This window comes from Squalius cephalus (genome assembly GCF_949319135.1).
Source record: "Squalius cephalus genome assembly, chromosome: 2".
Lineage (NCBI taxonomy): Eukaryota > Metazoa > Chordata > Actinopteri > Cypriniformes > Leuciscidae > Squalius > Squalius cephalus.
This window is the reverse complement of record NC_137123.1, coordinates 27882797-28026975: the sequence shown is the minus strand read 5'-3', so window position 1 is coordinate 28026975 and position 144179 is coordinate 27882797. Positions and strand designations below refer to the sequence as shown.

General features: G+C 37.9%; 4 protein-coding genes across 14 annotated transcripts; 2 read left to right on the top strand and 2 right to left on the bottom strand.

The window, feature by feature from the left end:
* Positions 1 to 25488: 25488 nt before the first annotated feature.
* Positions 25489 to 84428, bottom strand: gpm6ab (glycoprotein M6Ab). 4 transcript variants are annotated; one of them, XM_079897625.1, is made up of 7 exons: positions 84355 to 84428; positions 33683 to 33875; positions 32373 to 32529; positions 31891 to 32044; positions 30812 to 30888; positions 30049 to 30114; positions 25489 to 27650 (listed from the first exon to the last, which is right to left on the bottom strand). In XM_079897625.1, exons 1-7 carry the CDS (start codon positions 84356 to 84358, stop codon positions 27498 to 27500), a joined length of 804 nt encoding a protein of 267 aa, XP_079753751.1. In that variant the 5' UTR covers positions 84359 to 84428; the 3' UTR covers positions 25489 to 27497. The 4 variants fall into 4 exon arrangements, with proteins under 4 accessions (XP_079753751.1, XP_079753750.1, XP_079753748.1 ...); XM_079897624.1 differs by having other exon boundaries at positions 25489 to 28194; positions 84355 to 84426; XM_079897622.1 differs by lacking the exon at positions 84355 to 84428 and adding an exon at positions 62219 to 62685.
* Positions 84429 to 85809: 1381 nt separating this feature from the next.
* wdr17 (WD repeat domain 17) lies at positions 85810 to 120581 on the top strand. Of its 5 annotated transcripts, none has more exons than XM_079850848.1 (30): positions 85810 to 85880; positions 97194 to 97322; positions 98975 to 99158; positions 99392 to 99622; positions 102088 to 102339; positions 102547 to 102669; positions 102768 to 102955; positions 105636 to 105804; positions 105916 to 106007; positions 106135 to 106217; positions 106345 to 106431; positions 106553 to 106717; positions 108811 to 109013; positions 109337 to 109486; positions 109571 to 109701; positions 109782 to 109907; positions 110034 to 110189; positions 111871 to 111935; positions 112011 to 112143; positions 112619 to 112710; positions 112797 to 112896; positions 113753 to 113892; positions 114140 to 114160; positions 115017 to 115128; positions 115367 to 115508; positions 116608 to 116710; positions 116811 to 116912; positions 116999 to 117094; positions 118540 to 118723; positions 118843 to 120581. In XM_079850848.1, exons 2-30 carry the CDS (start codon positions 97200 to 97202, stop codon positions 118960 to 118962), a joined length of 3873 nt encoding a protein of 1290 aa, XP_079706974.1. In that variant the 5' UTR covers positions 85810 to 85880; positions 97194 to 97199; the 3' UTR covers positions 118963 to 120581. The 5 variants fall into 5 exon arrangements, with proteins under 5 accessions (XP_079706974.1, XP_079706975.1, XP_079706972.1 ...); XM_079850846.1 differs by lacking the exon at positions 85810 to 85880 and adding an exon at positions 96168 to 96188 and having other exon boundaries at positions 105919 to 106007; XM_079850845.1 differs by lacking the exon at positions 85810 to 85880 and adding an exon at positions 96168 to 96188.
* Positions 120582 to 120686: 105 nt separating this feature from the next.
* Positions 120687 to 133380, bottom strand: asb5b (ankyrin repeat and SOCS box containing 5b). Of its 4 annotated transcripts, XM_079850888.1 has the most exons (8): positions 131780 to 131976; positions 130204 to 130442; positions 127205 to 127284; positions 126981 to 127088; positions 123783 to 123933; positions 123538 to 123672; positions 123211 to 123402; positions 120687 to 121359 (listed from the first exon to the last, which is right to left on the bottom strand). In XM_079850888.1, the coding sequence occupies exons 2-8, from the start codon at positions 130325 to 130327 to the stop codon at positions 121232 to 121234; spliced, it is 918 nt and encodes a 305-aa protein (XP_079707014.1). In that variant the 5' UTR covers positions 130328 to 130442; positions 131780 to 131976; the 3' UTR covers positions 120687 to 121231. The 4 variants fall into 4 exon arrangements, with proteins under 4 accessions (XP_079707014.1, XP_079707013.1, XP_079707012.1 ...); XM_079850887.1 differs by lacking the exons at positions 130204 to 130442; positions 131780 to 131976 and adding an exon at positions 133188 to 133380; XM_079850886.1 differs by lacking the exon at positions 130204 to 130442 and having other exon boundaries at positions 131780 to 132023.
* A 1524-nt stretch (positions 133381 to 134904) lies between these two features.
* Positions 134905 to 137673, top strand: spcs3 (signal peptidase complex subunit 3). The gene is made up of 5 exons (XM_079850920.1): positions 134905 to 135185; positions 135565 to 135640; positions 135930 to 136004; positions 136152 to 136267; positions 137456 to 137673. Exons 1-5 carry the CDS (start codon positions 135043 to 135045, stop codon positions 137586 to 137588), a joined length of 543 nt encoding a protein of 180 aa, XP_079707046.1. The 5' UTR covers positions 134905 to 135042; the 3' UTR covers positions 137589 to 137673.
* Positions 137674 to 144179: the final 6506 nt, after the last annotated feature.

Genomic DNA, 144179 nt, shown 5'->3' with positions numbered 1-144179 from the left:
GTGTGTGTGTGTGTGTGTGTGTGTGTGTGTGTGTGCTCGCGTCTCATATGAGTATGTGCGCGGAGAGTTTGTGTGTGTGTGTGCTCGGGTCACATTGAGTATGTGTATGTGCGCGAGTGTGTGTGTGCTCGCGTTTCATATAAGTGCATATAAGTTTGTGTGTGCGCGCGTCTCGTGTGTGTAGAGTTTGCTTGTATGTGCGTGAGCGACTTTAGGTGTGTCGTTGTGCATTTCATATGTATTTGTTTTATCAAAAATTTATAAATTATAGTTTTTTTTTATTTAAAATAAAAGGAAAAGGAATTTACAAAGGAAATGTTTACTGTTCATGTTTTTTTTATTCTATGGAAAAACCCCATTTAAAAAAACAGACCGCCATTACATTTTTCCTCTCGCGCACCCCCTGGTGGTAGCTCGCGTACCCCTGGGGGTGCGCGTACCACACTTTGGGAATCCCTGCTCTAGTTCATCTGTTTGTTTGGGTTCAGGCAGCAGCTGAGACAGATCAGATAAGCAATTTGAGAAATTATCTATGGTGGATGGAAGGATTGTTCTGCCTGGTCGATAACGCGGCGCAGCATGACATATTACAGCAGTACGTAATATGCAAGTTACCATGTAATGGTCAGTGACATCATCACTTTGTGGAATGATATCTATATCGGTTGGATCGGTTCCATATGATATAATTAAATCGAGTGTATGATTAAGACGATGAGTTGGGAGATCTGAGAGAAAATCTGCAAACTCTTTTAGGAAATCAGCGTAAGGCCCTGGCGGTCTATATACGGTAGTCAAGGCTAGAGATAATAGGGATTTTTTTCTTACATCTGAGAGCGTAACATTTAGTACAAGTACTTCAAACGAATTAAACTTGTCACCTGTTTTCTGAGTAACATTAAGAATATCTCTGTAGATTGTTGCAACACCGCCGTCACGACCAATCAGACGGGGTTCATGCTTATAACAGTATCCTGGTGGAGTAGACTCATTTAGACCGAAATAATCATTTGGTTTAAGCCAGGTTTCTGTAAGGCAAAGTACATCGATGCTATTATCTGTGACTATTTCATTTACAATAACGTCTCGGGTTACGACTGTAACCTATGTTCCCTGAGAACAGGGAACGAGACACTACGTCAGAATGACGCTATGGGGAACGCCTCAGGCGTGACAGGTGTCTGAAATCAAATATCATCTCACAGCAATCATGCTGACCGGCGACAGCCCGTGAATCATTAGCGTGAATGATTAACGTGCAACCTGCAAGTATAAAAAGGGGCGCTTTGCAACATGACAACATCCTATCGTCTGAAGGGACTGTTGCAGGCAGGCCCCGAGGCATGGCAGGAAGACGTAGTGTCTCGTTCCCTGTTCTCAGGGAACATAGGTTACAGTCGTAACCCGAGACGTTCCCTTTCGAAAGGGAACTCTACACTACGTCAGAATGACGCTATGGGGAACGATATACCAACGCCACCATGCTAAGGGGAGTGCATGCCAAAAGGCAGTGACAACTGTCAGAACCGGCAATTCAAATGAACGCTAGTACCACTCACCCCCAGGTCACACTGAGCTGTCAGTGACAGCACTCCCTACGGTCATAGCCCAAGCTAAATTACACCACAGAAAACCTACATAAACATAGTTTAGTGAAAGGTCTACCTGGGCCTGCTCAAGGGCCTAGGACCACAACTTCAACTTCTTAGAAGGGGTCCCTTCTAGGGAATGTGGCTAGGGAACCTGAGGGAACCCCAGCCAGTCACTATTCAGGGGAACGTGCCACCTGAAATGCCACCAGGCAGGCCTGACCTGGTGTCACCATATAAGACACTACAGTCTGGCCACTTCCTGTCTGTCCGAAGACAGAGCCTCTGGACACTTGCCTTTAGGAAGGCATCCAACCCGAGGGACTGCGAAGCAGGCAGTAAACCACTCGGACCGGATCTCAGAGACGGGATATCCTGGAGAGTATGACTCAGCATAGTGCTTTACAACCCTTGCCAGCGAGGGGAGTTTCTCTACTCGATCCACGGATCAACCCAGTGTTTGTGTTTCAAAACACTAAGGAGGCCTGTGAGGGCCTAAGGACTGACCTAACTGGGAGGCCCCATGAGAGGCCTACGACTGACTGACCAGACTCAGGAGACCACATACTCATACTGACCCTCAGTGAGGAGAGCATAGATCTACCTGGTAGGCAACCAGGCTGTAGCAGGATAAAGAGGTTCCAGAAGGGAACCCGTAGCAGAGAATAAAAACTTGAGTCGAGCCAGGGCGCAAGCTCACCTTCGGTAGCTGCCTGATAAGGTCTGCTAAACTGAAAGTAAGCGGCCACTAGCTTACAAAACCCAGCACCACTGTGAAACTACTCTCAGGGAGACCTGGAGAGGCCTTACTACCTGACAACCACAGTATGTGGGAGCTCACTTTCAGAGAGGCCTGGGAAGGCCTACTACCTGACAACCACAGTACGTGGAAGCTCACTTTCAGAGAGGCCTGGTGAAGCCTACTATCTGATAACCACAAAACGTGAGAGCTCACTTTCAGGGAGGCCTGAAGAGGCCTACTACCTTAAAGACCATGCTAAGTGGAAACGCACAGTAAGTGGGAGCTAACCCTCCAGGGAGGCCTGGTAAGGCCTACTACATGACAACCACAGTATGTGGGAGCTCGACTTCAGGGAGGCCTAGTGAGGCCTACTACCTGATAACCACAGTGCATGGGAGTTCACTTACAAAGAGGCCTAGAGAGGCCTGCTACATGACAACCACAAAACATGGGAGCTCAATTTAAGGGAGGCCTAGTGAGGCCTACTACCTGATAACCACAGTGCATGGGAGTTCACTTACAGAGAGGCCTGGAGAGGCCTACTACCTGACAACCACAGTATGTGGGAGCTCTCCTTCAGAGAGGCCTGGTGAAGCCTACTATCTGATAACCACAGAACGTGGAAGCTCACTTTCAGAGAGGCCTGGAGAGGCCTACTACCTGACAACCACAGTATGTGGGAGCTCACCTTCAGAGAGGCCTGATGGAGCCTACTATCTGATAACCACAGAACGTGGAAGCTCACTTTCAGAGAGGCCTGGAGAGGCCTACTACCTGACAACCACAGTATGTGGGAGCTCACCTTCAGAGAGGCCTGATGGAGCCTACTATCTGATAACCACAGAACGTGGAAGCTCACTTTCAGAGAGGCCTGGAGAGGCCTACTACCTGACAACCACAGTATGTGGGAGCTCTCCTTCAGAGAGGCCTGGTGAAGCCTACTATCTGATAACCACAGAACGTGGGAGCTCAAGAAAAACCACATTAAGTGGAAACTCAAAGTATGATGGAACTCAACTCCAGGGAAGCCTGGTGAGGCCTACTACCAGAGAACCATGACATGAAGGAGCTTACTTTCAGGGAGGCCTGGAGAGGCCTACTACCTGAAAACCACAGCTGACAGTGGGCCAGACTGGCAGTCCAGTTGACTGTCTATGGGGCTTTGCCTTCAGGGAGGCCTTATGAGGCCTACTACCTGATAGTTCAACCTCAGGGCCACTTAGTACCACAGTATGAGGGATTCAGCCCTCAGGGAGGCCTAGTAAAGCCTACTACCTGATCCCCACAAAAAATGTGGGAGCCCATCTTCAGGGAGGCCTGAAGAGGCCTACTTCCTGAAACGGTCTAATCAGCTGGATGTGTACTGCTGCTGGGGACTCGCCTAACAGGGAGGCCCGGTCGAGCCTACTAGCTGATAGCGAGTCTTTCTGCTACTTTAATGAACACTGCTGGAACCATACTAATAAAAAACTTTCCTAAAGTTTTGACCTAGTGTATGCTCCACAATGTTGTGACCCACCTCCGAGGAGGCCTGTTAAGACCTACTACTCGGTAGTGAGTCTTCTGCCCGAACTACCAGGGCCAACCAACGAAGGTGAGCTGGCCTAGGAGCCCTATCTTAGGGGCTACCCGGTCAAGGAGGCCTGCTGGGGCCTACTACCTAACTGTGCAGCCTTCAAGGCAGAAAAACTGTTACTACAGCGCTTACAGCATCCTGGCACCTAATCACATTGCCAAAGGCAGTGTACTCAGCAAAAAGCAATACCCTCATAGCAGGGGAGTACAACATACGCCACTCTGCCTAGTGGAGGCCCCATTTCAAGGGCCTACCTACTAAATGCATGGGCGTCAGCTCATGGCAATGCCCTGGCTTCAAGGGAGCGGAGTTCAAATACCGGAATGAAATGTTGTTAGAACTCCCTGCTCAACCGGAGCCTTCGTGGTGTGAGGTAGATAATACAGAGCTGATAATGGATTACTCAAAACTACCCCGCGTTTAGTGGGGGAGTAACACCATATGCCCCTGAAATGTTAGACAGGGAGCGGGCCTGCAAGTGGCTCCAAAGGGTAACAGGGATTTGTCCTGTGCCCAGCCTGGGGAAGCGGGGCTTGCTTGCAAGCCAACCAACCTTCACCCCTCGTTCGAGTGGTTCAGCTCAACGGGCTGAGTGGAGCCATCTCTAGAGGCCTAATCCAAGTAGCTCTGTTCGGTAGGGTCTGGCAAACTATCACATCGCAGAGCGAAAGACAGCCTAACCCTGCCTGAAGGATCATACCTCAACTACCACCCTGCATTACTCTACCACCCCTGAATACAGTGAAAGGGGCGGGCCTTGGCCAACAACTCCCATTTAAGGGAGGAGGCTGAAATCTAGGGGAGGAAGCCTAACACATAATGAATGTGGCAGCTATACTTAGCAGAACGCCTCCAACATCCCAAACCTAGCCTAGGCCAGCTACAGAGGCGGCCCGGGTTAGGGCCGACCTACAAGCATAGATCTACCTGAGAGCTCGGGGGAGCCACAGCCTACTTGATTGAGAGGCTGTAAAACACTCACCTACTGACACCTTACAGAGCTCAGGGGAGCGAAGTACTCAGGATACCAATGTCACAAACCAATAGGTAAGACATAAGATCTATCTGAAGCGCCAGCGTCAGTCTAAATCTAAAGCAAAAAAGTTCTTTTTTTTTTTTTTTAGGAAGACCAACTACTCTACCCCAGGGTGGCTAACAGCCCTGCGGCTAAAAAGAAATGAGCGGTGGCCCACCACGCATAAAAAATGTTATGACAGGAAGGCCATCACATACTCAAAACGGAAGCCAATTATCCTTGAGCTTCTCGTTAGATCGTTCCAGCCACCGACTGGGGAGGCTTCAGGGCCCTGAAGTCTCCATACTTTACCTTTTTATTCTAAGAATGACCCCTAGGTCTATACAGGGAACAAGGCTTCTGTAGAGAGATACAAATAAGTGTTAGTTATACACACAAATTCTCCAAAAACCAAAAAAGTTCACCTGCGGCGTGCGGAGTGAAGACTTCACCAGAAAGGTCTCAACGAACCTGGGGTCCACCACTTTTACATGCCTAAAAGAGGCACTCACTTCAACCAGTTGCTACGGCGGGCCATCAGAACATAGTTCTCATCATAGGCCCAACCCCAGGACTGGTGTAACGCAAACGCCTGGGGAGTAAAGAAGAGGGAGAGGGCCGGTAGAAAAAGCCCTCCAGGGAGGTCATACCCTTACTTCCGCTGAGCACTGCTCCGCTTGCGCTGAATGACCTCCCTTAAGTCCCTCTTCTTGCGGGAGGCTCGCCTTCTCTGCGTCCTACTCCTCCCTGGAGGGGGCGCACAAGAGGCAACACTAGACCTCTGGCCCTGTCTATGGTCCTCGGACCAAGACGGACCAGGTCCTCCCGCCTGCCTGGGCCGGGGCCCGGATCTCAGCGGTATATAAGTTTTAAATGCGGCTGAGCGCGCCTTCGCCTCCCTAAACTTTCCAACCACCGCCTCAACGGAGGTGCCGAAAAGTTTAGTGGGCGAAACTGGTGAATCAAGGAGAAGGGCCTTTTCCTTCTCCCCGATATCAGCCAAGTTGAGCCACAGATGCCTCTCCGTGGCCACCATCGCCGCCATCGACCGGCCGATCGCGGCAGCAGTCTGTTTAGCGGCCCGGAGAGACAAATCTGTGGTCCGGCGCAACTCAGCGACCGCCTCAGGGGACAGCGTCCCCTGGTCGAGATCCCGCAGCAGATCAGCTTGGTAGGCTTGGAGCACTGCCATGGTGTGAAGGGCAGCACCAGCCTGACCTGCTGCCATGTACGCTCTGCCATTCAAGCGAGCCGTGACTTTAAGAGGCTTGGATGGCAGAGTCGGAGCTTTTAGTGTCGACGCCCGCCCAGATACGAGATAGTTCGCAAACGTCTCGTCAATGGGCGGCATCGACACATAACCATACTCCCCGATCCCCTCAACATCAGCGAAATTACCCCGCTGATGTCGATGAATACGGGCCGAGTATGGTTTCTCCCATGCCCTCTCGATCTCAGACTGAAGATCCGGAAGGAATGGGAGGCGTTGAGCTGGTGGTCTATGTTCAGGGAGAAATCGATCGTCTAACCGGCCGCGAGCGATCTCTCCCTGAGCGCGCCGCCATGGCAACTGAAGCTTGTCAGTGGCACGCTCCATAACTTCCACCAACTCAGCGTACATGGGGCAGGATGGCTGACGAGGTTGAGGATCTGATTCATCCTCCTCAGCCATCTCTTGCCCAGCCTGAAGAGCACTCGCTGCAGTATCAGTAGGAGAATCTTCTCCGTCATCCACCTGCAGCTCACTCTCGTCAGCCGATGACTCGTCCGAGAGGTGAACAACCCTCTCGAGACTGTCAGCGAGCTCCATCTGGGAGCCCCATGAAGCGCGTCGCCGCTCTGCCTCGGCACGAGCGGGACCCGATCCGCGAGGACCAGATGCTGAACTCTCTCCCCTCGAGAAGAGAGCCAGACGAGAGCGGAGCGTTCTCATAGGAAAATACTCACAGTTTGCACAGGATGCTCCCTCGAGAGCATCCCGTGCGTGCTCTTCACCCAGACAGTACACGCACATCTCGTGAGTGTCACCCGGCGACAAATATCTTGGGCACGGGTCAACACATTTGACAAATTTCTTAGGACTTGCCTTGGACGTGCGTTTCATTTCCTTGCTGGAGTAGACGTTTTTAATTACAGACAAAAACAGTCCCTGAAGACGAAAAGGATGTTGTCATGTTGCAAAGCGCCCCTTTTTATACTTGCAGGTTGCACGTTAATCATTCACGCTAATGATTCACGGGCTGTCGCCGGTCAGCATGATTGCTGTGAGATGATATTTGATTTCAGACACCTGTCACGTTCCCCATAGCGTCATTCTGACGTAGTGTAGAGTTCCCTTTCGAAAGGGAACTGCCTTAGGTGTGAGTGATCTAATGTTTAGAAGACCTAGCTTTAGAAATTGTTTTTGTTCACTAATAGCAAGATTTTCTGTTTTAATAACAATTCGATTTTTCCTAGATCCTGCAGTAGATTTATTATTTGATCTCACTAAACGAGGAATAGACACAGTTTCTATGCAATGTTCTACACTATTGGTGCAGCAGAGACTGTGATTTGGACTTTTGGTTACTAGTCAAACGGTGTTTAACATCTTGAACATCGCGTGCAGCACGATAGCTCCGACGTGCTCGTCACCGTTCAAGATCTCAGGTACCCGCGCAGCGTTATCGGAAACACGAGCACCAGGAAAGCAGTGACTGTGCACCTTACTTTTACCTAACGTAGCATGGACGTGCCGGACGATGGAATCGCCAATGATCACAGCATCGCGTTCCGTTTCGCGAAGAGGGGAGAAGCAGTTCTGGGTGGAGATCTCGAAAACCGGGAGGGGCGGAGAGATTCTTGCTCTGGTCCTGGCTCGCGTCTTCCACTGCAGAACCACCCAGGCTTTGTGGTGGTGTGTCGGAGCCGGAGTGAATGAAACCATGGCTGATCGTGACCTGGGCGCTCGGGACCAATGCTAAGAAACGCACGGAGTAGACGAGGTCGGGGTCAGCGGGTTACTAACGTTAATCACTGATTTGTGTGCATCGGCGCGTGATGTTTCAAGAGCTAAACACCGGTCTCTCAGCTCGGCTTGTCTCTCTAAAAGGTCACGGATCTGCTTCTCTACAGCTTCCAGCTCAGACTGCACCGCGTGTAGCTCGAATGTGTCCTCACCTGCACCAAAAGGTAGACAACATACATCTGATATATTCGCCATTTTAACAGATGGACAGTAAGTTAGCTACGACACTACCAGTGATGCTATCAATATTAATACTAATTTATGACTGGAGTCTTGGATATAATCCGTCTTTTTAGTGGTACGGGTGTAACGTAGACTCACGATAAGCGAGAAAATGTTCGTTTGTAAGTGAGTGTAAATAAGACGCGCTCAGCCGTGACCCACAGGTGTAAACTGGTGTTGGGTCACAAATCGGCTTGAGACGCGTCTTCTCAACAGTCCGCTTTGTAACTATGAGGTTTGAGCAGCAGTGCTTCTCAGTGAGGAAAAGTAGAAAATGTTCGTTGTAAGTGAGTTTAAAGAGAAAAATCACGGATTATGAATCAAATTGATGGAGCTCCAAACACAAACAACGCGTTCAGACGCGATTTAAAAACAAAATGTAACAATGTAAAAAGTCTTTAGCCTACTGTCACTTTTGCTCAGTTTAATAGGCTATTTTGCTATTAATTTCTTTACTGCTCATAAATTGTGATGCATCTTTATTGTAAGACTGTGAAGTGACAAATCAATGTGCCTTAAAAGTTGTATATTTTTATTTTTGAAAAGCAAGTTTAAAGTAATTTGCAATTATTTTGCATTTCTTTTTACATTATTACATATATTTGCAATTTTGCAGATATTTGGTATTTTGTAAAATCACAATATTGTGCATTACATGTTTATTTATTCATTTATTTATTAATATAGTTACTATTTTTTTCATATATTTATGACTATTTCTTTATTAGCCATTTTTGCCAATATGAATAACCGTTTGGACATTTGAAACCATTTTTGGCAGTTTTGTTAAAACAATTAAAACAGTTTTCTGCTGGTCTTATAATTTGTGCAATGTGTGATTTTAAAATATACAAAACCCCTGCTAAACAATAAGGTAACGAGCAATGATAATTTTGCACTTGACTTTTTTATCATATACTGATGAAAGGCTATGAGACTGATAAAGTGCTTCAGGGATAATCGTTTTCAGCTATTAGAAGACATTGCAGTATACATACATTCAAAATTTATGAGAAGCACTTTGATTTCTCATCTTTTATTAATATTTATAATATGAATAAATGTTTGAAGAATTGAAGAATTGAAAATGCTTTTAGAATCCTTAAGAGATTTAATTTTTCTCAAGGCGAGGAGGCTCATTTTTACATTCTGTGAAGTGTATTCAGCCTGCAGCTTTGAGATTATAGGATTTATCAAGCCAATCATATAATCTGAATGTCATCTTTTTAAGTGACAAGCAAAAATAAATGTGATGAAGTAATTCTTAATTGGAACTGTTGGGCTCTAATGCATAATCAGTATGATTGCATCCCCCATCTCAACTAGTTCTTTCCCTCCTCTCGTTGTTTTCTTCAATGACTAACTGTCTGTCTCACTCCCTCCCTCTATTTATCTGTGGCCGTGGTCATTAGCAGTAAAGTGGCCACTTTCTCCTCAATTAACCATGCTGCAACTCAAGCAGAACATTGTATCAATGCATACAGGCCTGCCTAGCAACAGGAAGGGTATTAAAATTAACAGTCTCCTTTCCATAAACCAGTGTTAATCCATGCACTGTCAAAAAGAAGGGCCGTGCTTTGAAATGTAGTAAAATAAAAGTGGAGACAGGGAAAAGATGTGTGAAGCTTGGTGGTGGTTCAACATTAAGCCTCAATAAGACAGGAAACTGGCCTCAATTACAGTGAAGTCTTGGGCTCGGAAGTGGGCTGCAGTGTGCCATGAGAGGTCTCTCCCCTCAGAAAGGCAATTATTGTTCAAAATGAAAAAAACGGATTCATATTCTGTTATGTTTTATGCATGCTAAACCTGAGGCAGAAATGGAAAATACAAAGCCACAATTTTTATACTGCTTGCCTCACAGCAATTGTGTTTATCATAGATACATATTTATAAATGCGCACACAATGTTTTATGAGAGATTTTAAATGTGGACATCAGATTATGAATAATGTATTTGAGAATGAATCAACAGACATTTTGTTTCCTGATTTATAAGTAGGGCCATCATCAAGAACATAGCGCAAGGACCTTTGATGAGTGGGTCCTTTAAGGTCCTGCATCTACCCACTGGGCCCAGATAAAGGGGGGTGGCAGCCATAAAAATCTCATCCCAGGACCCCCATTTAGCAACAACCTTGTTTATAAGTATAGTACATGAGGGTTCTGTAACACATTCGTGAATGGAAATGGCTTCATTAAAGTTTAAGCTTGAGAGTCATGGCCTCCAGGTGCCCATTGCTCAAGCTTCACCCCAGGGTTGTGGTGCAAGGTGGACATTCTTATCCTTTGCTTTCCCTGATGGGACAAATGGCTCAGCTCCATCTGTGCCAGCCACATGGCAGGCAGCAAACTACTGATATCTCAGCTATTCAGAGAACACCATAGGCACATGGCCACACTGCTGGACTTCAACAAGAGAACTATCTTCCTACCGAGCATATCCTACAAAGCCATGGGTATCGATATAATATGTTGACTGCTGCTGCATGGACATCAGCACTCCTATACTTGACATGTTGTCTAATTAAGAACCAAGGCCTCTCATACATGATTAATTTTATATCAGGTCCTTGAACTCCCATGTACATTTCATAAGGGAGCTTGGAAAACATGCTGGTTTGCTTTATAGACTCTAAACAAGCCTATGCAGAGGACTTCAGCATTTCATAAGTCATTCCATTAGAAAATCACTTGGATTGGTGAACTGGATCCCAGGTTAGTTCTACAAAACCAACAGAGACTCAATTGCAATTGGAAGTGTTAATTAGGAATTCCAACACATATTATTCTCTGTCCTGCTGTTGCTCACAGGTGATCTATTGGAACACTGCACACATCTTCTCTTCTGGCTCAGTACATGTGTCTTCTGGCTTTGAATGAATACACAAATGAAAACACTAATGAAGAAAAATGCCCGGAAGAGCTGCAAGATTTATGTTGTACGTACACCTAACACCATTCTACTAGACAAATTACAATGGTCTGATTACTTTCCAATGCTTAATTATGTCTGATTATTCATTGAAATGTGAAGAAATTCTAAGTGATTAGTCAGTAACACTGGGGCATTTTAAAACCAATGATCTATACAGATTAACCATTTTTGCCTGCTCAGTCAACACAGTCTCACCCCCAAACGTCACATACTGACGCGTCTTGACCAAACGGCAATATACGACGAAAAGGGTACCCCTAAAACGTCCGTATGTGACTATTCGGGTTATGGGTAGGTTTAGGTATGCGTTAGGGTACCGCTAAGAGGCGCTGCTGGTGCGCTTATGTCTTCGTCTCATATGGACGTTTTAGGGGTACCCTTTTCGTCGTATATTGCCGTTTGGTCAAGACGCGTCAGTATGTGACGTTTTGGGGTGAGACCGGGCTGGCTCAGTCAAATTGCCAATTTTTACATCCCTTATTAGCATACGAGTGAATAATGTCTCTATAATATGTCAGTGTACATAGTCATGGAACAGAAGAATGTGAACACAGGTAACGTCTCAACAGTTTATTGAATAACACCCAGGTAGATAGCTGGCGAATCTCTGGATAGCAGATCGTTAATGGTGAGACTGGCAAGATAGTGATGAGTCTTGTCTGTTGTAGGTTGAGGTGAGAGGTGACCAGAGGACTGAAGGCTGGCAGACGAGACCGAATGTGGGTTTCCGAAGGTGGTGAGACCAGACAACTGTGATGTGGAGTTTGACTGCTTAAATGGAGTGGAGCTGATGAGGGTGAATGATGACAAGTATGGATGATTGTGAATTGTGTTCAGGGCTGCGTTCAGCCTACGTTCAAGGCTACTTGTTTAATACTGCAAAATACACTCAATGTTACAGTCACTGCCTTGCCGTCCAGAATAAAAGAGAACATCCCAATCTAGTTAAGGGATTTGTGGAAACTGTAGTTCCTAATTATTGTGATCCAACATTTGCCTCGCATTTCAGGATGAAAAGACAAACTTTTCAGGTGAAGGATAATCCACTTCTTACCTCCAAGACTGTGTTATGATCTATATGACCTTATTATTTTTATTGTGAGTATTAGGCTTATTATTATTGCTGATCACTGTTGATATGCTATATTTTTACTATAAAACTCTCACGACAAACATGTCTTCTAATATCTCTGTTGATTATATACCGAGCTGCAGCGGACATATTTGAATGACTTTACTTGGACCCATTGTGCAAGCTGTCTCTTTAATACCGCATGGTTTATATACATGTTGAATGAATGAATGAATGAATGAATGAATGAATGAATGAATGAATGAATGAATGAATGAATTTATTTTGAGCAATATAATGACACATAACCAAGGCAATCAAGAAGCATTTTCAAGTCAAGTCACCTTTATTTATGTAGCGCATATACAAAGCAGCTTTACAGAGATAACAGGAAAATAATGCAACAAGGTTTGTTTCCAGAAGAAAACAGCATCAGAGTCCAGCTTAAGTAAGTTCAGTGATGTTTCATTTATGTTGTAAAAAAGTTACTAATTCAGTTAATTTATAAATATAGCCACTCTGGAGAAAACCGTGATGTCATCATCCAGCTCAGTTCAGTTCTCATAGAATAGTGTCAATGCAGGCAGATCAATAATATTGTTGAATATTAAATTAAATGTCCCCAACTAAGCAAGCCAAAAGCCATAAGCCAAAAGCCATGGCGATAAAGGCGAAAAAAGGCGACAGTGGCAAGGAACCAAAACTATATCAGTGACAGAATGGAGAAAAAAAATCATATCATATCGTATCAGACATATCATAATTATAGATATAGATATAGATATATAGATATATAGACATGAATAGATATTAGAATTAATAGCTGTAAAAAATAAATCTGTATTGTTTATCCTTTTGATCTTTCAGTCAAGAAAATGTGCAAAAATCTAACCTTTCATTGAAGTAAAATAATTGAAAGTGGGGTCACATAATGAAATGAATATTTTTCTCCAAAACACGTTGGCCACAATTATTTGGACCCCTATAATTTTTTACTAGTAAAATATCTCTGAAGTATATTCCCATTAATATTTAACCTTTTTTTTTAGCACACCAGGGTGACTAGGAACATGATATTGTCTAGCTTTGACTTCTTGTTTCAGAGGAGTTTAAATAAGCCAAATTCCCTTAATCATCCATCACAATGAGTAAAACCAAAGAATATAGTTCTGATATGCATCAAAAGATTGTTAAGCATTACAAAATAGAAAGTGGCTGTAAGAAAATATCTAAAGAATTGAAAATCCCCATTTTGACCATCAGGGCAATAATTAAGAAGTTCCAATCAACTAAAGATGTTACGAATCTGCCAGGAAGAGGACGTGTGTCTATATTGTCTGAATGAGGAGGAAAGATTGAGTGGCCAAAGACTCTCCAAGGATCACAGATGGATAATTGCAGAGATTATTTGAGTCTTGGGGTCAGAGAGCCTATAAAACAAAAACCAAACAACCCCTACATCACCACATGTTGTTTAGGAGGGTTTCAAGAAAAATCCTCCTCGCTCCTCCAAAAACAAACTCCAGCATATTCAGTTGTCAGACACAACTGGATCTTCAAACATTTATTTCATAATGTGATTTCCCCTGCACTTTCAATTATTTTACTTCAATGAAAGGTTAGATTTTTGCAAATATTTTGAATGAAAGATCAAAAGGATAAATAAAATGGTTTTTACAGCCATTTTTGATCATATTTACCAGGGGTCCCATTCATTCTAACCACAACTGTATATATATATATCAACAGTATATTCTTACATGCTTTTAATATTCAGTATATTCATACATGCTTTTAAAATAGACTAAAATGATCATGCACATGATTTTTTATTATTGTAGGGAATAGTTCCCCCAAAACTAAAAATTCTGTCAGTATTTAGCCAAACCACCCTCATGTTTTTCCAAACCTATATGATTTTCTTTCTTTTGTGATATAAAAAGAAGTAATATACTGTCACTGTGCTCCTTTACAATATAACACAAGTGGAAAAGGGAGTTTTCAGAGGAAAAGGCATTTAGTCCATGAGCCAGGGCCCCAAATTTGGTCCATCGGTATCAACGGGGGGGCAAATGCTATCATTGTTTTTTGGCAAGGTATACACCCCTAGTATTAGAAAAATCACGATAGCAGTGCAGCGGTGGTAGCGAAATCACTTTTTTGAGCTCATGAAGTTACTAACCCCCTAAAATAAATTCCGTTTTTGAAATCTGGTGTATATCTGGTTTAGGCTCATGCTAGGGATATTATCAATATTCTATAATATGGTGCTTGGTATCGTTGGAAAGGGGACCTTTTAGGCTTTCATTTAAGCCCAGTACTGAATCTGTCTGACAAACACAGAGGTCACAAGACTTCTTTAAACCAGAAATAACACACATTTTTTCACAATTTCCGCCTAAACTGTATGCTTTCTTTTATCCCTGTGGCATGAAAGAACACCATGGACACAAAACTCAACAACTTCAATACTCAAGGCACTCTGATGACTCAGAAAATGTATAATATACCCATACTATTTATTTGTGAGAGCCTTAAATTAGACTTGTGCAGCCAGCACAAGTCTTCAAAATAGAATAGAGCCAATAGAATGGACAAATAGAATACCCTATTAGTCCAGGGCCAAATGGCCTATTTATTCATGTACAGTTGTAATAAAAAGTAATTGTTTCAATAGTGTAGTCAATGGTGTTGTAAACATAACACTTGTAAGTGGTTTAACTAAATGTTTCTATCATGTATTTTGATATTCAGATATGATGTCAGAAAGTAGCTCATGCACGGAATGTTGATGGATTTTGACAGTTTGACGAGGTTTTGTCAGTATTGTGAAAAGATTGTTGGTTCAGTTGACTGGTTATAACAACACTACCAACTATGATCTTCAAACAACTTCCATTGAGTTCCAGGGGTATTAAATGTAAGTACAAAATACTTTTTCTCTTGTGCTTGTGAATTGGTGGGGAATAGCAGTAGCTAATGTAAGCTTGGTGTTTTTCACACTTAGTATACTTCTTTTAAACTTAAAATAAGAAAGTATACTTTAAGTCTACATTTGATGTACTTCTCAGAAATATACTTAAAATTACACTTCAGCGTAGGCCTACTTGATTTATACTGAGAGAAAAGTCCAGGGCCCGTATTCATAAAGATTCTAAGAATCCTCTCAGAAAACTCTTAAAGGACAAGTTCGGTATTTTACACTTAAAGCCCTGTTTACAGATCGTTTCTGATGAAATAGAATGGTTAAGATTGAAATTTCGGTTTCTATGGTAGCACCCCCCCACCTCCACAATGGCTGCATAGGTGCACTATGCATCTTTTGCTGCAATTTTTGTGTGAGCATATGAGTGAACACCCCTGACCACTCGGTGAGTTTCACGTCTTTGTAAACGAAAGTTTAATGCGTTTTAGGAAGGATTGTTCCAGTGAACCTATGCAGCCATTGTGGAAGTGGGGGGGGTGCTACCCCAGACACCGAAAATTTTACATTTTAAAATTTTAAACCGAAATCTTAACTGTTCTATTTCATCAGAAACGATCTGAAAACAGGGCTTTAAGTGTAAAATACCGAACTTGTCCTTTAATTTAGCTTAAAAACTTTTACATAGGAGTCTTAGCTTAAGAGCGATTCGGGGCCGATCTGAGAGCAACTCTGAGCAAGGAAAAGACAAAAACTTTCATCTTAGTGAGGAGGCGGGGCTGACCCCGTTGCTATGTATGACACAATCTTTTGAAGACTGTGATTGGCTGGTTGTCCAAGAAGGAAAAAAAGAGTGAAAAGTATAGGGTCTATTCTAAGCCTTCACTTTGAAATTACATGTGACTGTGTACATTACACACTGCTGCATTGTTGCATTTTCCCAGTTGCCAAATATCGTAATGTAGTGATTACTTTCATTTCTGGCGCTATGGCATTTCTGCACTGTGTCGGAGATGTTAGCGCGTCTCTAAGATCAGTCACAAACATGATCCCTGCACGATCTAATCTATAGCGTCTTATTAACTCACTGTCACCCATTGTCTGCAACACATTTTTTCTCCCTCTTCGTCTTTCTGCCATGTTCTCCTCTGCTAAAGAAACTCTTCAGCCTCTGAAAAGTCCTCGTCCATACTCCTTACAATTTTGACCTTAAGACCTCTTTTAAGGGTTAAGATGCTTTCTGAACTACTTTTTTCTTTACTGAGATTTCCTCTTTAATTTTAAGAGTAAACGCCCACATTTCTAAGAATTTTTTTTAGAATTTTGTCACTTGGAGCTACTCTTTGCATTAAGATTCTTTATGAATACGGGCCCAGGTATATTTGGCCTGTACTTGAACTCAATCTTTTGATCCAGATATACTTAAAAGAATAATTAAGAATTCAAAGTATACTTGTCTTGTAGTTGTGTTAACTCTTTTGATTGAGTAGTCAATTAAATATACTTTTTTCATATACAGTCTTATGAAACTTACATTGTTTGAAAATATTGATTAGAATATTGATATAAACAGATATGTTTCTAATTCTGCATATCTGAATTTTTGTGTAGGCTAGTCCACTGGTAGTGTATAGCAATTTACTCTAATTCTACTTTTTTGTTTAAAATGTTGCCTTTCTTTATGAAACTTACTGACATTCAAGTGTTGATTAAAAAAGGATGCATGAAGCTAATAAAATGTTTTTTTTAAATTAAAGAACAGTTAAAGGTATTTTTCAAGTGCAAAAATAATATATAAATAGTAAACTATAAGTATAATGTTATGTTCACTTAAAGAAAACTTACAAGTATACTTGTAGTATAAACTACGAAACTAGTAGTTTACTGAGAGCACACATCAGTTTGTACTTTCATAAACTAAAAAATGTACTACTTGTATTAAAATAGTAAACTACTAGTATACTTATAAGTTCACTTGTAGTACAGATGCATTACAAATGAGAAAACTAGTTGTGTACTTAGTTTACTACTCTTACAAATACTAAAAATACTAAAAGTGGGCCAATTTAGTCCCAAGCAGTATTGAAATAGTACACAAGTTTACTACAAGTACACATTGATATTAGTATTTACAACATAAAGTATACTTAAAAAATACTTGAAAATTACTTAAGTATACTTCATAAAATGAACATAAAGACATGCACTTTTATGATGGATAGATGCACTTTTATGATGGATAGATGCACTTTTATGATGGATAGATGCACATTTATGATGGATAGATGCACTTTTATGATGGACAGATGCACTTTTATGATGGACAGATGCACTTTTATGATGGACAGATGCACTTTTATAATGGATAGATGCACTTTTATGATGGATAAATGCTCTTTTATAATGGATAGATGGACTTTTATAATGGACAGATGCACTTTTATAATGGATAGATGCACTTTTTTGATGGATAGATGCTCTTTTATAATGGATAGATGCACTTTTATGATGGATAGATGCACATTTATGATGGATAGATGCACTTTTATGATGGACAGATGCACTTTTATGATGGACAGATGCACTTTTATGATGGACAGATGCACTTTTATAATGGATAGATGCACTTTTATGATGGATAAATGCTCTTTTATAATGGATAGATGGACTTTTATAATGGACAGATGCACTTTTATAATGGATAGATGCACTTTTTTGATGGATAGATGCTCTTTTATAATGGATAGATGCACTTTTATGATGGACAGATGCACTTTTATGATGGACAGATGCACTTTTATGATGGACAGATGCACTTTTATAATGGATAGATGCACTTTTATGATGGATAAATGCTCTTTTATAATGGATAGATGGACTTTTATAATGGACAGATGCACTTTTATAATGGATAGATGCACTTTTTTGATGGATAGATGCTCTTTTATAATGGATAGATGCACTTTTATGATGGACAGATGCACTTTTATGATGGACAGATGCACTTTTATGATGGACAGATGCCCTTTTATGATGGATAGATGCACTTTTATGATGGACAGATGCACTTTTATAATGGATAGATGTACTTTTTTGATGGATAAATGCTCTTTTATAATGGATAGATGGACTTTTATAATGGACAGATGCACTTTTATAATGGATAGATGCACTTTTTTGATGGATAGATGCTCTTTTATAATGGATAGATGCACTTTTATGATGGACAGATGCACTTTTATGATGGACAGATGCACTTTTATGATGGACAGATGCCCTTTTATGATGGATAGATGTACTTTTTTGATGGATAAATGCTCTTTTATAATGGATAGATGGACTTTTATAAAGGACAGATGCACTTTTATAATGGATAGATGCACTTTTATGATGGATAGATGCACTTTTTTGATGGATAGATGCTCTTTTATAATGGATAGATGCACTTTTATGATGGACAGATGCACTTTTATGATGGACAGATGCCCTTTTATGATGGATAGATGTACTTTTTTGATGGATAAATGCTCTTTTATAATGGATAGATGGACTTTTATAATGGACAGATGCCCTTTTTTGATGGATAGATGCACTTTTATGATGGACAGATGCACTTTTATGATGGACAGATGCTCTTTTATGATGGATAGATGCACTTTTATAATGGATAGATGGACTTTTATAATGGATAGATGCACTTTTATGATGGATAGATGCCCTTTTTTGATGGATAGATGCTCTTTTATGATGGACAGATGCTCTTTTATAATGGATAGATGCACTTTTATAATGGATAGATGGACTTTTATAATGGATAGATGCACTTTTATGATGGATAGATGCCCTTTTTTGATGGATAGATGCACTTTTATGATGGACAGATGCACTTTTATAATGGATAGATGCTCTTTTATAATGGATAGATGCACTTTTATGATGGAGAGATGGACTTTTATAATGGACAGATGCACTTTTATGATGGACAGATGCTCTTTTATAATGGATAGATGCACTTTTATAATGGACAGATGCACTTTTATAATGGATAGATGCACTTTTATAATGGATACATGCACTTTTATAATGAATAGATGGACTTTTATAATGGACAGATGCACTTTTATAATGGATAGATGCTCTTTTATGATGGATAGATGCTCTTTTATAATGGATAGATGCACTTTTATAATGGATAGACAATAATAGATTTTTACAGCGATTGATTCCTGCCGGTTCCATAATGAGACTGGCGCGGCCAGAGACATTTTGGGCACTGCGGCATATTAAATATATTATAAATAGTTTTTCCGCGTTAGAAATACAATGTGTGGCGAGAGGGCGTGACAAAAGACCGAAATGAGTGACTGTCACGTGACACTTGAGAGCCCTGACTGCACTGTAGCAGTTACTGTTACACTGTTTAACCTGCAAGCTAGCTAGCCTGCTAGATAGCTAGCCTGCTAAAAACACCAAGCTTACATTAGCTACTGCTACTATTCCCCACCAATTCACAAGCACAAGAGAAAAAGTATTTTGTACTTACATTTAATACCCCTGGAACTCAATGGAAGTTGTTTGAAGATCATAGTTGGTAGTGTTGTTATAACCAGTCAACTGAACCAACAATCTTTTCACAATACTGACAAAACCTCGTCAAACTGTCAAAATCCATCAACATTCCGTGCATGAGCTACTTTCTGAAATCATATCTGAATATCAAAATACATGATAGAAACATTTAGTTAAACCACTTACAAGTGTTATGTTTACAACACCATTGACTACACTATTGAAACAATTACTTTTTATTACAACTGTACATGAATAAATAGGCCATTTGGCCCTGGACTAATAGGGTATTCTATTTGTCCATTCTATTGGCTCTATTCTATTTTGAAGACTTGTGCTGGCTGCACAAGTCTAATTTAAGGCTCTCACAAATAAATAGTATGGGTATATTATACATTTTCTGAGTCATCAGAGTGCCTTGAGTATTGAAGTTGTTGAGTTTTGTGTCCATGGTGTTCTTTCATGCCACAGGGATAAAAGAAAGCATACAGTTTAGGCGGAAATTGTGAAAAAATGTGTGTTATTTCTGGTTTAAAGAAGTCTTGTGACCTCTGTGTTTGTCAGACAGATTCAGTACTGGGCTTAAATGAAAGCCTAAAAGGTCCCCTTTCCAACGATACCAAGCACCATATTATAGAATATTGATAATATCCCTAGCATGAGCCTAAACCAGATATACACCAGATTTCAAAAACGGAATTTATTTTAGGGGGTTAGTAACTTCATGAGCTCAAAAAAGTGATTTCGCTACCACCGCTGCACTGCTATCGTGATTTTTCTAATACTAGGGGTGTATACCTTGCCAAAAAACAATGATAGCATTTGCCCCCCCATTGATACCGATGGACCCCCCTGGCTCATGGACTAATTGGGAAAGTGAGAGACAGTGCTGAGATGAATTCAAGGACTGTTTATAATGTGTTCTAATAAAAGTATAAAATGTCTGTGTTTGCATTATTCATCACACAGCAGTGAAAAATAAAAAGGGAAGAGATGAGAGGATGAGTATCTGACACTGTTAACATCACAGAGCAGTTCTGGTTCTGACATATACATAAGGCATGTCCAAGAGAATCTCTCCATTGATCTGACAAATACCCATGGATTAAGTGCCAGCAGCAAAGTGTTTGCTTGTACACTTAAGAGATGTTAGAAACAATGGTTGTAAGTCCCTCCACTAGACAACAGAGGGTGCTCTCAGTTGAATTCAAATGGCTCATTGCCATCCCACAGAGGTATACTGCATTTGTTTGTAAGTTTTAGCCCTAAATAAAGTAAAATAAATGAGAAAGTTAGAATAGATTACAGCAGATTTACAGTAGATGAAGACTCAAAAGACTAATAAAAGCTGCTTTATAATACATACTGGGCAGCCTCATGGGGGCCACCATAGGGCACCAATTATGCCCCTTTTCACAAGATGTAAAATAAGACTCTGATTTCCCCAGAGTGTGTATGTGAAGTTTTAGCTCAAAATACCCAACAGATCTTTTTTTACAGCATGTTTAAATTGTCACTTTTTGGGGCTGAGAAAAACGCGCCGTTTTGTATCCCTTTAAATGAGCTGTTGCTCCCGAGGGTGTAAGAGCTGAATAAACACAGTAATAAGAAGGGCGCATTAAAGTCGTATCCATGAACTCTCTCTCTCCATTTATTATCATTAACATACACAGCGAATGAAACAGAAACACTCGTTACAACTAACAGTAAACAAATATATACACAGCTTGTCAGGGGGTGCTTAATAAACTGGTAAACTTTATATCCATAAAGCGGCTCAGATGAACTGTAATGTGATTAGTAACATGATTAGTAATGTTAGGCCTATCGCTCCGGAGACTGTAAGCTGGATCACAAACAGTTGGTACAGATCCATCCTCGAGTAACAACGTAAATGAAGACTGCTATGATCATTCTTACATCTTATAAGAAAACACCTCAATCGCTTAGGAGACATTATTGTCGCTACAGCTGCTCCGGCATCGAAACAATGGCATTCTGTGTACAGCTCACTCAGGGCGGGTCTACGCTAAAATAGCAGTGTCCATCAACAGTCGTGGAAGGGGCTTGTGCAAAAGTACATCACATTGCCCCGAATCTGAGAACGGATTTATGGGGATCTAAGAAAACGCACTGAGTGGATTTTTATCATTATAGGGTGGTTGTGTACACACACTGCCAACACACAATTATGTTCAAACACCATGTAAAAAGTGAATTTTTCATAATAGGTGCCCTTTAAGATCACATGATCAGACTAATAAATCTCATAATCCCCCTATCTGACACTTTCTGGTGACTGAATAAATTAATCATGGCTTGGCTTACCAAGAATAGAACATGTCTACATTGGCTCTGGTAAACAAAAATGATTGCTTTCGTTTTATGCGGCATCCACACCACTAGGTGTCGGAATAAGTACAAGTCTACTGCCATATTAACCACACACACACACACACACACACACACAAAAACGCACATTCGAACATTTTTCTTTATCAGAAATTCTTATTAAAATGTAGTACTCAGCGATTTCATATGCAATTATTACGTTTATTGAGATTCATTTAAGGAAAGGATGACCTGTACTGCAGTGAAAGTGATTTTTCTGCTCTTGCTCTTCTATGTCATAATATTCTGTTATAACTGCCATAAAATGACTGCTATAGAAGTGAAGACTATTGTTACAAAGTGGGAAACCATGTACCAAAGCAGAAAGTGACACGTTCACTCATGTTTATGGCCCTTACACAACACAACATAGGAATATGCTGTTGTTTTTCTTCATGTCAGATATTACATGCAGGATTCAAGTGAAATGGCACTGCTCAAGAACATGTGTGACCTCTGTTAGAAAACCATTGCTTTTAGTTTCAGTGCATGGGAAGTCAGGTGGTTTGACAAGCAAATGCACATTGTTGACATCTTTAATTTCCTAAAGTGCTCAGAGTGGCAGTATAACCTGTAAGTGCTGCTGCTGCTACTACTGTTAATCCAGCATAGTTGTTACTGAGTCAATTTGGCCCGATATGGCAAATCACAGTTCAAGAGTCACAATTTTCTGTTCATGGAGTCATATGGTGACAGTGAAAGCATTTTATCATGACAAATCATGTCTGTGGCGGGTGTCATGAAGTTTCAGGCTAAAAGGTTGACGTTAAGTTGCAGAAAATCTTATAAAGTTTAAACTGGGTCAAAACGACCCACAACAACACGGTTAACCACTCTGATAAAATAGGTGAGGCCTATTGACTTTATTAAGCTGACGGAACAGTATTTTCAAGTTACTGTACGCCATCATGAATTATGAGCCTCTTTAGACATTTATGATGGCTAACATTGCTCTGTGGGCTCAGTGGTCCTGATATGCATGCATGTTTGTATATGCTAATAAATCTGCCATGTGTCCAAGCTAATCACACATAAATGTAGATACTGTAAAGTGAGAGCACATTTGTGAATCTGCTGCAGTAGGCAATGTTCCATACCTTTTTCCTTCTTAGATTGGTGCAAAATTAGATTTCACACCTGTTAAATTGGGCACTGTGGAGTTTGGGAACTGTAAGACCCTGCAGTTCAGACACAAAAGCCTTCATTACTTTTGCCTTCTATTCCAGTTGAAAGTCAATTGGTATGCATTACAGATTGTATTAGCAATGGGAGGGGGCAGGGGGCAATTTCTGAGACATTCAATTTATGTTTTCGGGCGTATGTGTAATGCTGTATGGCCAAGTATAAATTGTGTGCAGATGCCATTAACAGAATAAACATTTAAAATATTAAAAAGTGGCAAAGCTTAAGTATAGCATATTCCTTGGTGAGAACATCACTGACACATTATTGTAAATGTAGCCTATATTTGATCTGAGACTTGAAAAGCAAGTATGCAAAACCTTGGTCAGTCAATGCAAAAACCATAACCTTGCTTGTTTGAGGCAATGTGGATGACAATTTTCTATTTCATTCATACCACTTTGGCTAATTTGTATTTTAAACAACACAATGTATGTCACATCGTAATATATTTAACATTATTTTTCAAGACTAAAGGAACAGATTTTTTTATTTGATTTTTGTATGTTGCTTTTCTGTGTACGTCAGTCATGAACAGATAAATAAAATGTAATCTACTGCAGACCATAGGTCACAAGAATTGGTTTTGTTTTAGAACTTTACTGCCAGCTACTGGCAAGCAATTGCACCGCAGTCTTTTTACAAAGAGACGTGAACAACAGATTTTAAAGTAATAATGCCATATCTCTTTCCCCTGTTATTAATTTGAAATATCAATAGTAAGAAGAACGCTCAGACGAATGTCCCATATAATAGCTGAAACGGAATATCTGTTGCACAGATATTAAATTTGCAGTAAAATCTACAGTATATTGAACCTCTGCATTCATGTGCACACATATAGATTTGGATGGCATGAACTTTCAGTTCCACCTTAACATGCAAGAACTATCCTTGCACCCATGAGTTAATATTCATAATTGTAGTTAATGAATGATAATTTATAAAAATAGGTGTAATCCGGACATATATACATAAAGTGTAAGAATACCCAAGACGTCACTTTCAACCATGCTTCAATATCTGACGCTCAAAGCACCCTTTAGCGTCCATATGAGACGCATAACCCTACCACAGACCTAAACCTACCCAACCGAAGCGTCTCATATTGACGCTAAGGGTGCTTTGTGCGTCGGATATTGACGCTTTCGAAAGCGTCAGTTACATGACGCCTAAACCTACCCATAACCGAAGCGTCACATATGGACGCTAAAGGGTGCTTTGAGCGTCAGATATTGAAGCATGGTTGAAAGTGACAAAAAGTGACGTCTTGGGTATGAGAATGTGTTGCAATAGCATAATAAAACCAAATATGTTTTGAATATTTGGCATAAGGAATTTGCCATTTTCTTTAGATAAGTCCCTGCCAGAGAAGGTGCTCCCCCAGCTGATTCTTGGTTCCTGTCATCCTATTTTTCCATGCCATATTAGCCTTTTTCCTGTTGACTGGAGATATTGAGGCCCTATTTACTGCTTTGAAGCAATCACTGAATATTACATTTAAAGAATTGCATATACTTTACAAATTAACCTTAAATTAATTACTAGCATCTTTTTTTTTTTAATTACTAGCATCTTAGTCATAGGTCCGGTTCTGCTTTCATCATTACGTTGTGCGTCAAGTTCAAGGATTACTCTTTTGGCGTCAATTGATGCGTACGGCCGTCTGCCGGAAGCAAGTTATTTTAGTCGATTAAGTTTTAAATATGGATATTTTTCTTACACGGAAGCATCGCTTCACTTCAGAGGCCTTTATTAGCCCGCGGAGATGTGTGGAGCACTTTAATCATGAATGGATGTGCTTTGATGGACTTCCAAAGACATACACCCATTCACTCCCATTATAAAGCTTTGAAGAGCCAGGACATTTTTTAATATAACTCCGATTGTATTCGTCTGAAAGAAGAATTTCTTATACACCTATAGGATGGCTTCATGGTGAGTAAATAATGGGCTAATTTTCATTTTTTGGGTGAACTATCCCTTTAAGCCATGTCTGTGAAACTGGGGGATAATGTACTAAATTGACTAACAATTTAGGTTGGGTTAAAATTCACTTGCCTGTTGTCAAGCTTGTTCTCAGACTTTGTTCCCTGTAAGGATGCTATAGGTCAGCATTTCCTTGTGTTGTTTTTAAAGAAATGCATTTAAAACTGTGGGTTGTATTGAACTATAGATGCAAGATTAACAGGCTTTAAAAGGTCACTCACATGACCTCCAAATAAAGCAAATCTCAAACACACACGATAAACATGAACAATTAAAACAAGTACACAAGTGTCTTTATTTACGCAAGCAAGTTTGTTTCTACAGTTCGAAAAGAAAAAAGCCACTGTCAAGCTGTTGGCACATTTATGTACAAAACCAGTTAATTTTACTGCCTGCTACAAAGCATTCTCAGTGAAAGTACAAAAAACTAGTACAGTATGTGGATAAAGCTGAAAGCAATGTCAGGGTAATACTGGATACGCAACATCATAACAAGTATAGGTTTAAGACATGGTTTGGAAAATCATCACGAACTTGAAAGGACAAAACTCAAACACTACAACCTAATAAGATATTTAGCTTAATATTGTTAGCGTAGCAACTGTAATACTGCACATTTAGAAAAAATATAGTTGACCCCAGCAAGACAGTCAGTCATAAGTGTAAAAATCAAAATAAAGGATTTTTTTTTTTCCTTTTTGAGTTAGTTAAAACTATTACCATTAGATGCATAACCATGCCACAAATAACAACTAGATTTACGTTTTTTTTGTTTTTTTTACCTACTACAAGTTTCTTTTGTGGTTTAAATAAAAAGCTGCATGACTAGTAAGAGTACAGGGACTCTGCGCTGATTCCAAATGCACTTACACCAAAAAACTCACAATGGTCCATAAGTGCACAAAAACTAGCTTTTTTTTGTTTTGTTTTTTTGAAACACTGACAAAAGTACTTTACTGCAAAAGTAGGGCAACTGAAGTCTGCAAGACCGAGCCAAAACACTGAATTTGGCGTTATACATGCCTGTACACCCATATCTTTCTTATTTATTCAAAACATATTTGAATGTTACCTTGTTTATTCAGCCTTCCACAGTGTTTGGCAGAGTCGTTGCAATCAACTTTTCCATTTAGATTTATACTTCTCTGATATGAACGACAATCTCAAGAATATCACCTACTGTAACACTGACTGGCGAGATGTGTTTTAGAAATTGACATGAAATGTGTTCACACTTAAAGAGATATATACAGTTCAGAGGAATGACCAAAAAACTGTTTTCATTTGATTACTTGCATTTAAAAGTTAAAGCTAAAACTAAGCAATAAAACACCTGAAAATGTTATTAGCATGTGAGAGTATGGCTTGCAATGAATGAAAGAAAACAAATATCCATAGAGTCTCCCAAGGCAAATCCTACATGACCGCTCTAGCTGATTTGAGACGTTCTTTCACGGTCCTTCTTTCCCAATCAGCAACCATCTTTGTCAAAGCTTAACAAGCGTTTACTAAGCACCAGTGTCACACCTTCCATTAATACTGCACACAGCTAGCATATACAGTTAGGCCAAGCTACAATATAGCAGTAAAAGTCACTTTAAGGTACTTTTTGAAATCCCTGGCACTCCAAAACTGAATTTGTTGGAAAAAGAATCTGTACATTTTTTATGCTGTTGCTGCTGTAAGTGTGGCAGCTTGAGCGATTTAACCTGTAAATCATAAGTTACAAGTTTGGTCACATTTTGGTTTTTAAAAAGTCGGTGAATCTAAATCATGACTAGCCATTTATAAGGTGAGCTTGAAGACCGTAAATCAACGGTGTGTAATACAAAAATGTGAAAAGTGTGCTTGTAATCCCTTTGGCTAAACCCAAAACCCCTAACAAGACCCAATGAGACATAAAAGTATGTGGTACAAAAGAGAAGTCACTCAGCTTGGTGTGTTTATCAGGATGTGCTCTCAAACACGTCAACAGAAAAGGGAGGTAGAGGAGAAATGAAAGGACAAAGAAACTAAATCTATATCCTGGGTAGTCAGAGACGTTGCCATTGAGACGATAAGCACGCCCTTAGACCAACATTCTGGGTCACACCCGTACATAGCAAGTGTTACAGTTATTTGCCTCCCCAAGCCCATCACACTCCTCTCCCCTAGAAACCATGGAAATTAGACTTAGTTAAGTTTAGTTTATATATGTGTCTTCAGGGAAGGGAACGTCATGCTTGTGTATGTGTGTGTGTGTGTGTGTGTATACATATTTATATGTGTGCGCATGACCGCGAGCTTTATGTGTATGCATTCAAACGCTCTTTAGAGCGAGTAGAGTGGATATCATGAAGCTCCTGCTCCTCCTTGGACTTGATATCCTCGTATTTCTGCATCCGGCAGGCGTCCTTCACGTAAGCCCAGTTAGCCGACAGCACCATCAGGTAATGCACCTACAGCAACACAGTGGTTAGAGGGGAGGGTTAGTGTTAGTGCTGATGACCATTCCGTACACCCCCCAAAAAAAGGTCAAAGAATTACTCTGGAGAAGACAGGGATGGCGTTTAGTGCCCCAGTTTAGACTGGAGATCAACCAGATCAGTTATTTCCCATGTCAGGCAAAGCGGCAACCAGTTCCAGCTGAATATAAGCCAAGTTAGTTTGTTTCCTTACACATGTTATCACTTGTAACTGTTGGGTTAACTTGGGGCTACGCAGCTGGTTATGGTGGGGAGGTGGGAGGAGGACAGGAACTGAAACGATATTGCAAAATGGAAGGGCCTGGGTGTCATTTTAATCAAGCCAATTATGGGACGTCATTATGAAAGTCGCTGCTGTAGGCGATGGTGGTGGGGCCTTTGGTGGACAGAGAGTGTGTCGGTAGGTGGGAAGGGACACCCCAGACCAGAGCTGGCTTCAGAAACGCGTGCAGTACCTCCCCGTGTTCTTAGACGTCAGAATGACATTGTTACGGATGAGGACAGACACTGCCACCACCTATGACAGTAGCCAGATCATTAAAAAAGAGAAATGAAGAAAGTTACTCCTTTTCACCCTCATGTCATTCCAAACCTGTATGATATTCTTTCTTCTGAGGAAAATAAGAGATGTTTAATTTACACTGAAAGTGCAGTGAAAGTGAATGGTGAGCAAGGGCTGTCAAGTTATATCTTCTGAAGCTATATGTCATTAGCCCCTTTCACACAGAGATTCCGGAAAATGCACTGATAATGTGTCCCGGGATTGTTTGATTTTGGTTCATTCACTCAGCCAGAGATTTTCTTGAATCAGTGCATGCGTTCACACACATCCCATTAAGACACATGACACACCCCTTACGGCATTGGTCCTGCCTTTGGTTCACACAGGGCGCTTTCCGGGACTGATCCCAATAATGTTACTAGGCTTGTGTTCACACAGAAGGCACTCTAGCAATTCTATGGCAATTTTCTGGGATCAACGCTCTGTGTGAAAGGGTTGAGTGATAATCTTGAGTCCTGCGGCACTCAAATCTTGAGCCTTTCACAAGAATTCACATTTTTGTATATTCAAATATGCACATCAATGATGGCAAATATCATTGGTTCTTGTGTGTCTTGTAACCAATTTTGAATATGTGCATTTGTAAAGTGAGTTAAATGAGTTAAACCTCATGAGATTTGAGCGATATGTCAGAGGAAAAAGACATATGATGCCTTTTAGGGTGCATTTTTGTCAATTTGTGAGCCTTTAGTCACCATTTACCTTCATTGTATGGAAGAAAAGAGCTGCCAAACATCTCAGATGTGAAAAAAAAAAAATGGGAACAGAGTGAATAAATGATGCCAGAATTTCAAACTGAGCTATCCCTTTAAATGTGGATGGTTTCGAAAATTGTGGTATAATTAATGCATTTTCAGAACAAAAATGGCTCCTGCAGTTGCGTTGCAATGCCACAAATGCAATGCCACTCCAAATATAATTTAGCTGAAGTTCCTCCATACACCAATGGGTGGCATCATTGCTGCACAAATCAGCAAACTGCGAGTATGCAGCAATATTCTCTGAAAGGTATGATGTAATTATATAATCAAAAGAGCACAAATTATGATCCAATTCTGTAGACTCTTTGTTTCTAAGTACTTAATGTCCAAGCTGTTTTCTCATTTGCAAACCATGTGGAATGCAATTAACTTATATAAATGAGGCCAGACTGTTGCCTTTCCAGAAAACAAATGCATTGTGCTTTTCAGATAAGCTTAGGCAGAAGACAAAAGCACAGTACTTGGCAAAAAACTAAGGTAGACACAGTGTATTGACAGTCTGCCTCAAATAAATTTGATGCTATTCTATTTACCTTCTACATAAGCCCTTATATTATTAACTAATGAAAATGGCTTTCTAAGGTTCAAACCAATGGGCAGAAAATGGTGTCTCACAATCACTTATCGCTGTTCCAAACAAGCTTCTCTCCTTCCTTCCCTCTCCTCTTCTGTTTCCATGGCAACAACACCTCCTGCATTTTCAATGATGAGCGTTTCTCTCCCTCTCTTTCTGTCTCCTTCTCTCTTTGCTCACTCACTATTTTACAAGAGGCCTTGAATGTCTATTGCATTTTAGACAGACCCACACATTCTTTCATGATTCTAAACAAGTGCCTGGTTTCTATAACATACTTGCTTAGATTTCATATTACCCATCTCGCAGGTGTCACTGGAGTCAACGAATTAGTGAAACTCATGAATCGATCTATATTGAATTTTATTGCCCCTAAAAGGAAATGTAGATTCAATGGGAATTTATACAATGCAGAAACGGAGTAACAAAGAAAGATAAAAAGCTAGCGAGAAAGAAAGCAGTGGAAAAGCTCACCATGGCAATAACGGCTGCTCCAGCCCCCGCAAGTGCGCAGACGAACAAGTGGAACGTCAGATCCAGCTGAAGAAAGAGACAAAAAAAGACTCTGAAGAGGAGAAAACGTGGATGGTTTTCTGAACAATTACCATGAACACTGTAAAAAAAAGTTGTAAATAAAACAAAGTTTATTGGAATGCATTTTACAGGAAAATACTATTTCAGTCTTTCTGTCAAAATGTAATGTTTAATTCAATGTGTTACTTGCCGTTTCTTTAACTGTAACTAACTGTAAAAAAAATGTCTACACCAGCAAAGTGCAGATAAATCTAGATCTCTAAACCAATTTAAAATGATAACCTCAATCTATCGTGACATCTTTACTATGCACATTCATTTTATTTTCAACTTCATTTTTCCAGAGCAGCACATGTCAACACTGACCTTTAAACAGATCTGATAAATGCCTGTAATCTCTAATAATATTGTGAAAACATGACATCCACTCCCATATAACTTGTGGCACAGTCCATAAAAGGAGCTGCGCAATCTTGCTAATAAATTTTAATATTATTTAACAATTATATATTTATATGGAGGAAACCCCGCTGCACTGTGTGTCTTCAGACTTAAAAGCACGGAAAGGTTTACAATTTATTCATATTCTCTCTCTCTCTCACTCCTCACCCTTCTTTTATGCCATAGGTCACTGACTGTAATGGCGGATTGAATTTATATGAAGATGAAGGCCATCAGTCAGGATAAAGAACTGCCAACTGACCTCATTAGATTCACACATCTTGATGAAGTTCTCAGAAGCAGTGCACAGTTTTTTCTCCTCACCAATGGACACAATTCCTGCAATTCAAATTAAGTGAGTTGTGTTAACATCAGACTATTAGGGAGTTGATATGTGCTCATTAAAAATGCAAAACAAAAAACACACATACATGACGATTAGATTTGGCTAAATTGTGCTAAGTCATGGTTAGGTCATTTTTAACTTTTCCATAATGGGTTTTATTATGTCATGAACGTGTAGGTGAATGTGATTTCACCAAGTACAACATGTTACTGGATCAACATCTTTATTAATCCTGGAACAACATTCCAATCAACCAATCAGATCTGAGGGACAAGTTTAGGCTTATGTCAAGTTTAGACTTACAAACCAGGGTCAGGTACCAGGGATAAGTTATGGATAGGGTTAGGTTTAAGGTAAAGATAGGGTCAGGACTAAATTTTCGGACTGGAATGTCATTGCAGGAACATGTCTTGGCAAAATCATGATGACCGATGGGATACACCACAGCTGTAGTGGTGATTTAACTAGAAAATAACTGTCGTTGATGTTGCAATCCTGTTAATGAATGGCTGTATTACAATTAAATGTCATAATGGTGCTCCCAGCAGTATTGGTACACAATGGATTTCTGTAATGTGTAAAAAGAGTGTTTAATGGTATCATAATACTGTTTATATATGCATTCTGTTGTTTAGCTGTTGTGAGTTATTTTCCAATATTCTCTGCCCTTGGAAGTCTGGATAATGCATGTAGCCTGACACATTCAGCTTCTGCACTAAAACATAAATAAACTGCAACACAAAAACATAAACCTGATTGATAAAGGTTGTTTGAAGTCATCTCAGACAGTTACAGCCCAACAGCCAGCTAGACTTGGCATTCACTGCTAACTTATTCACATAGTGATCCAGAAGCACTTGAATGTGACTGGAAAATATCAGCAATCCATAGATCCATATTTTATTTCGCTGGCTAAGTATTTAGTTGACACCACCATATTACAGGAAATTACAGGAAACATGTCTCATCTAATAGTGTTGAAATGAGCTACGCACCAAACTGACGCAGGTCGAAGCAAAGATTAGTATTGTACACCACAGTGTTGTTCTGACAGGTGTTCCAGATGTTGAAATACATGAAGACTGGCAGAGAGGTGAAGGCTGTAACTCCCAGCCAAGCCAACATGAAGATATAAGTAAGCATGATGAACTGAAGAAGAAAGAAAGAGATATATATGCTCCTTGATTACACCATTTTCACACCATATTTGTAACTCATAATGCATTAAATAGCGGTGACCTTATGAGCCATCTGAAAGTTTTCTGTTATTCGAATCAGATTTATATCAGATTTCTTTTTTCTAATTCAGTAACAACCCTTCTTTTCTATTATACAATAATATGCTTTGATGCCTCATTTAACCTGAAGCACTTTCTTTTAGTGTGAAAGTTTTTTTTATAATTTAGAAAATCACAGTTTCAAGATACATTTTTTGCTCATCATACATTACAGTAGTTGTTTGGGTGGTTGATCTTACCCAAGCACTGACACAGCGCCCGCAGGTGGTGATCTTAAAGTCCCCATAAAGGTCCCGGATGGCCCCAGTGGTGAAAAATCCCTCCACCATCAGTAGAATACCATAGACGAAAAAGGCTGCTGCCACTCCATAGATCACATACTTAAAGATGTCAATCCTGAGGAATCAAAACGATAAATAATTAGTGACTTTTAATGAAAAGAGTGTCAGTGCTTATCTAGCATACAACGGTAATTCAATGACAATAGGGCACAATGGTGGCAGAGTACGTCTGTATACATTAAACTCAATTAAAAACAAACATATAACTGTCTGATTTACTTATTCCAAAGCCTTACTCAGAAAAAAATTAAATAAAATGGCTGAAGAAATGCTGCTCCACACCATTATTCCTTCCTCCACCCACTCCTTTCCCTTGTTCTCTCCTTCCATCCTGCTCTCCTTCCCACCAGTGGAGTTCCGGTGAGCAGGTGTGCTCGGTTGATCTGGTGTGATTTCAGAACGCCTAATTCTCTGACTGGGACAGATGCCAAAACCTAACATGGTAGCTCAGAAAAATCAGGCTTGGCAAAAGTTTGTGCGTGTGTCACTGTTCTTTAGAAATATGAGTGTGGGAAAACAAGCTATTTTCTTTACTCGCTCTAGATTTAATTATTCTGTATTGTCGCTGTTGTTCAAACTTGAATAAGGTGTATGCAACAAGTCTGTTTTTTTAATGGTAGAGTTAACCAATAAACCACAAAAAGACAATGAATGGAGTCAGCACAACCTGATTTCACCAAGTACAACATGTTCCTGGATCAACATCTTTGCTGATCCTGGAACAACATTCCAATCAACCAATCAGATCTGAGGGACAAGTTTAGAGTTTATGTCAAGTTTAGGCTTACAACCATGGTTATGTGCTTCTACATCAGTGTTATTCACATATAATTTGCCTCTGATTTTGGGGATAATTTATGGGTAGGGTTAGGTTAAGGGGTAGGGATAAGGTTAGGACAAAATTTTCAGACCAGAATGTTGTTCCAGGATCAACAAAATATGTTGTATATATGTTGTAGAATATGTACACATCGAACTCGGCAAAATCAGGACATGCATGAAGTAAAATGTCATATGAAGCAAAATGTTAATTCATGAGCTTGGGTTATTTGCAATAGACAAGCAATTATTGAGGAGCACTGGTGAAAGAAACTGAATTGAATTTATGTGCATTTGAAAAGTAGGGTGCAACTAAAAAATGTCACCGAAATTGGGCTCAACAGGCAGCAATGTTTTTTTTATTATGACTTTGGTACTGTGGCACTCACATGGTGAAGACGTCCAGGGCATCAACAGGCGACCGGACAACATCAAAGTAGGTCTGCAGGATGGTGACGGTCCCAGAGAGAGCCTCATGACCACAGCCACAGAAGAGCGCCACCCCGGCATACAGCAGGATGGTCGCGATCAGAGAGGCGTAGGGTATCCCACTCAGACATTTGAGGCAGCATTCAGAACACCCTGGGAACAAGAGGGAATGTCAGTCCATAACTGCTATAAGAGCAGTACAACCAATAGCGATGCTTTACCACCCATATAGGGCAATGCTGTTGATAAATATGTAGAAGTGCAAGAGAAATTAGAATCAAGTACAGGGAATGTGTCAAAAATGTATTCAACAAGGTATCTTGTTGAGTGAAAGTATTTAAATGTATTCATATGATCAATAAGTTATGACAACATATGTTTTTACATTGCTTTAACTCATCAAAATGTTAACTCATTTTTTAAGTCAGTTTAATGTAATTTAAGTTGAAATGACTAATATTTAAGGCAGCAACTTTTTTACAGTGTAAAAAATCTTTTTTTTTTTTCGATTTGTTTGAATAAATCAAGAGACTGATGTTTTTAAAGAAATTAATACATTAAAACAAGGATGCTTTAAATTGATCAAAAGTGACAGCAAATACTTTTACGAAAAAGAAAATAATTTCAAATAAATGCTGTACTTTTGAACTTTATATTCATCAAAAAAAAAAAGTATCAGTGTTTCTACAAAAATATTACATTATTATATTTTAATTCAGCTTTTCCATCACAGATAAACAATACATTTTAAATATCAACATAATAGAAAACAATTATTTTAAATTGTAATAACATTTCACAATATTATTGTTTTTACTGTATTTTTAAATGCAAAGCATAAGAGACTCATTTCAAAAAACATTTAAAAAAAATCTTAACGCCCCTAATCATAACTGAAATAGCTTGAATGTCAGTTAAAAAGCATAAGTCCTTCACGGTTATACACGGCAAATACTACATCAATTCAAAGCAGGACGGTTTATGAACAACAAATGAAAATGATAAATTAGAGCCTCATTGGTCCATTACCCATCTCAGAGGGGTAACAGTTTCACCAGATGAAAGTGCAAAGCAAATTCTATTTTCACAGTCAAAGAGAACATCCATTCCCACACATGTCACAGGGCAAGAAGTCTACTGTCACTCTCTAACCAACCATAACTGCTACAACTGAAAGATTCATGGACACAATTCAACAGCACGCAACCACTATTGATTGAAATATTGCAAGTCGAGAATGGCACCAGTGGCGGCTATTCCACAGCGCGACACAGCAATGAATTAAGGGGTCATCTTAAACAAAACCCACCAGTACAGGAAAGCATAGTAGATCAGGTCTTCAGAGGATGTTCACTATCATGTACAGTATACCTTAGAAGAAAAATAAGAGTCCTTATTGTTGAACTCAATAAGTCAAGCAGGCTAAATATTTCACAGCACAACCTCTTAAGCCCTGAAGCCGAATGCTCACGGTTTTTGAGCTTACATCCCATCTTCTCACTGAGCGCCTTGTAGCCAAGCAGCTATTGGTGCAATAGCATTGTGTCTGCATTCTCCTCAGTCCTTGTAGCTGTGCTCCAGAACCTGCCGTTTACAGGAGTGTGGAGAATGTGTTTTTTGCAGCAGTGACCCAGCTGTTACAGGGGAAACAGACTTGCACGTCCATTACACCTTGAGAAGAGCCTGCAGCTCTGAACACAGTATAAATGCTCTGGAGAGCAGGCAAGCGTTACTGCATCAAAACATTCATGTGATCCTGTATACTGACCTGAGTTATGCACAGATTTAAAACTGTAATAATATTTCATAACATTACTGTTTTCACTGTATAGCCTTGGCAAGCATAAGAGACTTCTTTCAAAATCAATCAAAATTATTACCAACCCCAAACCTTTGAAGGTAGTGTACATGTAATTAAATACATTTTTTGAGCAGGAAAACATTTGATGTGTCCCTATATTGCAAGTTTGAATTATTTGAACACCTTTGTGGTCTAAACTAGCTAAATGAAATACCATATATTAGCGGTTATATACTTTTCTGTATATATAATCGTCTTGGGTAGAACAACACTGAATAAAATGATTAGTTGAATTTACTCATTTTTTTATGGTAAGTAGCTGCACACAATTGATTTAAGCTACATTTAAAAAAATGCATTAAGTTGAACTAAAATTTAATAAGTTCAACTAAACACATTTGTTTAAATGTAACTAAAATCAATTGTGTGCAGCCACTTACCATAAAAAAATGTAGTAAATTCAACAATCATTTTTTTCAGTGTATGCGAACTATAAAAGTACAAACTATATTTATAATATACCTACAGTAATCTACACAAGATCATCAGCATCCCTCATGTAGTGCACCATATTTTTTTTCAGTGTAGAGTCAGCAGAAAAGTCTACATACCATTAAGACTTAATGTCTTTGCATTTTCGCTAATGCTTGGATCCCTAATTCCAGGTGTCTGTAAATTTGAATGCCCCTCATTTTAGGGAGATTGACTGTGATATCTGGGAGTGAAGTAGAGTGACACATTACTTATTTATCATGCCAATAAACAGCACCAAACTGACATCCCTGTGGTGTCCTTAAGATGCAGTCAGTCTTGAGAGAGCTGAAACAGATTAATGAGGGAGCCAAAGTCTGTTCTTTGATCTCAGTGGGATGAGACATGAGATCAATACACAGACTGTCAATGGAAAACTCAAGCCTAAACCTGCCTCATCAAGTGCACCCCTATCATGCCATATGTGCCGGTAAGAAATCTATAATGTTTGCTTAGGTAAGAATACTGCTTTTTAGAAATGATAATTCAAAAAAGTCTAAATCCATCTCTCTGTCCTTGAATCTGCCTCTTTATTAAAAACCCTCATGGTGGATGTTTGACTCTTTCATTGTTCTTTCACATTCAAAAACAGTGGAGAGTGTTTTCATCGTAAAATACGCTCTCAGGAGGGAAGTCTGTACAGCTATTCTCTGCAATTAAAAGTGCACTCAGTTATAAGAATGAAACAATGTGATTGTGCCTCACCGTGAACCAAGGTTTGCTGCTCAGTGTGCGTTACCAAATAATAGATTGTAAAATGGTTTGCAACCATAGTAAACTGGTGGGAAACATAGGCCTGTGGTTATTTTAAGCTTAATTTATGTCTCTCTTTTGCTTTAATATAAATGACTTTTCTGACTAGTGAAATCATAAAAGTAATAAAACTATGATCCTGATAAATTGGTTAAAAAAAGACAATATGGGTTGATTTTAACTAAATTGTATTTGAGCGAGTCACTCTTTGTAACACTGCTGAAAGAAAAAGAAAAAAACTCATTACAACTACATCACAAATAATAAATGAAGCTCTAAAACAGATGTGGTATAATTGGCAGGCACTTTCACAGAAACACTAATGGAAGAAGACAAGCGCTCTATATTGACTTAAGGCTGAGAGAGGTGGTGAGCATCTCTCACACAGATGAATTGCTTCCTGCTTGGTAGTATGTCAGCAAATAAAACTACCTGTCTCCTTGTCCACTGGTCCAGAAGATCAGAATCAGAGACCATTACAATGGTAATCTCCTTTCTTTCCTCATCCAGACTTTCTTATGTTTAGACCAGGGATGGGCAACTTCGGTCCTGGAGGGCCACTGTCCTAGCTTCAACCCTAATCAAACACACCTGAACAAGCTAATCAAGGTCCTCAGGATTAATAGAAAATTACAGACAGGTGATTTTTTCAGGGTTGGAGCTAAACTCTGTAGGACAGTGGCCCTCCAGGACCGAAGTTGCCCATCCCTGGTTTAGACCAACTGCACGTGGATTTCAACCAGCTGACAGAGTTCAATTTTTTTTTGTGTATCATCATCATATTACATCGCTTAGATATTTTTAATAAAATAAAAAAAATATCTAAAATATATTTTTGCATACATGAGATTTCAGTTGGTTTCAAATATTTTCTCAAACTGATTTCATATTTAAAATGGAGTATATTTAGACTAAAAATGAAATGTAATATCCATTTAATTTGATATACAAACAAATTAAATTCCTTTTAAACGGAATGAAACAGAGGAGCAGCCCAAACCTCAAAAGCACATTATAAAGCTGATGAGGAAAAATGATGTAACCCAAAAATAGACACCACACTTCCATTTCAGATGACAAGTAGTTTCATCCTTGTGTAGCACTGCTGGAGTAATGTAGGTTTACAACTGGAACACTCGTCACATTTCCTCTTTGTCCAATGTCTTTAATTCACTGCAGAGCAATGAATGCGCCACATCTATCAGGATAACAACAGGGTGGATGTGAAAGATTATTTAGAGTCGCTTCTTTCTACATCTTACATGGTCACACTGGACTTAGAAAAGCATCCTGTACCTTCAGCCAACCTTCCAAATGGAGAGAAGGCATTTTGGAATGCTTGCTCCTTATATTCTCAATGTGGGAGTAGGAATTGAACGCACCAAAGCTTCTGAGGCGAAAAAGTATATCTGCCCCATTGTTATTCATTGGAAAACAATACTATGCCCTACAAAAATGTCTAGACTAAACCCTTTCATTATCCTATTACATTACTTTTTTACATGGAAATGGAATATAATGGAAGAGCAACTCAAACATCAAAAGCACATAAGAACGGCCATCAAAGATGACGAGGAAAAATTATGGAACCATAATACACTACATTTTCATTCCAGATGATTTGTTGGTTCATACTGAAGGGATCATAAGGGACAATAATTGTGTCATCTTTTAGAACTACACTAGCATATAGAAAACTAATAGACACTGAATTAAAAAGCCACAAAATTCCACTATTTCATGCGGAAACTAAGTTTTTTTTGTTTTGTTTTTTGGTCATTAAATACCTCAAAATCACCTGAATCATGCTGTTTAAATTAGTATTCCTTAGTATTGCAAAAGGTTTTTAAATGTGAATCCTTAAAATGAGCATTTTATGTATTTTGAAGAGTTTACATACTATTTATAAAATAATTATCTTGGAACACCACAATATAATATAACAAATTGTCTTGAGCCGCTCCAACTCCTGCCACTGATGCACAGCACAGCTCATAATCCACCTCTCCCCTTCTTTAACCCACAAAATATTAGGTTTAAATAAACAGTTGTTTCTAATGATGTAGTAGTGTATTACAACACCCTCTCCCTCACTCAAATATTGAACAAAACAGCTCCGCAGATGCAGGACTCTGAAAGGCTCCGTTCGCCGCAGCCGGCTGCCAGCCTGACCAGAATGTGAAGCAGCTCCCCAGCATGCAGCTAATGGCATGTTGAACGACCGCAGACCAACCAGAGAGAGAGAGAGAGAGAGAGAGAGAGAGATAGAGGGAGGAGCTGATGCATCACATCTGTATAAATGGGAACTCCAGGATCATCATGCAGATCTATTTTGTTCATATGAGCCACTCAACAAAGAACATGGATTTTATCTCCCATAATCATGATTTATTTTTTACTTCAAGCTGTGTGTATGTGTTTGACAGACTGCATTGTGTTCAATATTAATTTTTCAGACAATTTGCTCTTTTGGAGAGGCATTACCAGTCTTAATGAATAGACTAGAATAACTATAGAATAACTATTTAATTAGACACACAGAACTGAAACACCAGCTTGGTAAGAGATTACAACTCCACATACAACAATAATGTAATACTCTTCATGCTGGGTACATATGGAAAAACTTCAATGCCATTTTTTTTTTTTTTTTAAGTATTTTTTAAAAAAGCAGTGAAGATTTTTTTGTTAAAATATTTTTTTGTTAAAAATGCCAAAAGATGCCAAATCAAAGTATCTAAGGATTCTCAATAGCAAACTGTGTGTGCTACTTTAAGATAGCAACCATACATCCATATTGCATTTTATTTTCTTTCTTTCTTTTTTTTTTAATTCAAATGAATTTTATAATCATTCATTAGCCATTTATGTAGTTAGAAACAGACATTTTCCATTGCTTTTGCTTTGGTATAATAACACTTCTTGGATTTGTTAGATTATTCCACAAACCAGCTGGGCACATTATAACTTTGTCTCCCGCTTTCTGCTCTTGGCATTTCTCAGTCTCTTAGGCTGATAGAATACTTACAGTTTTTGGATACCAGACAAGGCTTGCTGTTGACAGGTTTTAGGTACAACATATATATCAAAAACTGATGTATTCTGTTATGTATTCTGGATAGGTTTTCTTCATTCAGAATTCAATTTAATTCAGAAAATCAAAACATGCTTATCATAAAAGAGGTCTGTTCAAGTCATTGTATGTATGAACTATATAAATAAATGGGTAAAAAAAAACTAAAAAAAACAAAAAACAAAACATAGACCGTCACTTTATTGACCCATCAGCAATTAAAATGCATTTGCTCTTGCTGCAATCCTTGCTTGGTGTGAGGGGTGTTCCTATAACCCTCAAATTTCACTCCACTGCTGTGTGTGCATGTCCGATAGATAGTGAGCTCTTTGCCAACCACAAATATCTGAAATATGAAACCCCACTCAAAAGACATCAGGGACCAGGCAGTGTTTATCCCCTGTTAAGTCTCTCCATTGCTCCATTACTATTAAATCAAGCACACAGGGCGACCCAGGGGGAGGCATTTATGATGTCATGGACAAGGGGCATGACTCCTTTGACTTGAACAAGTATCTACTAAACACTATTAATTCTATCTAAATGGATAACAATGCAATCAGGTACCATATAATGTTTAATGTGTTTGATAAATATGCACATGGGTGAAATACTAATCACCACTGTTGGTGTTCAAAAAGCTTAAGATTTGGACTGTATCAGCTGACAGTTAAATCCATAGAGGCCTCTAGGAATGCTTAAAAGACTCTGGGATATTCCTTTAGCAGTTATACCCAAGCTGCGCTGCTCTCTACATAAAGGAACCTGGTGCCACTTGCTTTCATTTATACATCTAGTCACTCTTATTTTAGCATTATTAACACGGGTCATGGGTTCGATTCCCAGGGAAAGCAAGAACTGATAAGAATGTAAAAGTGTACCTTGAAATGCAATGTAAGTCGCTTTGGATAAAAGCGTCTGCCAAATGCGTAAATGTAAATGACGGAAAAATTGACTGAAAAATAACAGGGCATGTTACATTGAACATCTTTCCAATTACCTAGAGCTCTCGTGGGTCATGAATCAGAATACAGACTCTTCATGTTTAGGTAATGTTTGTAAATTGGATTCATATGAATTAATTTCCCATTTACAAAAAAAAAAAAAGGCTGCACATGTGTGATATGATTTGTGCTTATAGCCCACAGGCTTATTTTTAATTGACACTTCTTAAATGATTTATGGAGAAACTTTGTCAATGAATAATAAGATATAAAATGCAAATGTAACTAATGCTGTGTAGCCAGGCACATATTGAACTAGAGAATAAATAAACAGAAGATAATTGTCTATATTTTGTTCTATAGTTACAATTCGATGTAAATGTAATGCTAAACCTATGAGAGTTTAATTCTAGAGATATATAGTGGTTATCTTTAGTAAACATACGGTATTGTACATGGGTGTTTAGGCACAAATTCATAGTTACCATTGTTTTAAATTTTGTACCAATTGTACCAATATTTTCAATAGTCAATACATTCATATTTTCAGAATTACAAATTGCACAGCTTGGTTGGGAATGACAAGAAAAATAATCTGTTCACAAGATATTCACCTTCTTTTTTTTTCCATCACATCATACATTTTATTTCAAGTATGAAATCACAACTCAAGGCAATTTTTGAAAATAATAAAATAATAAAAAAATATTTTTGTTCGTTGCACTCTGTTTATATTAATTTACATTACATTGCATTAAATTAACATTTAAATTATAACTGCCTTGCATTCTAATTGTAATAATTCATATTTCAGACTGTCTATTTACACTAAGTGCAAATCGCCCTCCTTGTTGACTATTTACACTATTTACACTAACTCTGCCCACCACTGTCTGATTGAGCCAGAGAAAAACTACAAAAGGAATCCCACTAATAACAAGAGCTGTGGCATGGATATGTATGGCAGTAAGGCAGTAATAAGTATGGCATTTAATGATTTTAATGAATATAATAATTTAACTCAATTGTCATTATTGCATACTGATTTATAATGTACTACAATACACTGAGGTGCTAATAGTATCTGACACTATTTGCACAAAGTATAAATAGCATCTATCACTTTTGGCAAATAGCATTTAACGTATAATATATATATATATATATATATATATATATATATATATATATATATATATATATATATATACACACTCACCTAAAGGATTATTAGGAACACCATACTAATACTGTGTTTGACCCCCTTTCGCCTTCAGAACTGCCTTAATTCTACGTGGCATTGATTCAACAAGGTGCTGAAAGCATTCTTTAGAAATGTTGGCCCATATTGATAGGATAGCATCTTGCAGTTGATGGAGATTTGTGGGATGCACATCCAGGGCACGAAGCTCCCGTTCCACCACATCCCAAAGATGCTCTATTGGGTTGAGATCTGGTGACTGTGGGGGCCATTTTAGTACAGTGAACTCATTGTCATGTTCAAGAAACCAAACATGGGTACATGGTGGTCATAAAGGGATGGACATGGTCAGAAACAATGCTCAGGTAGTCCGTGGCATTTAAACGATGCCCAATTGGCACTAAGGGGCCTAAAGTGTGCCAAGAAAACATCCCCCACACCATTACACCACCACCACCAGCCTGCACAGTGGTAACAAGGCATGATGGATCCATGTTCTCATTCTGTTTACGCCAAATTCTGACTCTACCATCTGAATGTCTCAACAGAAATCGAGACTCATCAGACCAGGCAACATTTTTCCAGTCTTCAACTGTCCAATTTTGGTGAGCTCGTGCAAATTGTAGCCTCTTTTTCCTATTTGTAGTGGAGATGAGTGGTACCCGGGGGGGTCTTCTGCTGTTGTAGCCCATCCGCCTTAAAGTTGTGCATGTTGTGGCTTCACAAATGCTTTGCTGCATACCTCGGTTGTAACGAGTGGTTATTTCAGTCAAAGTTGCTCTTCTATCAGCTTGAATCAGTCGGCCCATTCTCCTCTGACCTCTAGCATCAACAAGGCATTTTCGCCCACAGGACTGCCACATACTGGATGTTTTTCCCTTTTCACACCATTCTATGTAAACCCTAGAAATGGTTGTGCGTGAAAATCCCAGTAACTGAGCAGATTGTGAAATACCCAGACCGGCCCATCTGGCACCAACAACCATGCCACGCTCAAAATTGCTTAAATCACCTTTCTTTCCCATTCTGACATTCAGTTTGGAGTTCAGGAGATTGTCTTGACCAGGACCACACCCCTAAATGCATTGAAGCAACTGTCATGTGATTGGTTGATTAGATAATTGCATTAATGAGAAATTGAACAGGTGTTCCTAATAATCCTTTAGGTGAGTGTATATATATATATATATATATATATATATATTATAACGTGACCTTCATATAAAAAAGAAATCTGTTATTGATACAATGTGAAAGCTTCACTAAAGAGGATGAAGGCACTACAGTGACGCCCGTGGGCAGACCAAGAGCATGCTCCATAATTCTCCTGGGATTGACAGGCATTGCATCTAAAAGTGGCAGGCCTTCATTAAAACCTGCGAATTAGCAAGCAGTCTTTGTGTTGATTGCTTTGTGCACTTCTTATTCTCACACCAAGGTCGTTAATTGGACGGCTCCAGAAGGGAAGGTTGAATAGAACCACCCTCTGAGATTAAATGAATTAGTGAAATATATTTAACAAGCTGCTGTTGTATCAGTGACTGAACTGCATTGTATAAGAGCAGCTCTTGCAAAATTTATGAACGGTCTGTGCCTCAATGGACTTACTATAATTGCATTTATTACAGACATTATGACAGATACTGAATTTTATGACCTGTAAATGAGTTTCAAAGGAGTACTTGACAAACAGTAGACAACATTTTACAGAGACTGAGTGCTCAAATATATAAAGCCATAAACCAGGACCAAACCTCAAACTAAGACAAGACTCTACCAATTTCCAAATTGAGTGCTAAGTAAATTGGTGGCTACATGCTTTGGGGGTCAATGAGCTTCATAATGTATGAACGTTTGCTTTATTACCCCCTCTTTCCTCTCTGCCCTTCTTTCCTCTCATTCACTCCAGATAATCAGTCGTTGAGGCAACGCAATACTGCCAGCTGTCAGACGTCACAGGCATCAGTGCGACTCAGGCAGCATCGGGTCATAAGGGGCTGCACTAAACTCGGCCTCAAGAGACACAGTTCTGCATATAGCGTCCTCAGGTTCCTGAAGATGAGACGAACCTGAGGACGCTATATGCGAAACGTGTTGTTCGCTTTGAATAAAATAAAAGAGTAAAGTCAACAGTGTGCAGTAGAGTGTTCTTATTTTTGTCATAAAAATAATAAACTTAAAACCCATGCAGAGTTGATCACTGCAATTAGGGGTGGGCGATATACCGGTAGACACGATTAACCAGTATAAATTTTTCAACCGGTAGAGATTTTGGAATTTCGTCTCTATTCACAGTTACGCTCACAGTTACGCAGGTGCTTTGCTAAGTGGTCACGAAAGCTTATATTATTGCGGTTTAAAAAATGTTATTTTAAGCTGTTGAAGTGCAGTAAGCAGCGAAAGACTAATGTTTTAACTATATGCGCCTGCTGTCAGAGATACTTTTTCTCAGCGCTGTCTGAGAGATGCGCGCACATGAAAGCGCGTGAGAACTGAACTGAGTGCTTTTTGCCAACTAATTGGGCTTGAACGGTTAAATACACATACTTATGTGTCAAAATGACCATGTATTTGCAAGTAAACACAGTCATGTATGCCTTAAGTGAACGTAAACAGTTGAGAAAGAAAACATACGAGTATATTGGATCCATGAAGTTGGTCTTAAAGTGACAGCATCCAAATTTACCTGCTGCCGTTATTAATGCTAATCAAACAACAAAAAAGAGAGAAAATCTCTCACTGCTCTTGACTGAATCACATTTGTAAGTTTAAGAAGAAGAATTGTTTATTTAATTTACACAGTGAAGACTATGCAGTGTTTTTTTTTTTTTTTATTAATAAATTTGATTACTTTATACAATTTATGTAGTATTTCTTATATTCTTAAGTTTACAGGTTTATTTAATTTGTGTCATTGTTCTATTTTTTGCTATTATAAAAACCTTATTTAAAGCAAAAATAACTATATCGTGATATATATCGTTATCATTAAATAAAATTACTCATATCATGATATAAGATTCTGGCCACATCACCCACCTCTAACTGCAATTAATTAATAATTAACATAATTCCTCTTTTTTTGCACAGGATACATAGGTACAGGATGAAGTATTTTATATGGAAATAAATGCAGTCTTCATGGTGTTCATAAGAGACTTCTTTCCAAAACATCTCCAACAATCCAAAGATAAACGCTCCAACAATAAACATTTGTTAAATATATAATACACTTGTCTCTTGATTATAAAGCTACTGTATTACTGTCTGCAATGGATGAAATTTTGGATGAAAATGTGAATTGTTATAATTTCCTGATTGCTTTTATTTGCCAATTTTTGGACAGATGAATATTCTATTAGCAGACTCATCTGTTCTGCCCATTAATTGTGTGCTATAAACCAAACAATCTGCTCCTAATTGCTTGCAAATTCCCAAAGACTAAACTTAGAATATCGCCAAAAGGTGAGCCCCATTGTTTAGAACTGTCAGCAGTCCCTCGGATGCACTTTAATCACTGGCCTGTTCCTGTCATACAGTGACCATATGTTGATTGTTTAGTGTTCAGCATTTCGTTTTCCCACCAATGGGCTCAGATAAGCATACGTTACAGTGGCAAGACAAATGGGTTAGTGAGCCTGTGCACATGCAGAAGGCTTCATCCATTATTCAGAAGCAGTGCAGCGCGAAGCAGAGAGGGGCCTGCCATCACTATCAATAATTTAACTCTCCCACTACAAGCCCCCTCCATTTCTCTCTGTATTTCCCTTTTTTCTCTTTGTCTGTTTCTTACTTGTCTTCTGTAAATGAAGAGTGTCTATTGATGCACACTGTGCAAGAGCTGTCTATTAGGACTCCTGACATCCCAAAGAGAAAAGGGCACATCAGACAGAAGGGTGACAGACAGACAGTGATGAAGAGAGAATCAAGAAGATATTGTAGACATTGGAGCATCACTGGACTGTGTGTCCATTTTAGCTGGCATAGGACACTGATGCATTCTAAGGACACTGATTTACTCTTTCAGTGTACAAAGTGGATTTCCACTGAATAAAAATAAACATTTCTTTTTTCGTGATGCATTTGTATTGGGAGGGGAAACCAACTAATAACAGTGATGCTATAGACCTTTTAAACTACATTTTCTAATAGCTTGACAATATCTCAAAATAATCTATTCGCAAACCACTTTTTCTCAACAAATACGTTGAGAAGTCAGATAAAACACATATATTTAATGCTCCTTTGTTGTAGTGAAATATAAGTTAAATGTTTTTTTGACTAGGTGTTTCTTGTTTTATTAGTTTTATTTAGAGTAAATTAATCTTTTAAAGTTTAATATTTTTACCTTAATCGAAAACCTTACTGTTTTTGTGCCAGCTAATGTGTTTGCAGAAATTAATTATATATACTAAATATAAATCAAAATGTGATTAATATCATTTAAAATATACATGCACTACCATTAAAAAGTTTTTGAATAAATTAATAATTTTATTCAGCAATGATGTATTAAATTTATTTATAATGTTGCAAAAGACTTCTATTTTAAATAAATGTTATTTTTAACTTTCTATTTATCAAATAACCCTTTAAAAATATATCATGGTTTCCACAAAAAATATTAAGCAGCTGTTTTCAAAATTGATAATAACAAGAAATGTTACTTGAGCACAACATTATTTCTAAAGAATCATGTGACACTGAAGACTGGGATAAAAACTGCTAAAGATTCAACTTTGCCATCATAGAAATAAATTACATTTTTAAAAATATATATTAATAGAAAATTCATTTTAAATAGTTATAATATTAGTAATGTAGGTAAACACAGACCAAACAACCAACAGGGTAACACTTTATTTCAATAGTCAAGTTAAGACATTCTACTAAGTAACTTTGCAACTACATGTCAACTAACTTTCATTAGAGTATTAGTAGACTGTCTTTAGACTGTCACTTTATGGTACCCCAACAGACCATATACTGACTATAAGTAGTTGACATGTAGTCAACATATTGACATGTAGTTGCAAAGTTACTTACAGTCAGTATAATGTCTGTTGGGGGACCATCACAATAAAGAGTTAGCAGATATTAAGCAGACGTCTACTAACCCTCTAACAACTGCTAGTTAACATGTAGTTGCAAGTTAGTTGGCATGTAGTTGAACAGTTACTTATAGTTAGTAGAATGTCTAAAGTGGACTATCGAAATGAAGTGTTACCCAAAACAGGCCTGGACTTAAGTGACTGACCAATTTCCAAAAAGGGCTTGATGAGAAATGTCCCACTTCCACTGTACAACAAGAAAGGGACTCCCTATCGACTCAACCCCCTGATCCATATCCCTCTCATTCATTTGCTCCATCTGCCTGACTCTTGTCAAACAGTAGTGAGAGGATTATGCCCTCCAGCCCACTGCCCAATGAGGTCAAAGGGTCAAAATTGTCTAATGGTTAGCTCTAGGAGGGACAGAAAAGAGCAGGAGTAAGCGTAAAGTGCTGAGCAGGTGGCTAATTAAAATACAAAGCAGCTTCTCCCATTAACACCATTAGGACTCCAATCCAACTAATGTGAAAGCTTGAGGCACTTATGGAGGGAGTTAAATAACAAAGCATAGAAAACGTCTCAGTCTCCATAGAAATATAAATAAAATGAAACTACTACATTCTAGAATCAAACAGAAATGGAATAGATGGGTAGATTAGTGTGTGATTACAAGATATTATCTTATTTACTGACTTGAGTTTTATTTTTACCTACCCCATTTAATTACAATTTTAAACTAAATGGCCAGAAGTGCTTATTAAATATTCAATTTAAAAACCATGGGCTTTAATAGGCAGTTAGTCCATCCATTCCTACTATAACAGCTTTCACTGCTCTGAGAAGGCTTTCCACTTGATGTTGGAACATGACTGCAGGGATTTGCTCTCATTACAACACAAGACAATCAGTGAAGTCAATGGGTGATGGCCTGGCTTGCTGTCAGTAAGTCATTTCTTTATGGGACTTGCTTTGTTCACAGGTATGAGGAAAAAAGTAGTAAGTGCAACCGAAATAGCTCAACATGTTAATTAAAAGTGGACATCCATATAAGTTGGGCCATGTAGTGCATGTTAGCATTTAGCATCCCGCAGATTTCTGACCTGACTCGTGTGCGGGTTTAATCGACCCGTGACGTTACCATGCCAACCCAAGCAAATTCTGCTTCAGTGCAATGACCCACTTACTGTACGTCAACAAAATCACTGGGACAATGGAGAATCTGACACATCACACACAAAGAGAAAGAGAGAGAGAGAGAGAGAGAAAGCTCAAGGGTTACTAGTAAAGAATAAAAGGATGGAAACTCAGGAAATGAAGCTCCGGCTCTGGGTATTAGGGTTAGACTAACCGTCATGTATTCCATGATGATCAACTTCTACAAAAGCAGTGTCAGATCAGCACGCAAAAAAAAGAAAATAACAAATGCCTGGACTTGTTAAACTCTTTTACTCTTTACTGGAGAATGGGATGAAGAGAAAAAGAAAGTGATATAAGTGTAAATTGGTGGAAAGAAAAAAAAACTGAAAAAAAAACCCTGAAAAACAAAGAAAAATAGTAGTGGTATGAATGGAAGGGCAAACGTGACCGAATGTTTTTTGCTGTTAAAGTGTTTTTTGACCTGCTCAGAAGCTTTGTAATGCGGTTAATACGGTTTTAAGGGCGACTCCTGGAGATTCACACAGTAATACACAAAGACACTTACACTGTAATACGGCCTGGCAGGAGCATGTAACCAGTAGCCCCCCACCCTTTAAACAAGCTATAATTCAATTTCTGCCACAGTGTGCACATATTCAGTTCAGCGTGACCTCTTAAATAAATATAATCTCAGGCTACTTCTACGGTATGTTAACAATAAGCCCATTGGCATCAATTACCATAGCTTGGTTTGTTTGGCATCAGCTGAATACAGTCTCAACCATTCACAGAGTGGATCTGAGGCCAAGGTTTCTTTGATTTGGCAGAGCACCCTCATCCAGTCATGCATTTTCTGTGGTGAACAGTTATCCAAGACCTGGCAACCATTTTTTTAAGAGTGTCTACATTTGTTTGAGTGGGTAGGGATCAAAATTATGTTTGGTCTTGCTGCAAAAGGGCTTCAGGATGTTGAACATCCACAAGTGAATTCTACCATCAGCCAGCTTGCTGACTGGCTGAAATTAACGTGTTACCTTCAAGAAGAACATCACAGATACTGACATCCTAGGCATTTGATGAAAGACTAGAATGAGATCCTATCTAAAAGCTAAACAGTTTTATTGTGCTGCACTCTTTCTCAGTGTGCTTATTCATAATCATCTTCATAAATTCCAGAACTTTCAACATCAAGCAGAAAATTATGATTAAATTGTGTGTGTGAGTGCGGCCCCATCATCCCAGAGGGTCTGAGGCAATCGGATCAACCCTCAGCTGAGCCGCTCAGGCCAGACAGAAAGGAGGGGTTTTATGGTGGGTGTATGGTGGGGGAGGGGTGCCCAAGAGGAGAAAGTGGCACACACTCCCTCTCGCATTACCATACAATAGGCCTGGGACACCCATCTCATCATAACACCACCCTTATACAACATGGCTTTGTGTTAGTGATGAGCGCAGCCTGATAACATCACGTGTATGCAGTGTGTTCGCACTGGCTTATCACTAACTAATTAGAGAGAGTCAAAACAACATCTCAGATCAGATTCTGAGGTAAACAATCATCCCATCTCTTGGCTATTTGCGTAATTGTGTTTGCTCTAAACAAATAAGTTTAATTATAAGAACCAGCAACCTACAAAATGGCTGCATTCTAACACACTTGAAATCGGATTGTTTGTGTATGTGTGAGTGCTCCTGGAAGACTATTAAATAGCTTGTCTGGTAGAAACAATGAGGATTAATGAATTGTCTATCTGGGCCAAAAGAGAGATCAGCATGGCCCATCTCCTGATTCTGGAGAAATCTGTCATGCAGCCATAGTTGGAAGTGGAGCTGCAAAAAAAAAAAAAAAAGAAGAAGAAGAAGAAGAAGGAAAAAAATGTGCTGAATGGACTGACACATTTTTTAAACTGTCTATTAATTAATAGGGAATCATTAATTCGTATCCACAGTAATAGGTAAACTTTTGTTGCTTTTTTTCTATTAACATTTTTACAAACCAATTCAGTAGATCATCACGCTATCATTATGATGTAATTATTATTGCTGGAGGTGGATTGTTAAAATAGAAGAAAAGGCCTGGTAACATTGCATTTATCAGGGACTGTAGCCCCAGTTCCTTTTAAATTTTAACCCTCTATTGGCAAAATCTATTTGAATCATTTCATTAAATTAATATTGTTTTTATCTTTTAAAATACTTGCTCTTGGGACCAACTCTTTTGGTGTCTTGCTAATGGTTTTTGTTTCACTCATGAATGCAGGTAAATGTAAAATCAGACATTCATTTTGGTAGGGGTGTAAATTCACTTGTGTTCTTGATGCACTTTTTAAAAATCTATAACTTTAAAAGTTTAAGCATTTCAATCTTACTTTAAGTTACATTAAATGTTAGTAAATCAATGGAATAGGTCAAACATTTTAAACCGCTTAAATTAATGCTTTGTTAAAGTAGTGTTACATACAACAGATAAAACAGTATATTACAGGTATCATTGTTTAGTTAATTCGTTACATTTAACAATGTTAAATATACTTTTTCTCAGCACTCAAAGCGCTTAATATAGTTAAGCTAGTTGGAAACCTGGCATGCAGAAAGCTCTTGGTTCAATAAGCAGTCTGAAGTATTTTGCCTTTCTTTTTCCTCCATATGCATTAGGAGACATATTTTAAAGCAAGGGTAGACAATTTCAGAGAGGCTAGCAATAGCAAGCTAGCTTGGAAAGCATAAGATCCCACCCTCCCTTCAAGGAGCATTCGGACCGGATGCAATGATTGGATGAAATTTTGTTTGGTCCTGTGACTTCCACATAAGATATATATACATTTTAATATTTAGACCACTTCTATTTATTGATTGCTATCAGAATGTGAAGAGAGTGTCAACCAGTATAACAAAAAGTGTTTATAAAACAAATTGCCTACCCTCCCTTTAAAGGAACACTCCACCGTTTTTTCATATTAAACTATGTTATTCCCTTAACTAAGACGAGTTGATACATACCTCTCTCGTCTCAGTGCGTGCACTCAATCGCTCTGGCGCGCGGCGACACTTTGATAGCACTTAGCTTAGCCCAGTTCATTCATTAGGGACCAAACAGAGATGAAGTTAGAAGCGACCAAACACCTCCACGTTTTCCCTATTTAAATACAGTTACACGAGTAGTTACACGACCAAGTATGGTGACACAAAATAAAACGTGACACTTTTCTAAGTGGTTAAAATGGATAACTATAATGTATGGCGGAATAGCACTTGGGAGCACTTCGACTCGGCGCAGTAAAAAGTCACGCCTGAAAAATCCTCTCCCTCTCACTTCTGTCATTAGAACCAACGTGACTTTTTACTGCGCCGAGTCGAAGTGCTCCCGAGTCCAAAGTGCTATTCCGCCATACATTATAGTTATCCTTTTTACCCACTTAGAAAAGCGCCACGTTTTATTTTGTGTCACCATACTTGGTCGTGTAACTACTCGTGTAACTGTATTTAAATAGGGAAAACGTAGAGGGGTTTGGTCGCTTCTAACTTCATCTCTGTTTGGTCCCTAATGAATGAACTGGGCTAAGCTAAGTGCTATCAAAGTGTCGCCGCGCGCCAGAGCGATTGAGTGCACGCACTGAGACGAGAGAGGTATGTATCAACTTGTCTTAGTTAAGGGAATAACATAGTTTAATATGAAAAACGGTGGAGTGTTTCTTTAAGAATTACATTGATGCATTTCAAATATAAATAGCCTACTCATTTTCTTTGTCAATTCAGAACAGTACATTGTGAGGATTATCCTGTAGTTAATTTAATAAATGTATATTTATATTAAAAGTAACTTTTAAGTACATAAAATTATCTGTTCACCATGAAAGAGGATTCAACCATGTACTGTGGATAGCTCCACTCTCCACTGTATTGCATGTAACATTGGCCGTCAATGAAATCATAGTAATCACTGTTCCCTCAAGCAATAAACAACACTGTCCCTGGTTCTACCGCTTTCTCTAAATGTCCATTTTCTGCCCTTAGACCCTGCAGATCCTTCAATTGCCCATCCTACACTTTTATTCCCTGATCTGTCTGTTTACAGAAGAAGTTTGAAGATAGTGAGACATTGAGACAGGAATTATCATTTCAATACACTGTATAATGGATTACAAAAAACTACCAAATTCTGAAAATATATTTGCCATCCAGTCTGCTGTGTGTGTGTGTGTTTCCCCCCAACTTGTTTGTATTCATTTCTTTAATGCTGTTGAGGATCTTCTGAGGGCTGAGCTTGCTGTGTGACTGCTCAGTGATTCTAATTGGGTGTCAGCATTGGTGTAAGAGCGGGTGATTACAGCTGACAGTACATCTGCCAAGCCCTTTGAAGCTCTATACAGCAACCATGATCTGGGATGCACAGACCTATAAAAATTCAGGCTGGATCTCTACAGGAAGTGCAAAATCTGTGGCTTTGCGATGCCATGATGATCAGAATACTGTCTAGACAGACTGTATCTACTTAAATAAGAGTGAAAGTTATAAACTGATAATGAGCAAGTGTCATGCCTGTCATGTTTTATTCCAGAAGGACCTGAAATTGTTTTTTGGTAGATGCAGCATATGGGGACATTTATTCACTTTGGAGTGTGTAAAGCACAAGATATTCAAATGTTTGCGTATATCATGCAATCATGTGCTGACTTGTATTTATATTGTTGTTTGTCAGTTACAGTCTCACAAAATTGACAATTATGTTGTGAGGTAGATTGTCAATGCTCACCATAGATCATTAAAAAAAATGGTTTATAGTATAAAGTTGACCAAATGAAATAAAATGAGAGAGAGGACCTGCAAAATCACTTGTGATACAGCTGTATATGTATGTGATATAAAATGCATATAAACAAAACAAACTAATTCAAAAAGTAAACAATTTAAATCAATGGAACTCTAGAGGGAGAAGGAGAGAAATGCTGTGTGTAATAAGGACGAAGTAGTACTCTGTTTTAGCATATGCCTGTTTTACACTGAGGTTGAGGATAGTATTAAACAGCTTTTCTCTTTCTTGTCAAAGGTGATATATATTGTGAGTGAGTGGTACTACACAATGTGGCAATGTTAGATCATGTTTGCAGAAACTTTACAAGTTACAGTAAGACTGTGTGGATTGGAATGATTATCTGTGCATATAAATCAGTAAACTTGAACTTTAATGGTCGAAGGTCATATCAACCCCAACATCTGTAAATGTTTCTACAATCAAAATACCATCATTACAAGTATCCCTGTTTGCTGTATCAACTAGGATTAAACTGCTATATGGCCAATATTCTAGCTGTGGTTATATGGAAGCTGCCATTCGGTTATATTCCTGATGCACAGGCTTGTCGGTTGACCACTGGCCACAAAAAGGCAAAATATTACTAAGGCAAAATATGAATGCAGAACTCAAGAACAACAACAAAAATAACTCTATGCTGTATGGAGCCACAATTCTGATTTAGAACCTATATGACGGAGAGTGACAATAGCATAATGCAATATTTAAAAAATTTGAAATGTAAAAAAATAACAAACAAATTATGTACATGTATTTACAGTATGTATTGTCAAAACGTCTCGGGTTACGACTGTAACCCTTGTTCCCTGAGAAAGGGAACGAGAACTGCATTAAATGACACTTTGGGGGAACGCCCCTCAGCGTAGCGCCTCTGAAGTATGAATGAAACTAAGCCAATCCCGATTGGTGTTGCGTCATGTAGTAACGTGTGATGGCATAAGCAGAAGCTACAAAAGGATGCCGGCGCACAACAGAGTTAGTTTCTGTGATGAAGCAAGCGCTCCCAGGCAGGGGAAGGCGTGGCGAAGGGATGCAGTTCTCGGTCCCTTTCTCAGGGAACAAGGGTTACAGTCGTAACCCGAGACGTTCCCTTTCGAGGGAACTCGAACTGCGTCGAATGACACTTTGGGGGAATGAGTACCCACTATGCTGTAACAAGTTAGCTCAAAGGGTAAATATTAATAATAACTCATAATTATCAATTATGATTAATTATTAATATTTGGGTCAGTTAATTGGATTAACTAAGGTAAGGTTACAATTTTCTTCTGAGTTGAATTGAAGGAAAGACAGTCTGACTCCTTTGGAAGCAGGCGGTAGTCATGGTCTGCTGGGGCCCTTGGGGGGGGGGCCCTTGGTGAGCCCTCACAGGATCAACCTGAAGAAGCAGCAGTTGAGGCCAGAAGAGAAGAGAGAGATCACTGTGAATTTGTCTCTAATAAAGCCTGAGAAAGGCCCCACCTCTCCGGGTTTGCTTGACCAATGAGAAGGGTGAAATTTCCAAGCGGGAAAATTCCTCTGTGGTTGATTTATGAATCTTTGTTCTAAGCGTGCTCATTTGCATGTGCAGCTGGATTGGTTTCTGATGAAGAAACTAAGAAAGATTCTTGTAACACTAATATGTTGCGCAGCTATCGGCATATCATGTACACAATCATTTCGATCTTCAAAGTACCAATTTATAGAGACCAAACATGGTATAGTTGAGGTTACATTGACCGTTGGTTCTATAATAAAATACATAGTATCAAAGAGATAATAGCATCAACAGGTAATAGTATTAAAAGACAGTAAATAATTCACAAAATGTTCTGGAATGCATGTTAATTTCATGTTAATCAGTTCATCGATAAATGAATGCAGGAAAGTCTGTTCTAATGTCTGTAGGTCTTGTGGCAGGGGCCCTGTTCACATTGCTAACAGTCATAAAACCAACTTATCTGATCGTGGTTTTAAATATCATTTGTTAAACTATAACAAATACTTGTGTCTGACTTGTCTCAGTCGTTACAATGACACAACGAGCCCTGCCTGTCCCAGTGTGAAGCTGCGCACAGGCACACTTAGGACGAGAGCACAAGGATGCCAGGTATAGATGGAATGTCCAGGCTATAAAATCTATTGAAAGTGTGAGGGTGGCCCATCCTGCTGCATCGCAGACTTCTTGGATCAGGGCCCCTGAGAGGAGGGCTCTGGAGGACGCCATGCCTCTGGTCGAATGAGCCCTCTCGGCCAAAGGTGAAGGCAAATTGCGCACCTGGTAGGCCATAGATGTGGACTTTCCAGTTGCTAATGGTCTGTTTGGAAGCAGGAAGCCCCTTCTTGGGTGACCCAAAACATACTAGCAACTGCTCTGACTTCCGCCATGAAGACGACCTCTGAATATATAATTTAAGAGCTCTGACAGGGCAGAGCAGATTAAGTCTCTCCTCATCCGCCATCATGTGAGGTGGAGAATGAAAAGCCTGCAGAACCGAAGGCCGTGCCACATTCGATGGCACCTTGGGCAAATAGCCTGGCCTGGGATGTAGGATGGCTTTAATGTCGCCTGGAGCAAACTCCAGGCACCCATTGGATATAGAGAGCGCCTGGAGATCTTATACCCTCCTCAAAGAAGTAATGGCCAACAAAAAAGCCACCTATAGGGAAAGGTTCTTGGCCTCAGCCGACTCCAAGCGGTTCGAAGGGGGCCTCAACCAACCCTTCGAGAACCACTGCCAGGTCCCAAGTGGGAACCCTGGTACGAGCCGCAGGTCTAATCCTCCAAGCCCCACAGAGGAAACGTACGACCAACTGCTGTCTCCCCAGAGGCCCATCACTCAGAGGAGCATGGAAAGCCGAAATGGCAGCCACGTACACATTGAGTGTGGACGGGGTAAGACCAGCCGAGAAGCGATCTTGGAGGAACTCCAGCACTGAAGCCACTGGGCAGTTAACTGGGTCCACCTCACGCTCTGTACACCATACGGTGAAAACATTCCATTTTAGGCCGTACAATTTCCTCGTGGAGGGAGCTCTAGAGCTAAGTATGGTCTCCACTACTCCTGCTGACAGGCCAGCCTCTCGGTACTGTGCCCCCTCAGGGGCCAGACCCACAGTTTCCATAGTTCGGGCCGAGGGTGAAATATTGAGCCCTCTGCCTCTGTCAGCATGTCCCTCCTGATGGGAATCTCCCATGGAGGGCCGTCCAGGAGCGATATTATGTCTGAGAACCATACTCGGGCCGGCCACAATGGGGCTACCAACAGTAGGCTGATCCCGTCACGACAGACCCTCTCTAGAACTCCCGGGAGCAGAGCGATAGGGGGAAAAGCGTACAGACGCAGCCTCGGCCAAGTCTGCACCATGGGGCTGGATGTGTGAGTGAGAACCACAGTGGACAGTGGGTCATCTCTCGAGATGTGAATAGATCCACTTCCACTGAGCCGAACCTCTGACATATTGACTCCACCACCTCGGGGTGGTGCCACTTATCTGCGCGTAACCCTGATCATGCGGAATGGGTTTCCCTTTGGGGAGAACCCCTTGGTTTTCAACCACCACTGCAGGGGCCTCTTGTGCAGGAGACCGAATGGAATGATGTTGGATGCCGCTGCCATGAGCCCCAACACTCTCTGAAAATGTCTTACAGTGATGGCTTGGACTAGCTTTATTCTGGTCACCGTGACCAGGATGGATTTGATCTGTGCTGGAGACAATTGTGCCTGCATCGTGACCGAGACCCACACCACTCCCAGGAATGTGGTTCTTTGGGCTGGTGCCAACACGCTTTTTTTCGTGTTGAGTCTCAACCCCAGACTCTGGATGTGGGCAAGGACGACATCTCGATGCCGAACTGCCAGCTCTTGTGACTGGGCCAGAATCAGCCAGTCGTCTATATAGTTGAGCACCCTGATACCCTGAAGCCTCAGCGGTGCTAGAGCTGCATCCATACATTTGGTAAATGTGCGAGGGGAGAGAGCTAGGCCGAACGGAAGAACCCGATATTGGTACGCTTCACCCCCGAAAGCGAACCTCAGGAACTTCCTGTGAGATGGAAGGATGGAAATGTGGAAGTATGCGTCCTTCAGATCTATCGTGACAAACCAATCCTCAGATTGAATTTGGTTCACGATAATGGGAATAGTGAGCATCTTGAACCTGAACCTCCTCAGAGACCGATTCAGGTGCCTGAGATCTATTATTGGACACAACCCCCCATCCTTCTTGGGAACTATGAAGTAGCGGCTGTAAAACCCGGACTCCCTGTCCGGCAGAAGAATACGTTCTATAGCCTCCTTTACCAGCAGGGAGTTTACTTCTTGTTCCAATACCCGACCCTGCTCTGGGTCGACTACAGTCCAGACCACCCCGTTGAACTTTGGTGGGCGGAAACCGAACTGCAGTCTGTACCCCTTTTGAATGGTACACAGGGCCCAAGGAGAAATATTCGTGAGATTTTTCCATGCATCGAAATATTCTACTAAGGGAACCTCTCGAGGCTGGCTACGGGTATCAATAGGGATTCGTTCTCGGCCCCCTGAAGCGGATCTCAGCGATTGGCTTAGTTTCATTCATACTTCAGAGGCGTTACGCTGAGGGGCGTTCCCCCAAAGTGTCATTCGACGCAGTTCGAGTTCCCTCGAAAGGGAACTCCCTGCAGCAGTGAATGAATCAGTGAAACATTTAAGAAATATGTTTTTTTTAAGACAATATTATCTGCTAGATGCTTTTTTACTAACCCCTTCTTTTTTATGACCTCACATTGCTCTCTTTCTTACACACTGAGCTACAATGAAAGTATTTAGACACATATAGCTGTAATTATATATATATATATATAATGATTGACAGCTTTATGAAGTACCTGAAATCACAATACCATTAGCATGACTTCATGCAAAAAAGAGGTTTGACAGTATAAAAATAGAGTAGAGACAGATGGCATAAAATTGCCCAGCAGGCTGAGACCACATTTTCTCTGAATCTTCTCTGAACAATTCCAGAACCCTTTTACATCACTTGCATTATTCATGAGCAAGGTTTTCCTTGTTAAAAAAAAAAAAAAAAAAAAGTGTGCTGGTGTTGTTTGATGGCACTGACTTAAAAACCCACAGGTCAAGTACTTCTCTAGAGCAGTCACAACATTAGCCTCTGATGGAAAGAGAGCATGTTTATAGCCTATAAATCCCATAAAAGTGTCCTTGCTGACATCTAAACATTTAAAGTCCCCATGTAGTCAATAATTGTATCCCTCAAAACTCATCTTTGATCACCAAAAAGACACATTTAAGCTTTTTTCCTTGAAAAAAAAAAATTAAAATAGCTTGAATGCACTGTAACACACAGCCTCATTTAGTATACGCGGTTTGACGAAAATGCAAATTAGCCCCACCTCCACTCACTCACACCAGCTCAGAGATCCACTCGTTGATGATCACACATTGACGTGATTGGTTACAAGGTAGTTTGTGACGTCAGAAACACCAGCGATTTTCAAACCGTGTTTTTGAGACTGTCTTTGGTTCACTGCAGTTTTAAGTAGAAAATACTCAATAATGGTGTAGCTGACTTATGCATTTGCACATGGTTTTTCTTAAACCATATTAAAAACACCACATAGACATATAAACAATATTAAAAACTTGATTTTCACCACAGGGCGACTTTAAACGTAAAGCATCTCATAAGTGACCACAAACCTGAAAAATAAAGGCAAGGAATTTAAAAAAAAAATTTAAAACATATTTTAAAACGATTGAACTGAGAATTTATTAATTTCCATGTCTTGTCCAGGGTTGGAAATCTATTTGGAATTCCCCATGACTGTAGGATCCCTGTACATAATTAGCAGATTAATTCATGAATTTCACCTTTCTAACTAAACCTGTAAAATCAATAAAGCCGAACAAAAGCTTTGATCAGATAATTGGCCTCTATTATGTTGTAAGCAGTTGCTGCCATGCTTGTTGAAACCAGACACTCTGACAAAGCTTATTGGCTTGATTACACTAGTGTTCATCAAAATCATTTAATTGTATTTCACACATACTGAAATGGATGTAGTGTCAGTTTAATAGCTTTAAGGCACACTGCTGGGTTGTTTCAAGAAGAGAATAGTATGTCACAACAAGGCATTATTAAGTCATTCTTGTTACAGTTTTTTGAGTGCCCTGAAAAATAAATGTAGTTTGCAATAATAATCTAAAAGGCTAAAAAGCAAACAGGTTTGACTGAAGCATCCAACAGGCGCACAATATAATGAAACATGAAATGTTTAAACTGAAACAGCCCAGGACATAATTCAAAGAGTTTCCAGCCCAGAGGACATCATTTATCAAGAGGCAGGAAGAAGCGACATATTTCGAATGAGCACACAGAGCTATCATATTTTTGAAGTGGCAAAGAAAAAAGCAACAAAAGAAGCAAAAGATCAATAGTACACAGAGAATCTCACTCTGAATCCTACTTCAAAGTCCTTATTTTTCTGTCACTGACTGATTATCTTTCTGAAAGTGAAAACAAATCTTCAGTTCTATGACATCATGTCTTTTAAAAAAAACAAAAAAACAAGCAAACACATTTTTAAATTGTCAGTATCTGAATTATGTTTTTTGAGTATTTCCTCAGAATCTGTTGGAACATGAACATACACTCTGGTTTAAATACACCCTAGATTATTTAAAGCAATGAACTTTGGGCCATCTATGATAATCAAAATTAGGACAAACCAAAATGATTTTCTTTAGGAGAACATAAAATGAAATTTAAGACTTAAATTCTCTCAAAACTGCATTCAAAGGCCGTATTTATATCATAACAGAGAGTTATTGGATATCCTGTTCTGACTGACACTGTGACCTATTCACTAAGACCTTATGAAACATGATTTATCCAATCTGCTGCTTCACAACAATGCCTAAATAATGTTAGTAAGCATATGAATCCGCAAATCAAAGCGCAGAGAATCGATTTCCCTTCTACATTAGAGTCTATGCAGTTAATGAGAGAGTTTGAATGATGGCTGCGGAGAAAGAACGAGGCAACCCTGAGTATTTAATTTTGCTATGCACTGTAGCATGTCCCAAGAACAAGATCAGCACCGTTTCCATCTAAAATCTGGCTGCAGGTCAAGCAAAGGCTTAATCTATGCACTCATAGGAGTGTAATTACTTTTTTTGATTTATGACTTCAAGAAGTTTTGTATCCAATACCAATGATGCCATGGTTCTAATGATATGCTACAGTGGTACAATTCTACATTTCAATGAAAATCATATTATGGCCATGGTTTCAGTCTCAACAAGCCATGCACACACATAGGCTACAGTACAGACACAAAAACTCATAATTTTATCCAATGGAAGTGCATGGCTTGGTGGTGACGGTAGCTTATCTTCCTGCTGATCCACTTATGGACACTAAAGATGAGAATTAATCCAGAGCTCTCTGCCATCTGCTGAAGATGAATGATTTATATATCTTAACCCCCAAAACCAGCCAGTTTTCATGTGCCTGTGTTATAATCAAACTGTTCACATCAGCTTTGATATTTTGTCTGATGAAATCTTCAAGTCTACTCCTCTTAATTGATTTGCATGTTCCTTCTCTCTTGCCACCCCATAACTACTTCAACACACTAATTATTAAATTATATCTTTATTCCCAGTGAGAACAAGACATTAAGAAGGAAGAGACCATCAGCAATGAGGACTGGAAATTCATTCACAGAGAGAGAGAGAGAGAGAGAGAGAGAGAGAGAGAGAGAGAGAGAGAGAGAGAGAGAGAGAGAGAGAGAGAGAGAGAGAGAGAGATGGACCGGGTCTGAGAGAATCCCTCACTGTCCGTCCCCATGGGTAGTCTTTAAACACTTATTGCGAAGTGGTTCCTCACATGAGTGAAGTGGAAATAATTGATTTTCAAAGGAAATGCTGAAGGACTGCACATCTGTTGAGCAGCTTCTGTGGGCTGTATGTATGTGTAAAGCATTTCATTGTGGGTGTTCACATTGATAGCCAAGACCAGCATCAGCAGAAACCAACGCACATTCTATTTAAAGTCTATGTGAATTGAATTCAAACTCTCTCATATCAAGCCTTACGCAACCTAGATTGTTCAGACACATGGCATTTTGATCAACAGCTGGTCATAGTTTGTTTTCTGAGAGGAGTTACAAGGCAGAGGTATGCAGTATGGGTTAAAAAGAGATAATTCTGCATGCTCAGTGACGCCCTGATTTCTTTTCTCTCTTGCCCCAGCCTCTTTCTCTCTCTCTCTCAATCAGAAGTGGGTCAGTTATGGCAGTGCCGTTACTTAAAGAAGAGCTGCGGTTGCTCATATAGCACCATTTTGATGACACATATCCACTCATGCCATAGCAGCCGGCCTTATTCTTTTAACTCCCCACAGCCCCACCTTATATTTGCCAACCATTTTTCTTCCAGCACGTCCAACTACAGCAATAATATAAAAATGAAAGCAAGAGAGTGGGCGTGTGAGTGGGAGAATCATTGTGGGGGGCATATTTAAGACTAAACAAAGCATCTTCATCAGAAAAATCTGAAACCTCCTCTCACCTGTAAATAAATTCAATGCATTTTTAATAAATCCAAATCAACATTCCTGCATTTAGCATGTTCTCATAACTCATTGTAATACATGCAGCAAGGCACCCTCTCTCACATGCCTCCCAACCCAAACACATCACAAAAGCTGCAGCTTTAAATCAGATGAGTGACAATCGTATAAAGTAAACAGTTTAAGAGACAAAGGCGGTGAACAGCCACACTAATCTAATCTGACCCGAGTACTGTTTTGTAATGGCTGCATTGTCGTGATAACCAGAGCAGCCCAATGATAGAAAGAAAGAAAGAAAGAGCGGGAGAAAGAAAAGAGAGCGGTGACAAATCCTCATTATCCATTAAGACAAGCACAAAACGCATGAGACAAACGAGCGCACTGACAATGGTCATTTCCATAGACCGAGCAGTGCATTTGAACCCCCACCAGCCCCAATTAACAGAACCACTGATCGTTATCAAAATCACTGCAAATTGTGCTGCAGCCTTTAAAAATACAAGTAATAAAACGTCATAAAAGTAATCAGTGGCAGTAACCATCAATAGTTTTAACACGTTATGCTATGCATTAACACAAAGACAAGCGCGCATGATAAAATGGGGAGATGGAAGGGAAAGCAATATAACACAATACCTTTCTGTGTCTGTCCCTCTTCCATGTTCTCTTCCATGGTGGTTCAAAGCGCGATTATAGAAGTGGATGAAATGTAACAATGCCTATAGCGGTCAAGTGGATGAGCGACTGTGCGCGCGGTGGCGAGATTGAGCGCGTGCGTGTGCGTGCGTGCGTGCGTGCGGTGGCTTTGTAAGGGACTCCTCTTCTCCACCGCAGATATCACTCAACACGATCTTCAGCTGTTTCTCTCAAACGCTGTCCATTTCCAAAGAAAACTTGCGGGTTTTCAAATCGGGATATAATTTCCAATTTTTCCTTTCGCTGGCTTCACATTAGAGACGCGTGATTATCTTTAGGATTGTTGATTCTGATCATGAGAGATTTGAGACACTTTAAACATTGGTAATGCAGGTGTTTTGAACAACTGAGCTCTATTCTATAGCGCGGATGAAAAATGCACCGCATTGAAAACAACTCCCCGCACTAACAGATGGATGGGTGTATCCTAGAAACCAGCAGGGCCCCCCTCCCTTCGTCATGAACACTCCAACATACACGCGCGCACGCACACACCATACCGTGGTCTCTATGTCTTCCTGAGGACAGAAGTGTGTGTTTATTTGACTTGGCTTGATATATACATTTAATCTATCCTGAAATGAAATTTGTATATTTTTGACTTGATGGGTTCAAACTATAGGAAAGATTGCAGCTTTCCAACGAATACAGGCAAGTGTTTTGTCTTTGTACCCCACGACATAAAGAAAGCTCATGCCTTCATTGATACTAAATCAGAAATGTGTTTTTTTTTGTTTTTTTTACTATACTTAATATCATCACTGATAATGCCCATTGTTACAATTATGTTGAGTTACAGCATGAGACAACTTTATCTCACATTTATTTTTTTAAATTGTAGCCTACCATTAATAGCAGCAGCATTAATCAGATATTGGGATCTTGACACAAATGGATCAGTTTTTTTTTTATCTCATCAAAAAATGCATTAACAAAAACACTGCTTTATCACTCACTCACTACTACCCCTAAAACCAACTTTCTTCAGACCATACCTTGTTAATCAATTTGTGTGTGTGTATGTGGATTTGTAGAGATAACATGAACCTAACTGGCAAAGATTAAAATTTGATTGTAGTAGCAAATACATGTTATGTTAATCACAATGATGAAAATGTAATTAAAATATTCCAAATGTACTGAATTACACAATACAGTAGACAAGTCATGACGTATCATGGCACAGCAGTGGGTTTTCGATGTCACCTCCAGCTGTTCTGTTCAGTGTCTCTAAGAACGTCTCGGTTACGTATGTAACCTTAGTCCCCCGAAGAGGGAACGAGACGCTGCGTCGAAACCATGTGGGAACGGCCTGTGTGATTGCGTCGTGATTAGAGCCGAGGTCAAGGTCGTAGAATCTCATGAATGTGTGTGGTGAGGACCAGCCTGCCGCATCACAAATATCTTGGAGAAAAACTCGTGACAATAATGCTTTGGAGCAGCCATACTGCTAGTAGAGTGGGCCCGTACAGTCAAAAGTGAAGGCTGACCAGCCGACACATAAGCAAGTGAAATGGCCTCGACCACCCACTTGCTCATCCTCTCCTTAGATGCTGGGCATCCCTTTCTGGGTGACCCAAGGCAAACGAACAACTGTTCAGATTTCCTCCACAGGACAGCTCTGTGGACATGAGCATCTAAGGCCCTAACTGGGCAGAGCAGATTTAGGAAACGGGTTACTAGAGGGTGTCTCATCAAAGACACAACATGAAAACGGACGTGGTAAGCAGCTAAGGCCGCCACGTACACCTTTAGTGTGGAGGGGGATAACCTTGCGGAGAAGTGCTCCTGCAGGAACTCCTGCACTGCACCAGTTAACTGGGTCCAGCTGGTGTTCTCCGCACCAGGAAGTGAATAATCTCCACTTCAAGGTGTAGAGTTTCCTCGTTGAGGGAGCTCTGGAGTGGAGGATGGACTCAACAACCTCGGTTGAAAGACCTGAACTCATCAGCTTTGCCCCCTCAGAGGCCAAGCCCACAGTTTCCACAATTCTGGGCGGGGCTGAAGGATCAACCTGCTCGCCTGAAGGGAAGGTCCCTCTTGAGCAGAATCTCCAAAGGAGAGCCGTCAAAGAGAGACACTAGGTCCGAGAACCATACTCGGGCAGGCCAGAACGGGGCTACTAACAGCAGACGGGCCACATCCCGGCAAACTCTCTCCAGAACTCCTAGGAGCAGAGAAATTGGGGGAAAGGCATACAGACACAGCCTCTGCCACCTCTGTACCATATGGTTTATGTAAGAGACCACCGATGTGTTGTCGGTACGAACAAACACATAATGGACCCTCAGTTCTGGGAGGAAGTTTTTCAGAGCTTGAAACGTATATACTGTAGGTGAAAATTCCTGCCTAGCAACTTCTAAAGACAGACAAAAACAGACACAGATTCACACACGGAGCACTTGCTAAAGACACAGAAGCTGACATTGTTTGGTTCAGGTGTGCTTTTTAGTTTCCTGGTCGATGACGTCACCCGCCTATGACGTTTTGTCACGCCATTGGACTGATTCCATAAGTGCCTCACGATGCAATCACGCAGGGGCGTTCCTACAGCGTTTCGACGCAGCGCTAGTTCCCTACAGCATCAATAGAACCTACAGGAACAAGAAAGAGCTCTAATGTGGAAATAAAGCAACTGGGCCGACCCATAACCCTCTATGGTATGCATTATGTTTTAACCATTAAATCTTTTTTTCAAATAGCTTACAAGTCAAAAAAGATTTTTGAAAAAAATATTAGGGAACGTAGGGAAACGTTGCTATATGGCAACGCTGTACCAGAATGGAAAATGGTAAAAAAAAAAAATATATATATATATATATGTTTTTCTTTTCTATTTAAATGCACTTTTTTCTTTGACATTTATAGATGTATATACTTGGAACTCATGCAAACCAAAAATAAGTAGATCCCTATCATTTAATCTATCATTCCCTATCATTTGGCTAACTCACTCTTATCACATGGAAGAGCTAACATATTATTGCTAAAAATATTGCTGTATTAATTTCTTGAAAAAAAAACAAAAAACAAAAAAAACAAGGAAATCCTGCACACTATCAGTACTTGCAAACGAGTATCAAAATTTTATTAGCAACGTTTCGGTCTCACGACCTTCATCAGGCATATGTATTAATTTACTGAAAAGAAGAAATCATTTTATTTATACATAAATACAACTATACTAATAAATAACTGCTATCATATTGTTGATGCTACTATCTATAAAATAATCCTAAAGGGGAAATAAATTACTGCAATTCCACTGTGGTACAGAGTTGCCATACGGCAACATACCTATTTTTCCATAGTGGTACAGTGTTGCCATATGGAAACATTAATATTTTCGTAATTTACAGTAAAACTATGTTAGACAAAGTTGATTTGTGAATAGAAATATCAAATTTACTTTATCAAATATGCTGCAAAAAAATCCCCCTTGAGAAGAGATGTTCTGAAATGAGGTTAATAGAGCAATTTCTGGAGCACTTCAACAGGTGTCTTCCAACACATTTGATAGGACTCACAAATTTGTATGTGTCTTTCTACGAGCACTTATACTTACACATAACATTACGTCCCTTATAGTTCACTTACTCACTGTTGTACAGTAATTCCACTTTACCGCACAACCAGCCATTTGCTTACTGATTAGCTGAAATTCTCACAAGGTATGAGTCATACATTGCAATATCAAAGCGTGACATTATATTCCTGTGAGAATTTGCCTCGCTAATGCTTCATATGTGGTAATTGTTTGTGAATTAAACTGTTTTGAATGCTATTTGCAGTTAGCTTATAAGAACTTCAATTTACTGCTGTATGCAAAGCATCTGAAAAAACACAATTTATTTAAAATGTATTTTTAAATAGGCTACATATATGCAATGTGATTGTAATATTTATCTTTTAAAAATTAAAACAGTTCAAACACATGATGTTACAGGAGAGTCAAAAATGGATGCTAGACAAGTCATTAACATGGACTACATGCTGCCAGCTGGCTTGAGTTATAAGTAGATTAGCTGAAATGCCTTGTTATCATAAAATTATTTCTCCAAACTGTAGTCAGTGCTGAGAATCATATAGATGTGCTGTGTGTTTTCTTAAGTTAATTGGGCTTTTCTTCTTTGTCAAACCACAATAAAGTGATTCATTATCTACAGTTAACTTATAACACTGGCCTGCAAATAAAACAATTGTTTAAATCTCTGTTAAATCAAAATTAGGCCTAAGTAATCTATAACGATTAGGCTTATTTGAAAAAAAAAAGCCATTCAACTGATTTCATTTATGTTCTTGTTGAGGTGTAGTAATCACTGATAATGCATCACCACATCTGCAATTACTACATTGATTACATCTGACTGTAACATTGACTTTCTTCAGGGAGACCGCTTCTTATGATATACTGCTGTCACCGGCCGTCAGTCTAAATGTAACAGCATGCAATGAGATTGATGTAGAGAGACCATCCTACAGTTATTCTATTCTCTGAGCTCCAATGCATTACATGTGCATATACAAAGTGTCTTCCAAATGCATCCAGACACATTTAAAATTTCCATATTTTGGTAAACTAATTTAGTTGATTTCTTTGCAAATAAATATGTCCCCTGTGTGAAAGTGTTTTTTTTTTTATAATAGGCACGTTTATTAGAAATAAAATGCCTTAAACTTCAAAACTGGAATAAGTATTCAGACTCCTTATTTAGCAATTTTGAGGATTCATTTTGCAAACATTGCAGCGGCAAGTTCTTTTCCGGGTATATTTCAACTAGCTTTGCACATCTGATTTTGGTCTTCTGCTGCTGAACAGCATATTCACAGCAATAGGTTCACTGTAGCTATAGTTTGATGTTGTTTAAAAGCTCTCCCATCCCTGCAAAGGACCTCTCCATCTTTGACAGTAATTGGGTTCATGGTCTCCTCAATGACCAAGACCTTGCTGTTTTGAATCAATACAAAAGTGAACAGCCGTGGGAAAGCTGTGGGAACAGTCTAGGGGTTTTCAAAACTTCCAATGTTTGGCATTTGAAGCCACTTTTTACTCTTTGAAATTTTTATTTCATGCCTTTTATATGGACAAGTGTGTGCCTTTCAATTTTTTATCCAAACAGATAAATGTCATAGGTGAGATAGGTGGCATTGTGGCAAACAGTCAAAGATATGCATTGTAGCTCAAATGATGCAAAATGAACCAAATCAAACCAAAACAAAACATTGTATAAATGCAAATATTGCTATCTATTTATATTCAATACCATGTTATTGTTCATATATTTCTGAAATCATCTGCAAGCTGAATAAATAAGCTTTCCAACTATTTGAAGATCTGGAATCTGAGGGTGCAAGAAAATCGAAACATTGAGAAAATCACCTTTAAAGTTGTCCATTTATGTTCGTGATTGTGCTGCATTCACTCACAAACATAAATGTTTATATATTTACGATAGGAAATTTACAAAATATCTTCATGGAACATGATGTTTACATAATACCCTAATGATTTTTGGCATAAAAGAAAAATCGATCATTTTGACCCATACAATGTATTGTTGGCTATTGCCACAAATATACCCGTGCGACTTATGACTGGTTTTGTGATCCAAGGTCACATATACATATATATACACACTTGAACATAACACATATTAGTTAATTATAGTATATGCTGAATAATTAAATCAAAATAAACTGCAAATGGTGTGAAAGACGAGTATCAAAAGGACAAGTGGCTTCTGGAGTGTTTTTAATGGTATGCATATTCAAATTACAAATACTGTTCACTGTGTACATCAACAGTGATTTTCACACCACTTCTACAACACAGCATCTGTATCTGCTACACCGTCACAACAGAGTTGGTTGAAATGTAATGTAAATAGATTTCACACAACATCTTTATCTGACTGCTCACTAAACTACACTAAGTGCAGAGCAAAAATAATGAAATGTTAACCTGTATAGGGTCTTGCTAGCAGCGCCAGCATCCAATCAGAACACCTCGAGCGAGTGAGGAAGTGACAGAATTGGGCCTGCGCATTCATTATAAAGAGTGGAGAACAGTCATTGTGTGATCCAGTCCAAGATATGGAGGAAGGGGACTATTAATGCCTACTGCCTGGTCTTTTGTGAGACAACATGCTGATAAGAGAGTCACTGTTCACTTTTTTTTTTTTTTTAAATAAATCAACACAGGATTACTGATTAAGAGCTGTGCCAAATCGACTGAGTACCGGCTGAGAAGAAAATTTTTACATCCTTGATACAACAATACACTTATTTCTAAATGCTTTGTAATTACAGCTTGAATGATTACAGATAAAACATTTATGAGATGACCTGCTTCCTATAGTTTATTTCTTCTGAAGTAGATGTCACACTGTGTGGTTGTACAGAGGCACACGACAATAGAGATCCAAAAATAAACAAACAGTCTAATTTAATTCACCATGGTACACTCAGAGAAAACAAGAAACACAACCATGTTAAACTCAGACAATGCAGGACAAAGAAATAGGAAAAACTCAGGGCTTATATTCAAACAGGGCAATCAATGTAAACAGAACAGGTGTGGGGACCCAATTAACAACCACAGAACAAACTAGTGGTGGGAAAATGAGAAAAAAGGTAACAGGAACTAGAATTAAACCAAAAAGTTTGTTTCTCTATCTTGGCGTGTGAGTGAGAAGCTGTGCTTTCTGCTTCCACCTTGCTGGGCTGCAGCCTGGTAATGATCAAAATGAATCGAACCAAAGCTCAAAGAAAGACTTCTCTGCACTTTCTACAGATATTCTTTCACTTTTATAATGCAATTTTATAACCTGTTTCACTTATACAGTAGCAAATAAAATCACTGCTTTCAACCAACTATGTGAAAATGGGTGCCTATATTGAGCAAATGTCAAATTTGTAATATAAAATTGATAATAAAATAACTATATTTGGGGGTGAATATTATATTTATATATGTTTTATTTACAACTAACTTTTGTATTCCTTTTATTTTAGACCCCTAATTCACCTCTACTAATATAGAGAGCATGAATGTATGACTCAAACCACAGAATCCAATTCATTAGTCTCACTACACACTGGACAAGATAGACTGCAATCATTCTCATTTGGCAACACAAATCAAATTTGACCATAACTCAGTCAATTAGTCCAGTATGCATAATAATCTTTAAAATCTGCTGTGATTGATTTTGTTTTGAGTGAAAGCGAGAGAGAGAACGAAAGAGGAGAGGAGGATCATGTAAGACACTAATCGGTTTTAATATGTCAAAGTTTCCCAAATGTATTCTTGTGTTGATTAGTTCCAGAAAGACCAAGAATAGGCTGCAATGAGGGAAAAATAATTGAAAACATTTAGATGAAATATATGGATGTGATCTTGCCTTCTTATTTAAAAAGTATATGCACATTTCATATTTCTAAACACAGTAGGCTAATTAAGTTCTCAATAATTTTTCTTTAAGATGGTGCCCAACCCCCCCCCCCCCCCCCCCCCCTCGTTTTTCAATATTCCGTACACTTGTTTCTAAAGCTGAGGATTCCCTTGATACTTAAAATAGCATGCAGAAAACAGGATTTAATACCCATTTAAAGCCCCCTCATCCTTCAATCTCTCTCTATTAAATACCTTCACTACATCTCCAATTTCAGAGGTGCAGATGCCATCTGGCTTTACACAAATGACAGTTCATTGAATTGTATGATGGGAGGAGCCATAAAAACTGCATGCGTGTCACAATGTTGATCCTGTTCCCAACACAATCACCTAGAGGAGAGGACTAAATGGATTTTTAATGCTGCAATAAATGTGTCGATCATTCATGCTAACTGACATATATTGATTTTCCCCTGGATGAGCTCATAGATACACCGGTAATTATTTAACGTTATGCCACTGCTCTTTAGCGCACATACAGTAAAACTGTTAATCCAGTATTAAACTAGTTATCATGCAAGTGATTCGCTGACTGAAACATAACTGATCATGTCACAGATTCTGTGTTTGAATATGTGCTAAAGGCTTAATGTGACTAAAGATGGTTAATTCTCTTTAAATGCCTTAGAATGGAGGACAATGGTATCACTGATGTGCCTGTGGTGACATAGTGTATAGTCACATGGACTGAAAGAAGCCAATTCTATTGATGACCTATTTCAACACACTGACAAATCGCTTAAGCCGCACACTTGCTTTAAACGAGCTCTCCAGACACACCAGGTATTTGCCACATGGCATTCCCATTATGCTGCGTTCCAGTGACGGGTAGGTACTATTCCACCACAGGTACAAACACACACATATAGTACATTATGGATTGATAGTATTGGTTCTAAGTTGACACCAAATTCTAATAACTGTACACTGATGATATTAAGTGGGTCTAAACATTATATTGTATTTCTTTTAATGAGTTCCTAAAAGGGCTGTTTTCTTCCCCAAATAGATTTTTCAGAATTACTGAACTTCCAACCCGATCTGATGAGAAAGCGTAGGCATTTTACAAGGTGGCAATGGCGTATGAATTTGAAGGATGTGATTTGTAAGAAAATCTACAATTAAGAAAAAAGTAAGCCTGAAGGTCCACCCCTAAACCTGTAAGTAGCCTATGGTGTAAGTATTTTTACGAATGCATACAAATAAGCCACCAATTCAGAAAAATGTAAGTTACAAGTTGCCATGAGGTTGTGTTGGAACTTGTAATCAACCAAACCTATAAAGGGGCTCTTACTGTTATGTTGCTGATTATGCATCATCTGATGTCCATAGTAATAATTCCACTACTAATGGCTCAGACTGCAGTTGTAATCAAAAGTTTTCAACCCCCATTGCAAATCACCTGACAACGAGGTGTATAACCAGCCACCAGCTTCTGGCAGTGTTTCTAAGTAATCTCAGCCCATTCCTCATGAGCAATGGCCTCCAGTTCAGTAATATTCTTAGCATGCTGCATCCGCCTTCTTCAAATCCCACAAGAGACTTCATATGGGGTTCAAGGCAGGTGACTGTGATGGCCACTGTAGAATCTTCCAGGACTTCTTCTGCAACTAAGCCTTAGCCACTTTTCTTGTGCTTTTGGGTCAGGTGTACGTCTTGGAGTTCTAGCATGGAAACCACATGCATTTAGTACGCGCCTTACTGTGCAAACCTCATTGCCTGTTGCTACCAAGTCCTGCTGCAGGTCTTTTGCAGTCATTCTATTGACTTTTCCTATTGCATTTTGAACATGCAGTCAAACGTGACACTCAACAAACCTTGCCAGTTCAGATATTTCATGTGTTCTAGTGTTCAAACACACCTGGTGCAATTAATGAAGCTCTTGATTATTTTCATCAGTTGTACTTGAGACAACACCTCTTTTGCAGATTTGAGCTGTTGTGAGGGATTCTATTCAGGGGGTTGAATAATATTGAGACTGCAGAAGTCATTAAAAGTTGCATTTTCAGTTGAATTTGGGGAAACCACTTGAAACATTTATTGTGTTGAGCTATTTCAATTATGTTTGCTGAACAGCTGAAAGCTGAAATTTTGCCAATAAACCTGATTTGCAATGGGGGTTGAATAATTTCGATTACAACTGTCTGTCTGCAGTCTAATGTCTCAGTAAAAATCCCAGAGACACACCAGGTGATAATGCCTATGACAGCTTATAATTCTCTATGTAAGTCTATAGTTAATGAAGGGAAAGTAAATTAAGTTTTGAGTAATTATGATTGAGATTTTGACCTTGGACAAGAGGGAACCAGACTGTTACCTGAATAATGGAGTCTCTACAAACTGTAAAAATCACCTGAGAGCTTCTTCCACTAAGCACCACACCCTGACCTGAATACTGAGTGTACATATAAGTATGTGTTTGCATAAAGTCAATGTTTACACATCATATACATGAGTTTGCAACATCTTTATTTCACAATACAAAAGCTCACTTTTTTGATTATAAGAATTAAGGTAATTAACAAATACAAATTTGTACTGAAGTATAGTGAACTGTTATAGACTAATTATAAAGATACATGAAATTAAAATGATTAACATTGTACACTGAGAAAAATTGTACATTGAAGATGGCATTAAACGGAAGTTGCGATAGTCTTTTCTTCACTATTGCGATCCTGGAAGGAGAAAAAAAAAATGTACGGCAGGATTTAATTTTGTCCATGGGAATTTGCTAAATTGTAGGAAGTTGGGCGTTGCTAACTAAATATATATATATATATATATATATATATATATATATATATATATATATATATATATATATTATAAATGTTTTTTATTATATATATATATTTTTTTTTTTTTTTGCCTTTATTTAACCAGGAGAGAACCTCACTGAGATTAAAATCTATTTTACAGTAATGTCCTGGCCAAGATATGCATCCCAGTTATACAAATACACATATAACAAACAACAATACATCACACAATAAGATATCATTAAAAGTACAAGCGTTTGCAAAACACTAAATCTTTTTCTAGTGCTTGCATAAGTGTTTTGAAATTGCTGAAAGACACCAAATGATTTAGCCTCAATTTCATTTGAAGAGAGTTCCATTCTGAAGGTGCAGTGTATTTAAAAGCTGTTTTACCTAGATTAGTTCTAGCTGGAGGTACATGGAGATTGTAATAAGACTGTGAACGCAAATATACAAATATATTAAACATGAAAAACAGACAGTTGTGAACTTAGATGAACCGTATCATCATGTCATCCCTGAAACCACAAAGCTCCAATTTTCATTCATTCCTTCATATAGTCAATATACTGGAGTCCAATATACTGAATGAGTGAATTAGTAGCTTCTACTATGAATTAGTAGAATTAGTAGTACATACATACAGTTGAAACCAGATTTTTACATACACTTCAGAAAAAAACACAAAAACTTTTATTTCTTTACTGTCATACATTAAATCAGAGTAAACTTTTTCTGTTTTAGATCAATAAATATTAACATATTTTTTGCATTTGTTAAATGTCAGAATCGAGCGAGGGATAATTTTTATGTATTTTTTTGATAACTTTCATCAAAGTCAGAAGTATACATACACTAAGTTTATTGTGTCTTTAAACAAAAAGAAAACTCCAGATGATTCCATTCTGAGCTTAAGAAGCTTCTGATAGGTTAATTGATTCCATTTGAGATAATTGGTGGCACACCTGTGGATGCATATAAAGGCACACCTCAAACACAGAGCCTCTTTCTTTGACATCATGGGAAAATCAAGAGAAATCAACCAAGACATCAGGAAAAGAATTGTGGACCTCCACAAGTGTGGCTCATTCTTAGGTGCAATTTCCAGATGCCTGAAGGTCCCACGTTCATCTGTTCAGACAATAATACGCAAGTATAAAAAACATGGGAATGTACAACCATCATACCGCTCAGGAAGGAGACGGATTCTGAGTCCTAGAGAGGAATGTTTTTTGGTGTGAAATGTGCGAATCAATCCCAGGACAACAGCAAAAGACCTTGTGAAGATGCTAGCTGAAACTGGTAAGACAGTGTCATTATCCACAGTAAAACGAGTCCTGTACCACCATGAGCTAAAAGGTTACTCTGGGAGAAGAAAGCCATTACTTCAAAACCACCATAAAAAAGCCAGACTACAGTTAGCAACTGCACATGGAGACAAAAATCTTAATTTCTGGAGACATGTCCTGTGGTCTGACGAAACAAAAATTTGACTGTTCGGCCATAATGATTAACGGTATATTTGGAGGAAAAAGGGCGAAGCTTTGAAGCCTCAGAACACCATCCCAACTGTGAAGTATGGGGGTGGTAGTATAATGTTGTGGGGCTGCTTTGCTGCAGAAGGGACTGGTGCACTTCACAAAATAGATGGCATCATGAGAAAAGAAAATTTTGTGGATATATTGAAGCAACATCTGAAGACATCAGCCAGGAAGTTAAAGCTTGGGCGCAAATGGGTCTTCCAAATGGACAATGACCCCAAGCATACCTCCAAATTAGTTACAAAGTGGCTTAAGGACAACAAAGTCAAGGTATTGGAGGGGCCACCACAAAGCCCTGATCTCAATCCCATAGAAAATTTGTGGGCGACACTGAAAAGGCGAGTGCGAGCAAGAAGGCCTACAAACCTGACCCAGTTACACCAGTTCTGTCAAGAGGAGTGGGCCAAAATTCCAGCAAACTATTGTAGAAAGCTTGTGGAAGGATACCCAAAACGTTTGGCCCAAGTGAAACGGTTTCGGGGCAATTCTACCAAATACTAAGGAAGTGTATGTATACTTCTGACTTTGATGAAAGTTATCAAAAAAATACATAAAAATTATCCCTCGCTCGATTCTGACATTTAACAAATGCAAAAAATATGTTAATATTTATTGATCTAAAACAGAAAAAGTTTACTCTGATTTAATGTATGACAGTAAAGAAATAAAAGTTTTTGTGTTTTTTTCTGAAGTGTATGTAAATATCTAGTTCCAACTGTATATACACACACATATATAAAAGAAAATATATATAATAAAAAATAATATATATTTTTATAATATTATATATATATATATATATATATATATATATATATATATATATATATATATATATGCTTTGTGTAATGTGTTAGACTAACTGGTACTTGTCACATCACTTGTTGCTCTTTTGTTAGTACAACTGCTTCTATATTATTCTCCTCATTTGTAAGTCACTTTGGATAAAAGTGTCTGCTAAATGATTAAATGTAAATGTACAGCTGTTGGACAATAAAACTGAAACACCTGGTTTTAGACCACGATAATTTATTAGTATGGTGTATGGCCTCCTCTTGCAGCCAATACAGCCTCACAGAAGTCCTTCAGTGGCCAGAGGGATTTTGAGCCATTCCTCTTCCTGAACAGTGGCCAGGTCACTATGTGATGCTGGTGGAGGAAACTTTTTCTGATGTTGAAACTGACATTTGTCATTGGCACAAGTGACCAAAGGTTTGGCAATAGCAGCCTGACCATTAATATTGACTCTGTGGAGCTCCCGATAAACAGTTTTGGTGGAAACAAGAGAGTCGAGGGTGCACATTTAATTCTGCAGTGATTTGGGTGTTATGGTTTTGTGTTTTTGGATTCAATCTGGGTTAGTACTTGGACATCCCTTTCAGACAGTTTCTTCTAGCGTCGATATTTACTCCTTTTGGATGTGGTTTGTGTTGGTATGCCGACATTACCAGTGAGATGCACGCCAACAATTTATATTTATCAGACTATTGAACTCCCGATATGTCTCCCATTATGTTGTGTGGATTGCAATATCTTATGTCCAGTTGTGCTATTGCTCCACTATATTGGCCAGTGTTTTCAGTTTCATTGTCCAACCCCTGTAAATGTAAATGTTTTAAACACTATAAATTAGCCTTAGCGTATCACTTGCTTATCACTTGCTCCAGTTTTAGCCTGTAACCATGGCAACAGACTGCTTCACAGATCTGCACTACTCAGAGAGAGAGAGAGAGAGAGAGAGAGAGAGAGAGAGAGAGAGAGAGAGAGAGAGAGAGAGAAAATGCATGCAAACAATGGAGCATCTGATTCCACCCCACATTTTTTAGTTCTTAGTGTACATAAAAATCAATGTAGAATATGATAAACAGCCCAGGTGATGACATAATCTAGCCCTAGCGTCACACACTCTCTCAAATTTATATTTATATTTTATTAAACTGCCAAGTACCACCACAGCACACATGAATTACATAAAGAATAGGTGGGCTTTGGGTGGTATCATGCACAGATTGCATACCATGGCAGACTGTGCCAACCAGTATAGATTGTGCTATGCCGTTTATACCAAGACAGATATATTTGTGCTATTATCTAGGACAACTTTACACTATTAACACCTGAGAACACTGAAAAAACAGTAATGCAAAATTCAGATCACATTTCCCAAACAAGTCAAGAAGAACTTGTTATTAATGAATGGTTTTAGGTTCAACATGAAGCAACATTGTGTTGTTTATGGTGGCAAGTAGCAATGCAAATAATAAAGAATCTGCATTAATATAAAACAGTTGTTCTCATCCAGGGGCCCTAAAAACTTCCAAGTGGGCCACAGTATGACTTAAATGATTTAAAATAAGGCAAAACACATATACATTTTTCTCTAGTTATGCCAAGCTCTAAAATATTGATGTTGAAAATAAAAAGAGAAAATCAAATAAGATCAATTACCTTTCATTTCATTCAATGAAAAAAAGTGTATTATTTAAATAGCTAAGTGTTGACTTAAGCATAAGTAAACATTAATTGTACCCTAAAAATAACTTTATCTTGATGTATACCATGACCTTGTTGTAAACCTACTCATACCATTATATAGCATTTTGTTCAAACCATACAGTCCTAAGCTGTAAAGGGGAAAAATAGGAATGGGTCAACAAAAAGATGCTAGCCCCCTCCAACTCTCTCTCACTTATCATGTTTGACCAGATCAGCCAGTTACCTAGAGATGATAGTAAATTATCCCATTTGTTTCTGATGTTTACCATGTTGTTATCTACAGCTGACACTGCATCGATCTGAAAAACCGGAGTGATGTTGCTAAAAGGCATGCCATGTATAAATCACGCATGCACTCTCATAATGTCAACATAAACTATGGCTTCTCTCAGTCAAAAGACTAGAATGCTTCACTGACAGTGCAATGAGTACATGAGAATACACTTGCACTCATATTTCACATCAATTGTTATGAATGGTTAAGAAAATGCTGATATAGCTGAATGTTTAAAAATCACCTTCTTTCATAGTGTATGGGTCAAAATGATTCGTACAGAACAGAGCACAAATGTTCTTTACAGCATCTGATTGCCAATGTATCATCTAAGCAACTGGGTCTCCAGTTTTTTGACTGTTTTTTGACTCCAAGGCCCCTCTTTGTCCACAACTATTTGCGAAGACCCCATGACTTTTTTCATTATTTACTGGATACAGAGAATTTTTTTGAAATATTTGATCACAATTTCTACCCAATAATTTTTTTAGAGCTTGGCATAACTAGAAAAAAAAAGTAAATTCATTATAAACAAAATATTATATGACTTTATTATTTTCCAAATCCACAAGTTATGTCTTGTTCTAAGGTCAGTTTGGTATTTGGATCAGACACTGCAACAAGTGACATGCAGTACTAAGACATGTTTTGTTTATCTATCCTCCTCCTGCTTGCAAGATGCCACATTCACGGTTCTCAGGGGAAATAATTCCTTTCCAAATGCAATCAAGTGAATCATATGCATCAACACAAGATATTGGGAACAGAAAGGACAGATAATTAGCATGCCTGTGCTTATGACTCCCCTCTGCTTTAACATAAGCAACAGATTGAACTACATATTAAGAGATATTAGTGTGATATCATCCCATTAAGAAGCTACAAAGACACTGTAACGCTGTGTGATACAACTCCCTATATAGTGCACGCACAGAGTGAATGTGAACAATCACATATAATGCAAGCTGAAAAGTAGTAATATGACATTTAAAATAAATAAAGACATAATATTTTTCTCTGGCAGAAAGAAAGGGCAAAGACTGTAATTCATGGTAACTCGCTGACAAGGCTTGTCAAATAGACAAGGAGTTTGACAAAATGCTATAAACCTAGCTTGTTCTGAATTCCACCTACACACCTTGAGACAGGCAAGTCTATTAGAGCTAAGAAAGCAGAAGTGTGTGTGTGTGTGTGTGTGTGTGTGTGTGTGTGTGTGTGTGTGTGTGTGTGTGTGTGTGTGTGTGTGTGTGTGTGTGTGTGTGTGTGTGTAAGCACAGTAAGTCAGACATTTTAATTCACTAAGTCAGCAATTACGAATCTTTACCAAAAATTTGAGAAAAACACATTAAAGGAACCATTAAAGTAGTCCATTTGATATATGACTGTATTATGTTCCAATGTCTACTGAACCGATATGATAGTTTTATGTGCTGAATAGAATGAAGTTTTTAAAAGTTATTATAAAAGTGATTAAAAGTTTATATACTGAAGTTATTATTCTGTGCCTAAATCTTGTTGTTTGTCATAGATCCATCAAGCTTGATGTCAATGTAGTCATTTAGATTGCATTCATCTTTTTTGTTATTTTTTTTATCTTTTGAAGACTCTTTAAATTCTCCTTTTGCATTCCCTTGAAAAAAATACAGCATATAGGCTATGACAAACAAGAGAGCCAGTAAATACTGACAGAATTCTCATTTTTTTAGTGAACAACCCCTTTTTCAATGTAGAATATGATAGGGTACAACAGGGCTAAAGGCACACAGAAAAATTATTTTCACCCCATAGTGTATGATTGCATATATATATATATATACTGTATATATACAGTGCTATGCATAAGTTTAGGCACCCCTGCTAAAGTTGACTAAAAAGAGAAAAAGTTGCCTAGAGATTGGCATGGTTTTATTTCAGTTAGCCTAATAGCTGGTTTGATTTGCATTGAGAGATGATCTTATAGAAAGTACCCCATGCCAATCTCTAGGTATGGTGAAGGCTATGTGATGATGTGGGGCTATTTTAATTCCAAAGGCCAAGGGAACTTTATCAGGATGCATAGTATCCTGGATCCATGAAGTAACTGGCCTTTAAAAATAAAAATCTGCCTGCCTCTATGGGAATTTAACATAGGGGTGTCCAAACTTATGCACCCTGTATTTTAAGGAAGAACATTTATTTATTTACGATACATTATTCATTCACAAAGAAAATTGGTGTCCTTAAAGGTTGCAAAAAATTTTTAATTAAGGCATTAAGTTCAATTTCCAAAAGATGAATTTTTATTCATTTCATTCATTTACTCTTTTTAGTCAACTTTAGCATGGGTGTCTAAACTTATGCATAGCACTGTATATACACACACACAACTGGAAAAGTTGCTATTAAAACTGCTTATTATCATGTTAATTATTGTGCCTTTCACCCCAACATCATTAACAAGACCTTTGTCTATATGTATGTGTATATATATATATATATATATATATATATATATATATATATATATATATATATATATATATATATATTCAATAATTTTAGCGATTCTCGTCTGCTACATAAATCTACAACATTTAAAAAAATACATCAAATATTTTATCAAATTAGCACAGAATCAACATTGCACTGCTGCCCGGGATCGTGTCAAGGATCAGCCAAAATTCCACCTGCATCTTTAAAAGCAGATGTTCTGGAAAGAGCTGTGGCAAGTTATTGTGCCATCTAGTGGTTTAGAAGAAATTAAATCAAATGTGCCTTTTACCCCGTTGCGCCTTTAGCCCTGTTGTACCCTATGTAGTACGTGGAGATAAAGAATGAAATGTAGATTATATACTGTATGTAAATTCAAAAGCACATATGACCCAAACATAAACTAAAGAATAACTGTTCATCTGTGGACTGGTTTAAACACTGACCCAAGATGTGAAGCTTTTATTTCGACATCTGCCATTGTGTTTGTTACTTAACTGACCCTGAGCGTTGCTACAGTAGCTATTGTACTGAAAGGTCAGGTCGGTTGCGTCACATTGCTTGGATTCCACAGGGGATTGAATAGAGCCCTGGTCACAATACAGAAGACTTGGGTACACCCAAAGCCTTTAAGATCAGAAATAACAAAACTAGAAGATACATGGAACAACAGGATACAATAAAAGAAAACAATACAACCGACTACACTGTGAATTTTGGCATGGAGTTTCCTTTAAAACAATCTTCATCTCATTGAAATTTGATTTATTTTGGCCATAAACTAAAACCAGTAAGTAGACTAACAGTAATACTACTGAGCAAAAGACTTATGCGATCCCAGCACAGATGTCTGTATTTCACATTAGCATATGATACTGCTCCAGGGTCTAGTTTCCACTAAAGGCTTGCATCACTAGACTGACAGACTGTGGGAATTCACCGCAGGCCCTGATGTGTCTACTATTATTTTACTGGTTTAGAGTTGCGTAAGTGTCTAAAGTTCTTAAAATCCCTACAGTTTCCCTCAGGGTTTAATCAATAAATTTATGTATTTTTGTCTTATGTTCTCCTCAGAGGTGATGCTTTTTAAGAGCATGGTTTTAGAAGATCTATGGCTATTTGGACACTATAAAAAGCCACATTCATGTGCAAGTCTGAGCTTATAGTCACTTGGCTATTTAATACAATTTTATCAAACACATTCCACAATTTTGCTATATTCTTGTCTGGGATCATGGTGTTTAAATGCTGCTCAGGGACACAGAAATTCCAGATCTTCCTCTTAAACTACCTGTGGGTGGATTTCAAGAGGAAGGTTCTTACTGCACTACAGAAATCACTCACAGCCTCAAGATCCACTGCTGTGATTGCATGTGCCAGCCCAGCAGATTTGTTTTCAACCAGAATAGAGTCTCAGAAGGGGGAATGAAAACAGGGAAATGTGAGGGTGGTTCAAACCTAACTGAACTCTCATCTCTTCTGAAGACTGAAGACTGTTTATTATTCCTTTGGAAAATGTTAAACGGCATGTCTCAGAAGAGGACAAAGAAAGGAAAATACAGGTTTGTAGGATACAAGCCAGTTTTCACAGATTTGGCCAGCTTTGAGGATATATTGTCTGTTTTTGAAATTTTCACTTGTCATTCCATATCAGGAAATACTATAGTGGAAGAAAGGGCAACCATATCCACACAGTCACTTCTTCCATTAGGGAGCAATGGATTTTCCATGCCTTAAGGCCCTTTCACACTAACAACAAAAAAGATAACAATGATAACTACTATATATTATTAGCGTAACTATATTAGAACAGTGATATTATGTTTAATGCACACTTCTGCAGTTACATTCTCACAGGAAGATTCATTTTGCTCTCACTGTTTTAACATTTAGCTGAAAAAGTGCTTTGTAAGTGATTCTAATGACACTGTTCCTCTATGTCATTGTAGTTATAATTGAATTTTTTTTTTTACTTTTTTGTTATGATTCTTGGTGTGAACGTATCTTTAAAGGGTTGGTTCACCCCAACATTTAAATTATGTCACCCTCATGTTGTTCCAAACTCGTAAGGCTTTCATTCATCTTCGGAAAACAAAACACAAATTTCTGTCCCTCCACACATTTGACACTTCAAAAGGCTCATTAGGAGGTAGTAAAACTTATATGAATTGAACGATTTAGTCCTAAATTTTCTGAAGAGACACAATTGCCTTTATACAGTATGATCAACAGATAAGCTTTTATTCACCTATAAACATTCATCAACTCAACACATCAATTGTGGTAAACGGAAGCTCAAGCATGTTTGCTTGACGTGCAAGAACCAATGAGGTTCATTCTCGTGTTAAGCAGCACATTAGAGCTTCCACAAGGACCAATGAGGTTCATTCTCGTGTGTCAAGCAGGTTCGGTTGAGCTTCTGTTTATGTTCGCTGATCAAGGTTTATATGAGAGCAAAAGCCTAAATTAAATCTGTTCATCACATAAAGCGATCAAGTCTCTTTGAAAAATTTGGACTAAACCGCTCAATTCATATAATTTTTTTTTTTTTGTGATGAGTTTTATGATCTCTTTATGAACTTTTTGAAGCGTCAAAGTGTCAGTTGCGTATCTGTCAATGGAGGTACAGAAAACTCTCAGATTTCATCAAAAAGATCTTCATTTGTGTTCCAAAGATGAACGAAGTTCACCAGCTGAGTGAAAGTATTAAAATAAGTTAAAATATGCACATAAATCAGCAATTTCTGTTAGTTTTCTGCAAAACCTTGCTCCTTTTAATTGGGTCAATGCACATATATGAGTGTCTAACGTTCTTTCACATACTCATGTGTCTTTGTATTCATGTTGATTTGGTTTTGAAAAACTTAAATACCATTTTAAAGAAAAATCTAATTTAACATAATGTGGTATTACCAAGTAAAAAGAAATAATATATTTTCATTACACCTTAAATATATCTTAATTATTTCCAAAAAAAAGTATTTTTAAACATACAAGCAGTAAAGCGATTTTGGTATTTTTCTCAAAGAAATAATAACAAAAGAATGAGACAAACTTAAGATTTTTGTTTCATTCATAAATAATGCGTATTTTCATGAGATGTCAGTAATAATCAAAAATGTAAAAAAAAATATATACAAAAATACAAAATGTGTTATTGTATATAAATTGTATGAATTAAGTATTTTTTTAAAATAATATTTTCCCCCATACCAGCACTGCACTGTTTCAGTGATTCAAAACAGTAATTGAACAGCAGCGTCGTGAAGACGATATACGTTCACAAACATATTGAGCTTCCTCTTCATCACCATTATGGGCAAAAATACACTCTTGGTTTCTGCTACTGCCTCATTTTAAAATTTTGTTGGTGTGGCAGTGGCACACGTTGCACTTGTACCCTCACACAAAAACACATACACACGCCAAAGGCACTGGCTGACCTTTCAACTGGACATCTGTAACAGGACATGGGTGCAGCCTAGGAGACAGCATTCCAGCTTTAAGTCCCTGAACCCCATAAACCCAAACCCATGTTCTGCTCATTAGACTGACCGACAACCAGTGAAAGGAGAGTGAGAACAGGGTGGTGGGAGGGGAGGGCAGTCTCACTAAAACAGAGGCGCTTGTCAGGATTATCAAAGGCCCCCCACACAAGAAGAGAATGTTTGGAGGCGGCTAACAGCGAGACATAATGTGGCTATTTATCCCTCATGTGACTCCGTGCATATATTAGAGAGAACACAGAGGGGACAGGCCATCAACAAGCACCATGAATGAGAGCTTCAACAAAGTCTGTCTTTTTTCAGCACAAACGAGTGTTGTCATTTTTCATATTCCAACTATAACTGGTAACCAGAGCATGAAGTGAAAGCCCCAAAACAGCAGTGCTTTTCAAATGCCAAGACCCAGATCTAAAACACACATAATAAGAACAAAAGGTTTTGTGCCTAGAAAAAAAATCTAGCCTATTCAATTTGTGCAATGAAGCAGGTCTAAAAGTTTTAAAGGAGCTGTGATTGATTCTGTAGCAGTGGGTCAGTAGTAGTACTGCTGCACATTACAAACAAGGTGCATTTGATTAGTGAGGAAACTTTCTGCACATCTATTTTCACTTGTTTTGTGATGCGAAGGTTTCCTGTATTTTTGATGAGCTTTCCTGACAATAATAAGTCTCTTCCTCTGTCATGTTTACATAGTTTTGATAATCATCATACTATAGTCTGTCGACCATTTGGAAGTAGTTTGTAATATGTTGCTGCAAACTCAATGTCTGAACGACATTAAAAGGCACAGATGTCTGCACCAGGTACAGTAAAATCACCATTATCTGATTATGAGCTTATAGGCAACCTGCCAGCCTACTTATATCGGTATCAATAGAGAAAGGCATGTTTGCTTATCCCACTTACAATGCTTACACCATAGCAGACTGAAAAAGGGATACAATTTTAATGTGATTGTATGAATTACTATGATTAATAAAGTGCATATGCATCATCTGTTTCCTCTTCTTAAAAGTAATAAATCCCCCCCCCCCCCCCCAACATGAAAAATCAATAATTTACTGACTACATACTCTTATATTGTTTCAACCATGTATGAATTTTTCTAATGAGCACAAGAAGAAATGTTACAGAATGACAGTCACCATACACTTTCAATGTATTAAGAAAATATGCATGAAAGTGTACAGAGACTGAGACTCATTTTTTTCTAACATCTCATTTTGTGATAGAGAGTCATACAGATTCGAAACAATATGCAAATAAGTATTATTACAAACATTGCAATGTTTCAGTAAGCTATTATTTTAAGCTTGCTTTGTGAATGAAACACTCTCAGCTCTTTCTCTTAGTAAACAGAAACTTGTTGAATCAAAACGGTTGTATGACATAGCCGCCGAAGCTGTGATAGGATTACAATATGTTTACATGCAATAGAAACAAACTTAGCTAAACCTTAACATTCTGTCATTCCCCCTACTGAGTTGTCGTACTTGCACTTCACACACCACAGTTCTCCTTTTTTGAAGTCGTCTTCTCGATCTCCGTAAAAACGACAAAGCAATGACTTACCCATGTTTAAGACTAAGAGCTCGACACCGCTGGAAAAGTCCAGTTCAAGAGTTTGACACGGAGTGCTGGTAGAGCGTTCGTCCGTATATTAATGCGGTGACGTCATGATCACAAACGGACGGGGAAACTTATCAATCAATGGCATATTGTTTGATAAATTTCATGAACATAAAATAAATTTTAGCAAGGCCTAAAAACAAAAAATAAATAAAAATAAAAAAATAAATAATTCCTTTACAGCTTTTAAATAGTCTATATTATTAGCCTATTTTACAACTGAGATTGCTCGAGTCTCTTATATAAACTAATCAATTATAATGTATAAAAAGTTACAATAAATGTGATTGTATTGCTTCGTATGGTATAAAATAAATAAATAAACAAACTCACATTTTAGGAAAGTTTATTATTAATTCTGTAATTATTTAACAATTCACTTCTTTATTTATGTAGGCCATAAAGTTCCATATGTATTTTTTCCTTCCCGCAACATGTAGTCAACCATTCAGCCATCACAGGCATCACGACTAACTCGCAGATAGCAGAATTTTTTTTTTTTTTTTTTTTTTTTTGCCATGCCATATTATTTGCTATCGCAACAGGATCATTTTGTCGTGGTAACGACAATCTCGTATCGATTAAATACACAGGCCTAAAGCTGAGCACAACGCTATTTGCATGACATTCATTATTTTTCCAGGTTATAATTACGGTTTTTCCATGCCCGTGGGAAGCCGGTGTCCTAAGTATATAAGCCTTAGCCTACATACAGTGTTATGTGTGTTTAATTCGACAATATCCGCTTCTTTTTTATTGCATCGTATTTACTCCGAACACACCTTCTGTGATGTGTATGGCTCACAAAATGATATGAACAAGGTTAGCAGTTCCCTCTGCTGGTAGATTACAGGAGTTGCACTCTGAATTTGAATAACTGAATGGACTCTTTATTGTCTTTTTTAGCAGTACATGATACGCCCTTTATACGCAGTCACAAGCATATAATAAAGCGGATAGGCTATCCAAAAAGGGTTATTATTGCCAATGTGTTGCGCAGCACGTGACAACATGCATGGGGTGAAAGTCCACAAATGAAACTGAATCTGTGTGAAAAGGCTGGTAGATTAATAATGCATCAAACTCCCTGCTTTGCACAGCCCTCACAGACAAATATGTCAGCCGCAAGCAGTTTCATTGAACGGTTGCCATATTTCACAAAATTCCTTTGTTTAGTTTTTTTCAACAATTAGGTGACCAACCGTTTGGACTACAAATACAAGAAAGCACAGGCACCTGAGCACCTCCCCGAGTGAAGATTACATGGATTATCTATGATTTGCTTTGATTGATTAATCAAGTGACCAATCAGCGTTCAAAAACAGAGACAGCGTGTGACGTCAGTTTGAAATGGCCCAATCGTCGCAATGACTCGGAAACAGCGTTAACAAACTACATAGCGAGTGTTTCTCCGTCAGCGATACACCTAATCTCAGCACCAAGTCGCTGTCCAACGGACATCGGGAGAGGTAAGCGAGCTTCATGCTCACGTTTCACTCCTGTTTTCAACGCAATGTGCGCTACATTTCCCACAGAGCGAGGCATTTGGATACATGTGCTGCTTTAAAAATAAATACTTTGTCAACCCTGCTTACGCACCGGATTGTTATCATCGTTGTCCGTACATTGTTTCGGTGCAGAACAAAAATTGGCACTGTTAAGAACCTCGAATGATGTTTCACGTCCTTTCTTTCCTATTGAAATACATGTACAGAGAGCTATTTAATTCACAACTGCCGTTACAAAGCAAACAAAAATAGGCTAGTATTCTGATTATTTTGTGTTGTTTGTACTGTAACTTTTTAATGGGTACTATACGGTTATCCGGACCACACGTGACCACACGTAAATGTACTACGGTTAACCTAACCCTAACCCTAACCCTACCCAAATAGGTGTGGTCCGGATAACCGTATAGTTCCTTTTAATGTGATTTGGGAGAACTCCAGGTGGACTGTCATTGTGGGAATGCACAAGAGGCTGTTAGTGCTGACAGTGGTCTACTATGCCTCATCACAGATTTCATTATGATTTTGAGCAGACAGTGCTGGGCAGATTAGACCCAGTGAGATATATAATCAGCTTCTCTTGCCAAGATGCAGGGACAAGCGGGACTAATGACCAGTGCTTCTTGAGACAGGTGCGATTCGACATGCAGCCATGCAGATCATCACTGATATCCACTTGACACGTTGCCCCACTTATGGAACAAGTGATGAGACCTCATGCACTATTCATGTTAGTTAGTATGTCTATTTGTGTGTGCGTTGAATTGGTTGTATGAATCAGTTTGTTTAAAGGCAGGGAAGTGTCATCTTTGTTATATCATGAGAACTGTTTGATGCAATCACAGTCAGATTCAGGAGAGTGCTTATACTGTCCTTAGGGAATCAGCCTAGTCTCTATGGGCTGTTTAGAGGAAAAGATTTGCAGATTAAGTAATTGAAGATGTGGCAGGGTGATGAGTATTTGATTATAAATGGGAAATGAGAAAGATAGTGCAGGTCATAGTGTATCTGACAGGAAAAAAACAACCTCTGCATGCATAATACTGCGTGAAGATCCTCATGGACAGGAAAAGATTAGATATGTAGAATCCCCAATCTTTTTTATCCTCTTTAGGCCCCATGCAGAGAGGGTGGGACTGTATGGCAGTGCTTACTGTAGTAAGTTTCTCATAGCAATAGCATGACATTAGTTGATTGTTTGCTTTGTAAAACCTATAAAATAGAACATATGACTTACAATTAAAATTATATGGCTGTCAGTGCGTAAAAGAAATGTCATATTTATATATGTTAACACGTTTAGTTTCAGGGAAATAATAATAATAATTCTAAGTATCGGGTCTGTATTTGTGTGGTGCAAAACACTTGCATAAAAAAATAAATAAATAATTGTAATATTGGCCAAGATACGCAAGACAAAAAGCTGGGAATCAGTAAAATTTGCATTGTTAATGTCACATTTTGTGTTTGTTTGTTCACGGTTAGAGTTTGTTTTTGATCTGTTGTGCTCATATCTGTGTTTCTAGGTTGGTTTTCAGTTTGTTAATTAGTTCAGTTCTCTCACTTTCCCAGCCTGTTTTGTCACCAGGGTCACTGATTGGTTTAGTTCTGTTCGGGTGTTTAGTTAATTAGCCCCTCTCGTTTGCTGTCTGTGTCCTGTCTTTCAGTTCTCAGTTAGTTCTACGTCTTTTTATGTTGGTTGTTCTGTTCTGTTCTTGATCCTTGTTCCTGTTTTGTGAATATTGGAGTTTATTTCGAAATAAAGACTGCTGCACTTAGATCATGTTTCATCTCTGCTGCAAACCTATGCTGACAGTTAATACACAAAGCTTTAACAAAACATTATTAAATATGATCACTTTCTTAGGGCAGTATGTGTCTCTTGATTTATTTACCTTCTAAATGTAAACTTTTTCATTGCTTTAAAGTTCACTCAAGTTAGCTCCAGCTGCATGAGCTGTTTTATGAAAAGCTTTGGTGCTTTTGTTTTGGTGCTGCAGACAATAAGAGACATGGCTGCTATTGTCTTCTATCTTTTTCATGATAGGGTACAGCGGGTCTATAGGCCCTTTTGATGTTGTTTTCTACCAAAACACTCAATAGCAACCAGAAAAAAAGAAAGAAAAAAAACCTAGTACTTTGCTAAACACCTGTTTGTTGCAATGTCTGATCTATGAGTACATTGCAGTCAATGCGTAAAGGCTAGTTTGGAGGCAATTTGAACTAGAACATATGGTTATTATTTATAAAACATTGTGGATTTATGTAGCTAATAAGAATCCCTGAAACTGTCAAATATTTGGATACTTAAAATTCGGACTTTGTTATTGGAACAGCCAAATACGTGCAAGTAAAGTATTTGAGGTAAAAGTCCCCAAGTTATTGGAACCCCAAGATGTAGCCTATACAGTTCATTTTCATTGAGCTCTAAATACAATATTTTAGCATGGATGAGACTAGATAAAGTGGATGTTGTAAACAAACATCACATCACCCACCTTCCTAAACCAACATTTGCTGCCATTTGCTGAAGTGGTTAGTCTGATAAAAGTTAAGCCTACCTAAACTATCATGTTATATCAAGATATTTGCATTTTCCATATCACTATTGCCCCTATATTTACATTATCTCAATAGTCCTCTGTGAACCTTTAGCCCCTCTGACTCCCTTTATAGTTACATGAGTTTAAGGGCGCTTTCACGCTGGCAGTTTAGTTCGGAACGGGGCATGAAAAATCGCTAACGTGAACCAGGGACGTGCAGAGAGTTCCGCAGGGGCAGGGGCTCAAATGTAAAAAAGGGGCATATGCTCACCAAGGTTGCATTTATTTGATCAAAAATACAAAAATACAAAAATAAAATATTACTGCATTTTAAAATAATGGTTTTCTATTTTAACATATAACCTTTGATACTTTTTCAGGATTCTGATTTTAAGTATTTTTCTTTTTTGAAATAAATTAATACTTTTAATCAGCAATGCTGTGTTAGGCCTAAATGGATAAAAAGTGATAGTAAAGACTAATAATTTCTATTTTAATTAAATGCTGTTCTTTTTTACTTTTTATTCATCAATGAATCCTGAAAAAAGTATCACAGGTTCCAAAAAAAAACATTAAGCTTTTTCCAACATTGATAATAAATCAGCATGTTAGAATGATTTCCGAAGGATCATGTGACACTGAAGAAAAATGATGCTGAAAATTCAGCTTGGCATCACAGAAATAAATTATATTTTAAAGTACATTAAAATAGAAAACCATTATTTTAAATTGTAATATTTTTTTCTGTATTTTTGATCAAATGATGCAGGCTTGATGTGCATAAGAGACTTTTTTTAAAAACATAAAAAATAGTAATGTGTCCAAATATGTTACCTGTACTGTGCATACTATTAGCCTGTATATTATTACTGTTGTTGCATAATTATCAAAAATGTTAAAATAAAGGGACAATTTGTAAGAATTTTGTATCAAAATATCCAAAAACCACTTGCACAGTGTTATATATTTCTTTCAATTGTGTACTTTCATTATCCTAAATGTTTCCAAGAATTTGTAAATTCAGAGAAATTCACTATTTTAAAAAGTGCCCGTCCCTTGTCGCCTGTCAATGACGTAATATCTGCGTTATCCCTGGTTTCCACTTGTACTGCCATAGTTACCATGGCGACAGATGTGGACAACTGCGTAATATTTAGCGACACGCTGTTGTTTCATTCAAACATTATGGATCAGGGATGGGCAACTTCGGTCCTGGAGGGCCAATGTCCTACAGAGTTTAGCTCCAACCCTAATCAAACACACCTGAACAAGCTAATCAAGGTCCTCAGGATTACTAGAAAGTTACAGGCAGGTGATTTTTTTCAGGGTTGGAGCTAAACTCTGTAGGACAGTGGCCCTCCAGGACCGAAGTTGCCCATCCCTGTTATGGATCATGGCAAGTAGACTTTGGGACAAAAGGAGAACTAAAACGAGCATCAATATTAGCGTGGCGATGCCGAGAGCTCCTTTTCCACGACAAACTTGGACTTGACAGAGCTTCACGACTTGGCAGAGACGCCGCTCTTGCATGTACTTTATTAGACAGGTGAGCAAATGTACATAAAACAAAGCAATGTCATATAGCTTAACATGATGAAATGTTAGAATATGATCAGTGTGTTATTCTAATGTTGATCTAGCTTACTGCTAGTCTCATACAGCCAGCAAACTAACACATAGAAAAACATAACTTTCAACACACTCAAATGCAGTTTAGTGTGATAGTGTGTAGACCAAGTGAAAAAGCGCTGCGTTACCTCACAAGTTTAATTCGTCAAATAAACTGACCTGTGTGAGTAGTAATTCAGCACTTACGGGTAGTTTGGTAGAATGAAATGTCCTCATTCCTTTATATCCACGGGACTCGCGTGTGGTGCTGATATCTGTCTCTCATTAGCAATCGCGATCTGCTTCATACCACAGTCATGTTAAAAAACATGAATGTTTTCACTCATCCATTATAAGATCCATCAGCATGACAGCAATTTCCATGATTCCACTTATCACTGCGTCATCAATCTAAGTCTTTGTTATTGTAAGAGGTTAGCGACCCCTTGTGGCGAAAAAAAAAATCATATTGTAGCGTTAAAATCATAAAGTCCTTTCACGTCACCATTTCGCGTGTTGTTGTCAGCCTACACTTCACATAATAGGCATTTCACGAGTTCACACTTACAAATAAGTTAGATAGAATAAATGGTATGCATATTTGGCGTGCTGTCCGGGGAGAGGGCTCTGAGCTTGGATATTGGGCCCGAACCCAGAGTACTCCCCCCGTATTGCTGGTTAGGAAGTAACCAGGCGAGTGTGAGGAGACGGGGTGGTGGAGGGATGCTGAAAAATTGTCGAGGAACATTGGTGAGTCAAATAAGTATATATAGGTCTCCACTCATGCTGATTGGATAGACATGTTGATTACTGATTGTTGACAGGTTGGAATTATGTGATAATTGGATCAATTATTTGAATGTGCTCCTCCCGAACTTTGTTAATAAAACATCATGTAGGTGGCGCCTAGGCTTCATTTAACCAACTATGATAGTTTGATCAAATGGTAAAAGCCACAGTGTTTCAATATAGACTAAATACAAGTGACTTGAATATTACCATTTATGCTACTTTTGGTGCTGGTTTTGTGCAGTAATTTGTAGTCAATTAACATAGTTTCAACGACGCAGATTCAGATCGCTTCATAAATGTAAATTCGTCTGGTCAAGTAATTTGCATGGACAGACATGTAAACTGGCATGTTGCGAGGACGTAACATCAAAGGACCATATTAGTCGCAGCAACATGCCAAATAATGTTCCAGTGACGTAACTTTGTGATACTCACTGAAAGAACCATATTTGGCTCGAGAGTATCGTTTCCCGAGCAGACTGTGGAATACCTACGTTTACACTAGTGCATTTTCATTATAAAACGCATAACTTTTGCTACGGTGGTTACGCCTGCCGTCCACACGACTTCGGAGTTTTAGACCCTGGAAAACAGAGACCGAAGCAAGACACACGCAAGTGTTTTAGCTGATTATGATGTATTTAGTTAAATAAAACACATCTAAGGGATGATAGTTATAACGATCACCAGTAAGAGTGCCCGGAATTACTATCAGAGGGCACTCCAACCCGAACAGTCACCAAACGTCCACAGACTCCATTCCCTTCATTCTTGGTTTTGATTTCTTGCCTGTCTCTGTATTACCCGTTTGCCTGTGCTCCCTGCCTGTTTGTTTGTTTGTTTGTTTGATTGATTGGAATGCCTGCCTGTGTTTGACCTTGCCTGTACTTTGGATTACGTGTTTGGATTGTCCTTATTAAATAAACTGCATTTGGATCCTCAACCTTCTTGTCTCAGAGCAGTACGTAACAATAGTGTTGATGATTTAGCTTGGAATCTTACGAGTGAGAGTGAGCCTGCCGTGTATTCGGGCATAGCATGTGGAATCAGGGCAACAAATTAATGGAAATCCACTGTCTCCTCAAAAGCGTCCATTTGCAAGCAGCAGAAAGCCACCTTATGCGACACTTACATCATCGCGGTGCTGCGGTTCGCGTGAATGTGAAAGCAACATGGACTCGGGTGCGCACTTGTTCAGGAAGTAAAGTTACCTGCGCATGCGTTTTAGCTGATTATGATGTATTTAGTTAAAACACATGTAAGGGATGATAGTGTTGATGATTTACCTTGGATACGAGTGAGAGTGAGCCTGCAGTGTATTTGCGCATGGAATCAGGGCAACAATTTAATGGAAATCCACTGTCTCCTCAAAAGAGTCAGTTTGCAAGCAGCAGAAAGCCACCTTATGCGACACACACACACAGTAAACCTGTGTTGTTCACTCAGCTGTGCATAATAACACCAAATTAATAAAAAAAAACACAACATATTGCATGTTGTGTTGGTGTGTTTTCTCCCTTGGTTCGGTTCGTTTAGGCATAGGCTTTGTGAACATGGCAATCGTGCTCGGATCTGCACCAAAACAATCACTCCGAGACCGCCTGAATGAGGTGGTCTCAGCTCGATTGCAAACGAACTCTGGTGCGGTTCGCTTAAGGTGTGAAAGCGATCCGACCCAACGGACCAACAAATGATATTATAATTCATAACGGGAAATGTGCTATATAAATAGCAGTAGTGTATGATTCTGTGAGTGAGCACATTAGTTACCACAGTTGAAAAACAAAAGAAAAAGAAGTCCACAGTAGTCGATTGTTGAGTTCATGCGCGTGATCATAGGTAACTAACTAACTGCGCGAACTCGACAGTCGACTACTGTGCACTTGTAATGACACATCAAGGATGTTAAGAGGCTAAAAGCAGGTTTAAAACTTGCCCCATTGAAGTCAACAGGGTGCAAATTTTAAAAAGAGGATAACACGGTGTAGGCAACACCGATTTTTGTCGTTGTTCTCTGTACTGACAGCTCTCCAAATTTACAAAAAAATGAGCTCAATGTTAAAATTGACCGGAGTTCTCCTTTAACTCAAACGCTTGCAATCATGTAATTCTCTATAGGGCACAGCTGATTGGTTCCAGCCGTATCAGTAGCCAATGAGGTTACGTGTTCAACCTTCAAATCCTTGGTTAGCATTTGCCTTAGCAGTGCAGTGCGCTTTCAAAAACCCTCCACCTTCCCCAGCTCCACCTTTATTGATCTGCTATGGGTAATCCATCGCAGATATGGGCATGGGCATGTCTTGATTGCTCACAGCAGCGTGTCATGTATGTATTGGTTATAGCAAATCCCGTACTTGCTCTGCAGCAGCAGCAGCATAACAGATATATTCAACCAAAACCAAATATATCAACATTCATTCTCATATCCATTACCATGCCAAACACTCTGAGAGTTGTCGTGACAGAATTATGCTGCTCCATCAATATTCAAAAATATAATTTCTCAATATATTAAATATTTTTTGGAACCTATGTATAGGCTATATATACATACTTTTAGGTCAGTTGAACCCGACAGCAACTGCCTACACTGGACCAATTAAAGTGCTTTCATTCTAAAAAGCGGACCTGTTTCTGGGTTGATAGTGACAATCTCTAACCTACAGACATGGTTTTTGGTCTAGGTGTTGTGGGTTTTGTTTTATTATCACACAATAAAAGCCTGGACATTCTGGTCTATTTATAGATTTATATGGAGGGCATGATAATGGACAGTGTCTGTGTCAGGCTTGCATTGAAAATGACTTAACGGCAGTCTGTGGCATGCAATATGATTTCTATGGTCATTTGGCTGCAATGCTGTCTCAGTATAAATGAAACCCATTCAAAAATTCTGCAGAGAATAGGCTCCAGTCATATATATATATATATATATATATATATACAACAGGCTATGTGTTCATTTTCATCTTATTGGAGTAAACAAAGATAAGCAAGTAGGTATTATTACGTCCGTAATGAAAGGGAGGCACTTACCGAGCTATCTAAATTATGCAAATGTTATTACAGATCTCATTTCAGTGCTATTTGTATGCTATTTGTAAATGAATAGCCATGAGGCAATTTTCTCAAGGACTTTACCTTTGTGCAGCATTATGTCAGATACTTTATCTATAAGATTATTTTGTATTTGTAACATTATCTTAAAGTTCTCAATGTTTTTTCAGTGTAGATGAATGGGCCATGCGTGACTCACAGAAGTTACTCACGCATATGTTGGTAGAGTGGGAGCAAACGTAGGCTGTACGTCGATGCGTTGCGTGTTACCCAGGTGTAGGATGTTTGATGCTGGCCGGCACTCTCGCCCTCTCCAGCAGAGCTCCTGCCACTTCATCTCAACCGCCTCTTGGAGTTAGTCTTCATCGCCTAGGAAACGGTTTCATGAGTGGCCCATCTCTCGCTCTCCCTCTGCGTGTGTTTTGCTCTGTCTACATTTCACTCACGCTCTCCCCCGCAGCCCAGCCGAAGGGGTAGGAGGTGTTGTGGGGGTGAAATCACTAACAAAGCCAAACTTCTGCTGGTCACGATCTTGGTGGCATTTGGAGGTCTAAGGTCGGAATCATAGATGAACGCACAAACACATTTCTCAAACATCACCCACTATTTGATCTCCTGTCTCTCAGACATCTCATTATATTTTTCTGCATTTGCATTTACAATGCATTTTTACTGCAGAAGACCTAAATGATTTGAATGGAGCTTATTATATATGCGAATTGATTAATGGGTATAATAGCGATATGGTTTAGCAGCATTATCAAATTGCAAATGCTGCGATTTTATCAATATTTGCGCTGTGTGTTTCAGTGTGAAGCGCGGCATTATATTCTTATACGAGCAGCTCATTATCCTCCAATGTTTGCAGTCTCAGAGCGGACTGGTTCGCAGTAAATGCATAAACAGAATAATATCGTGCGCTGGTGTGGATGCTAATATAGTTATCGTTTATAGTTATCTTTATTGTTATCGTATTTGGTTTGAACGGGCCTTTAGTCAGCAATTCCGACTTGTGCTCATAATGATTACACTTTATGGATAATATTGCAATATTATAAGGAAAATATTACAATATTAGGTTAATTCAAGTTTTGCGTGTCGATCCAAAGTTGCTGTCATCTGAAATCTTTGTTTGCATCGATTCGCCTGAATACATGGAAGGCAAAAGAAGAACAATTTGTGTAGCTGCTGTTCATAGCAAAAAAAATATCATGTGTATTTGGTATATTTCATCAGATTGTAGTACATTGTACAAGTTAGTGAGAAGTAATGTGTGAACGCTTGGCTAAAGAGATGTGTCTTTAATCTAGATTTAAAGAGAGAGAGAGAGAGAGTGTGTGTCTCAGCCACAAAAAGGCTATTCCAGAGTTTAGAAGCTCAACAAATGAGATGCTTTAAGGGCTCCCTGCGGTTTTCCGTCAAAAATAAAATGTTATGTTTTAACATCTGAAAAATGAAGAAATTACGACAGCCTTAAATATTAGCATTGTATTTTTATACAGTGAAATGTTGCAAGTGTAATATTTTGTTTGTTTTTATTTAGTCATTTTTATATTTTTATTTAGTAATAATAACAATAAAAATAATTATTATTATTTATTTATTTGTTTGTTTGTTTTTATAGCCATTTTGATATATAATCACAGCATTTGTGTAATCCCAAATTGTGTGGCCCTATAAACAAGCACAGCAAACTTGTTTTTTAAATCACATTTTAAATGTACATTTTTATGAGTAAAATCACAATTAGATTTTTCCCTCTAATTGCAGTGCACTACCTTGCAGTATGTGCAATGTAGGCTGTGTAAGTTTGTACATGTGACGTGTTGTGCTCGTGTATACATGCTGGACAGAGGAGCATGTTAATCATCAGGCAAAAGGGAGCAGCAAACACCTTCGAGGAGGCTGTGCAGGGGTGAGATGAGGTGTGTGATTGCGCGTATGTCAGGGAGGGGTGTAAGTGAGGGAGTTTAAATGAAGGGATCTTGCTGTTGCCTGGCTACTGGCGGGAGCTGTTCCATCACTCTCGTCTCCAGCCACCTCTCCCACACGAGCAGCCTGCACCAGTCAATGAGCATGTTCTCTTTCTCTACCCCCATTTTTACATGCACTCACACATTGGGCAACAGTCACACACAGACTATTGAAACGGCTATTTTTCTTGTAGTCGCTATTGCAGAGCCCTGTTTGGCTTTGCGTCTGTCAAGGCGAGAGGATAGCAGACATGGAAAGCCTGTGCTGTTTCAGCAAATATCACAATGAACCAAAGGTAGGAGCTGCGTGACGATCATTAAGTCATCTGGTGTAGCCTTATCACTTCAAATGTAAAGAAGAGAGAGGTAGATCAAACAGAGGGTTGTTTCTCGCTAGTGTCACCCTAAGGGGCCGCTCTCACAGGACGCGTTCTTGCGTTCAAAAACAGATAGACGCAGTGCAAGCGGAATGGAACAAAATGCAGGTGTCTTGAGACATGCATTTGAAAGTGTTTTTTTTACTTCACATGAATGGGCCCAAAAAGTTGTGTGAGAGAGGGAGAGAACATTGAGGTCTGTTTTTCTTGTTGTTGTTTTTTTCTAAAGATTTCACACAGTTACAGTACAATCTGGTTTGTTTGTTTTTCAGTCTTTACTTATAAAATTTAGCTTATTGTAAGATGCTAGTTATATATTATAGTAAGATTAACGCTAATTAGATGTGTTAAAATTGCAATATAACAGAAGTAGTGGTAAATCTTTTATTTCGTATTGTGATGTGCATCTGAGTGAAATGGTTTATCCATTCCAAACAGGAAAAAAATGTAGGGTGGGGACATGGTTTACCTATCTGTTGTTGATTGAATGGACATTGTAGTTGATTGTAAGAATGGGGCGGGTTTAAGTAGATTTCACTAGATAGTGTAAAGGTTATGCATATTTGGCATGTTGTCCGAGGTGAGGGCTGGAAAACTGGAGGGATGCTGGAAAACTGTCATGGGACAGAGGCATGTCTGCTTGTATGAGACTGTATGCTTCCTGTCATGCTAATTCAGTTGATTAACTGAACGTGCTCCTCCCGAACTTTGTTAATAAAAAAAAAAAGATCAAGTTAAAAACATGCATAGATAAATCATTCACATTCACAGTAACATCAATAACATGCTTTTAGATAAAGTGAAATTTATTTCCGTGCCAAATTTAATGTCTGTTTTCACAACTGCAATGTACTTTTATTATAAATGCTGAGACCAGTGGACCACATCACAGATCCTTATTGCCATTACTGTCTCTTTGTCCAGGTAAAAATGTCTCAGGTGAAGCAGGTTGGCCTGCTGGCCGCTGGATGTCAACCCTGGAATAAAGACGTGTGTGCTGCGAGTGGGGACAGGTTTGCGTATTGTGCCACGCTCGCTATATATGTGTACCAAGTAAGTGCAAACTGTTTGAATATGAATTATAGTAGGCTAAACGATGGACTGTTAATAAAGTAAATTGCTCTTTCCTTTTTTATTGACAAAATTAACTTAAAAGGATAGTTCACCCAAAAACTAAAATTTACGGCGTTCCAAACTCATAAAGTTTGGTTTTCGTTTATCTTCGCAACACAAATGAGGATATTATTTATGCAACCTGAGAGTTTCAATGAGAGTAATAAATGATGATCAATGCATATACATATAGAGCACAACAAATATGGTAAACGGAATGTGTTTGTTTTGTGTTTGTGTGAGCGCACAGCTTTGGGGTTTTTCTCTAGGCAGTGCGTTCTTATGTCTGTGTCTTGCATGTTGGAGGCATGGTGTCTGGATCCTGACACTTTGGTCTAGTCTTGTGTCAGTTTCAGTGTCCTTCAGTGTCCACTCCTTCAAGTGAACAGTATTGGTGGACTAAAGTAGAGAATAGTGAATGAGGGTTTAGGGGGCGATTTCGGATTCAGCCCTTGTATTATCAGTCCTGTGTCAGTTCATTGTCTTATCTACTGTTCATGCCCTGCCTGATCCTTTTACAGCTTCTAGATGCCAGTCTTGTTTTTCCCCATAGGGTAGTGTTTTTTTTGTTGTTTTTTTTAAATAAAACCCATTTTCTCTGCATCAATGAGTCCTTGCCTCATAACTCAACCCCTAACCTTTACATAGTGGTGGGCAGATCGAGGCTTCGAAACAATCTGACACTCGTCTCCATGGTGACCCCTTGTGGTCAGAACAGTGTAAATGCAACAAAACCCCGGGCCAAACATGCATAAAAACACCTTTTACAGATCTATTGCAATATTTTTATTGAAAGTGAAATGCAATTATCTAATCATCGAATAAGATTATAAAGTGTCTATATATTCTTTTATCAATTGTCAGGGTTTGTTTTGTTTGTTCTATGAATGGCTCAGCTAAACAGGCAAATAAGAGACTATTAACTACATTATTCATTTTAATTATACTAATGTCTAAATAAAAAGTCTACAAATGTATAAAACTGATCAGAGATCAGGTAAAACCCACATGCACTTGTTCATTTGTTCTCAGTGACTCCTCATGATTTATTGGGTTGACAGAGATCCACCCCCCACCCCCCCCCAGCGGTGAACCATTGAAATTTTGAAGTGTTTCGAAACGTTTCGAAACCGCAATGAGGTAATGATGCCTCGTTTGCTGAAAATCACGTGACTCTGGCAGTTTGATACACGCTCCGAACCATTGCTTCGTAACAAAAGAATCGTAAAGGTTTCGAAGCTTCATGAAGCAGTGTTTTGAAATTTCCATCATTACCTTTACAAGATGTGTTCTATGTATGCACACTGATCAACGTTTATATGTGAATAAAATCCTAAATTAAATCTGTTCATCATACAAAGCTAATTTTTTTTCTTCATTAAATAGCTGAATTCGTTTGGATTGTCTTAATGAACTTTCTGAAGTGTCAAAGTTTTGGTTGAATGGACTTTAAATGGAGAAACATAAATCTCTCAGGTTTCATTAAAAATATCAAATTTTCATTTTTAGGTGAACTAACCTTTTTACAACCTACAAATGTAGTCTAATGTGAGTTTTTATGTTGTTTAACTGATTGAATTGTGTCTTTCCAGCTTGATCACATATATAATGAGTTTAAGCTGCGAGCGATCATGTCTGAACACAAGAAGACAATCACAGCTATAGCGTGGTGTCCACACAACCCTGAAGTGTTTGCTAGTGCAAGTGCTGATAACCTGCTCATCATTTGGAACGTGGCCGAGCAGAAGGCCATTACACGGCTAGATAACACCAAAGGTACCACTGCCCACACACCTACTGTGTCCTAAGAAATACACACCAGCTCAAGACACATATTCCACCTGACAGCATGTGTTCTTCAAGACACCACTCAAAATGCAAGTTTTTCTCAGACTAAAGATGAACAGTTTTGAATAATTTTAACTCAAACCTTAGATATTTTAATAACTGTTTTTGTTTATGACTTTTTCATATGAGGTCTTAAACTTGTCTAAATGGATATTTCCCAGGTATCCCAGCTTCTCTAAGCTGGTGCTGGAATGCAGGTGACAGCGTTGCGTTCGTATCCCACCGGGGTCCTCTGTACATATGGTCCATCTCTGGGCCTGACTCAGGAGTCACTGTGCATAAGGAGGCTCACAGTTTCCTCTCGGATATCTGCCTGTTCCGCTGGCATCCATTGAAGAAGGGAAAAGTGGTGTTTGGACACACTGATGGCAGTCTGTCCGTCTTTCAACCAGGTACCGTAACTGTATTTGTTAATGCTAAGAACATGTCATTCCGAACCTTTATGCATTTATTTCTTCTGCGGAACACAGAATATATTTTGGCGAATGTTGGTTAGTGCTACATTGATGGCAAAGACGAGGTAAGGCGAGGATCTAAATGCAGCAAATGTTTATTAAAGAAAAACATGAACAAAGATAATCCCACCAGGGAGCAGGAACATAATCCTGAACAGGAATGCGAACAGCAAAGTCAAGGACTGACTAAAACACAGGGCTATATATTCACAGGGAACCTTACAAGATGACAAGGAAACAAGAACACCTGAGGGAACAATAAAGAACTAATCAGGGTTGCTATTGTAACAAACAAGGAAGCTAATGCAAACCAGGGAAACAGGAAATAAGACAACACAGAAACAATGGGAACAGAAAACACTTCAACTTAAAAGTCCTTAAAGGGATAGTTCGGCCAAAAATGATATTTAACCCATGATTTACTCACCCTCAAGCCGTTCGAGATGTAGTATATGTCAGTCTTTTTTCAGACGAACACATTTTCAGTTATTTTAGAAAATGTCTTAGATCTTTCAGTGGTTATAATGTGAAGTTATGGGGTCCACCTCCTTCAAGTCCCAAAATGTGCATGCATCCTTCACAAAAGTAATCCATCTGGCTCCAGGGGGATAAACGAAGGCCTTCTGAGGGTAATCCGTGCGGTTTTGTCGTAAAAATATACATATTTAAAACTTTATAAACGAAAATAACTGGCTTCCGGTAGCAGTCTACGCGCGTTCACGGAGATGGATGCTGGCGTATGACGTAGGACGTAGCGTAGGAAGCGTTGTGACGTAGAACGAACATGACAGCGCAGCCAGAGAGCAGAGCAAAACAAAACTCTACGTCAGGGTTCACCAATCTCGGTCCTGGAGGGCCGGTGTCCTGCAGAGTTTAGCTCCAACCCCAATTAAACACACCTGAACCAGCTAATCAAGGTCTCACTAGGCATACTAGAAACTTTCAAACAGGTGTGTTGGGGCTGGTTGGAGCTAAACTCTGCAGGGACAGCGGCCCTCCAGGACCGAGATTGGTGAACCCTGCTCTACGTCATACGCCAGCATCCATCTCCGTGAACGCGCGTAGACTGCTACCGGAAGCCAGTTATTTTCGTTTATAAAGTTTTAAATATGTATATTTTTACGACAAAACCGCACGGATTACCCTCAGAAGGCCTTCGTTTATCCCCCTGGAGCCGGATGGATTACTTTTGTGAAGGATGCATGCACATTTTGGGACTTGAAGGAGGTGGACCCCATAGCTTCACATTATAACCACTGAAAGATCTAAGACATTTTCTAAAATAACTGAAAATGTGTTCGTCTGAAAAAAGATTGACATATGGATCTCGAACGGCTTGAGGGTGAGTAAATCATGGGTTAAATATCATTTTTGGCCGAACTATCCCTTTAAGACAGGGGAACACAAGACAGGAATCATGACAGGAAATTAACAATTTTGGTGATCAGTGAATTCCATTTTATGGGTAAAAAATTAACAAATCACTGAGACATTTTTCAAATATCTTCTTTGATTGTAGAATAGAATAAAGAAAGTCATACAGGTTTTTAGACAACATTAGAATGAGTAAATGATGACAGAATTTACATTTTGGGGCGAACTTTTCCTTTAATAAAAAATATAAAAAAATCTAACATAACATCAATAGAGATTTAAAAACAACAACAATATAACTAATAATATGAACTATATCCAGATTAGATACAGTTCATATTATCGACTCTTTTCCCGCCAGCACTTTTAAAGAACTTACCTGCCAGCTCCATCATATTCACTAAACTTTCATTTTAAACTTGATGAATGTGTAAACAGTCAATATACCATAAGAAAGAACAGAGCATCTGCTTTTAAACAAACCAACAAACAAAAAAACATATTATTATTATTATAATCACATTGGCTTATTGCATGTAAGCAGTCTTCTATCCGCTCCTCCTTTGTTTGTTTTTGGATCCGTGGTTGCTGCACTATTTCAGAAGATGCATAACTGCTCCCTCTACTGTATAACAGTGAAAACATGGATTGCCTGAAAAACTCGTCCAAAACTCGTCCATGAAAAACTCGTCCAAGAATATTGTTTATTCTTGTTTAAAGAAACATTCCATTGTATCGTTCTTCAAACATTATGGGAACGTTAATTTTGAATGTAACATTCTGAAACATTTATAAAATGTTACATCCAACTAAAATGTTTCAGTTAAAAGTTCAAAATGATGTTTGTGTGCTTTAACGTTATTAAAGAGCAGATAACTCTGAGGGAATGTTCCCGGAACCTTCCCTGTTGGGGAAACAGAGTTAAAGGAAAGTGTTGTGTCAGTCGTGTTAATGGCAGGGAAAGAGATAATAGTGCCCAGGTCTAACCTGAACAATAACATGAATTTATTTTAATGACATCACCTTAGGCTCAAAGAATCAAAAGCACGTACTGCGGCCCGAGTCGTTAGAAGGCACAGATGAGGAAGACCCCATCACAGCTCTGGAGTGGGACCCTCTCAGCACAGACTACCTACTGGTGGCCAACATGCACAATGGCATTAGACTGCTGGACTCTGAGTCTCTATGCTGCATCACTACCTTTAGTTTCCCCAGTGCTGCTGCCTCCGTGCAGTGCCTGGCCTGGGTGCCCAGCGCCCCTGGCATGTTTATCACAGGGGGTAAGATAAACACACACAGAGGGGCCAGTGGGAAATAGTAGTTTTAATCTTAATCTGATTTTAGCACTATCATTTAATTATTAATTACATTTACAGTTTAACGTAAAACAGCTGGGGTGTAGATTGAAATGGAATGATCAGTCATATTTGCATATTCACATCAGTAAAAAACATTTTTTTTTTATCTTATTATATTGAATTCTCAAGATTCTCAAGTTGGTGTGCTAAGAGTATGGAACGTATCAAGAGCGACACCTCTGGATAACTTTAAACTGAAGAAAACCGGCTTCCATGCACTTCATGTTTTAAATTCCCCGCCAGCAAAGAAATGTATGTGTTTTCATGTTCACCATTTAGCACTCATGTAAATGTGTTTGTGTACGGCATCATAATGACTCATATTGATTTTGGTGTTATCTCTCTCTTAGCATTTAGCTCGAATTCCCCTTCCAAGAATCACTACACCTCCTCCACTAGCGAGGCTGTGCCTCCACCTACTCTTTCACAGAACCAGGCCTTCTCCCTCCCACCCGGGCACGTTGTCTGTTGTTTCATGGATGGGGGAGTAGGACTGTATGACATGGGTGCCAAAAAGTGGGACTTTCTGCGGGATCTGGTAGGAAAACTGACACGTTGTTACCTGTGGACTAACAAACAATGAAAAACCCTGAAATGATTATTACACTTTTTATATTTAATATCTACACAGGGATTTTTTAAAAGTTAGTTGTAGGTTATCTTATTAATAAAATGGATGCATTCAAGTAAGCACCAATGGCTCAAAATGATGCATTTATATTAGTCATTCTGCTTTTGAAGTGGTGCTCTTCCGTCCTAGTGCTGATCAGTTCAACAAGAGTTCATGTTGTTTTCTCAGGTAAACAGCTCTTGTAGTTGCCTTGATTGTTGTTAATGACGGAAAATGCAATATAACCTTTTCACCCCATGGTTAAGTAAGAAATAATTGACAACAAGCCACTGAATTATCATAAATTAATGCACAACTGAGGTGATAACGTGCCCGCAACACAAAGCATAATGTGCAGACCTCGGGTGTCTAATTTTCCGAAGTGGCCCTGCATTAACAGTCTGAACTCATGTATTTTGTTTATAACATTAAAACATGTGCTTATGGTTATCTCAGGACATGTGCAGAACTACTTTCTTTCACTACTGATTAAGCATCCTGTGTCTGCCCAACATTTTAGCCACATTCATCACCACAAATTTTTACTGTATTTCCTTTCAATTTTCACCCAGCTATTGCAGCACTTTTCATAGATATAAAAATGTTTAAAGAATAAAGGAAATTAGCTTTTAATTTTATGTTTTCAGTTTTAATTTTAATTTTAGTAATTTGGTCATGTGCTTCTGTCACTTTTATTTGTTTGTGTGCATTGTTTAAATATTTCTATGTAGCTTTAATTTATTTTTATTTCAATTTTAGTCTTAGTTTTAGCAGTTTTACTATGTAAACATAAAATACAATATTTATTTTATTTCAGTTTGTTATCAAAGCAACGTTTTAAAAAAATAAGCTTTTTTATCTATTTATATTTGGTAACACTTTGTTTTGATCGTCTGTTCTAGACATTCTACTAATAATAAGTAACTACATGTCAAATACCAGTATTAGTATACTCTCTGCTTAATATCTGCAAAAGGCGGGGACACACCAAACCGACGCCAAAGAACTAGCTCTGATGAAAGCCAACTGTGGCAACTTTCAAAAAAGCTGCGCTTGAACACCGCACAGACTACAGCCGATGGACACTGCTGGCACTTACGTTTTGCGACTGCGTGAGAGGACATAACTCTCTCATACGCTGGTATGAGAGAGTTATGTCCTCTCACGCAGTCTCAAAGGTGGCAGTGTTCTGCATTCAAAAAGGGACACTGGAAGAGCTAAAACTGTGTGGACAAAGCAAACAGCGCCAGTCTAGCTCATAACTGACATATTTGTGTAGCTTTTTCAATTATGTCTGCTAAGTTGTCACTGGCATTGTCAGCCCTTGGTTATTATAAAAATAATACACTGTTTAAATTAGATGGAATGACAAGAATGACAAGTGTCTGTGGTGTGTTCCCTCTTTATTTCATTATTTATTTGCTTTTGTCAGTTCAGTTTTTTTTCTTGTGCACTGATTCGCTAAGCTGAAACAGCCAATCAGAGTGATCTCTCTCAGCGATGAGCTTCGCCACCTATTTGACATGCAGAATCAGTCGAAAAGCTGCTGATGGCGTCTGACTAGAGACAACGGTGCAAAACACACCGAAAAAAATAAGCCGATCGACACTCAAAAACGACCCAACATTAAAACTTTATTTTGATGCTCCCACAACAGACATTCTACTGACTATAAATATAAATACGTCAACTTATTCTACTAACCCTAACCTAACAGTCTACTAATACTTTAATGAGGTAGGTGCACTGATCTATATAGAATGTCATTATATAGATCAGTGGGTAGGTGACATATAGTTGCAAATTAACGAGTTAGTTGACATGTAGTTGCAAATTAATGTGAGGTAGTTAACATAGTTGCGAATTAATGAGATGTAGTTAACGTGTAGTTGCGAATTAATGAGAGGTAGTTGACATGTAATTGTGAATTAATGAGAGGTAGTTAACATGTAGTTGCAAATTAATGAAAGATAGTTGACATGTATATGCAAATTACTCAGGGGTAGTTGACATATAGTTGCAAATTAATGAGAGGTAGTTAAAGGTGCTCAAAGCGATGTCACACGTTTTTTAGGCTGAAATTTTGTTGTCACATACAGCAAACATCTCATCACTATCCACTAGCTGCCTGTCCCCTGAACACATTGTAAAAAAAATGCGGTCTCTGTAGACAGCCCAGGCAACAAAAACAAACTGGCCCAACCTGGACCACGAAACATAACAAACAGTGTTCCAGCCAAGAACCGACAAGAATGAGTTGGGGGTGGGGGTTAGTGCGGGGGATGTGGTGAGTGGACATGAAGGGGGGTGTTTCATGACTGTTTCAGGAAGCACGGAAGGGAGGGGGAGGGAGGGTCGAGCTAGCCTCCGTTTTGTTTGACAATACTTCGAACGTCAACAAGAAGTGGCGTCACCCAGCATCGCTTAGAGCACCTTTAACATGTAGTTGCAAATTAATGAAAGGCAGTTGACGTAGTTAATTTCGATTAAAATATTTTTAAGACTTTAGTTTTAGTTAACAATAACAATGAAGTCATCATAATGATTATATCATTATAATACAAACATGTAAGGTTTTTATGACTTTGTGACATTGTTTTTGTCACAGGGTCATGTTGAAACTATCTTCGACTGCAAATTCAAGCCAGATGACCCAAACATTCTAGCTACAGCTTCATTTGATGGGACGATAAAAGTCTGGGATATAAACACCTTAACTGCTGTGTACACATCTCCGGGAAATGAGGGAGTGGTGTACTCTCTGTCCTGGGCCCCTGGTAAGAATGATACACACTATTAGAACAGCCCATGTTGCCGCTGCAGTTTCAGACAGGTTTTGTTTCTGTGTAACTCTTTCCTTCATTTATATGTTTCACTGTTAACCAAAGGAGACTTGAACTGCATAGCAGGAGCTACTTCAAGAAATGGCGCCTTTATTTGGGATGTTAAAAAGGGAAAAATGATCACAAGATTTAACGAGGTAAGCATTTTTTTTAAGGATACTATTTATTTAGAATTAATAACTCTAATTTATGAGATTTAAATAGCTATTGTTATTTGAATTTTGATTGCACAATCGTAATCTTTATTTTTTACTGGAATTGTAGCATGGGAAGAATGGTATTTTTTGTGTTGCTTGGAGTCATAAGGATTCCAAAAGAATAGCGACATGCAGTGGAGATGGATTTTGGTGAGTCCGTTTTTAGTTTTGCCTAACATTCCCACAAGCCTTAGCCCATCCATGTAATGAAGCCATATTGTCCTCATACTCATAGACATGATATTGTTACAGTACTTTTTATTGTGTGTGATTTCAGCATAATTCGAACCATTGACGGCAAAGTGTTGCACAAATACAAACATCCAGCAGCAGTGTTTGGCTGTGACTGGAGTCAAAATAACAAGTATGTGATCAGTGTGTAATCAGATACACAAACAGATGACAGAACCTTTTTACCAGTATTATTTTCTCTTGCCATCACAATTATAATTAATTCATTCTCAATCTCTCTTTTACTCTTGCAGAGATATGATTGCCACTGGCTGTGAAGACAAGAATGTTCGAGTCTATTACTTGGCCACCAGTTCAGACCAGCCACTAAAAGTCTTTACAGGTCACACGGCCAAAGTATTCCATGTGCGTTGGTCACCTCTCAGAGAGGGCATACTGTGCAGCGGCTCAGATGATGGGTAATCACTCAATTAAAAGCTCCATTTACACTCTTAATATACACTGCCACTTTGTTTAGGGCCAGTAAGATTTGGTCTTTTTTTAAGAAATTAAGATTAAGTTAAGAACACTTTTATTCAGCAAGTGTAACCGGTGGCTCGTGATGCCAAGCGTGATGCGCAAGGACACATTCAACTGATCGAAAGTGATTGTAAATATTAAGCAGCACAACCATTTTCAACTATGATAATAAGAATTATTACTTGAGCACCAGCATTTTAGAATGATTTCTGAAGGATCATGTGACACAAAAGAGTGGAATAATGGCTGCTGAAAATTCAACTTTGGTATTACAGGAAGGCTTCTTTCATTTCAAACATTAAAAAAATCTTACTGACCCCAAACAGGAGTGTACATGTTTTAATAGCATTACAAATGGTCATTCTCAAATTTACCTCTGGACTTTTTTTGTAGACTTAATTATAAAAACTTGAATAATGAATTGAAAAAAATGAATAGTATAACTAAATAAAATTATAATGAACATAGTATTACTAAAAGAATAATTGACTCATCAAAGAATCATCATACCTTTTATTTACAGATTTTGTAAAGTAAAATACAAAAGTATATACACTCACCTAAAGGATTATTAGGAACACCATACTAATACTGTGTTTGACCCCCTTTCGCCTTCAGAACTGCCTTAATTCTACGTGGCATTGATTCAACAAGGTGCTGAAAGCATTCTTTAGAAATGTTGGCCCATATTGATAGGATAGCATCTTGCAGTTGATGGAGATTTGTGGGATGCACATCCAGGGCACGAAGCTCCCGTTCCACCACATCCCAAAGATGCTCTATTGGGTTGAGATCTGGTGACTGTGGGGGCCATTTTAGTACAGTGAACTCATTGTCATGTTCAAGAAACCAATTTGAAATGATTCAAGCTTTGTGACATGGTGCATTATCCTGCTGGAAGTAGCCATCAGAGGATGGGTACATGGTGGTCATAAAGGGATGGAAATGGTCAGAAACAATGCTCAGGTAGGCCGTGGCATTTAAACGATGCCCAATTGGCACTAAGGGGCCTAAAGTGTGCCAAGAAAACACCATTACACCACCAACACCAGCCTGCACAGTGGTAACAAGGCATGATGGATCCATGTTCTCATTCTGTTTACGCCAAATTCTGACTCTACCATCTGAATGTCTCAACAGAAATCGAGACTCATCAGACCAGGCAACATTTTTCCAGTCTTCAACTGTCCAATTTTGGTGAGCTCGTGCAAATTGTAGTCTCTTTTTCCTATTTGATGGAGATGAGTGGTACCCGGTGGGGTCTTCTGCTGTTGTAGCCCATCCGCCTCAAGGTTGTGCGTGTTGTGGCTTCACAAATGCTTTGCTGCATACCTCGGTTGTAACGAGTGGTTATTTCAGTCAAAGTTGCTCTTCTATCAGCTTGAATCAGTCAGCCCATTCTCCTCTGACCTCTAGCATCAACAAGGCATTTTCTCCCACAGGACTGCCGCATACTGGATGTTTTTCCCTTTTCACACCATTCTTTGTAAACCCTAGAAATGGTTGTGCGTGAAAATCCCAGTAACTGAGCAGATTGTGAAATACTCAGACCGGCCCGTCTGGCACCAACAACAATGCCACGCTCAAAATTGCTTAAATCACCGTTCTTTCCCATTCTGACATTCAGTTTGGAGTTCAGGAGATTGTCTTGACCAGGACCACACCCCTAAATGCATTGAAGCAACTGCCATGTGATTGGTTGATTAGATAATTGCATTAATGAGAAATTGAACAGGTGTTCCTAATAATCCTTTAGGTGAGTGTATGTATATAATTAGCCTATAAACTCACCTAATGGAAGCCTCTGTGTTGAGATCACATGATCATCCAATTTATATCATCTTAGAAACTTTCACTTGCAGAAGAAATAAATCATGGCTGACAGTGAATAGGGCATTTCTCCTATGGCACTAGTAACTGTGAATTTGTGCATGAATTTGTCTATACGTGTCAGTTCCCAAAACAACATAAATATGACTGAGTGCACCTTTAACTTCATAAATGGATGTGTATCTGTGTGTATGTTGACTAGGACTGTCCGTATCTGGGATTATACCCAAGATGCTTGCATTAACGTGCTGAGTGGCCACACCGCTCCAGTTCGGGGTCTCATGTGGAACACAGAGGTGCCGTACCTTTTGACCTCAGGGAGCTGGGACTACACCATCCGTGTCTGGGACACCAGAGATGGCACCTGTCTAGACACTGTATATGACCATGGAGCTGATGTCTATGGTAGTGTATTCAATGTATATGCTGCAAACTAAATTATGCTTTCATCCTTTATGCACTTTTTTCAAAGAAATGGCTTATTTAATTGATACATTTTATACATTGTGATATCTAAATACAGTTAAATGATTCAAGTTCTGTAGACAGGAAAAGCAGAACACTGCACAGTTAAGAGACCTAAATATGTAATGGGAACACTTATTTTTTTGTCCAAGGACTGTCTTTTAGTAGAATTTATCATACAGTAGTAGGGACATTATTTTGTGTCATTCCAAGGTAATGATACATTATTTATGCAGCTTTGTCAATCATATGAAATCCCCCAGGTCTAACATGTCACCCCAGCCGTCCATTTACCATGGCTTCCTGCTCCAGAGATTCCACGGTCAGACTTTGGTCACTCACTCCTCTAATTGCTCCCTTAGTGGTCAACATCCTTACTGACCACAGCTGGGATGATATCATTGGCAGCACAGGTTAAAACAAAAGCACATATTATATACTGTTTGCATGGACTGGTTTTGTAAAAACATTAAACCACATGTATTTCTTGAGTGTAGATCGCGCTATGGTTCCTGGAGCCCATCCCCTCCTGTGTGGAAAAGTGTCCAGAGATATTAAACAGGAGCTGGATAAACTCTCTAGCGACGTGCGCATGAAGAAGCTCAGATGGTTCTCTGAGTGTTTCTCAGTAAGTAAATCTCAACACAGAACTCTCACAGGAGTTTATTTAGAAGTCTAAATAAGGGGTTATGTACTCTCTCTTTGTAGCCACCAGGAGGGAGTCATAACCTGTGGGATCTGGTTGCTGTAATCAACGGACAGGATGATAGTCTTCTTCCACAGAACTATGGGCAGGGCATCATGCATATGAAACACCTGGTCCGCTTCAAAACTGTGAGTGAATAAACTGTGATGTAACGTTCTAATAGTGGTTTTTGGTGCATATTAAGTTTTCAATACTTCTGCTGTAGTTTGTATCTACTTTTTGTAATTATTTTACCATGTGTCCCTTCCCTGTAGTCTGAAGCACAAGAGCTGACCATAGTAAAGATGTCAAAGTTTGGGGGTGGTATTGGAGCCCCTAGTAAAGAAGAAAGGCTCAAGAATGCAGCAGAAATCCATATCAGACTGGGACAAATTCAGAGATACTGTGAGCTTATGGTGGAACTGGGAGAGGTAAAATCTAAAAGATTTAAAAGCTACTGAAGTTTTTTTTTTTTTTTTTTTTTTTTTTTCTGAAATGTTATATATAATTTCTTGGATTGTCAATATATATTTTAAAATGTTTTTATAATAATTAGTCAATGACATAATATGCTGATTAAGTAATCTAATTAATCACATATCAATATTTGCTGATAGGTTGGGGTTTAAAGGAATAGTTCAACCAAAAATGAAAATTATCCCATAATTTACTCACCCTCAAGCCATCCTAGTTGTATATGACTTTCTTCTTTCAACCGAACACAATCAGAGTTATAATACATAATATACTGCTCTTCCCAGCTTTGTAATGGCATTGAATAGTGCCTACGTTTTTGAAGCTCCAAAAAGTGCATACATTCATCATAAAAGTTATCCATATGACTCCAGTGGTTGAATAAATGGCTTCTGGAGTGAAAGTGATGGGTTTCTGTAAGAAAAATATCCATATTTAATACTTTATAAACTATAATCACTGGTTTCTGGCAACGGCCATACACACGTTCACAAGAGAGTCGAGTTCCAGCAGAGGGGTGACCTATGACGTAGCTCCTCTTCTCTTATATCGAAATCCTCTTACATTTTTTTTTTAAACTTCCAGTTTTAGACTTCTAATTCGTGACCAGTGTTTTGTTTTGCTCTATCCTCTGCGCTTCCGCGTTCATCAATTCTCACCTAAGGTCACTCTTCCGCCGGAACGTGACTCTTTTGTGAACACGTGTTTGGCCGTTGAAGGAAGTCAGTTATTATAGTTTATAAAATTTTAAATATGTATATTTTTGCAAAATATCTCACAAAAACCCACCGCTTTGCTTCAGAAGGCATTTATTAAGCCACTGGAGTCATATGGATTACTTTAATGATGGATGGATGCGCTTTTTAGAGCTTCAAAAACTTGGGGACTGTTCAATGCCATTACAAAGCTGGATATTTTTTATTATGACTCCAATTGTGTTTGGCTGAAATATATACAACTAGTATGGATTGAGGGTGAGTAAATTACGGGATAATTTTCATTTTTTGGTGAACAGTTCCTTTAATTGTTTATTAGTTGTGTTTAATGTTTTATTTCAGTGTTTTTGCTTTATAATCACACTAAAGTAACATGGTAAATTGACCCCCTTAATTATTTCAATGTTCAAAGGTTCAGCAAGCACTTTTAATGTTTTTGAAAGAAGTCTCTCATGCTCACCAAGGCTGCATTTATTTGAACAAAAATACAGTAAAAACAATATTGTTCTAAAATATTATTCATATTTAAAATAAACAGAATTTTCTGTAACTATTTCTCCAGTATTCAGTGTCACATGATCGTTTAGAAATCATTATAATGCTGATTTGGTGCTCAAGATAAATGTCTCATTATTATCAATGTTGAAATAAAGTTGTGCTGTTTAAATAAATAGTGATACAATATATTCAGGATTCTTTGATGAATAAAAAAAAAACAATTTATTTGAAATGTAAATCATCATAAATGTCTTTACTGTTACTTTTGATCAATTTAATGCATCCTTGCTGAATAAAATTATTGATTTCTTTAAAAAAGAAAAAAAAACATAATATATGAGAAAATAGAAGATTCGTCTTTTTTTCTTTCAGAAATGTAATTTTCTGATGATTTTTGTATGTTTATGTTGTTTTATGTGTTTAGTGGGAGAAGGCTCTTTCTGTGGCCCCTGGTGTCTCCATGAAATACTGGAAAAAGCTCATGCAAAGGTATCTCATATACTGCTCTGCATTTATAAATCCGATGTTGTGAGTTTTTCACCATTTATTAACTGCTCAATGTAGGAGAGCAGACCAGCTCATGCAAGAAGGCAATGATGATGTCATCCCATACTGCATCGCCACTGGTGAGGTGAAAAAGCTAGTGAATTTCTTCACCTCTAGAGGTCAGCTGAAGGAAGCTGTGCTGGTGGCTCAGGTACAGGGCACTGTTATCTTTTTACCCATTTAGAGAGTTGTTGTAAGACTGTGAACCTCTGTGTTGAGTTTCATAATAAATGAGACTAAGGGCCAGATTTAATAAACAGGGCAAATTAGCGCCGATAAGAGCTTCCAAAAAGCGTCGATGGGAGTGGAGAGTTCTGCGTGTGATCTACTGACGACACGCAAATTAACTACCAGGAGCAGCGCAAATTAGCATCTGGTTTTTATACGGTAAATAATGGCGCAAATACCAGTAAATAGACTAGTGCAAACCTTAGTAAATCACCTTGCATGATTCATTTAAAGTGAATTATTTAAGGTCAGCTGCAAAAATAACGCCTTTTGAGCGCTAATTTTTCACTGTGTCTTAAGTAAAACAAAATTACGCCGAAAGAGGATTTGCATTGGTGCAATCTTTTAGTAAATCTGGCCCTATATATTATAAATGAGCATGCACTTTGTTTTATCAGGGTGCTTGTGAAGGCAATATCCATGGTCCTCAAATCACATCTATAAACCATGCCGCAAACTCAGACAATGACAACATAGAAAAATACTGCGGGTAAGTTATACTTAGTTTTAGCCGAAATCAAGTGTTTCACACGAAATCAGTGTTTTCTCTTTTTCTTACCCACTCCCTTTGTCTAGGATGTTGCACAGAGTATGTAAAGAGCTGGCTGAGTGGTATTTCCAAGATGGCCGTGCTGTGTTGGCAGCTTGCTGTCATCTAGCTGTAGACAACACAGAAGTAAGCTCACAATAATGAGAGATATGATTGAACACCAATAGCAACATTTAAAATCAGACGAACCTCTAACAATATCATGTCAATGTTTAGACAATTAAATAACACGATAAAACCAAGCAAGGACAATTAATATCTCTTGGACAATTTAATACAAATTATTATTTCTATTATTTTCAAGACAGTTGCTCTGCGTTTTAAAAGTTTTGGGTCAGTAATATTGTGAAATATTAGTAGAATTTAAATCAAATCTATTTTAATATTTTTTTAAATGTAATTGATTTCTGTGACGGCAAAGCTGAATTTTCAGCATCATTACTCCAGTCAGTCACATGATCCTTCACAAATGATTCTAATATGCTGATTTGCTACTCAAGAAACATTTCCTATTATTGCCAATGTTGAAAACGGTTGTGCTGCTCAATATTTTTGTGATACATTTTTCCAGGATTCTTTGAAGAATAGCAAGTTCAGAAGAAAAGTGTTTATTTAAAATAGATTTTCATTGTAACCATATAAAAGTATTTGTTTGTCACTTTTGATCAGTTTGGTGTGTCCTGGCTAAATAAAAGAAATGTAAAAAAAGAAAGAAGACATTACTGACCCCAAACTTTTGAATGTTAGTGCATATGTCAGACAGTATAAATTAAAGGTAGTACAAAAACTACTACCGCAATGTATAAATACTTGTTTGCCTTTATAGCAACGAGAACTGAATGAGAAATATGTTTAATTGTCATAAAAATCTTAATGATCCTTAAAATATGCTTGATTTGTTTAGTGTAATAGTCATGTTAGGCAAGTGATGTATGATGTTCTATGAGTGTTTAGATAAGGAGTTTTTATCTCCTTGTGTCAGCTGGCTATGGCGTCTCTGATCAGAGGCAATGAGCTGGAGCTGGCAGTGTGTGTGGGCACAGTCCTGGGAGAATCAGCCTGTAAAGCCACCCACTACGTTCTGGAGCTCTTGGCCAGGAAATACATGACCACTGCCACCTGGTAAGCATACAACTGATCAATGCATCTTTTCTTAAAGTCAATTTTTAAAAAGGGAAACCAGGTTTTTGTTCAAAACTGAATGACCAAATATGTAACTTTGAATCACATTTCCTTTCAAATAGTTTGCACACTTTCCTGTTAATGCAACCCATCTCTTATCATCAGTCATGCACAGAAGTGTTGACATGAACCTGATAGTCATCCTTACTGCACACCTGTTACATTTTTCATTTCCATTTCTCTCTAGCTTTCCATCTGTGACATACAGGTATTTTCTCTGCCTCCCTTTTCTGCCTCCCTGGTTCATATGTTTAATGCTTATTCATAACAGATTATCTCTTTGATACTGTAAATCATGACTGCGAGCCCCCATCAGGATTTAATCTGTTGACATTTTAAAATGCATTCAGTCAACTTTAACTACCCATGTTAATATAACTAAGGTGATCATTGACGTACAGTATTCTTAGGTGCCACTTTAAAGGGATATGTCTCACAGAAATGAAACTTGTCCTCATTTACTTACTCTCATTTTTTTTTTCAATTTTAAAAATGTTTGAGAAAAAAAAGTGAAAAAAGACCACAAAAAAAAAGCAAAAATAAATGTTGTGATGGCAAAGATGAATTTTCACCAGTCTTCAGTGTAATGCGGTTCTTCTGAGGGTTCCTCAGAAATCATTCTAATATGCTGATTTAGTGCTCAAGTAACATTTCTTATTATCACAGTTGAAAAACCATTGCGCTGCTTAATATTTTTGTGGAAACCGTGACACTTTTTTTAAGCATAGATTTTTTTGTAACAATGTAAAATTCTTTACTGTTAAGATACCTTTTGATTGTTGCATTTAAAAGATCCTTGCTGAATAAAAATATTAGTTTCTTTCATAAAAAAAAAATATATATATATATATATATATATATATATATATATATATATATATATATATATATATATATTCAGAAAACTACTATTACAATATTTTTATGGTACGTTTTGACAGCCTCAAATATTTTGTGACAAAAATATTCAAAAACTCACTTTTTGTTTTCAACAGAACAAATCAAATAGTTATCCACTTTTCCCATTACTTAACTCTTGCTGCCTTGGGTCTTCTACTCTCCAGGGATCTTGCAGCCAGATTACTTCAGATGATCCCTGATAACGAAATCTTGTTAGCCAAACTGTGTGCCTTCTACCCTGGCAGCTCAGCCGAAATCAACGACCTGCACGAAAAGGTGACTCAATGCTGCACATTAGTCTTAAATCGATTCAAATGTTATTAGTTCCCATTCATTTTAGAAGGAATTGTGGCCATTTGCTCAACATTCAACAATCTAATGAAAAATTATTCTCATATTGAGTGTGAAGGTCCAAACAAGAACATATAGTGTTTATTATTTGATGTGAATATGGTATTTTTCTGCACAGGCAGAAATGCATTTAATAGAATAAAAATTTTTTTTTTTTTTTCAGTGTGGTCTACCGACTTTAGAAGAATGTAAAGAGCTTGCTGAGAATACACATGCTGAGGGAGACATCTTTCAAGCAGTAAAGTATTACCTCCTGAGCACAGAACCAGAAAAGGCTCTTCCCATCGGGATCACATTTGTCAAAGGTGAGTGTCCGAGAGTGTCAGAGAGTGTCCATTTCCAGCATGTCCACAATCTGCACACAATATAGCATAGGCCTACTTCCATTTTCTCAAGCAAACTTTTAAAGGTTGATTGAACGATTAAATGAAGAAAAAGTTGACTCATTAATGATGCACTTGAAAATTGTGTTTTTGTAAAGTATGGGAACTTTATATTTTGTTGTAAAAGTGTTGTTTCTAGTCACCATTAGAGTGATTAGAGTTTTCTTCTGTGAAGTTTCTTCCATTTCAATGAGTGTATACAATTTGTTTTGATGTATAGAAGTGACTATATAAACAATGTTACTATATATAGACTGTAAAATGCAAGCTTATCGAACTTGAATCCACAAGCAACATTATTCATTTTGATTTTATAGAATATAATTAAATTGTTTGCTGAAAACAAAGACCAAAACAAAAAAAATCACAAGACTTTATCATTCAAAGGCATAATTGTTGCCTTAAAGAATTAAAAGGGATCTATTGTGCCCTTTTTCAGTCTTTATTTTGTTTGAGGTCTACTAGAATAGGTTTTCATGCTTGAATGTACATAAAACACATTATTTTTCACATATTTTTACAGTGTTGCTGCACCTCTCCTCCCAATCTGTCAGTAACGCTCTGTTTAGTTACCATCTCCATGAAGCCCCTCTGATGTGCTCTGATTGGTCAACTGGTCAAGTGTGTTGTGATTGGTCAACCGCTTCCAGTTTCGGAAATGTCACTCCCCTTACCATAACTGCGAGTTTCAACACGCTACTAACGCAACTTAACCAGGCCTCGTCCCTTTATTTCGTATATGCCCTGGGTGGGAATTATTTAAATGAGGGATATTGTGATGTGTACGTTCCCAGAAGAAAACTCAAGTTTTTTTCAGAGACTTCAGAAACAGTGCATACTAATATAGAGAATAACTTTGGGCTTGACTTTGGGCTTTGTAACTTTGCAGACCTTTTTTATGCTCAAACAACATTACACACTAAAGAAAGTTGAAAATGGGAGAAAAAAAAATCATAACAGGAAGCCTTTAAAGGTCTTAATTTGACCAACAATTTATTACTGACTCTCTCTCCCCTCATAGAGCAGCTGAGCTCTCCTGACTGGCCGGTGGACTCAGTGTACCACATCCTAGACCTGCTGAGCTACATCAGAACAGACCGTCTTATTCTTCCAAAGTGTAGTGAGTAAGTCAATGACCTTGCCTCAAAAACAGCTGTCATTGATGTAATTTATAGTAGCTTGCATTATATGTTCATCTCATTATCTCTCTCTGTCTTTGGCTAGAGACCGCAATGAGTTGCTTATTCTCTGTGGGTATATTGGTGCACTATTAGCCATTGGGAGACAGTATTCAAGTATAGTGCCAGCACTGTATGAATACACAAGGTATGTTAACTGTGGGATTTATATCAAGTAACTCAGTCATTGGTGATCACAAGTAATGTCTCTCTCTCTCTATTATCCTCCATCAGTCAGCTGCTGAAGAGAAGAGAGGTGGCTGTACCACTGCAGATAGAGCAGTTGTCTGTAGAGTTGGAGGCCTGGAGAGCCTGCACACAATCCCTCAAGTCTGTACCACAATACATTACTCTAATTCATAACAAACAACAGCTCTGTATCAAGACCTACTTAGTCAGTATTTTAAAGCATCATTGGCTATTCCAAACAGTATGCAGCACAATTATAAGATACCTCATTTTGAACAATTTCCAAGCTAGCATTGTATTTATACCTCATGGACAAAGCAATCCCAAAATGCACTGCAGTTAGCCTTAAGCCCAAAATATACTTCAATTTTGACGTAAACACTTAGCGTATGTGTACATTTGGACACATGGTTTATCAAAGTATACTTGATTTGAGAGCGTGAGCGGACACAGGTGGTTGACACATGCACATTAGACAGTTCCAACTCCAGTGTTTGTCTGTGCTATTTCTCGGAAGTTATGACCAATAAAAATGTCTTTGTACTCTTAAATTCGGCATTAAATGACAATTCACCCTATCTATTTTCGAAATGCATGGTATTGGTCTTATTGTGAACGATTCCTCTGTGTATATTTTTCTTTCTTTCTTTTTTTCCTTTGTTTTGACCCATCATTTTTAATCAAAGTCATGACCAATAAAAATGTCTTTGTAGTTTGTACTCTTAAATTCGGCATGAAATGACAATTCACCCTATCTATTTTCTAAATGCATGGTATAGGTCTTATTGTGAACGATTCCTCTGTGTATGTTTCTTTCTTTCTTTCTTTTTTGACCCGTCATTTTTAATCAGTCATAACTAACTTCTAGTGAAAAGGACAGACTGATGTACGCAGGACTTCTCCAATCATTGAGTCAGCTTAAACCCCGCACCTGCAAGCTTGTATTCATGCTCCCATTTTTTAATGCAATGCCCACAAGTCCCTAAAAAATGTCCCTGCCCTACATTTCCGACAATCCGTTACACTCAGATGTACATTAAAATGGAATATAAAGATTTGTTGACACTTCTTTATCAACACAACTTTAAACAAGAGTTGCGGGTATCTATTAAATGCCTCACACATTGACTTGTTAACAGGGTGCTTGTCTATTGTAGTTGTTCAGTCTCTACTCTACTGTCTCGGGACAGTAACTAATTAGTGCAAAAAAGATCAAAGCGCATGTGTCTGTATTTGTTGGCTGCATACGCCATTAATGGTTACTTAACTGAAATGAGGCAGCCTCAAAGTCATAAAGAAATTACCACAATTTAAGCTTAACAAGGAATAACAGTCAATTTTATAATGGTTACTTTTCTGAAATAGGACATTACTGGTGACATATGAGGCCGAGAAATGTAGCCTCCGGAGGATGCAGCCTTCAAAATGAGACACAGCTAAAGTTTGGGCTTTAGTAGGAAGCTGCCTATGGCAGTAGACAACAAGACAGCCCACTTGGTTTTACAAAAGATCTAACATTTCTGCTGACAATTGAAGATACTTGGAAAGTAATCTATTGTTTGCACTCTCTCTCTATGCATACACAGAGCGGCAGATGACACCTCATGTGTGCCACCATCTGAGGCCCAGAAAACGGAATACAGTCAGCTCTTGAGTCGGATGAGAGAGGAGCCCATCAAGGGCCTAGAGGGTCCTGACTATGTCACTGGCTCCAACTTGCCCAGCCACTCTGACGTCCAGATTTCCTGCTTCACTGGCCTCAGGATACAGGTGGGTTTCTTGTGGGTAGACTTGCATTTTAGCACTATTCCTTAAATGTCTTTGTGTATCTGCTTATACTGCTGCAGATAGAGTAGTTACATCTGCCTCTTTTTTTTTTTGCCTGGCAGGGTCCAGCGTTCTTCCTGGAAGATGGCAAATCAGCCATTTCACTAAATGATGCCCTGATGTGGGCGAAAGTGAACCCTTTCTCTCCATTAGGGACGGGTATACGCCTCAACCCCTTCTGAGCACAAATACAACAAATGTGAGCAGTATTTTGCCTGGTCTGACTATGAAATGTCAGCGTTTGGAAAGGGGACGACAATCCTTTTTTTTCTCAGAAAGTATATGTCATAAAACAGCAGAATGTCCAATAGTTCAAATCACATTTTTTTTGAAGTTTTGCCATTCCATGCTGTGCTTATTACATTCAGGATTGCAGTTCATATGCAAAGAATCACAGCAAAGTGCTGCTGTAGTGATTATACAGTAGGCTACACAAGGCCACAAGTAAGACCCACAGCACAAATGCAAGTGTGATATTTATAGTACATGTCGACAAGAAATGATGCACTACTATCATAGGCAAGCAAAGCGAGATGAAAATTAGAGCACCAGAACTACCTGTTGAATCTCTATAAAGGGAGATTTATGCTGGATACAGTAATGAATGTTACATATGAAGCAGGATATTTAATGCCTTTCTTCCTCATCCTAAATCACAAGCGTGGTCAGGTATTCGGGTTTAGGTGTTATGTCCAGGTCTTAGGGTTGTGGCCTATAGCGCAAAGATTGAAATTCTACTTGGTTTAGTTGGCACTGTCAATGGTATTATGGAGTATAAACATTTGCATCAAGCAGTCTGAATGTTTTGTAACTTTTATTTCAAGACTTGAGTACATGGCATTCATCTGTACGTTTTTGTTTGTTTGCGCATTTGATTTCATGAAAAGAGACGTGTTAGTTTTGCTGCTTTGACACTGAAACCGTTTGTCATGTCTGTTGTCTGTTATATATGGACTGAATATATTTACTGACTACTGAATATACAATACACCTTATTTTAGTAGAACCAAATAAGAGAATTAAGAGTTTAAAACATTGTAACAATACTATTTACTGTAATGTTTCTTCATTTCATTCAGTAACTATTATGAATGGTTTTACAGGGCAGTTCTGGGGCCAGAGGTGTAATATTTATGTTCATAAACTATGGCAACATTATTTACGAAGCGATAATAGACATTAAGTCTTGCTGTTACATTCAAAATGTGTTTAGATGAACTTAGGCAATAAGTCTGAGAAAGTGCACATATGGAGTGAGGATGTTAAGACATTTTATGCTGATATACATATCTATACATTTGGAGTGTATGTCTGAAGTTAGGAAATTAAAGACAAAAAGTGTCATTTGTATTGCTAAAATCATCGGTTGCAATGGTTGTCACGCATAGCTGAGTATATAAAATGGAATTATTTTATGTAAGTTTTATGTTAGAAAAAACAGATAGAGAGACTATTTTCATCAAATGTGAAATGCACTGTGAAATGTATTTATTTGTATATAGTTTTGTTGTAGAATTTACGTCTAAATCCAAGCTCAAATGGGTGTACATAACATATTCATATGATCACTGTTCATACGCAACTGAGGACAGTTAAACAGTTATGTATCGATCCTGGAGTTGAGTCATGCATCTGATTTAGCCAGGACCTTTTCAAATTCTGCATGTTTCAAGCGTCTCATCTATTTATTTTGACTGACGATATCATAAAAGCGCAAGGCGAGATATATAAGAACAGGCAATTACCTTCTTTTTTGTGACTATGATTTGATAATTGCTATTAAAAAGATCAAGTGTACAGGAAATCGTATTATTCTATTTTTGCTTATGGGTATTGCACTACATTGAACATGATTCAAATACAGTACCAACTGCAATGCAAAGAAAAGGGAGACCAATGAGACAAATTTTTACATATTTGTTTTTATTTATAAGTTACATATCTTATCATGCTTTGTTTTGGCAACAAAATGATCAGCAAAAGTACTGCATTACATTGAATCTTCCCAGTGGTTTTATTTTTTATTTTCTAAACAGTTCATTCATGCAGCTTGGGAAGCTGTGAAAATATTGATAGCATCAGATTTGGGGAATTCTGAACAGTTATCCTCTTGTTTTTTACATTAGTGCGATAAAAAATAGATTTCACCCTGACGTGATATATTTTTGTATCATAGGCATGCAGCTTATATAGTGCAGGTCACAAATGATAAATTTACACTAATGTTGTGATTATATACAAAAATATAACTGATGTTCATTAGTAGCACAAAAATATAAGTATTTAAAAATAAACATTTGAACTTAAATTAAGTGAAATGAATGGCTATTGTGATAGTGTTTTCTGTGCGTTGGTGGTCACAAACAAAATTTGATGACCTTATTTGTAAATTAATGCACTTAATATAAGAAAATAAAAGGGGGAGGGGCTTTGTGGAGTAAGGTTGAAAGTCTATCTGTACTGGAGGAAACTCTTGAGCAGAGTAGGCAGTTTGAGGTGAGGAATCAGGTGCAGTCTGGATCGGCCCATATAGTTTCGGATACTCAGTCTACACAGCTGACACAGAGACTGTGGCATGGCTATCCAGGAAAAGACAGGGAAAGTTAGTAAAATCCCCTTTTTATTAAAAAACGTCTGACAACTTTCATAAGTATTTCATAAAGTATATGGACAAGGTGACCCATGTTCAAATCCTAGCCAACATTAAAAACATATTTTTATTATTGTTTTCACCCATTTAACTCAACTCAGTGTTTTCATCAAATGTGGTCTTAAATATGCAATGAACATATTACTGCAGAAATGTATTTAATTTTAGTGGGTTAAAACATGCAGATGTAATCAAAATTATTCAACCCCCATTGCAAATCAGGTCTTTTGGCAAAATGTACAGACTTTCAGCTGTTTGCAATGAACAAATCAAACAAAAGTAATTGAAATAGCTCAACACGACAAATGTTTCAAGTGGTTTCCCCAAATTTAACTTAAAATGAAACTTTTAATGACTTCTGCAGTCTCTAAATTTTTCAACCCCTTCATGACAAGCATCTTTTGTACTTAGTAGAACACCATTTTGTTGTTGTGACCTGCTGCAAATGAGATGTATAACCAGACACCAGCTTCTGGCAGCATTTCTTAGGAATCTTAGCTCATTCCTCATGAGCAATGGCCTCCAGTTCAGTAATATTCTTAGGTTTGCGCGCTGCAACCGTCTTCTTCAAATTCCACCAGAAATGGGGTTCAAGTCAGGTGACTGATGGCCACTGTAGAATCTTCCAGGACTTCTTCTGCAACCAGGCCTTAGTGGAAATTCAGGTATGCTCGGGATCATTGTCCTGTTGGAAGGTCTGATGACGCCCAAGCTTCAGCTTCCTCACAGATGGCATGACGTTTTCTAGGATTTCCTGATACTTCAATGAATCCATCTTGTCTTTCACACGCTGCAGGTCACACGCGGTTTAGTAGGCACCTCACTGTGCAAGCTGAAACCTCAGTGCCTGTTGCCACTAAGTCTTTTGCTGTCACTCAAGGGTTTTTCTAAGAATGCCTTCCTAGAAATCTGGTTGCAGCAGTTGATGGCTTCCTTTTTCTGCCCCATCCAGGTAGTGTAACCACTGTTCCTTTAACTCTGAACTTGCGAACTATGCTTCCAACAGTGTCTCTATGAACATTTAGTGCCTTGGCTATCTTTTTTATCCTGTTCCTTGTTTGTGAAGGACATTATCTTCTCTTAACTTGGACCATTATTTTTTTACTTAGCCATATTTATAACATGCAATCAAACGTGACACTCAACAAACCTTGCCAGTTCAGATATTTCATGTGTTATAGCACAAGCACACCTGGTGCAACTAATGAATCCCTTGATTAGTTGCATCTGGTGTGATTGAGACAACACCTCTTTTGCAGATTTGTGCTGTTGTGAGGGATTCTATTCAGGGGGTTGAATAATTTTGAGACTGCAGAAGTCATTAAAAGTTGCATTTTCAGTTGAATTTGGGGAAACCACTAGAAACATTTGTTGTGTTGACCTATTTCAATCATTTTTGTTTGATTTGTTTATTGCAAAAAGCTGAAAGTCTGTACGTTTTGCCAATAAACCTGATTTGCAATGGGGGTTAAATAATTTCAATTACAACTGTATAATGTACAAAAGATACAACTTTGGACTAACTAAATTTAGCATGTTTTAGACAAACCTATCATACAACTTAATGCAAAAAAGTTGCATTAAAAATTCACAGAGGACCCAGGTTCAAGAGACCATGATCACGTCTTGAACCCATTCCCTATTTCTTTCCTGTTATATCTCCACTAATAAAGTCAATAAATAAATTGAAAAACCAAAAAATCCATTGAATGGGCTTGATTCTTCTGAACTTCATAACTAGAAAAACCAAAAGGTATCAAAATCAACTGAGCAGCCTTACCTTCATACAAAAGGAGCACAGACTCTGCCGTACTGCTGGGTGGCGCCGTCTCCACCGGCCTTTGCAGCTCCAGGTTGCGAGCGTTGATGTTAGCGCCAAACTCTAGTAGCAGTCTGATGATATCTGGACAGTCCTTCTGTGCTGCAGCGTGTAGTGGAGTGTCCAGGAAACGGCCCTTCTGCACATTGGCTCCTATGAAAAACAGATTATTTTGTGATCAAATAAACAAGAACAGAACTAAAGGTGAGAAGACCTGACCTAAGAACGCCAAAACACCAAACAATTAAAAAAATTTGTCTGGTTTGAACAGTAGTCTGATGAGCTCACCTCCATCCAGAAGTTTCTGTGTACACTGGAGCTGTTGGGAGACACAGGCAATGTAGAGAGGTGTTCCTAGATGGGGGATGTCGTAATCTACATCTGCTCCCCATGAGATGAGAGACTCTACACATGCTGCCCTACCTGAAACAGCAACACATCTATGTTTATATTTTTGTAAAGTCTGCTATAAATGCTATACATTCAAATCAATGGATTTTTATGGTTAGACTAAAGCAGAACTACTTGATTACCTTTGCTAGATGCCTCGTGAATGGGCGAAGGTTGGCACGCTTCTGCCTGTGGTTTTGCTCCATGTTCCAAAAGCACCTCTGTACAGGTGAAACTTCCTGTCGAGCAGGCGTTAAACAGCGGGGTCACACCGTCAATGGTCGTGGCTTTTACCTGCCATGCACAAGAACATGCTAACAGCACAATTCACACAAACTGATCAATCTGAGCAGAGTCTTCTTCTAACCCTTTCATGCATGAATTATGACAACCTTGGTCAGGATTTATTTTTTCCTTTTTTTTTAAACATATCCAAAGAAATGTTCAGATGTCCACTTGAGTGGACAGTTTGTGTTTTTGTTTTTAACTGAAGAGATACTGTATATTTAACAAACCACTTAATAAAATTATATAAAATCATGTGAAAACTATGAAATATATTCAAATATAGTAAAGCTTCAATTATTGGAAATGCAATTGAGTTTGTTTCACCCCTGGTAAATATGATCAAAGATGGCTGTAAAAAATAAATCTGCGATGTTTATCCTTTTGATCTTTAATTAAAATTCTTTTGCAAAACTCTAACATTTCATTGAAGTAAAAGAATTGAAAGTGGGGGGAAAAAATCACATTATAAAATAAAAAGTGTTTTTTTTTTTTGTTGTTGTTTGTTTTTTTCAAAACACGTTGGCCACAATTATTGGCATCCCTAGAATTGTTTATGAATAAAATATATCTGAAGTATCTCTGAAGATTTTTTAGCACACCAGGGTGACTAGGAACATGAAATTGTTTGAGTGGCCAAAGACTCTCCAATAAACACAGACTGAGAATTGCAGAGATTAGTTGAGTCTTGGGTTCAGAAAGCCTAAAAAAAAAAAAAAAAAATCAAACAGCACCTACATCACCACATGGAGTTTGGGAGGGTTTCAAGAAAAATCCTCCTCGCTCATCCAAAAACAAACTCCAGCATATTCAATTGTCAGGCATGACTGGAACTTCAAAAGGGACCTGGTTCTTTGGTCAGACGAAACAACAAAAAAGAGCTTTTTGGCAGCAAAGTCACCAGATGGGTTTGGTGCAAACAGGGATATAGAGTACCCCATGTCCATGATTAAATACACAGCTGGATAAATGTTGTGGGCCTTTTTTTTTTTTTTTTTGCTGGAGATCCTAGACATCTTGTTCAGATACATGTTATCAAGGATTCTAGCAAATACCAACATATAAAAAATCTAAACCTGAACGCTTCTGCTAGAAATCTTATAATGGGCCGTGGTTGGATCTTCCATCAGGACAACGATCCAAAACAGACATCAAAATCAACATAAAACTGTGTCACTGAGCACAAAATGAAGCTTCTGCCATGACCGTCCCAGTCCCCTGACCTGAACCCTATAGAAAATGAGTGGAGAGAACTGAAGAGAAGAAGCAAGGGTGCCAATGATTATGGCCAACTTGTTTTGGAGAAAAACATTTATTTCATAATGTGATTATCCTTTTACTTCAATGAAAGGTTAGTGTTGTTACATTTATTTATTTTAATGGATATCAATGGAGGAGAGGCTTCACTACGGTGAATAAACAGCTTTTGTGAGGAAATAGCTTATCATTTAATGTAATCGACAACCAGTTCACTAATCTTCAACATATTTTACACTAAACAATACTTTCGTTGGAACTATATGTAGATTTTACCTAGATAAAAATGTTATTTAAAAAAAAAAAGACTGAGTAGGGAATGTTGTGACAGGTAGGTCTAATTTACGGCATTACATTTACCACCATTTTAGTAGTTGTGTAATATTGAGTGATATTGTATATAGCCTAAAGAAAATAAACAATATCAATGTTTTTTTTTTGTTTTTTTTTTTTTGTGGCTTTCACGTTTTATCAGTAATAATAAGACTTGAAATTTTTTTTTTTATTAACAAGACGAACGCAAGATGAACACGCTCTCATCTCCTAATAATAGAACAATCTATTCTATGGTAACACATTACAACATGTGTTACGTAATTAGATTACTTTTTTGATGTAACAAGTAAAGTAACGCATTACAACTACAAGTAATGTGCATTACGTAATCAGATTACTTTTTTGATGTAACGAGTAAGGTAGTGCATTAAAAGTAACGTGCATTACATTCTCAGATTACTTTTTTCACGTAACTGCAAATTACATTATAAAAACATAATAATTTATTTACAGCCAAAAAAGTTACTGCAGATGAAGTATTTTCAAGAACAGTCACAGTAAATAGTATGAATTGTAGCTGATCTAGTTAGTGATGCATGATGTCCAATTTAGTGGACAGATGATTCAGCAGAATTTCCACCCGATCTAAAATCAGTACTTGGAAAATGAAACAATGATATGACTCCCTAGATGTTACTTGATAATACAATTTTTTTTTAATTTTTTTTTTTACCTGCAAGAGTCTCCTAGGATAGAAGGAATGGATGGATATTCCAGAGCAACTTCCAGAGAATTTCTGACTGGCTGTCGGCCATCTTGGTTTGGAGAAAAAAATTCCACATACAATGGCTTGCCACAGGGTGGCAGTGTATAGGATGATGCACTAGTGTTCACTCTAGTGGTTGATGTGCAACTATGCCATCAAAACCCTTTATACGCAAGGAAGTTTTTTTACGAATAGACGTCCACTGTAGTTAGTGACCATGCATGAAAGGGCTAAACATATAATAAACAAAAAGCAGGAAAACATTAAAAAAAAACAATTAGGGGCGGTTGGGGTTAGTTGTCACACAGGAAGTTATCACAGGGACTGTATCTCAGTAACTATAGCCTATGGTTAGGGGATAAAATATTAATTCCATCCTCTTTTTTAAATAAGTGGTTCAATTGGTTCCAGATTTCTGGTTTAAAGTTTGTGTTTAAAGTTTATCTTTCAAATAAATTCTATTTTCATCATACTTTTGCTATAGCTGTTGGGTAAACAAGCAAACACAATAAAATCACATTGGCAGACATTCAAGCAAGGATCAATTATATAATGAAGATACGATTGAGCAAAAGATTGAACTGTGTACTCAGGACAAGTGTATATTTCAGAAATGTACAATCAGGGCAGCTGTGATTTTTACTGGGGCAAGTTGTCATGTGTTTTAAATGTTATACTTTCAGTGTTTTGCTGTTTCAATAATAGTTGTAATGTTGCCGAAAAGTCTTTAATATGCTGTTTAATAACTGTAACTCACATTGGCACCGGCCTCTATGAGAGCCCTGGCACATGCTACATGATCTCCCAGACAAGCTTCATGTAGCGGAGTCACGTGATCAATGGTGACGATATTTGGATTGTGACCCTGGTAATATGGAGAAGAAAAACAGCAATATAGAATTTTTTTTCTTTAAAAAGTTACTAACTTTTTTTTTTTTTACAATTTCTGTTCCATTATTGTATGTGTATATGTTTGTAAACCTGTGAGAGAAGAGTCTTAAGAGCCAGAAGTCGACCCTGACATGCAGCTTCATGGAGGGGAGAACGATCCGCCCATGAACCTGAGAAGGGAATGAACATACGTCAAATTATTCTTATTAATAAGCCAATGAACTTTCCCATGGCTGATAAATGCCTTTTCTTCTGAGAAAAACAAACCACAAAACAAGCCCAACAAATTTGGAATTAACAATTATCCAATGTTACATTAACATAATTTACAGCAATCATAATTTGCTGTAGTTAAAAGCTAACCGACAGTTACAAAAGCACTACCATGGAATTCAAGAGCTTTAAATACACCCACTCAGCCACAGTTGAACTTGATATAATTTCCAGTACATTCTAAAGTGAGAGTGGTGTGATTTTGACACTGCCCATTGACAGCTGTTGAGAAGAGCCTGTGAGTGGAATCGCAGCATTATCAGCTCTCTATATACAATACAGGTGACTCATTTCAACTGTTGAGACATTTGAACGTGTTGCTGTAATACAAAATGAAAATGAAAGAATTTTACCTCATAAAACGCAAATTTGGATTTTGGACTTACTTTATCCATATGTAGGAATAAAAGCAATAAAGGCAAGATGCACTTATCTCTCAAATGGAACTACAAGGCAAAAGCCCATTTACAAAAACCCATTGGATGTGGAGGCCTCTGACTTCCAATCATTAAACATTGCAGGGCAGTAAATGCCAGGGCTTTTGGATGGCATGTCTTTTCCATTACGTGTTCAAGCGGAAGAATTGTCAGTGTCAAAGACTTCTCTGTCAGCATTACTCTTCAAAAAAAGCAAAAATTTTAATAAATTGGGGAGCAGTAATTTTGTGCTAAATTATTTTTCTTTTCAGTATGGATTGGATTACTTATGTATGGATTGGGAAATGGATTACTTACTTTGTATATGAGATCTTTATACGGAGGATCAGTTTGCATCCTATTTGCAACTTAAAAAATAAGTTTAAACTTCCACAGTCCAATTTTTTTTCCAAGTTAGAAATTATGTAAAATAAACCTTTTTTTTTCATATAGTGGATTTTCAATTCAGATTTATTTGAAGCACTTTTCAAAGCAATGTTTAAAATGTTTGTTTACCAAATTTAATTTGATAAATATTATATTTAAATGTTAAAATATGAAATGTTATTTTAATAACATAACATTTAAATGTTATGTTAAAAAAAATCAATTATATATTTTTTATATGTATAATTTATTTATTTTTTTTTAAATTTTCCAAAACTATATTTTTTTTCTCTCAAATTTTCCACAGGTCCCCTAACACATCCATGCAAAGTCCCCAGACCGCATTTGGATAATTCCTCAATTAATCAACTGCATCAACCTACTGACCACAGTAGCAACAACACAACTACAGTTAAAACATGGCCTTTTCTATTTAGTCAGAACAATAATCGTATGTATAGCACAAAACAATTATTAATACCATAATACACACAGTGCTAGCAGCTCCAACCGGAGATATATCTACTCAGAGATCTATATTTAGCATAAGCTCAATCTAGCCACAACAGCATACGAAAGCTGCCCTCTGCAACTGTCATTCCTGGCACAGAACACGGCCTAAGAGCAAGAACGGAACAAGTGCTTCCGTTACGTACCCATGTCTCCATCGCCCCACGGCACATCTAGCCATTGATACGTATACGCCATTGCCTGTAAATGAAAGGACGGCTGTCATCTCGGGGAGCAAAAAGCAGCTGTCTTCTCTTGTTTAGCTTAGCTGAGCGAAGGCGATGGGTTACTGCCACTGAGATTCCAGAGTGACATGTGGAGCTTTAGGTCACAGCTGTGCTTTAGTCAGTTACAATGATACTAGACTACTATGCTGTTTTTTATTATGCAATTTAGTGTTTTCTTGTGCGCTTAAAGAATTCATGTCATTTTAAAACTACTTCATTAGTGGCATAGCCCTGTTTTTTTCTGATCAAGAAACATAGGTTGTTGCCTGATGGGCACTTCTCAGTATGAATGCTGGTTGCAAGCAGTCTTTATTGTGATATTCTCTGAGAGCTTTCATGAATATTTCAGATCCTGTTCTGTTCATGTGACTACAGCTGAGCTCCACGGAGACTAGGACTACTTGACTTCCCTGTTTATAGACTCCCTAGTCAGGGAGACAGTCCTATTCAATTATATGGTGTATTGTAAAAATATAAAGCAATCCATCCCTTAATAAACAATCAGCTACACATTAGGGTAAAAGCCTATGTTTAATGCATGATGCAGGAGTCCGCTAATAGTGTGCTGTGTTTACTTGAACTATAATGCCCTTGTAAAGAGGCTTTAAATATCACCAACTCCAACTAAGAATGACTAAATGTAGCGGTGTGCAGCAATAAAAACAGTTTTACCTTTAACTAACAACTAGGCCAAGTACACAATTTGAGACTATTTGTACAGTCCTATTCGGCTATTCTGTTGCATGCAAATAGTCAGCTTTGTATTTTGGGTTGCGGGAAATATGAGAAAGAATAAATCAAGCTTGGGAAGATTTTTTTTCTTTTTTCATCCAACACTGGAAATAATAAATTACCAATAATACTGATGTTTCATATTCACTTCATTCTGCTCCATTGGTGTTTGCATGTGTGTGTGCATGCGTCTGAATGACACTTCTTGGCAATTATCCACTTGATATCTGTCCTTAGTCTTATTTTGTTTGTATAAGGTTAGGCTAATATATAATTATTGTATAGACTATACACAGGCTACATATAAAACAATATTCATGTTGATTTGATATTAACATTTTTAGAATTACATAACGTTAACAAGAATGAATATTAAAAATATGTCATATTAATTCTTATATTATATTATCTCATATTAACTTCAATATTATTTGCCATTTTATAGGTAGCCTAGAAGGCTCGCCCCTATACAAATGCATTACTGCAATGTGATAGCAGGGCGCAACTATAAAGGCACATTTATTTACACGTGTCTATAACTCACCTTGACTAATCAAAATACCCCAGCGCACTTTCTTTTTCGCAGAAAACCCCTCGACGTCCTCTCGCTTTCTTTTCTTGGGAGTATTATCTGAGTTCTCGGAATCTCCGCAGGGAACTTCTGTCATGTTTGCATCAGGTCAGTGTCTTTCTTTTTACACAGCGAGTGTGACCATAGCGCTTCTCTCTGATTGGCTGCTCGGCTTGTTGTTGTTTCAGACCTCAGCAGAGTCGTGTTGGCTACTGCAAAGATTTAGCATATGAATATTAATAAGTTCACCCTGACGCTGCTTGGTGATCTTTCTGGAGCATCCAGTCACGTAACGTAATTAATATTCATAAGCCAAGCCTTTGCCATAGTAGACGGTTACTTCAATTGCGCCTACTGGACGTACGTCACGGAACTAAATTAATATTCATGAGGTAAATCTTTACCATAGTAGCCTACTGTAGGCTACCATGTCCGTGCCCGTTTGTCTATTTATATCGCAAGTTAATATTAGAACAGTGCCACTGTTATTCCGACACAAATAGCTAGTTATAGAGTCAGGACTTTTAAAGGGTTTTTCCCTTGTACATCCTTAACATTTATCAAAAAATATTGTAAAATGTTTGACTTTCATCTCATTTAGTTTGAAGTCAGGTCATTTGCATGTTATTAAGATCATGATAAACAGGGCAGCAAAGTAGTCTGATAAAAAGGGACGAAAAGACAAAAAAATAGTTAAGAACAGCATTTCCAGACAAAATCACTACATTTTAACTGAATTCTTCAGGTTAAACTTTATTTTAAAGTGACATTGTACTCACAGAGTAATATTAACTAGCTACATGTACTTACTATAGAGTTACAGCTAGGGTTTGGTTTAGGGTTGGTTACTTGTAATTATGCATAATTTACTGTTATTACAACAGTAGCAACGTGTAATGTGTAATTATGTCACCTTAAAATAAGGTTACCTTCTGAGATATAGATTACTGAATAAATGTGAGGGATGGATTACTATTTATGTAGTGAATTGCACCAAACATTTTCATGTAAAAAAAAAAAGAAAAAAAACAGTGTCCTTGTTTCAAGTTAGCCTATAGCTTACTATAATAACAGTAAACTATGCATAATTACATGCAACTGACCCTAAACCAAACCCTAATCCAATCCCTAACCCTATATTAAGTACATGTTGTTGATTAATATTCCTATGCTACTTAAATGTATAATTAAATTGTATACATACAAGGACACTTTAAAATAAAGTGTAACCAAAATGAAAAAAAAAAAAAATTAAAGTGTTATTGCTATATAATATATGTATCGTAACTGTCTCTAAAGTCTACCCAGCCATGTATGCCAAAATACTAAGAGAAAGCGACTTTCATAACTCAGCATTAGATGAACACTGACCTAATTTTCTTAGTGTTACAAACTGGTGCCATGCACCAGAAGCTTTCTCTTTACACAACAAGTCGACTTTTTTTCAGTGTTTACAAAGAGATATAAAGAGTGATAAACCCAATCTCACCCTATAGTGACTCCAAAATATAAACTATATCCCCAATATATCCCAATCTTGCCTACTTACTGTGCCCTTGGCCAAAATCATAGAACTCGGCTGCGATACGGGCCGCCTCTTTACGGTTTCCTTTAACCGCATAGAAGTGGGTCAGTATGTTTAAGCTGATCTTGACAAAAAGTTTGAAGCAAAAAAGGACAAAAATCGAGAAATAGACTTTGCTATACTGCGAGCCAAATGGCCGCTCCTCCAAAATCTCAGTCATTGCTGCTGCTCAGTGACTGTGAATGTTTTGGAATAGGATCCAGAGATGTGTCGATGGGGATCATATGCCAGACTGGCCCAGTTATTCCCCAAGACAGCTGGGCTCAGAGTAGGAATGAGATAAGGCAGCTGGACTTTTAGCTAGTGGAAAATGGGCCACTTGACTGAGACATAACAATAGGTGTTGTTGTCATTTGTTAGGATGTTTGTCTCATGACACATTGTGACAGTTTTGTTTTCATTACAGTTTTATTTTAACTTATTGTTGCTAATACAACAGTGTCAGATGATTTAAAGTATTTTTGTTTATTTACCATAGCCATTTTAGAAATACCCTGTTCACAATCGGCCATGATTAATCCTGAGTTACCAGGATAAAGCCAGTAGTATTTGATTGATCATGTGATCCATGGGAGCTATATCATATTTTAGTGGTAGATACAAGTATTAATAAAGATTGCATGTGAATTTTCTCCAGAAAGCACTTTTAAACATTTAATTTTGCTTGTACGTTTTGTTAGAGCTTGTGTAAGAGATGCTTCTGAGAAAATGTTAAATGCAGCAGTTAAATGCAGTTTTTTATTATTTTTGGTATAGGTATGGAAAATTGTATTAGAAGGAAAACAATAGGCCTACTTGTTTTCCTTCTAATACAATTTTACAGAAATAATAATTGTATTACACAAGAAGAATGCATTTTGTGTATATGTATATGTTTATACTGTTGCATAAATGTGCTAAAATAAAAAAAATATAGACCTAATTCAGAGCAGCGCCATGACAGGCATGAAAGTGAGGCTGTGAGGGATAGTCTTGCCTTGTTTCCAATGGCATCCGCTGTAAAAAGCGGTATAAAGCTCCTAGATTACTTACAATTTTCCACAGCTTATATTGTCGGGAGTTTTTTGTCAACTGAAATTTCTTGGAAAGATATTTTCCCAGTGTTTCATGAGCAGAACAATCCAAAAACACATTAAATAACAGTACAGCCTATTGAAGAGATGCACGTCTGTCCCTCACAGTAAAAATCAAAGACGGCGCTGCTGTGAATAAGGTCTATTGCATAGACAGTAAAAGAAAAAAGCTACTGGCAAAGAGTCATCAACTTTGCCACATCCTACATCAACATACCCATGGAATTTCCCTTCAGCATATTCAACATGCTTTCTGATGGCCATCTCATCCATCATAAGAGCACAAACAGTCTCCTTACCATCTTTCCTTCCTTCCTCCACATGGGATTGGAGGGCAGCGAATGATGCCTCTGTAAAGCCTGGGTCTGCAGGAATGCTGCTGTACCAAGACCTGATTGTTTGAGGATGAGGCAGAACACAATCAAAGCTGTCACGAACAAACTGATAAGCTTTTGCAGAGTAGAAATGGAGAGTCATGGCAAAAGATCTCAAATTATCAGAGATTCTAGCAGATTTAATCTTGCACTTGGCCCTTGTCAGAATTTCTTTAGCAACACCGCTAAAGGAAGCCTCCAGCATATCACCACAGCTGGTGGAAACAAGCAGCTTCTCTTGAAGAGAGAGACTTCACTTTCTGTTTCAGTCTTCTGACTCTCTGCTTTTGAAGCTTCAATTGTTTCGTGCAAGAACGCAAGCTACTTTGAACAATTGACACCTTCCTCTTTAGAGGACTGGGGGAGTTTTTCAATGTGTATGCACCATGATCTGCAGAATGGCTATGGCTGCAGCTGGCTACACTCATCTCGACTGTCTGTGGTTCACTGTGAGTGCAACTGATGTAATCATGGTCATGACTGACGTTCCTGCGTTTACCAGCTTGTGTGTCAGAGTTAGTCTTACTAACCGTTGTGTTCTTACTGACTCTGGTGTGCCTCACCTTGACCTTCTCCTGGCAATGGGGGTAGAAGATGGTTGGCACCGCGTCTGGTTTAAGGGTGTTTTTTCGTCCCTGGACAGGGATGAAACAGTCCTGTGTGAAGTGTATCATTGTGTATCCACTGCTGCAACCTGTCTTTATCATTGAAGGGGAACCTGACAAGAAAAAAAAACATATCACATTGTTCAAGAAAATGAATTAAATGGAAATTAATGTAATTTCCATTTAATGAATGTCGTGTCATTCATTTCATCAAATTAATTTAATGGAAATTAAACCAAAAGGATGAGGAGTGATGGATTTTTTTCTCTCTCAAAGAATCTGCATGCCATGCTACCCTAAAATGATCTCACTACCCCCCACCTCAGTTGAAAATCAATTGCAGTGACAATGCACAAGCTGATCTGTCACTCACATCCAACCAAACAATAAAATGTGGCTGTGGTGGTATATTAAAATTGGTAGTAAGCATTCAACTGCGCACTATAGGCTATTGTATGACACACGCCCATATGAATGTGCACGTACTGACATGCACACGTGTGCATGCACAAACACACACATTATGCACATACACTCCCTATTTTCACAAATATTTTACTGTTGCAGCCATTCATTTAAAATAAACCTGTTGTTGTGGTATATCACTTGCAGTACCCTTAGTTTTTGTGCTTGGTTTCTGAATCGCAGGTTTTTGATTTTGCTGATGAGGCCGAAACCAGCACATCCAGTGCAAGTAGACCTTGACTAGTTAATTTTAATTAACATTATTTTATATATCCTCTATATTGACAAGGTATTTTTGTATGATATTGGTTTACTTATAGCCTTTTTGTGCACTTGAGCTTAACTGGGAGTTTGTAGACGTTTATAAGGCTGTTGTGTCTACCTTGATTTATTGCAACGTCACTCTATACACCTCTGCTTAGGCCTATAATCTTGCATTATACTGATGGAGACAGTGAACTTACCTGAAAAAGCCTAACTTGGAAGAAGAGACATCATAAGAGACCATAGGTCTATTGTTTGTGCCCGTTGCTATTTGATTGTCACTTCCTGGCCACTGGGTGGCAATGTGTACTTTCTAAAATGAAACAGGAAGTAGGTCTTGCTTCCGAATCATATTTTAACTGCCTCACTTCCTGCTTTGAACCTCCGCTCGGAGCTTTATATCTTTGTTTTTGCAGTGCATAGTTAGTTGTTAACTAGACGGAATCATGAATACGGTATTGTCGAGGGCAAACTCACTCTTTGCATTCTCTCTCAGTGTGATGGCAGCGCTCACGTTCGGGTGCTTCATTACCACAGCTTTCAAAGACAGAAGCGTACCGGTGGATATACACGTATCCAAAGTCATGATGTAAGTTAACTGCACTGTTTCTGAGCCTGCGACCAGAGGTTCGATACAAAATCAATGTTAAGATCATTAAAATATATATTTGATATACGTTAGGCATCACCGACCATTTGGAATCATATGTTTGTGCAGCATATGGGACTTGCAGATGCTGAGCTGGTGGCCAATAGCAGTGGCGCACGTCAGCTGTGCAAATTAATTAAATAGAAAGATCTTATTTTTGTGCTTTTGTTCAACAGTACTTTGAAACGCTTAATAGACCAAAAATATGGATTTGTGGGCAGTGTCAGTTTGCAGGATTTAATGTAGTTTCGTCTTTTACATCTGTGTTTCACACTTACCTAACGTTAAGCTGATGTCTTTTGTCTCATTCTTTCTCCAGTAAAAATGTAGACGACTTCACAGGACCACGAGAGAGGAGTGACTTGGGCTTTGTGACATTTGACCTTTCTGCTAATATCCTTTTGACAGAACAGAGCACTGCTGTGCTACACAGTTACCTCCATGTTGATGAAAAAAGTCACCATAGTTGTTCAGAGTTTTATTTTTATTGTATTAATTATTTCTATAAAAGTATTTCCTGTGTAAATGCATTTATGCCACCTCGGTTCACCATTCTGCAGTCTTTGTAAATGCATTTTTTGTTTAATATGAGCCACTTTGAGATGCCGCTTCCATATCAGCTTTGCAGTGCAGTTTACACCTAGACCTAGATTTGCATTATTTGCTTTAACCACTTTATTACATCTGCGGCCAATATTTGACTGGAATGTGAAGGAGCTCTTTCTTTACCTGACTGCTGAATATTCAACCAAAAGCAATGTAAGTCTTTACCACTTCAGTATATCCTGAGAGTCAGTAGGCTTTAAAAATCTATGTGAATGAGAGCTGGGTATTTGTTGTGTTGTATGTACTAGAACTGTTTGTGTTTTTCACATCAATAAAGAGTACCGTGTTCTCCCATGTTAGGCACTGAACCAGGTGGTTCTATGGGACAAGATTGTCTTGAGAGGTGACAATACCAAACTAAACCTGAAGGAAGTTAAATCCAAGTATTTCTTCTTTGATGATGGGAATGGTTTAAGGTTAGTTGCTTTATTCAGAGTATTTCATCTGTGCCGTTTATATACACACATATTTTTATATACACATATACACACACACACACAATCGTTCAAAAGTTTTAGATTGGTAAGATTTTTAATGTTTAAAAGAAGTATCTTCTGCTCACCAAGGCTGCATTTATTTTATATAATGGATTTCTATATGAATATATAGTAAAATTTAATTTATTTCTGTGATGCAAAGCTGAATTTTCAGCATCATTACTCCAGTCTTCGGTGTCACATGATCCTTTAGAAATCATTCTAATATGCTGATTTGGTGCTCAAGAAACATTTATTATTATTATCAGTGTTGAAAACAGTTTTGTACTTTTTTTTTTTTTCAGAATTCTTTGATGAATAGAAAGTTCAAAAGAATAAAATCTGAAGTAAAAATATTTTGTAACATTACAAGTCTTTACGGTCACTTTTGATCAATTTAATGCATCCTTCCTGAATAAAACTTAATTTCTTTCCATAAAAAAAGACCCCAAACTTTCTATTATAATTTGTATGTATAATTTTTCGACATATAATTTTTTTACAAATAAAATTATTCAAAATTTAATTTCAATTGAATTATTTCTAAATATCAGATCTTAAGTGTATTATGACTGAAATATGAGTCATGCATATTTCAGTCATAACACACTTAAGATCTGGTATTTGGAATGAATTTCAAATGACAATTTATCATAAGTAAAACAATAAGAGAAACACATAAAACACACATCTACTAAGTTGAACTAAAATCAAATGAATATTGACAATGTGTAAACCTCATTTGGAATAGATATTTGGGTAACACTTTACAATAAGGTATCATTTGTTAACGTTAGTTTATTTTAGCAATATTTAGATAATATTGTTTAATGATTGTTAATGCTAGTTAATAAAAATACAATTCTTTATTCTTTGTTCATGTTTTTTCACAGTGCATTCTCTAACGATACATTTGAGTTTAAAGATGTGATAGTAAATGCTGAAATGAACACAACAATTAATAAATGCAGTAGAAGTATTGTTCATTGCTGTTAACTAATGTAGTTAATTAAACTAATGTTAACAAATGAAAACCTATTGTAAAGTGTTACAAGTATTTGACATATATAACTGAAAAGTATAGAAATGGACATCTCTTTGATATCTCTCTGTTTTTCCCAAACACAGGGCAAATAAGAACATCACTCTCACTCTCTCGTGGAATGTGGTGCCAAATGCTGGAATCCTGCCATTGGTCATGGGATCTGGACACAAGAGTCTCGCCTTCCCTGAATCATATGAAATGGCAAAGAGCTACTGAACTGTTCCAGTCCATCCCAAACCATATTTGTAAATGTTGTGCTCTGTACGGGTTTTAATAAAAGTTGACACATTGTTTTAAGGAGTGACTGTTGTTTATGTGGATTAAGAAATTGTTTGGAACATACTAATATTTCAAGAGATTGATTGTCATATTCAGTTCTGTGGCCAGTACAGTTCTAGTTCCAAAAAAAGGATCCTGATCACTTTTTTTTTTCATCTGGAAAATAATTCTCTGGTGTTTCACAATTGTCTAAGAATATTTTTGTTAATAATCTGTTTTGGTCCTTAGTACTAAAATGTCAGTTTTTCATTATTATAACTAAAGAGCTCACAAAGCAAGAGCAAAAGTGCATGTAACCAATTAAAGGAAGCACAATCATTCACTTTTTAAAAAAAAAAAAGGTGAATGTTGTTCAGTGTTGTTCAACACTCCTATTCAAGTTCAAACTGCTTGACTCAGTTTTAAGGATGCCTTTCGGCTAAACAAAAAAAACAAATATGTGACCCTGGACCACAAAACCAGTCACATGGGTCAATTTCTTTAAATTGAGATTTATACATTTATCTGAAAGCTGAATAAATAAGCTTTCCGTTAATGTATGGTTTGTTACGATAGGACAATATGGCCGAGATGCAATGATTTGAAAATCTGAAATCTGAAAATCGCCTTTAAAGTTGTCAATTTATGCTCGCGATTGTGCTGCATTCATTCACAAAAATAAATGTTATATATTTACGATAGTAAATTTACAAAATATCTTCATGGAACATGATCTGCCGTACTTAACTTTTGGCGCTCTAGCGGTTAATAAGCAGAACTGCATGCGTCTTGCGGAAGAACATTGTAAACGGAGCTACTTCTCTATGTTATGACTAGTCACGCAGGTATTGGGCTACTCCGCAGCAGTACGACCCGAACGAGTCTAAAATAGTCCGAATATAAACACTTATTATAGGTGGACCCTAGTGATTCAGGATAAGACAAAAACACGGTTTGGGAAATGGATTCATGATGTACTCGCTCATTTTATATTTTTTATCCCTGAGATCAATATGCGCAACCCCCTTTTCCCTGAGCATGTTATTGGCCAAGGCTTTCCGTCCCTGGAAAGAGCTTCTCATCTATTACAATCCTCTATAATAAACAGTAGATGGCATCATAAAGCCTGTTTTTTTCACAGATGATTGCTTTTAAAATATATTATTTGGGGTTTAAACTATTTTGCCCAAATAGAAGAAAAAATATCAGGTACAGTAGGCTACCTTTAATATCCTAATGATTTTTGGCAATAAAATAAAAATCAATCATTTTGACCCATGCAATGCATTGTTGGCTATATATATATATGAATACTTAAGATGTAAAAGCCTCTAAGTGCCATCTGAAAATTCCTTCTAGAATGATCATTTTTATCAAGCTTATATGAAAATTGAAAATTATCTATTAATTGTCATTAAAGTGAAATTATTGAACTTAAATATACGAGCTTGATAAAAATACTCATTTTAGAAGAAAATTTCAGATGGCACTTAGAGGCTTTTGCATCTGAAGTCTATGTATATATATATATATATATATATATATATATATATATATATATATATATATATATATATATATATATACACTCACCTAAAGGATTATTAGGAACACCTGTTCAATTTCTCATTAATGCAATTATCTAATCAACCAATCACATGGCAGTTGCTTCAATGCATTTAGGGGTGTGGTCCTGGTCAAGACAATCTCCTGAACTCCAAACTGAATGTCAGAATGGGAAAGAAAGGTGATTTAAGCAATTTTGAGCGTGACATGGTTGTTGATGCCAGACGGGCCGGTCTGAGTATTTCACAATCTGCTCAGTTACTGGGATTTTCACGCACAACCATTTCTAGGGTTTACAAAGAATGGTGTGAAAAGGGAAAAACATCCAGTATGCTGCAGTCCTGGGGGCGAAAATGCCTTGTTGATGCTAGAGGTCAGAGGAGAATGGGCCGACTGATTCAAGCTGATAGAAGAGCAACTTTGACTGAAATAACCACTCGTTGGTAGAGTCACCATGTCACCATGTAATGCACCATGTCACAAAGCTCGAATCATTTCAAACTGGTTTCTTGAACATGACAATGAGTTCACTGTACTAAAATGGCCCCCACAGTCACCAGATCTCAACCCAGTAGAGCATCTTTGGGATGTGGTGGAACGGGAGCTTCGTGCCCTGGATGTGCATCCCACAAATCTCCATCAACTGCAAGATGCTATCCTATCAATATGGGCCAACATTTCTAAAGAATGCTTTCAGCACCTTGTTGAATCAATGCCACGTAGAATTAAGGCAATTCTGAAGGCGAAAGGGGGTCAAACACAGTATTAGTATGGTGTTCCTAATAATCCTTTAGGTGAGTGTATATATATATATATATATGGAGGAGAAATGTTTTAAATTATTGCATAATACTTTCATGATAAATTAGTTATTAAATTTGTTTCTACTGATAAAGTATATTCACTAGCTGTTTAATTCATAACATTTAATTCAAATTAAATGTGAATTAAAAATAAATCCATAAAATATCCCATAATGGAACCCCTAAAGGCTTCTATACATGAAGCACCTGACATAACACTTCAAGGTTTTATACAGAATCTTCTTCTGAGAGTGTTCAAATCAAAGTTACTCATTTCTGCAAACTGAATAGGCACCTAAATGCAGAATTTAGTTCCAACTCTAATCAAACACACCTGATCCAAATAATAATGTTCTTTGGGCGTATATTTGAAAATTACAACTGGGTGTGTGGAGTGTATTTGCTGCTAAACTGCGTCGCAAAGTGTCTCTTTAAAAAGTGTCTGACATTAAATTCCAAGTAAAAACTGGTATTACTTGAAGAATTGAAATTCTGCGTTTTGGGGAGAGACGAGAAATATTTGTTTTAACAGTTCCCGGATTCAGTCACCAGATGGCAGCACTTGAACACTTCACTTCAGTATGCCAGTTCCAGTATTTTAAGAGAGACGCTATGATTAAATCAATACACCAAGGCATAAATTGCTTGAGCTAACTGTTAACACATTCTGCTGCAAAAACTCCATGCATGATAACTTTCTAATTTTTGAACTCAGTTCTCCTTAATCTAAAATCACTTGGACAAAAACTGAGCTAATGTGGAAAAACATCTCTCATCATCAGTCCAAACACAATGAAACAAAATGCAATATTCTGCTTTCTTGATTGTCTCAAATATATCAGTCACACAACAGCTTTCCGAAATACCAAGAAATAGAATGAGAATGTGAAAGAAATGAAACACTGTGCAATGTAATTATATAATATGATTGAAAACTGCATTTAAAGTAACTCATGATAAGGTCACTAATTGCTTGGCTAAGAAACCAGAAGTCATCTTGTAGATAAAGTTATATGCTCACATCCAAATTGCGTGACAATGCCTGTTCTACCGACATGATGGCATACAGACACACATTACATATTAAAGTATAATGTTTCTGCAAATGCTTGTTGGTGTATTGATTATGTTTTGAACATATTAAGTTGTTCAGTAGTTAGATGCTTCTTATGTTTTAAAAAATTTGAGAATATAGTATTTGACAACCGGCTTTCTAAATAGCAAATAGAAATTAGTATTTGCTTCTCTGTGTGTGTGTGTGTGTGTGTGTGTGTGTGTGTGTGTACTAAGCATATTCATTAATTGTTATTTTTAAGTTTGGTTGAAAGTAGTCCACTAAATTTAAAATACAATTTTTCTTTATTTCTTGCTGTGCCCAAAAAAAAAAAAAAAAAAAAAAAAAAAAAAAAAATATATATATATATATATATATATATATATATATATATATATAATATATATATATATATATATATATATATATATATATATATATATATATATATATATATATTATATATTATATATTATATATATATTAGGCCTATGTAATAACTACTAATAGCCACTAATGTATTCATATTTTTATTTTATTTTATGATAACATATGTACTTTTATTTTTAATTTTATGTTATGTTATGCTAACATGTTATTTATTTTTTATTTATTTTTTCATTTTTGAGTGTCCAGATGTCCAGAATCTATCCAGATACTCTGTTTTAAGATGGGTGAAAGAAAGAAAGAAAGAAAGAAAGAAAGAAAGAAAGAAAGAAAGAAAGAAAGAAAGAAAGAAAGAAAGAAAGAAAGAAACCATTGTACATCTCATTCAGAGCAACATTGTATCACACAAAAGAAACATAAGATCAAGTTTTCTCATTGAGTAAGAGCATGTGAAAGGAAATAGGTAAAATATTTGCACTCAAAATTCAATTTCTCAACATAGGCTACGTAATAGAAATAAATAATAGTACACACAGAGAGAGTAATAAGAGGAAATTCAACCTCATGTGAGCCATTTGGACCAAAAGAGAATGTTCTGGACATTTTCACTAAAATAAAACACAAACCAAGGTTTATAATGAGGTGATTGTGGTGAATAAGAGGGATTTTATACTACAACAAAAGCAGATGATCACATAGTTGGAACTTCTCCCCGTCTCTTAAAGAATAAGCATGTCACCAGTAGATCAAAGATGGAAGCTAACACAGAGGATGCTCACAGGGCTTGTAAAAGGGAAAACAATGTGATTAATATACACAACAAAACTATCAAATGGCTTCAGAAGGCATGAATAAAACACACAAGAACTGCTTCTTTAATGTTTTTCGTTATTTTGAAGCATAACAACCCTAGTCACGTTCATTATCAGCCTTTTCTCCGTTTTTGTTCCACCAAAAAAGAATCGGGTTTGGCATAACACAAGGGTGAGCTGACAGATTAATGACAGAATTTTCAAATATTCATTTAACGTGTGTTTATGTGGATTGGTGTTCAACTTTGATTGTTAAACACATTGACACATTTTTATGACAAAAATGCTGTTCATGCAATCTCCAGAGGAATGCAAACCCAAAAGTATGAAACTACACTATTAATTTAAACCAATTTTACTTAGTAATGCTTTAGCATTCACTTTGAAATGTTAAGATTTATTAGGAGTTATTATTTGTTTTTCAAGAAATGCAGGTATGTCCTTGCACTATAGGGCTTAAGAAACTAATTCTGTTCTTGACAAATCTCCCAGAATTGCTTCATTTCTTAGTGAGTTAAGAAGGCCAAACTAATGTAATTTAATAAAGATCACACTAATTAAATGGCAGCAACAACTTTTGGAGGACAGTCATACTAAGTTGTTCATCCTTTTCTTTCTCTCCCACTGTTACAGTTTCTTACCACAGACAATTCACAATTCAAAAAACACAGTTCATGTATTTATGGAAGTGGACTGCGTAAACGGGAATTAATAACTGATTTCTATGACAATTCATTCCTGTTGTGAAGTCAGGTGGCGGGCAGCATTGTCTTGAAGTCCTTCAAACAGAATGCCACAGATGCTGTTTGTGTGAATTGTGCTTTGTCTCCATATGCTCTTCCTCTAATTCCCAGTGCAATTCATTGTAATATTTGCCATTATTGTGGGCAGATGTCCGTCTGTGGCATTTAAGGAATTCTGCGCTGTGCCATTTCCTAGACAGATATAATAGAGATTTATGCCACACTGATGCACTGTTGTGGTTTGTCTAATTGACGCATGTTTTTCTAGCCTCTGTGCTACACATTCCACTTGTCTGATTCATTTAACATGTAAAGACATTGCAAATTGAATAACAAATTCCTTGCTTAATAGATTAGTGTGTGTTCTTCCTGCAGATTCCACTGTTGTATGTGTCAGTGCTTATACTGTGTCTGTTTTCTCTATACTGTGTCTATTGGCAATTTGTGTTTTGCCTTCTTCTCTGGAACGAAAATGGTCAGTCTCAACAACAATCACTTGATATTTCCTTCCCAGCTCGAGTTGTTCTGAGTATGTGCTTGTTTGTCTTGAGGAGAGAGTATGGAGTGCAAAGGATCTTCAGGAAAAAACATTTGAGGAGCAGGGCTATCTGAATCACCGGAGTTCAAAGGTGTCTGTTTTCCTTGCAAAAAATCCAACAAGCTTCAGAAGACTTTACGTATTATGCGCACGTATCGTGCTTCAGCAGGCGTCTCAGGAGAACGATGCTATTTGCTAAACTCAAACCTTTAGTTTCCTACATGAAAATGCCAAAACTCATGTTGCTGCAGTATCAGACTGAACCTGGCCTTTTAATGAAAAAAAAAAAAAAAAAATGTATATAGAGAAATTTATATAACCTTAAATCTACAACGGTCACCTTCGGTCCTTGAATCTGATTGGTCGAGCAGCATCCCAATAGCGCTTTCCACTCTCAGAAAAAAAGGTACAAAAGCTGTCACTGTGGCGGTACCTTTTCAAAAGGTACACTTTTGTACCTAAAGAGTGCATATTAGTCCCTCAAAGGTACATATTGGTACCAAAAGTGTACATATTGGTACCAAAAGTGTACATATTAGTACCTAAATGGTACATATTAGTACCCTTTTGAAGGGTACTGTCCCAGCGACAGCTTTTGTACCTTTTTTCTGAGAGTGAGTTGATCTGTCATTGTCTGTTCCAGTCA

Coding starts and splice junctions, on each gene's coding strand:
- gpm6ab (XM_079897622.1), bottom strand. CDS start 62,255: ATGGAAGAGAACATGGAAGAGGGACAGACACAGAAAG. Junction 32,045..32,372: donor GGCGCTGTGTCAGTGCTTGG/GTAAGATCAACC, acceptor TTTCTTCTTCAG/TTCATCATGCTTACTTATAT. Junction 30,115..30,811: donor AGATGTGTGAATCTAATGAG/GTCAGTTGGCAG, acceptor CTCTTTCTTCAG/CTGGATCTGACGTTCCACTT.
- wdr17 (XM_079850848.1), top strand. CDS start 97,200: ATGTCTCAGGTGAAGCAGGTTGGCCTGCTGGCCGCTGGATGTCAACCC. Junction 102,340..102,546: donor TGGCATGTTTATCACAGGGG/GTAAGATAAACA, acceptor TGAATTCTCAAG/ATTCTCAAGTTGGTGTGCTA. Junction 109,908..110,033: donor ACCTGGTCCGCTTCAAAACT/GTGAGTGAATAA, acceptor CCTTCCCTGTAG/TCTGAAGCACAAGAGCTGAC.
- asb5b (XM_079850886.1), bottom strand. CDS start 131,975: ATGACTGAGATTTTGGAGGAGCGGCCATTTGGCTCGCAGTATAGCAAA. Junction 123,403..123,537: donor ACAGAAACTTCTGGATGGAG/GTGAGCTCATCA, acceptor TGTTTTTCATAG/GAGCCAATGTGCAGAAGGGC. Junction 121,360..123,210: donor TGTGCTCCTTTTGTATGAAG/GTAAGGCTGCTC, acceptor TTTCCTGGATAG/CCATGCCACAGTCTCTGTGT.
- spcs3 (XM_079850920.1), top strand. CDS start 135,043: ATGAATACGGTATTGTCGAGGGCAAACTCACTCTTTGCATTCTCTCTC. Junction 135,186..135,564: donor CACGTATCCAAAGTCATGAT/GTAAGTTAACTG, acceptor TTCTTTCTCCAG/TAAAAATGTAGACGACTTCA. Junction 136,005..136,151: donor AATATTCAACCAAAAGCAAT/GTAAGTCTTTAC, acceptor CTCCCATGTTAG/GCACTGAACCAGGTGGTTCT.